At 39.8% G+C, this 144,179-nt stretch overlaps 6 protein-coding genes and 1 long non-coding RNA gene across 9 annotated transcripts; 4 read left to right on the plus strand and 3 right to left on the minus strand.

The window, feature by feature from the left end:
* Positions 1 to 12,100: 12,100 nt before the first annotated feature.
* Positions 12,101 to 13,393, plus strand: LOC143367979 (uncharacterized). Its single transcript, XM_076810272.1, is given in 1 exon segment — positions 12,101 to 13,393. A coding segment is annotated over 1 exon segment (1,293 nt).
* Positions 13,394 to 19,113: 5,720 nt separating this feature from the next.
* Positions 19,114 to 22,979, minus strand: LOC143367612 (uncharacterized). The gene is made up of 2 exons (XM_076809597.1): positions 22,860 to 22,979; positions 19,114 to 19,508 (listed from the first exon to the last, which is right to left on the minus strand). The coding sequence occupies exons 1-2, from the start codon at positions 22,941 to 22,943 to the stop codon at positions 19,137 to 19,139; spliced, it is 456 nt and encodes a 151-aa protein (XP_076665712.1). The 5' UTR covers positions 22,944 to 22,979; the 3' UTR covers positions 19,114 to 19,136.
* A 24,226-nt stretch (positions 22,980 to 47,205) lies between these two features.
* LOC143368064 (uncharacterized) lies at positions 47,206 to 52,546 on the plus strand. The gene is made up of 2 exons (XM_076810437.1): positions 47,206 to 47,861; positions 51,784 to 52,546. The coding sequence occupies exons 1-2, from the start codon at positions 47,737 to 47,739 to the stop codon at positions 52,544 to 52,546; spliced, it is 888 nt and encodes a 295-aa protein (XP_076666552.1). The 5' UTR covers positions 47,206 to 47,736.
* Positions 52,547 to 67,822: 15,276 nt separating this feature from the next.
* LOC143367585 (uncharacterized) lies at positions 67,823 to 70,569 on the minus strand. Its single transcript, XM_076809543.1, has 2 exons — positions 70,015 to 70,569; positions 67,823 to 69,979 (listed from the first exon to the last, which is right to left on the minus strand). The coding sequence occupies exons 1-2, from the start codon at positions 70,556 to 70,558 to the stop codon at positions 68,193 to 68,195; spliced, it is 2,331 nt and encodes a 776-aa protein (XP_076665658.1). The 5' UTR covers positions 70,559 to 70,569; the 3' UTR covers positions 67,823 to 68,192.
* A 43,675-nt stretch (positions 70,570 to 114,244) lies between these two features.
* On the plus strand, positions 114,245 to 116,507 carry LOC143367920 (uncharacterized). The gene is made up of 2 exons (XM_076810190.1): positions 114,245 to 114,280; positions 114,312 to 116,507. The coding sequence occupies exons 1-2, from the start codon at positions 114,245 to 114,247 to the stop codon at positions 115,476 to 115,478; spliced, it is 1,203 nt and encodes a 400-aa protein (XP_076666305.1). The 3' UTR covers positions 115,479 to 116,507.
* Positions 116,508 to 120,314: 3,807 nt separating this feature from the next.
* On the plus strand, positions 120,315 to 142,491 carry Nopo (TRAF interacting protein no poles). Of its 3 annotated transcripts, XM_076810419.1 has the most exons (8): positions 120,316 to 120,705; positions 120,932 to 121,306; positions 132,151 to 132,252; positions 132,321 to 132,443; positions 132,524 to 132,782; positions 136,956 to 137,099; positions 137,666 to 137,768; positions 142,196 to 142,491. In XM_076810419.1, the coding sequence occupies exons 1-7, from the start codon at positions 120,593 to 120,595 to the stop codon at positions 137,735 to 137,737; spliced, it is 1,188 nt and encodes a 395-aa protein (XP_076666534.1). In that variant the 5' UTR covers positions 120,316 to 120,592; the 3' UTR covers positions 137,738 to 137,768; positions 142,196 to 142,491. The 3 variants fall into 3 exon arrangements, with proteins under 3 accessions (XP_076666535.1, XP_076666534.1, XP_076666532.1); XM_076810417.1 differs by lacking the exon at positions 137,666 to 137,768 and having other exon boundaries at positions 120,317 to 120,705; XM_076810420.1 differs by lacking the exons at positions 120,932 to 121,306; positions 137,666 to 137,768 and having other exon boundaries at positions 120,315 to 120,705.
* On the minus strand, positions 133,450 to 134,860 carry LOC143368100 (uncharacterized). Its single transcript, XR_013085153.1, has 2 exons — positions 134,166 to 134,860; positions 133,450 to 133,925 (listed from the first exon to the last, which is right to left on the minus strand). It is a non-coding gene; the product is annotated as an uncharacterized LOC143368100 (long non-coding RNA).
* Positions 142,492 to 144,179: the final 1,688 nt, after the last annotated feature.

Below are 144,179 nucleotides of genomic sequence, written 5' to 3' on the forward strand. Positions count from 1 at the left end.
CATGTTCTGTTGTCTCCGTCTCTGCCGCGCTGTTGCCACAGCTCCTTCTATTGAGAAGCTTGGAGGAATACGGCACGAGAGCTGCGTCTAGGCAGCGATCGCCGGGCTCCATGTACCGCTGATGGAGGGGGGAACATCGACAGGAGCGGTGGTTATGTGTGAGGAACTGCGGTGCGTCAGTCACGCACACATAACCACCGCTGTAGGTGTTTCCTCGTGCATCAGCTGTAGCTGGAGCCCGCCAAATCCTGCGTCTAGCATCAGAGCCTCGCTGAACGTAAAGGAGGATAGCACTATTGAAAGATAGAGAGGTTGAGTAGTGAAGTTAGGAAACATGTCAATGAAACAATACTAATTTAGTATTTATTTATACATAGAACGATGCAATACTTTGTATAATCAATGTGCAAATTCAAAGCATACAATTTGAATAAGGTACATCACCGAAGTGTAACATGCCGATCGTAATGAAATTTATGAATGCTGTAATTCTTCTAAAAATATATGCCGCTTTTTTTCATCTAACTATACATGAAATTATCTTTTATATCAACAAGAATTGTCTGTTTCAATAATAGTTTTGTACATGGTTTTCTTCGGAATTGTTATTCCACGGTTGTAAAAATTTATCAATATAAACCAGAGTTCAGTACTAACAATACTGATATTTGGGAATGTCCCATTAAACGATTTTATTTAGCTACGATCCTCTGTTTGTTTGTTTGTTTGATTCAAATCTGGAAACTCAATTTTAAACCACTTCCAACCATCCAATTCCCTCGAAAATTTGCAGAGGTGCGTAGTTTGGTTGACAATACAAAATTATGAAAAAACTCCGAGTGGGTGAAAAAATTACCTAGTCACCAATAAATAATAACCCATAACAATAAATCAACCATTCTTCAAGCAAACTGTTAAACTGCATACAGCAATAAGAGTAATGTAAATCCACAAACACTAAAAACTAGAAAAAGTATATTAAAAAATTTATAATAAACGATTTTATGAAAAATGCATTAAAAACTAAAAAATAATTATTTTCTTATACTACAATTTCGATGGTGTATTTTCACATAAAATCGTGGAGCAGGATATCTCGCAACAAATTCATTTCGACACTTGAGGCTATACTAAATTGATTCATATTCTGTTATGAAATATCCTGAACCACGTTTTTATTTAAAGTTGAAAACACCATCGAAATTGTAGCACAACACTAGAGGTATTTTTTAGTTGTTAGTGCCTTTTTGACAAAATCGTTTAACAGAACATTTTTTTATACATTTTTTGTTTCTAATCAAGTTATAGTCATTACAATAAATCAATCCAACTTCATTGGAGAATTGAAATTCGACATTCAAGCTTTCGCCCCTTTGAAATGGACAATTACAGATAAAAAAGTATATATTTTTTTAAGAATACAGTATTGTCTCGTTAGCGTCTCGGTTTGGTGTACACCAGAGAAGGGCAAAGATAATATATAGATAAACTCGAATAAAAGATACTTTACGTTGATTCGTTATTCGCAACTTCGAATAACACGATTTATCTTTATTCGAAACATCGCGGATAAATAAATTTATTCGAAGTGAATTTATTCGGCAGCGGAAGATAATTTTTTTATTCGCGGAACTTTCATTCGAACCGTCGAATAAGGTTTTCATCTTTATCCGTAGTTTATTCGACTTTTATTCGAAACCTTCGCGCTGAAGATGAAAACCTTATTCGACGGTTCGAATAAAAGTTCCTTGAATAAAAAAATTATCTTCCGCTGCCGAATAAATTCGCTTCGAATAAATTTATTTATCCGTGATGTTTCGAATAAAGTTAAATCATGTTATTCAAAGCTGCGAATAATGAATAAACCTAAACCGTGTTATTCGACGATTCGAATAACGAATAAAGATGAAGTATCTTTTATTCGGCACGTTATTTAAATAATTGATTATCTAGATAATGCCCATCTTAGGTGTACACGATGTGGACTTTTCGCTATGCCCACGACTGAAACCGAGCGAGAACGGGCGCGAGCAGACGCGACGCGTTGATGTTTTTCTCGCTCCGTCTTTCGGACGCCGTGACACTCCGTCCTTTACGTTCGCGCCTGTCACGCACGCAAAGCGTCCCATCTCGCTCCCCACTTCGGCCAGAAAGAAGCGAGAAACGAATACTCGGAATTAGGCCTCTGTTCACACTGACTGTTCAACACCGATCCGGATCAGCGTTCCGCTAACGAGACAATACTGTAATAATATTATCTTCTCTCATTTGGTGTATCGTACCGAAAGATGACATAGGCAGTGTGGATCTGTAACACATTATGAAGTTCATTAGGAAATACTTAATTGTAGTTTTGTAAACGTACAAAATTTGACTGCAGATGTATAAGCTGTTAAACTTTACCTGAAATATGGTACTTATCATTCCATTTGTCCTGACATTACTGTCCCATAAACCATGTTTGCAGTAATTTGGTAAAGAATCCACCTGTAACAAATGATCGCAGACATTTCTGTAAGTTTTATATAAAAGTAAAAATTTGTTTCAATAATTCGTCGAACATCATGTATACCTGCGAGGCCCGTGTGAATCAACCTGGCGCATTTGATCGAGCCCGATTCCGTCTGTCTGCTCCTGTGAACTAGAGCTGTTAATTTTTTACCCGTCGGGTACTCGGCTACCCGAAACAACTTCAAGGAATTGAATGCTTTATTGTCTATGGTATTGTTTGATATTAGGTAAAAATGATCGAACAATACCACATTCAATGGCTTGAAGTTGTTCCGGGTAGCCGGTTACCCGACGGGTCAAAAAGTAACAGCTCCGCTGTGAACTTAGAAATGTGTCTGAAAAAATTAAAGGGTGAATTAAATTTATTATTTTCTTCGTCACTTCTTTGGGGAAGTGACGGCGGCGTCGATCGACTCGCGTGATCATATGATCCGCGAGTAAAAGTGCCATCGCTGGCACTTGTCACCACTGACGGGGTCAGTGGTACCGCGCTTTACAACGCGGTGCGACGCCGGGCCGTTATAATAGTTTCATTATTTCTGGAGGGAGACCTTTTTCGCTTTTTCAAGCTTTTCGGTTTTTCTTTCGCTCTCTCTCTGCTAGAATAAATTGTGGCTCCCGAATAGTCATGCACCTATTGTGCCGACTATCTATTAATTCGGGTAGCATGCATTCTAAATAAAATTGAACAAGTTTTGGCTCCATTTCTCTTTTCCAAAACGCATCATCTCTCTGTACTTTTATAGATTTCAACCCTTTCGGGGTCCAAAGGCAAAATATACAGTACTTTCTGTCAGTAATGTGTAACTGGCCTTGTGTTTGATAAAAATAGTGATGCGTTTTACTTATTGAAATACCTGCGTTACGCGTGAACATGCGCCGGACAGCGGGAACTTGTTCAATAGCTTCTTCAGGCGTAAAGTTCTCCGCTGATTTGGGGCATTTGATTTCCAAAATACCCTCTTGACCGATGATTCCATCCGGTGAAGCTCCTAAGAAGGCGATGCAGGTGTCGATGAAAAATCCACATTCCGCAATATCTGTATATTGCTTCTTCAATTCTTCGCGAGCAATATTCTCGCATTCTTTCCCGTATTCCACCGCGGGTGCACTAATTATCTTCGGATAAAGAATTGATTTTACTGTATTTGCGCAAAGCGTGTCAGGTCGGCGACGGCACACTTGTCCAAAATTGGATGCTGTCAACAATTTGGACCTGTACTGCAACCATTTGCGGTTCTTTGCTTGTCCGATTGTTTCATCTTCAATGGCATGTCTTTTCTCTTGCCAGTCACTGAGCATTTGCATATGCTTTTTCCGCTCCAGTTCATACATTTCGGATGGCATGTCTGGCTTCTGTGCATTTTGTCCATAATCACAATCTTTCTGCGAGGGCAAATGCTTGCGTACATATCGCGCAGCCTTCGTTTCCTTCTGTTTTGCAGCTTTCTTTTCCTTTTCTTTCTTTTTCTTTTCTTCCATTTGGTGCACAACCTCGGGCGTTTTCTTCTTCATAACCGCATCCAATCGCGAGTGCACTTGGTTACTGTTGTACTCCACGACAGCAGCAGCACATCTCCCTGTATAAGATCCTCTTTCGGCGAAATTTAATCTTTTTCCGCCAGTGTACTTGGCAATTAGTCCGTTCAAACTTTCCACAGCGTTATTAGTAGTATTATAGAGTAAGCTCTCCGCATGAGCTAATAGTGGACGAAGTATTTCTTTCACGTCCTGGTACACTCCAATTTTCATCAAGTCTGGAACGATGATTTTCTCATTCTCTTTATTCTTTCCATCGCAGAAATATTCTAGTCTTGCACACTCTGCGTGTTCACCAAACACGTGGCTTGGAACATTCTGTATGTCGCCATACAAATTCTTCGTTCTCTCGTCGATTGATACATTCTGATTGTATCTAAACTTTGCGGCTTTCACGATGTCCGTGCGCATCCGGCGAATGCTACTTTCCACAGTTTGTCTCAATGGTCCAGATGTGGTCTTTTTTACAATCGCTTTCATTTTTGTGCAAAAGTTTCGCAACAAATGATTCGTGCATTCAATCTTTTTTACACGAATCTGTCTCTTATATGGGTCCGCATCAATAATCTTCTTATACACGCTACTGTCCCCATCAGCAATCAGTGTAGAATAAACGAGCCCACGTTTTTCTACGCTAGTGTTGAATCCTTCTTCTATAGCATCGCTTTCCATAGCAGTCGATGCTCGAGATGTTTTCCAGTTTTTGAAACATGTGTGCTTTCGGGGTTCTTTCTCGTTTTTCGCAGCAATTCGACATTCTGCAAACTTTGTTCCGAACGCCGTAAAATAAAACTTTTTTCGTGTGATAGCCAACTATCACGCCGACTCCAGACGCAGAATCGTAACATCCACTGCGGTAGGATCTCTTCATCCAGCTTCCGTCGGCCACAACGGGGATGTGAGGGGTCCCTGACCCGGGAAGAACGTCGCCTCTTTCAATCGCCAAACGTTTTTCTTCTTCAGCCGCTGCTAACATCTCTTCTTCTGCAGCGGCAATTGCGGACTTGACGAATTCATCTTGATTCTTCACGAATTCTTTCTTCGACATGCAACGTATGTTCACTCCTGCAAAAGTGTGTTCCAACTGAGCATAACTGCCTCCACATAAAATTGTTGCATTAACGGCGCCCTGATTGCTATCCACTTCTTCGACTTCGTTCGATTGATTGTGGATTTCAGCTTTGTAATGGCATAAAGTGCACATTACGCTGAAGATGCTCTTGAAGCCACGCCGTTTCGCACCAGTTATTTGTAGGTGTTCAATGCCGCAGTCTTCCCTATTTTTTGCATGCTTACCTATTTTTTGCAATTGAGCAAGCACATTTGGGAAATTCATTATATCGTTGCTATTTTGGAGACGCGATTGCTCTTGCGGCCCGTTCTTCGTAACTTTTTCTATAACGAAGTTTTCTTCTTCGTTACTTTGTATATCAAAGTTTTCAAGCGCATCTTCAGTTTCTCCCGAACTGGCCGTATCAGTATCTTCATCAGATGGCAAGTACATTATCTCTTGATGCGTATGATTTCGTCCATCGGATGTTGATGGTTCCTCTACTATACGCTCCTCGGCTACTTCTTCTGGATGTTGTCCTACGGCAGTGTCGTCTACTGATTTTGCCTTTTCCTGTTTCTTCTGAAGGGTCAAAGGCCTTCTCTTTTCGCGATATACTTTCCGTTTCGAAAATCTCCTTGCGGACGGACGTAAGTGTCGCGAACGAAACGGAGAATTATTGTCCATATCTTCTTGCACATCCTGCATATTCACATTTAGAGTGTCACTCATTTCACACTAAACCAACAAACACAACACAAACACAAACACAATACAACACAACGCACCACGACTCAAAATCCTTCTAACCGTTACATAAAAATGTAAACGCGAACCGTGAACGTGAAATGTGAATCCAAAAATTCGTATGTGGTGCGAACTGAAACAAATGACGCTCTACAAACCAGGCAACGGCGCAAACAGTCCGCTGCGTGGAGCGTCATTCTGCTGAAAGAACGCCAACCAGGTGGACGAACCAGAAGAAAAAAATGGAGAGTATGCATAATGTAAGTATTATATTGTATACTGTTATACAAAGTGATTCTCTGGCTAGAGTCTACAAAGGCGATGCCGCCAATAAACCGCGCCTCGCTGAGTTTCGTGGATTTCGACGCTCGAAATTAGCTTGGGGCCATTTTCATCGTGACGGCATAACGAATCGGTTGACGCCATTTTCGCAAAGATCTGATGAGAAATGCAGAACGTGAAATTCATCACTTCAACGAAACTCAGCGAGGCGCGGCTTATTCGCGGCATTTTCTTTACGACTCTAGCGAGAGAATCACGCTGTGCAATCTTACTATTTGCCATAAAATAACACATTCATTATTTCATTTCCAGATCAAGGATGCATTGACCTGGCGTCAGCCGGGAAATCAGGACGGAGACGGAGACAATGGGAGAGAGGAGAAAGACCGAAAGGAAGAGGAAACGGAAAAAGAGAGGGAGATTTTAAAAACAAAGAAAGAAGCGGAGGAGAAGAAAAAGGAGGAGGAAACGCGAAAGTTAAAAAAAGAAATGGCAAAGGCAAGTTATGTTGAATGTGTGTGTATTTTTCTGAAGTTTGTTTGATATGAACGGCGAAGGCGAAGCCCGGAAAAAACGAAACGACACCGCGTGGTCGAACGTGAAATGTAATCCTACAGCAGAATTTGTATACAAATTGTAGTGAATCTCGTCTCAAGCGTCGAAATCCACGAAACTCAGCGAGGCGCGGCTTATTGGCGGCATCGCCTTTGCAGACACTAGCCACAGAAGCATCGTGTATGCTTACTTCATACCAAACAACTTTGTACGAAACGTGGCAATTGTCAGAACGCTAATTCATTTGGGTCCGAATATTTTTGGGATTCACTATATGTACGGGTAGAAGTAAAAACTGTAATTTTTATTGTATTGTTTCAGATGAAAAGAGAGCTGCGCAGGTTGCGCTACAAGCACGACCGTGGCGGTCGTGGCGGTGGCGGTCGTGGCAGCCGCAGAAGCCGTGGAGGATGGCGCCGGGGTGGCCACGGCGGTAGGCGCGGCGGAAACGGGGGAGGGGGGGGGATATAATATTTATATTTCATACTAGAAATTAATAAAAAAAAAATCTGATTAGTGGCATGGGTTTTATTTAGAAAAAGTAATAAAAGGGTGGGTGATGTTAATATCACTATAAATAATTCACTTTCAATAAAATCGTGGGGCACGATATTTCATAACAGGATATGAATCACTTACTTCAACTTCTGGTTGCACATGGTGCTCTACAATTTCATTAGTGAATTATTTAGTGACATTAACCCCATCAAAATTGTAGTACAAGAAAAGAATTATTTTTTAGTTGTTAGTGCATTTTTAATAAAATTGTTTATCATAAAAATTATTTTTTATATATTTTTTATTTTCTAGTTTTTAGTATTTATCGATTTCTATTTCACAGCTTAGAATTTTTTAGAAATATCTTTTATTGCTGTATATAGTAAACGCTATAGTGCTAAAGTCAATAAAAAATAATCATTTTCTTGTACTGCAATTTCGATGGTGATATACTACGAACGGCTGCAAAGTTTTAGTATCATTTCTCGATAAATTTTGTATTTTCGGTAATCGCGGTGCGATTAACGTCCCGAACGTAGAAGCTTTTGTCTTTTTCGTAAAGAACGTGATAGTTGGAAGTGGGTTAGAATCCATTTCGGTTAGAATGGAAAATATCATATATACGGTTCATTCAATGCCAAGCGGATCACTTTGAACACTCAATGTCTGAGATTTAGTTCAAATTGAATCACAAATTGTGATTGTTTATGTTGTTTGTTTTGATAGAATGTAAAACTTCCACATTTGCTATTGTATCGTCATGAACGTTTCAATAACATACTCCTGAGATTTTCCAGATGAAAATAAATTTAAACACAGTATAAATCGGTTTATTTTTAGCATTTTTGAATTAGAATTTAGATTACATTTAGGGAACTGTACTCGTAGTTGACCGTGTACCAATAGTTGACACTTTTATTTTCGGTCACGAATAATAAGCTTTTGACTAATACTTTTTCAAAAAGCGTATTAGTCAAAAACATTTTTTTAATAAAAAGCTTATTATTTGTGACTAAAAATAAAAGTGTCAACTATTGGTACACTGTCAACAACGAGTACAGTTACCCTATATTTAATTACCAAGTACAGTTCTAGAAATAATCCGATTTACACCGTGCTTGAACTCATTAATCTGGACAATCTCAGCAGTATGTTAATAAATACTGTAAACGTCACGTTTTACAATTTATTAATACATAATTCACCGCAAGCAACAGTGTATGCCTCTCGAACCGAAATCAGAAGCTGCCGCCAAACAGCCCAAGTCTTCAGGCTCAAAGAGAGATCGCGCCGGTTCGGGTAAACACGCTGCCGTAAGTTGTTTGAAGCATTCAAATAAAAGTCGAATAAACTACGGTTAAAGATCGAATAAAAAAATTATCTTTCGTCGTCGAATGAATTCAATTTGGTTCCGAACGGATAAACATAAAGTATCTTTTATTGGAGTTTATCAAAATAATATCTTTGCCCATCTCCGTTCTGCAGCCGCTTCGTCGTGGTTCATTCAAGCCTTCGTGACGACAAAATAGTAATAGGGGAAATGCGGCAACAACGCGATCCGACTCTCGATACGTATCGGCAACTATGTATTTCCTACACTTATCGGCTAGCTTGGACTTCCACCGGTTCTGATGGTACATGGCGCAAATATACCATCAACGCCGGTGACGGAGAATCCTTGAAGCCTCATTCTGTCATTACTCGAATCTGTCACAGTACATGATTCATAAATTCATTATTATTTCAACCCACGGTGTTTATTAGTGCTCAAACGCACCAGACCCGTCTGCACGGATGTCGACTGGAGGCAACAGATTTTTGTTTTTATTGCGTTGCCTCCGCTTTGACGATTCCAGTACAAGACCAGCAAGAAAAGCAACCGATAAATTAGCGGCTATTCGTTCGATCTTAGATCAATTCGTAAATAATTGTGAAAAGAATTACACCGTAGGCGCGTTCATTACAATTGATGAAATGTTGCACCCATTTCGAGGTCGTTGCAGTTTTGTGCAATACATACCAAGTAAGCCAGCAAAGTATGGCCTACAAATGTTAGCTTGTTGCGATTCTAAAACTTTCTATACAAGCAATTTAGAAGTGTACTGCGGACAGCAAATGGACGGCCCATATAAAGTTTCAAATTCTCCTGCTGAAGTTGTCAAACGACTTGTACAACCGCTTGAAAACAAAAATCGCAATTTGACAACCGATAATTGGTATACTAGTTATTCACTAACTAATTATTTACTGTCTAAAAAGTTTACATTCATAGGAACGATGCGCAAAAATAAGCGTGAAATTCCCCCTGAATTTTTGCCGAATAAATTTAGGGAAACGGGATCCAGTATATTCGGATTTCAAAAAGATATGACGATTGTGTCGTATGTACCACGTGCGAAAAAAGCTGTCATTTTACTGTCAAGTATGCATGATGCTGCTGATATTGACTCTATTACTAATAAGCCGAACATTATATTAGACTATAATGCGACCAAAGGAGCTGTCGACACTGTAGATAAAATGTGTGCGGCTTATTCAGTATCAAGAATTACAAAAAGATGGCCGTTAGCATTATTTTTTGTTCTTCTCAATATAGCAGGCATAAATTCGCAAATTTTATACTATACAAAACATGTGAACGTAGACCAAGTGCGCCGCCGAATATTTTTAAAAAAATTATGTATGGGTCTAATGAAGGAACACTTGATATTGCGCTCGACCATTTATTCATTACCCAAAGATTTATTCGCTTACTTACAATGCTATCGTATAGAAGAAAATGAAACTGAACCATCAACTGGTAGCAAGCGGGGGCGATGTAGATTATGTAAAAATAATAGTACTACTGTAAAGTGCGGAAAATGTATGCAATTTATTTGCAAGAAACATTCAGTATCCACCGTAACCTGCGTTACATGTATGGATACTGCGGAAGCAGATGCGTCGTCAGATTGAAACTAATTTGTTTTATGACTATATATTTGTTTTATGTTACAAAAACATATTTGTTAATGTATTTACATATGTATTAAATATAGATATATGTATATAGGAACCCAATTTTAGCATTACTGCCCCAACCAAATCATTTTTCGTTTGCATATTTAGGGGGTGAAACCACCCCTCAATGGTTTTCAAGGTATTCGCCTCCGATTGCTTTGATTTTTCGATATGTTTTAGAGGACCGAAAAGTAAGATACACGTGTTTTTTATTTTAGCCTGTTTCCATGTTTAGGGGGTGAAACCACCCCTCAAAGTTACATGATTTTCAGGTGTTCGTCTACGATGGCTCTGATTTTTGGGTATGTTTTAGAGGAAATAAGAAATAAGAAACAGGTATCTTTTTATTTAGGCCTGTTTGCATGTTTAGGGGGTTAAAGCTTCCCCAAGGTATAACATTTTTAGGTGATCATCTCCGATTGTTTTGGTTGTTGGATATGTTTGTCCATATGAAATTTGACTCAACAAAATTTTGTACCCCTTATGAATTTTGAGGGGTGGTTTCACCCCCTAAATATGAAAACGGGCCGCTCTAAAGAAACACGTGTATCTTATTTTTCGATTCCATAAAACATATCCAAAAACCAGTACAATCGGAGGCGGAGAACTGGAAAACCATTGAGGGGTGGTTTCACCCCCTAAACATGCAAACAGGCCAAAATAAAAAAATACGTATATGTTATTTTTCGGCCCTCTAAAACATATCCAAAAATCAAAGCAATCGGAGGCGGATAACTGGAAAACCATTGAGGGGTGGTTTCACCCCTAAACATGCAAAAAGGCCAAAATAAAAAAATACGTATATGTTATTTTCCGGCCCTCCAAAACATATAAAAAAACCAAAGCAATTGGAGGCGTACTTGTGAGTACACGGGCGCGGTCGCTGGCAAGATACGCGGTATACTTTCGTTTTCATTCAATCAGAAACACTTCCAAACTGTATTTGAACGTGACAAGTACGTAGCATTATGCAAAAATGTCCGCTGGAAGAATACATAGGGGTGCTGGGTACACTACTGGTTTTTTCAACTAAAAAGGCTGCCGGCAGGTTAATAATACGTGACCGTGCACTCAGTGCACGACGCGAGTGCTCGTGTTACAAAAATAGGCGCGAGTACCGGAAGGTTAAGGGGAGGTTTCGGTCTAAAAATCGTTTTTTTTTTATTTCGTGTTTGGAATGTTCAACCTTTTAGGAATACGTGTTTAAAAGGATTTGTTGAAATTCGTAAAATTCACGAAGTTATAGGCATTTGAGTAGCGGCAAATGCATGGGAAAAACCCGGCCACTCGGCGCTCAGGTTGTCGTCGTTTTTCGGCGGGTTAGAATAGGTAAATTTTTATGATTGTCGAAGGTGACAATGGAAACTCGGTTATTAGGGGTCAGGTAAAATGTCTCATTTAATTGTGTGTCTTCAAAATCACTCAGTCCAGTTAGTTTTCCTTATGCTGTCTTGGCGAAAGGAACAGTCTTGTGCTACAATGCCTAAGTGCTTGAAAAAAGGTAATCGTAGTATCTGTGAACGTGCAGCTAATCCACGGAAAAGGAAATTTCACGGTAATCAGTATACGGAACAGCATACATTGCTCGCAAGTACGTCGAGTGAGAAGTTGAAGGATTCAATGTATGATGACATACTTGTTGATCTTTCCCATGGCTACGTGATCATAAATTTTATATCTGTATTTACATTCATATCTCAGCATTTGCAATGTAAAACTTGCAAAAGTGATGTGCAATTTTTACGTAGTCATGACGGTGGATTAGGGTTCAGATTAAATATTGAATGTCATTGTGGTACAAAGAACATTGAGTCCAGTCCTCTCGTAAATAAAGCCTACGAAATAAATCGTCGTATTGTGTTCGTAATGAGGTTATTAGGAGTAGGGTTGCAAAGATTGAATTTATTTTGTTCCATGATGGACATTTGTCACGGTCTTACGAACGCCGCGTATTATGCTGTGCTTCAGACTTTACATTGTGGTGCAAAAAGTGTGTTCGAACTAGTACGAGACGAAGCATGTAAAGAAGAAATTAGAAGAAACACAGAAGAAGGAAACGAGCCATTGCACTTGAGTGTGTCGGGAGATGGATCGTGGAAGAAGCGAGGGTTTTCTTCATTATTTGGAGTGGCATCATTAGTGGGAAAATACAGCAATAAAGTTGTGGACGTTGTTATAAAATCTGCGTTTTGCCAATCTTGTGCCAACTGGAAAAATACGGAAGATACACCCGAATATGATGAATGGAAAAAGTCCCACGCTGAAGACTGCACAGCTAACCACATAGGTAGTACAGGTAAAATGGAAGTTGACGCTGTATTAGAAATGTTTCTTCGTTCTGAGGAACTGCACGGTGTCAAATATACTAATTATATCGGCGATGGGGACACAAAGACTTTCAAAGCCATTGTGGATAAAAACCCGTACGAAGATGTCATCGTTACCAAGAAGGAATGTGTGGGGCATGTACAAAAGAGGATGGGGACTCGACTACGAGCCGTCAAGAAAGCCCATGCAGGTATCGGAGGAAAAGGTATAGGCAAATTGACAAATATAATGATAAATAAATTGACCCAGTATTATGGCCTGGCTATTAGGAGAAATCCTAATTCTGCTGAAGACATGAAGCAAGCAGTGTGGGCAACATATTATCATATGTCTTCAACGGATGCCAATCCACATCATGAATATTGTCTAAAAGGTCAGAAAAGTTGGTGTAAGTGGCAACGTGCTGCAGCAGTGGGTGAACTGGACTCATTTCAACATCCCCCGCCCCTCAATGACATGGTTCTGAAAGCTATACGACCTGTTTACGAGGATCTATCTTCGAGCAATTTATTACAACGTTGCACTGGAGGCAATACGTAAAACAACAACGAAAGCTTCAACGCATGTGTGTGGACTTTGGCTCCGAAGCATCTCCATTGTGGAGCTCAAGCAGTGGAAATAGCAACATATTTGGCTGTTTGTACGTTCAATAATGGTTATGCACCATTATTGAAATTAATGAACGTGCTAGGACTACATGTAGGACCACGTGCTAAAATGTTTGCGGAGGACGCCGACCGTCGGCGCGTAGCCGCCGCTGAACACCAAGATTCACTTTTATATAAAAAGGCCAAAATTGCAAAAAAAGATACTACAGAATATCAACAGCAGCTTTTTGAAGAGACGGAAGGATTATTGTATGGTCCCGGAATAGCGGATTAGCGGTAAATAAAAAAATTGTATTATTTTCTTCACGTAAAACTTTAAACGCTTTTTTCCCGAAACTGTGTTCTCAAAATCGGTGGGACCTGTATCTCCAAAAGTTATTATCCGATTCGACTGAAACCTTTTTTATTTTGAAGATTATTCTTTTTTCTAGGGGGAACTAAAAAAAATTACAAAAATTACATTTTTGACAGAATAACAACACTTCAAGCTTGAAATCACTTTTCACTGTATTTTCCGTCATTTCAACGCCTTTAAAAATTATAAATTTTCAACTTTTTGTAATTTTTTTTAACCCCCCCCCTAGCCAGAAGTATATTCTTCAAAATAAAAAAAGTTTCAGTCAAATCGGATAATAACTTTTGAAGATACAGGTCCCACCGTTTTGAGAACACTGTCTCGAGAAAAACGCGTTTGAAGTTTTACGTGAGCGCCGAGTGGCCGGTCGTGACCCATGCATTTGCCGCTACTCAAATGCCTATAACTTCGTGAATTTTACGAATTTCAACAAATCCTTTTAAACACGTTTTCCTAAAAGGTTGAACATTCGAAAAATGAAATAAAAAAAAAATCGACATTTAGACCAGAACCTCCCCTTAAGCTGTATGTGGTAAAACAGAGGATCCGAAAAATTTGTACCGGGCAACCATAATAACCATCTGTAATTACCTCCTCTACTAAGCAGGCTGATCGGCCGGAGCGTCTCGCTAGGGTCGCGGTTTATAGCTTGTACTGTCCCGTGAGTCGGCAGTAGACAACGGTATGTGCAGGTCCGAAGACATCGTACGTACCACCACCCGATGCTTTTCATTGCCCCTTAGAAATCTGGCAAACAGATGTTGTCGAACCATTCTTGGAAAAGTAATAAATCATCGAATTTTCGCTTGGCTCTAAGCACGCTTTTGCCCTAATGCACGTGCGAAAGATGCCACCAATATAGCAATTAGGTAACAAGTATTCTCCACCATGAATATTTCCGTCAGTTATGGCGCGCCACACTTTTGAACGTGACGTGTATGTGAAAAATTGGAAATTGGAAATATTATACAGGGTGTAAACGGTATACGTAGCAATATTTAAGGGAGTGGTAGGGGAAGTCCAATGGAACATAAAAGGTCCTATGACATAGTGTCCACGTGTACATGTGAGTAGTCTCCTCTGACGACGTGACTGCAGAACGTGTCGTTTTTGTTCAGAAAGTGACAAAACTGTTTAGTTTATTTCAATATCAGACACTCCTTGGTACAATGATGCGTGCCGGTAAAAGTAATAAATATGCAAAGTCGAGGATTAACTTGGCCGCGCCGAATTCGTGGGTGTCTGCCGATGGTGCGGGTTTACGACCCCGTTGTTCGGTGCTTCGGTAAGGTAAATGGCCCAGTGGTGAAACAGTTAAGAAAGCAGTTGAGATAATTGCAATTTGTTTTATATTTAAATAGTATAAAATTCTAACTAAATGTAATTATTCGAAAGCGTAAAATTTATACTTTCAAATAACGTAACAAGAATCTAAATTTGTTAAAGGAAAACTTTTAAATTAATTAAAACATGAAACTGTTCATATGGCCTAGTAAGTAAATGAAACTAATAGCGTGTCCCAGTCACAATTATTGAATATTTATTTAATTTAACTATTTTTATCAGTTAATGAAAAGAAATCAATAAGGTAATATTTTGGGGCAATAAAAACATTTTATTTCTAATAAATTTGTATTAAATTCTTTGTTACTTACCCGAGTTAATTAATATGGGTTTCTTTAGTCATTGTTTTTAGGTTATGATAATATTATGACGAGTTTAAGATTAATTGTCGTAGGTAATAATTCTTGAATGAGGTGTCGAAAATATTGGAATGCTGGAAAATATTAAACAATAGATGGTATAAACCGAAACGCGTACACAGCTGTAGAAAATATTGAAAGACAGAGTTACGTTAGGGGCGAGTGGGGGTAAACACGAACGCGGAGTAATCGCAAACGCGATGGATACGGCGTTTTAATAAATAAAAACTGATGTTCCCTCTCCGCTACCTAATAATGAGGACATCTTCTTTTGGTCATCGCGGGGACCACAAGATTAATTTTCATCACGGCCAGCGCTCTGAACATCATTATAATTTATTTATACTATACCGAAGGTTTATTAGGGCCCTTTACACGGACGGCCTTGCGCGCGGTCCGGCCCGCAAAGTACGTGAGGCCGGATCGTGGCGCTCCTTCGCGCGGGCCAGAAGGTCGTACCCGTCACTACTTAGAGATAGCGAGTTCGGGCTCCCATTTCTACGTCGACTCCACATGCTTTGTACACGATCCACCGCAGTGGTGTATTGTGTTCTACCTGTTCGATGTATATTATCGATCTGCGAAACGATCGACAAGACACGATCGCGATATACGTTCGCGAAAAGTATACAAATTCCTCGATATACCTGGCCTATAAAGGATATCATAAATGCTGTTACTGTAGGGTACACTGAAACATCTGTTTTTACGAAGCTAAATTTGGTTGACCTGAAGGTGCTATAAATTCTAGAAATGGTTTATGACTCAGTTATAACGAGTGTAAAATTTTACAAGGGTACATTAAAAAATGTCCAAATGTTTCCCCGGCAATGCGATGGCAAATGAAATTGCAGTTAACACATTCACTGTTGTGACGATCATAAATATTACTATCAACGGCAATAATTACCATGTCACTGCTTGTTTTAATATAAAAACTAATATTGATAGACAATAAATACATATAGGTATGCAAGTGATGTTATGTCTAAGATAAATGATGAAGAGATGTAATATGCAAGATGTTTTGAAGAAGGGGGTAGTCTGCTGATTGCTCGTGATGCAGGTCAAATTTTTCACCCACGCTCTTGCGTGGCGCGCAGCAAGAAAGCATCACAGTCCTGCCCGCGCGCCAGAAAGCACCACGCTCCTGCCCGCGCGCAAATCTCGAATCCAGAAGAGTTTTCATAAGAGACAGAAAAGGTAGTTAGAAAAGGAAAAACGATACTTGGAACCAGGCTCGTTGCGCGCCTCAGGATTTCCGACAGTGCGGACGAGTCTGAGGCGCGCGACGAGCCTGGCAGCCGATCCTGGCAGCCAAGACTCCAAACGCAACGCCGTCGATAAGCCGTGCCTCGATGGGTTTCGAGGACTTCGACCCTCGAGACCAGGGGGGCCGTACCATGTTGCCCCCTAAGACGTGGCGAATAAAAAATTCTACATTTCGCACCGGATCTTGGCGAAAGTGACGTGAATCGTTTCCTTATGTTTTCCTGATGAAAATGGTCCAAAAAACGACACAAATCGGATTGTAATTAAGGAATCTTCATAATAAATTGATTTCCATAACTTCGTTAAAAATAGTCCGATTTACATGAAATTTGGTATAATTTTCATTTGAGAAACGTAAAGAATCCATCGGTATCACCTCCATATCGATACGATAAAGAATAAAGTATACAGTTTTTCTGAAACAGGTATGAATCCTTGGCCGACCGCAGCGAATCAAGGTCGGCGACCCACAGTCGAGGGTGAAATATTCATTACAGCGTATTGAGAAATTCTTTACTCTTCGTCGTATCGATATGAAAGCAACACTAATGGATTCCTGGCGTTCTCCCAATTAAAATGATCACAAATATCATGCAAATCGGACTACTTTTACACAAACAATACAAATTATAAAAGGAGTAGGCATTCCGTGGTCCGAACGATGACCAGAACGAGCAAAGAACCTAATAAAAAAGAAAATAAATATAAGGAAAGTAATCGTAATAAACGTACTAATGGACTAATTTTTGTACCTATTTAAATATTATACGAAAAGGAAAAAACAGCCAAGCCTCTGCTTAAATTTTTTTTAAATGCTGCCAAATATGTACAAATATAGGCATAAAGTTTTCAATTAATATAATTTGTGGGTTTCTCTGAAAATAATCCCAAATCTCGCGCTCCTGTTCAGGCCGTCAAGGTAGAGTGACTCCTTAAGAAAGGGTAAAAAATTATTTGCGCAGCGTTTGGTTTCCGTAAACGGTTCTTGACCTCGACAACAGCAAGCCACTGCTAGTATATTTTCAGAAACACCTGATATCGCCAGAAACGCCAGTACGTTTGCGCACGCGGGGTCCCGCCTGCGCCGTCCTTCCTTCAAATTACAAACGGATCCCTTATCGCTCGAGTATAAACACCACATATTTGTTTGCATGGTTACAAACTTCGTCCATTAGCTATCCGAATAGAGTGATGGATACACAAAAGTACAACTTTCATACTAATCTACGTCTTTGCCATATTTATTTTTTCTGTCTCTTCAGCTATTTCTAACTTTCACTTTTACTCCTTTATAACTACCTACCCGTTCCTTCCGTTTCTGCTTCCATCTACCTGGAATCAAGGGTTCGCACAGGCCTGGTCAGCGTCAGGAACATTTGGCGACCAGGCCTTTGCGAACCGGGGGACAGCTTTCTTTTCACCCTCTCTATGTTTTTTCTGCTTTTTCCTACTTCATCTTTCTTCTATCTTTTTTTATTCACTATCTCTAACCGTCTCGAACCGGTTATCAGACAACACGTACCGCGCACGCATTTTTACTGTTTTTCCATATTTACTGTTAATTTATTACTGTTAATTGTTACTTTTAATTACTTCTGTTAATTGTTACTTTTAGTTGTTACCATTAATTATTACCGTTACTTGGTATTGTTAATTGTTTCTGTTAATTGTGACTTTTAATTGTTATTTTTAATTGTTACTGTTAATTGTTATTGTTAATTGTTATTTCTGGTTTAACTTCCTTGAATTGTGGTTATTATCGTTACACCAAACCACTTCAAGTGCAAGCCTGTGTGAAGAACGCGGTTTAAAAAAGTGCATCAAAAGTTTTGTCATGTTTGCGGTAAACAATGACCGGAACTTGGCTGTTGTTGTTGTTGCTGCTGCTGTTGTCCAGTTAACAGTAGCAGACCGAAGAAGAAGCAGAAGAAGAAACCGCCAGGTTTGGGTGAAAAAATACCGCGGAGACTGCAATGATCAGCCTCTTCTTCGAGAACTGCGAGAAAATTATCCGGTCGATTATCGGAATTACTTGAGGATGGATTGTAAGGCGTTTGATGATCTACTGGGTTTAGTTCAAAACCGAATCAAGAAAATGGACACCATTATGAGAAAAAGTATCCCCGCAGAACAACGCCTTATCGCTACATTGAGATTTTTGGCAACTGGGCGTTCCTATGAAGATTTGAAATTTACGACAGGAATATCAGCTCCAGCGTTATGCAAAATAATTCCTGAGACATGCAAAGCACTGTATTATGCACTAAGGACAGAGTTCTTAAAGGTAAGGGTAATAATTTATTAATGAAATGATAATTCGCGCTCGTATTTATAAAACTCATATTATTATTATTATAATTCCTATTACAGTGGGGGACAAAATTATGTGGACACCCTTTAAAAACGTATAACTTGTTTAAAATTGGTCCGAACGACTTGATTTTTTTTGAGAAACTAGATTAATTTGCTAAGTGACGAGTTTCGTCGTTTTGAAAATGATCTTTCCTATTTTTTTTTTGCAATTCCGACCAATCGCAACATTTTTCAAAACGACGAAACACGTTACTTAGCAAACTAATCCATCTAGCTTCTAAAAAAAACTCAAGTCGTTTGGACCAATTTTGAACAAGTTATACGATTTTAAAGGGTGTCCACATAATTTTGTCCCCCACTGTATATCATTACAATTACTGTTGCTGACGTTCGTTCGGGTGTTCCCGGCTCGGCCCAGCATAGAGCCTACATTCGTTATCGCAGACATCTGTGTGGGGTTTTAGTGTTTTTAACAACCCTCTTCTCAACGCAGTTGCTATGATATTGTCGGCATAAATTGCCTGCTCCGGGTCCATCCTTTGTAATTGCTTGGCAATTTTTATTCCCGTAGCTTCATACTCGGATATTTCTATCCGGCTGATAGTGGGATTCTTCAGCGCGACAGCGCAAGTTTCTAAAACTTTCATGACGGCATCATCGCTTCTTTTTTTTTTGCCGCAGCGAGAAATTTGGCCAGCCGGCCGTTTATGGCTGCTTGGACCCGGTTGCGATTCCACTTCTTCGTCCTTCGTACAAAAAAAACACATATAATTTAATAACATAAGAAATAACAAGGAAATTAAATTTTGTTTATTTTTGTATTGTTTTTTGTTTTGTCATAGTTCCCGCATAACAAGGACGAGTGGAAAAAAATAGCCGAAGGGTTTCATGACAAATGGGATTTCGCCAACTGCGGAGGTGCTATGGATGGAAAACACATCAGAATTGTTCCACCACCGGATTCCGGGGCCTTGTATTACAATTATAAAAATTATTACAGCATCGTACTAATGGCGTTAGTCGATTCAAATTACGAGTTTATTTTTGTCGATGTCGGCAAAAATGGAAGGGTATCAGATGGTGGTGTTCTCGAACACACTGAATTTATGAGGCGTTTAAATAACGGGCAGTTAAATTTGCCGGAGAATAATGAAACAATGAACAATTTAAACTTCGTCTTTGTAGGCGATGAAGCGTTTCCTTTAACTAATAACTTCTTAAAGCCTTATGCTCAAAGGGAATTGGATCATGATAAAAGAATATTTAATTATAGATTATCCCGAGCTAGGAACGTAGTGGAAAATACATTTGGCATATTAGCCTCGCGATTTCGAGTATTGAATACAGCAATTAATATGAAGGTGGAAAATATATCATATGTTGTATTGGCTACCTGCGTTCTCCATAATTTCTTACGGAGACGGAGTGCAGCATATATAACGAACAACAGGAGTAGGCAGGAGGGGAATTATCAAAACGATGTAGTGCAGATGGATAATTTGGAACCCCTTAATCGTGGGAATTTAAATAACTCTGCCAAGCAAAATAGGGACCGTTATAAAGAGTATTTTGTAGGAGAAGGAAGTGTTCCGTGGCAGGAAGATATGCTGAATGCGTATAGAGCGTGAGTGTTTGATGTATGAAGGGGGTATATCCGTTTGAACCCTCGGAAAATGTATACATTTTGTGGATTTTTTTACAAGTCAACGGTTTAATGCACATTTGCCATTTTTTACTATCTTTACATAGTATTATGAACTACTCATAAAAAAAGTTTCAGTTAAGAAACTATTATTTTTGGCAAGTTATGCATACACCTCCGAAAGTCTTTCCATTTTAGGGGGCTAATCGGTGGCCCTGAAAACAGCTGTATGTCGTGTGTGAAATCAAAAACAATAAAAAAAATTTATAAAGTATTTCAATAGCTACCGTCCAACGAAGTCGATTTTGAAAATTTTGAAAAATAAAGAAATGGTGAGAGATCAAAGGTAAAGTTAGATTTTTCTAAGAGAAAAATCCAACTTTTTTCTTTATAAATAATAAACGGGGACTCGGAATAAAAAATGCCTTCGTTGTACGATGTGGAATGTTATTATGATTCTGCATGCAAAATTGGAAGTGAATTGGTTGAACGTAGTGCGAGTTTTTAGGGCCATCGATTAGCCGTCCAAAATGGAGAGACTTTCGGATACGTATCCATAACTTCCGAAAAACAATAGTTTTTTAACAAAAACTTTTTTTTTGAGTAGTTCCTAATACTATGTAAAGATAGTAAAAAAACGGAAAATCTGTATCAAGCCGTTGAATTGTAAAAAAATCCACAAAATACACACATTTCCCGAGGGTTCAAACGGGTGTACCCCCTTAAGGGGTCCTGCCTTATAAATAATGAAATTATAGACGATCTCCCGGCATGAACAGTCGCCATTTTATTTTAGATTCATTTTTCGGGATAATGACCGATTAAGCACTTGATAATTTAATATACTAACTAAATTTGTTCGAACCAGGTCAAAGCTACAGTCACGGTCACCATAAAGTGCTTAAATAAAAAAAAGCTACCGGGAGATCGTCTATAATTCCATTATTTATTTATATATTGCATTGCAAAAAAATACAAGAACTTTAAAATATATACTTTCGAATCCACAACCGTTTATTTAAAAAAGTCTTCGAGTGTAATTTAATTATATGACAATGAAATAACGCCGTAATTGAATTACATTCCACATTTGAATTCAAACTTTTCAATTAATTGAATTGTTAATTACTGTAATCATCTGAGGAATTGCGATAAATATTTATATTTATCTTTCATGTGTATATGACTATGATATGTACTCGTGTAACAAACTTCGGTTAGCGATATGCCCTTTCTTTTATTTACCTTTCTCTCATTTGTTGTACAAACTAATTTAATGTGTTGAATAGTATTAATATATATGTTAATAATAATCATTTGCGTACACCGTATAACAGGGATGCACAGACTTATTAAGACCAAGGGGCACATAGATTCACTGTGACTTATGGGAGGGCCGTCAAAAAACATGAAGGTTACCTATCATATATTATTTGTATTATTTATATGTATCATATATTATGACTTATTAAAATTAAAATAACACATGGTGAACGGGTTTGCGGGTAACACATGGTTTGGGGGCGAATGTGCACCTCTGGACAAGTGGAGATTTGTTAAGACAAACGTGCTACAAAATTGTTTATAACTTTGAAAATGATGTTTCAACGATTCCATTGTATATTGCACGTATAGGCATGGACCTACCACTACTCTGCCGCTTTGGCAGCATCTACCCAAATGGTGGGGCCTGGTCCACTGCGCACCCCTAAACGTAAACAAACACAATCCGACGTTTAAAGGGACAGAAGGTAGTGCAAGGTGGTTGACCTAGTTCGGGCCACTGTGCCAGACCCCAGCATTCGAGTACATACTACCAAAACGGCAGAGTAGTGGGTGGGCCCATGCCTATACGTGCAACGCTATATAATCGAATCGTGGAATCATCATTTTCAATGTTATAAACAATTTTGTAGCAATTTTTTTTAACGAATTCCCCCCCCCCCCCCAACCAGTGATCATTACTTTTTGAACTCCTTGTATATTAAGTCGATCTGCGCATGCGTTAATATTATTATTGTTTGAATACGATTTAATTGAATTATTTTGTAATCATAATTCATGAAGTAATTCAATTGTAATTCTGCACATCTCTGTGCAATTGTAATACCCACATACTTAGTCACCCTAATAAACTAAAATTTCACAAAAATACAACCATATGTTTCCTTTTTACTGTCTGTGTCCATTGTAAAATTATATTCAGTTTCTTGTTTACCTTCAGTACTACATTGAAATGATATTTCCACGTAGTTGGAGCCACAGAGGCTCCCTAAGAATAAAAGTTTGCAGTGACAGCATTTTAAAAAAATGTTCGATTTCTGCTAGACATTTAGCTTGTTTTCCTTGTGTAGAATTAATTTTTTACAAATTAGAAACTCGTCCGTGGTTCCAGCTATACCGAATTTTTTGAGGAGTGTATTAATAAAATAAATGAGGTCATAAATAAACTTACTTGATTGCTAGGCTGCGTCTCGGTGTCGTCCATGTCCTGTACGTCGATAGATTGACATTCAATTTCTTCGGGTTCGTCCCGCATCGCTTCCGGCTCGTCGGGGAGAGATGTCTCCTCCTCGATATTCGTGACACTCGCCGTTGGGATGTCCTGATCTTTTGTAAAGTGTAGCAAATCGTAGTACCAAAGTGATGGCACGTGTACATCTTCGGCCCCGTTCCCAGATCGTGTAGATGCCACTACTTTTCGAAATTCTTTGCGATATGTCCCACGCAAAGATTGAATTTTTTTACTTACGAACTCTCTGTCCGCATTGGGGAATATCGTTTTGCAATATGTTATTAATTTTTCGTAACAATCGTTTCTTAAATTGCGATTTTTATACTCCTTACTCCTCACTTTCCATAGAGAAGGCATTGTTTTGTATAAGGTAATTAATCCTGTTACTGCCTTCTTACTCCACTTTGTATCTTCCATCCTAATTTTATCAGTAATCACCAAGCAAATCACTGACGTAACAGAACTATACGAACGTATTGACACTTTGACTTTTCGTTTGATTCTGACTTTTCTCCGTGCATTCTCTTAAAACGTAAGCATTGGTTCCTCCCTCCATAGGTCAAATTCCTAGCGGGGGTGGTCATGGCAAAATGTAATTGGTTAAGGCGTGACAAAAGGGGCTGATTTGAGCCCAGGAGGAAATGCAAAACGCTTTCGTCCTTCTGCCCAAACGGCGGTCGTGTTATAAAAATCAGGAGTTGTAAATACGTCTTTAGTTTATGTTTCGTTACCAGATGTGCAAGCTTAGCGAGGTATTTCCTTATTTGACCATTGTCCTGTGATTCTCAACGTTTAGTCCAGCAATAAAGACGTCGTGGGCTGAAGCCCATCAGTGACGGCATTGCGGAGAGTCCCAGGAGTAGGGCAATTAGAATGGTCACCGGTGGAACCCGCCGTTGGAGCAATATACTTTTGTCACGCCTTCACCAATTACATTTTGCCATAACCACCCCCGCTAGGAATTTGACCTATGGAGGGAGGAACCAATGCTTACGTTTTAAGTGAATGCACGGAGAAAAGGCAGAATCCATTAGTATTAGTACGTTTATTACGATTACTTTCCTTATATTTATTTTCTTTTTATTAGGTTCTTTGCTCGTTCTGGTCATCGTTCGGACCACGGAATGCCTACTCCTTTTATAATTTGTATTGTTTGTGTAAAAGTAGTCCGATTTGCATGATATTTGTGATCATTTTAATTGGGAGAACGCCAGGAATCCATTAGTGTTACTTTCATATCGATACGACGAAGAGTAAAGAATTTCTTAATACGTTGTAATGAATATTTCACCCTCGACTGTGGGTCGCCGACCTCGATTCGCTGCGATCGGCCAAGGATTCATACCTGTTTCAGAAAAACTGTATACTTTGTTCTTTATCGTATCGATATGGAAGTGATACCGATGGATTCTTTACGTTTTTCAAATGAAAATTATACCAAATTTCATGTAAATCGGACTATTTTTAACGAAGTTATGGAAATCAATTTATTATGAAGATTCCTTAATTACAATCCGATTTGTGTCGTTTTTTGGACCATTTTCATCGGGAAAACATAAGGAAACGATCCACGTCACTTTCGCCAAGATCCGGTGCGAAATGTAGAATTTTTTATTCGCCACGTCTTAGGGGGCAACATGGTACGGCCCCCCTGGTCTCGAGGGTCGAAGTCCTCGAAACCCATCGAGGCACGGCTTATCGACGGCGTTGCGTTTGGAGTCTTGGCTGCCAGGATCGGCTGCCAGGCTCGTCGCGCGCCTCAGACTCGTCCGCACTGTCGGAAATCCTGAGGCGCGCAACGAGCCTGGTTCCAAGTATCGTTTTTTCCTTTTCTAACTACCTTTTCTGTCTCTTATGAAAACTCTTCTGGATTCGAGATTTGCGCGCGGGCAGGAGCGTGGTGCTTTCTGGCGCGCGGGCAGGACTGTGATGCTTTCTTGCTGCGCGCCACGCAAGAGCGTGGGTGAAAAATTTGACCTGCATCACGAGCAATCAGCAGACTACCCCCTTCTTCAAAACATCTTGCATATTACATCTCTTCATCATTTATCTTAGACATAACATCACTTGCATACCTATATGTATTTATTGTCTATCAATATTAGTTTTTATATTAAAACAAGCAGTGACATGGTAATTATTGCCGTTGATAGTAATATTTATGATCGTCACAACAGTGAATGTGTTAACTGCAATTTCATTTGCCATCGCATTGCCGGGGAAACATTTGGACATTTTTTAATGTACCCTTGTAAAATTTTACACTCGTTATAACTGAGTCATAAACCATTTCTAGAATTTATAGCACCTTCAGGTCAACCAAATTTAGCTTCGTAAAAACAGATGTTTCAGTGTACCCTACAGTAACAGCATTTATGATATCCTTTATAGGCCAGGTATATCGAGGAATTTATATACTTTTCGCGAACGTATATCGCGATCGTGTCTTGTCGATCGTTTCGCAGATCGATAATATACATCGAACAGGTAGAACACAATACACCACTGCGGTGGATCGTGTACAAAGCATGTGGAGTCGACGTAGAAATGGGAGCCCGAACTCGCTATCTCTAAGTAGTGACGGGTACGACCTTCTGGCCCGCGCGAAGGAGCGCCACGATCCGGCCTCACGTACTTTGCGGGCCGCGCGGCGTGTGGACCGCGCGCAAGACCGTCCGTGTAAAGGGCCCTATTGCCTGTCGAACATAAAGAGATTAGCTAGTAGAGGAGGAAAATGCCACATCTTGTTGCCACGGATATTTTTACTACGTGTACACGTGTATCTTCAATACACGTTCTACGCTGGGATCTCTACTCCAAACGTGCGGATATGGCGCGCGTTTCAGGAGAACGCTCCAAGCGCGTGATCCAGCGGTTTAATATGTTCTCATTCAAAAGGATTTTACACTGCGCTTTATATCGATATACCTACAGGAAAATATAGGTAGAAACCCATTGTACTATATATAGCGGATGTGAAGGCGAAATGAACGGCACATCGGGAAGGTTTTAGGCAGAAGCCAAATGATGCATGACAGAGAAGTAATCTGTTAAGGCTGCCGTCTCATTTTTGTTATGGTCCGAATCGATCGAAGCGTCCCTTGTAAACAGACGGACCCTAATGAAACTACTGCGGTCGATAAAAAGAAGTTGTACAGAGGTGACATCTCCAGGTACTCTGGGTAGACGAATTTTTTTTCGCATAGTTGCCACATCTTCTGTTCTCTCTGTCTCTGCCGCGCTGTTGCCACATATCTTTCTATCGAAAAGTCTTGAAGGAATACGGCACGAGAGCTGCGTCTAGCGTCAGAGCCTCGCTGAGCGTAAAAGGAGGATAGCAATAACGAAAGATAGAGAGGTTGGGTAGTGAAGTTCGGAAACATGTCAATGAAACAATACTAATTTGCGAATCAATATTTTTTATTTATACGTAGAAGGATGTAATATTTTGTATAATCAATGTGCAATTGAGGACTCGGATGCAATAAGGGGACTACTTAGCGCTCTAAAATGCGAAAAATTATTGTCCAAACGCTAAGAAAGATTGGAAAATTAAATGTTATTAAACTGAATTTTAAAAAATATAGTGTTGTAAAGCCCGTCAGGGCACATTTTTCTGTTTACAGTTTGTTTATCCAATCATTACTATTCGAGCTAAAAATTATAAAGAAAAAAATTTTCTCGGCACAAGGGTGTGACGTATACCCTTTTTGCTACCTTGCCTCCGTCTTCTGTCTGTCTGCCTGCTCCTGTGAACTTAAAAATGTGTCTGAAAAAATTAAAGTGTGAATTAAATTTATTATTTCCTTTTTCACTTTCTGGGGAAAATTACGGCGGCGTCGATCGACTCGCGTGATCGGACGATCCACGAGGAAAAGTGCGATTGCTGACACTTGTGACCACTGACACAGTCAGTGGCCCTGCACTTTACAGTGCGGTGCGACGCCGGATTGATCAAATTTATTATTTCCCTCGTCACTTTCTGGGGAAAGTTATGGCGGCGTCGATCGACTCGCGTGATCGGAGGATCCGCGAGGAAAAGTGCAATTGCTGACACTTGTGACCACTGACACAGTCAGTGGCCCTGCACTTTACAGTGCGGTGCGATGCCGGTTCGATAAGATCGGAGTTTCGCTATTTTCAGAGGGAGACCTCTTTCGCTTTTTCGAGCTTTTCGCTTTTTCTCTCGCTCTCTCTAATAGTATAAATTGAGGCTCCCGAATAGGCATGCATCTATTGTGCCGACTATCAATTAATTCCGGTAGAATGCATTCTAAATAAAATTGACCCAGTTTTGGCTCCATTTCTCTTTTTCAAAACGCATCATCTCTCTCTACTTTTATAGATTTCAGCCCCTTCGGCGTCCAAATGCAAAATATGCAATACTTTCGGTCAGTAATATGTAACTGGCCTTGTACTTGATAAAAATAGTGATGCGTTTTGTTCATTGAAATACCTGTTTTACATGTGAACATGCGTCGGACAGCGGGAATTTTTTCCATAGCCTCTTCCGGCGTAAAGTTCTCCGCTGATTTAGGGCATTTGATTTCCACAATACCCTCTTGACCGATGATTCCATCCGGTGAAGCTCCTAAGAAGGGGATGCAGCTGTCGATGAATAGTCCACATTCTGCAATATCTGTGTATTGCTTCTTCAATTCTTCGCGAGCAATCTTCTCGCATTCTTTCCCGTATTCCACCGCTGGTGCACTAATTAACTTTGGATACACAAATGATTTCACTGCATTTGCGCATAGCGTGTCAGGTCGGCGACGGCACACTTGTCCAAAATTGGATGCTGTCAACAATTTGGACCTGTACTGCAACCATTTGCGGTTCTTTGCTTGTCCGATTGTTTCATCTTCAATGGCATGTCTTTTCTCTTGCCAGTCACTGAGCATTTGCATATGCTTTTCCCGCTCCAGTTCATACATTTCGGAAGGCATGTCTGGCTTCAGTGCATTTTGTCCATAATCCGAATCTTTTTGCGACGGAAATTGTTGGCGAACATATCGCGCAGCCTTCGTTTCCTTGTTTCGCAGCTCTCTTTTCCTTTTCTGTCTTCTTATTTTCTTCTATTTGACGCACAACCTCGGGCGTTTTCGTATTCATTACCGCATTCAATCGCGAGTGCACTTGGTTACTGTTGTATTCTACGATAGCAGCAGCACATCTTCCTGTATACGATCCTCTTTCGGCGAAATTTAATCTTTTTCCGCCAATGTACTTGGCAATTATTCCGTTTAAACTTTCCACAGCGTTATTATTGGTATTATAGAGTAAGCTCTCCGCATGAGCTAACAGTGGACGAAGTATTTCTTTCACGTCCTGGTACACTCCAATTTTCATCAAGTCTGGAACGATGTTTTTCTCATTCTCTTTATTCTTTCCATCGCAGAAATATTCTAGTCTTGCACACTCTGCGTGTTCATATTGGGTTACTAAATAAACGCACCACTGGCCTTGTTTGAGACAAAAAATGTTTAATATATTTCACTATTTGCCAAAGCTTTGTTAGAAGACAAAATGCTGCATGTACATACACTCACCTTAAAAAGAAATGAGAGAAAAACTGTTAACACGTGGTGAGAAAGCTAAAATAAAAAATAACCGTTTACGTTCAGACACGTCAACACCGCAGCCAAGCAACCGATCGAGTGTCCCGGAAGCCCAGAGACACATACACGTTAGACACCAGCGCCACCATACAAAGTGCTTAGCAATAGTACTAACTAGAACACACAAGCTCCTCGTACACACGCGGGACATTCAAAATACCAAACAAACAAAAACATTAATTTGCACAACACGGACTATATACTACCGAAGGAATATAATACAATATATTTCAACAGTTCACCAAACACGTGGCTTGGAACATTCTGTATGTCGCCATACAAATTCTTCGTTCTCTCGTCGATTGATACATTCTGATTGTATCTAAACTTTGCGGCTTTCACGATGTCCGTGCGCATCCGGCGAATGCTACTTTCCACAGTTTGTCTCAATGGTCCAGATGTGGTCTTTTTTACAATCGCTTTCATTTTTGTGCAAAAGTTTCGCAACACATGATTCGTGCATTCAATCTTTTTTACACGAATCTGTCTCTTATATGGGTCCGCATCAATAATCTTCTTATACACGCTACTGTCCCCATCAGCAATCAGTGTAGAATAAACGAGCCCACGTTTTTCCACGCTAGTGTTGAATCCTTCTACTATAGCATCGCTTTCCATAGCAGTCGATGCTCGAGATGTTTTCCAGTTTTTTAAACATGTGTGCTTTCGGGGTTCTTTCTCGTTTTTCGCAGCAATCCGACAAATTCTGCAAACTTTGTTTCGAACGCCGTAAAATAAAACTTTTTTCGTGTGATAGCCAACTATCACGCCGACTCCAGACGCAGAATCGTAACATCCACTGCGGTAGGATCTCTTCATCCAGCTTCCGTCGGCCACAACGGGGATGTGAGGGGTCCCTGACCCGGAAAGAACGTCGCCTCTTCCAATCGCCAAACGTTTTTCTTCTTCAGCCGCTGCTAACATCTCTTCTTCTGCAGCGGCAATTGCGGACTTGACGAATTCATCTTGATTCTTCACGAATTCTTTCTTCGACATGCAACGTATGTTCACTCCTGCAAAAGTGTGTTCCAACTGAGCATAACTGCCTCCACATAAGATTGTTGCATTAACGGCGCCCTGATTGCTATCCACTTCTTCGGCTTCGTTCGATTGATTGTGGATTTCAGCTTTGTAATGGCATAAAGTGCACATTACGCTGAAGATGCTCTTGAAGCCACACCGTTTCACACCAGTTATTCGTAGGTGTTCAATGCCGCAGTCTTCTCTATGTTTTGCATGTTTACCTATTTTCTGCAATTGAGCAAGCACATTTTGAAAATTCATGACATCGTTGCTATTTAGGAGACGCGATTGCTCTTGCGACTCGTTCTTCGCAACTTTTTCTATAACGAAGTTTTCTTCTTCGTTACTTTCAACATCAAATTCTTGAAGCGCCTCTTCAGTTTCTCCGAAACTGGCCGTATCAGTGTCTTCATCGGATGGCGAGTGCATTATCTCTTGGTACGTATGATTTTGTCCATCGGATGTTGATGGTTCCTCTACCATACGTTCCTCGGCCACTTCTTCTGAATGTCCTACGGCAGTGTAGTCTGCCGTTTTTTCGTTTTCTTGTTTCTTCTGAAGGGCTGAAGATCTTCTCTTTTGGCGATGTACTTTCCGTTTCGAAAATCTCCTTGCGGACGGACGTAATTTTCGTGGACGAAACGGAGAAATATTGTCCATATCTTCTTCCACATCCTGCATATTCACATTTAGAGTGTCACTCATTCCACACTAAACCAACAAACACAACACAAATACAAACACAACGCAACACAACTCAAAATCCTACTGCCCGTTACAAAAAACGTAAACGCGAACCGTGAACGTGAAACGTGAATCCGAAGGAGTTGGTTACGTGCGCGGGACTGATGCATGCGCAGTTTACGCAACACAACCACCGTTCCTGTAGATGTTCCCCTCCATCAGTGGTACCTCGAGCCCCGCCGATCCCTGGTTATTGAGGAGCCCAGCGACTATCTCCACAATTTCTTAGAATTCTTTGTTCGAAAGTGAGAGATAAAACTTTCGAATAAAACTTTCGAATAAAAAAAAAGGTAATTATGCAGAACTGGTGTTTCCTCATCGATTTCAATTATTTTTGGATATGTTGCCGGGGACATGATTCTGAACAACTTTTTCCTATACATGTTACCACCGCTCGACCTTCGTTGCCGAGATATTTGCCAGAAACTATCGGTATTATTATTATATTATTTTATTATCCGGGACAGAAAATCCCATAGTTACAGAAGAACTATATGAACAAAGGGCTTACAGTTACTAGCGCTTACTAAACTAAGTTAACACTAAGGTTTTCAACAGACTATATAACAATGGTCGGATTATACCGATAGTTTCTGGCAAATATCTCGGCAACGAAGGTCGAGCGGCGGTAACATGTATAGGAAAAAGTTGTTCAGAATCATATCCCCGGCAACATATCCAAAAATAATTGAAATCGATGAGGAAACACCAGTTCTGCATAATTACCTTTTTTTTAATTCGAAAGTTTTATTCGAATAAATGCAACGAATAAAGGATATACTTCCGAATGGCACCAGTGGCCGATCGAGATGAGGTTTGGGTGTGGGCTGGGGAGGGGGTGTGAACCCTAAATCTAAAATTGTAGCTTCGGGTATTCTTTAATATTTCGTTTCCGAAATATTAATAAAAAATTGTTAATTTATTTTGGAAATTTATTTACGATGGTGGAGGCCTCCCTACCCGTGAGCCCTTCTGCCCCCCTCCCGCCATTTTCCACTTTTGAAATTTTGTAATACCCCTCGTAATACTCAGCAAGTTTCGTCTCGATCGGCCACCGGTTGGAGCTAGACCAGTGCGTGGGGCGCGGAAAGCACGACAGCGAACCGATGTGACTTTGGAAATACTCTAGTATTACTGTACTGTATTGGGAATAAAAACTGATACAGTTACAAGCATCGCGCGATGAGGTCAATATCGTACATTGTATCGTCGACTGTGAAACGAAGAAGATGGTTGTGTTAGTAACGTCTGTATACATAGGTAGATTTCAATGTATTATGCCGAAATTTTTTTATTAATATCTCGGAAACTAAGAAATATCCGCAGCTGAAATTTTATATTAGAGGGTCTCTCCACCTCCCGCCCAACCCCCCAAAATTTCAGTTCATTCCGTTGGTTGGGTCATACCGTAGTATATCCGCGGATTCTCTCACTCTGGAATACAGAATTCTAAGAAATTGTGAAGATAGTCGCCGGGCTGCTAAATAACCAGGGATCGGGGGGTCGAGGTGCCACTGATGGAGGGGAACACCTACAGGAGCGGTGGTTGTGTTGCGTAAACTGCGCACGCATCAGTCACGCACACGTAACCAAGGCTCCTGTAGGTGTTTCCCCCTCCACAAATAAGTCTGCCCAAGGACTTGTTGCGTGGCAAGCAACAGTTGGCTCACGAACTCTAGAGCGATAGAGACGATGGAGACTTCACAAAATGTAAGTATTATATTGTATACTATTATACAGAGTGACTCTCTGGCTAGAGTATTCAAACGCGATGCCGCCAATAAGCCGCGCCTCGCTGAGTTTCGTGGACGTCGAAGCTCGCGACGAGATTCATTACGGTGTATTAAAAAATTCTTTATTCTTCATTGCATCGATATTGCAGTGATACCAATGCATTCCTGGCATTCTACCGATTAAAATCATGTCATGTAATTCGGACTATTTTTAACGAAGTTAGCGTGGTACCATTTTCATCGGCACGACATCGATTGACGCCATTTTCGCAAAGATCTGTTGAGAAATGCAGAACGTGGAATTCGTCACTTCCACGTAACTCAGCGAGGCACGGTTTATTGGTGGCATTGTAGATCGAGAGCTGGCTATATAGGGGTCAACGTGACTCGATGTAGTCACAGTTCTTATTGTTGGATTAGTGTTGCCGAATGCGAAATCCCCATCTGCCGAGTCAGTCCGGAGAACTAACGCGGGGGTGGGCGGTCAAACAGGTAAAATTTGCAACATAATAACGTCATTCTTGCTGTTCTGAAATTTCATATACTTATTGTTTACGCATTTAATGAACGATATGCAAAATGGCAGACCACCAAGTGGGGGATAAGACGTTGGCAGATGTAAGAAGATCCTAAAGTTGAGGGTATTAACTCGCTTTCTAAATTATTCGTTATAGTTTTATTTATTCCGTTGTTAAAAGTCGGTAGAGTCGAGAAGGTTTTTCTCGAGTCCCGGTCTGTAATCGATTGACTTTCCGTCCCGTGGAAAGTACCCTCTTGTCCTTTTGGGAAAACTCCTAAGGACCCCGATGCCAATTTATGATGTTTATGGCGTCGCACTGGTCGGGCCCATCGTCGCTGTAGGCGTCACGCTGGCCGCATCTGCGTAAGCTCAACCTTGCAGCCACTTTTACAAGGTGGTGCTTCAATATTGCTAACACAGGCGTCGATGAAAAGCGCGATACGTGGCTTGCGCGCTAGTGCAAGGGAGAAATATACATTTGTTTCTCCTTTGCCCTAGTGGGACCGCCGTCGGCCGCATATTGGAACGGCAACCGCCTTTAGGGCCCACTTGGTGGTCTGCCATTTTGCATATCGTTCATTAAATGCGTAAACAATAAGTATATGAAATTTCAGAACAGCAAGAATGACGTTATTATGCTGCAAATTTTACCTGTTTGACCGCCCACCCCCGCGTTAGTTCTCCGGACTGACTCGGCAGATGGGGATTTCGCATTCGGCAACACTAATCCAACAATAAGAACTGTGACTGCATCGAGTCACGTTGACCCCTATATAGCCAGCTCTTAGACTATTGTCTTTGAGGACTCTAGCGAGAGAATCACGCTGTAATATCTTACTATTTGCCAAAAATAATACATTCAACATTTCATTTCCAGATGAAAGATACGGTCCCGACCCCGTCGGGGGGAAGTGGAGGGGGGGAGGAGGAGAAGAAGGAGGAGAGGAATGAAAGTAGGAGCGAGATGGAACGCTTTGCCTGCGCGACGGCCGCGAACGCAAAAGACGGAGTGTCAGGCGTCCGAAAGACGGAGCGAGATAAAACATCATCCCGTCGTCTATCTCGTACCGTCCTCGCTCGCTTTCAGTGGCTCTCGCTCGCTCTCGTTCCATCTCGCTCTCGCCTTCGCCGGGCAAGAGTGACACAGAAGTGGTGGAGATACATAGCAACAAACCCGTATCGTGTGCACCAAACCGAACACATACGGAGACAATACTGTATTATTATTGAAAGTGGTATAAGTCGATCTGTAGCTAAAAAATCGTTTGTTTTCTTTAACATTTTTATTGATTATTATTCCATAATAAAATTACACAAGTTTATAGTTTTAAAAACATTACCCGATTTGATTTACGGATGCGAATATTTTGTTGATTCAAAAGCATACCCTTAAATATCCCAATGTATGAATAAATGGACTTATACCAGTTTAAGAAATAACGGCTCATATGTAGGCGCAGAACTAGAAGATGTAATTTTTATGGTACTGTTTCAGATAAAGAAGGAGCTGAAAAAATTAAAATACGGCCGTGGAGGCCGCCGAGGGGGCCGCCGTGGGGGCCGCGGCGGCAACCCCATTATTATTAATAATTTTTAAAATTATAATTATTATTAAATATTTAAATATATATTATTTCTAATTGATCAATGATTGTTCATTTTCTTTGTTTCAATGGAATGTAAAATTTTCTCATTTTCTATTGTATCGACATGAACGTTTCAGTAATATACTGCTGAGATTTTCCAGATGAAAATGAATTTAAACACGGTATAAATCGGATTATTTTTAGCATTATTAGATTAGAAATGTTTCGCATTTATATTTAATTATCTAATACAGTTCTAGAAATAATCCGATTTATACCGCATTTGAATTCATTTTAATGTGGAAAATCTCAGCAGTATGTTACTGAATATTGAAAACGTGACATTTTACATTTTATCAACATTGTACGCCTCTCCAACCGAGATTACAAGTTGCCGCAGAGTGGGGCATTTCGGGTCGAAACACGGCACAAAACATTTTCTCACCCAAATCATATATTTATCGTTAATTTTTCCATTTCATTGAGTTAGGACGTATGCTTGTGATCCTATTGGTACAGAAAAATTAATGAAATTTGTTTATTTAATGGGTCATAGTACTTTTTTACTAATTGCCGACAATATCGTGCACACTGTACATAGGAAAAAGTTCCGCATCTTTCACATGTAAAAAGACTTCAGTTACTTTGAATTTCAATGGCAGGAAAGGCATTTTTGTAAAAAAAAAGCGTCGTAGACCCCTTCTCGTCCCTCTAACTACCTCGTTTGAACTCCCGTTAAAAATAAACAATGAAAATTGGGACATTCAGTAAGATATAATTCCAAAAATATCAGGGATATCAAAATCAAATTTGGTACACTTCAAATACATACCTCAACACTTAATTCCACCAAAAATTAGTTGAATTAAGCAAACAATAATACTATAAGCAACAATACAAATTCTGAAGAGTTTCGTGGTTCTCTTCTTCGAAACCGTGTAGTCGCGTTAAAAATTAATGAATATGAAAAACAATCATAATACCTGCAATCAACTACCTGTAAAAGAAAATTTGCAGTTTAGCGATATTTTTGTAAAAGGACTTAGTGCCGTGTTTCGACCCCAAATGCCCCACTGTGCGCCGCCGAACAGCCCAAATCCTCGCTGGTCGGGACCGGCGCGGCGTTGAGCTCGTATCGCGAGCAGAGCCCTAATTCTCAGTGTTCGTTTCTCGCTTCTTTTTAGCTGATAGGGGGAGCGAGATGGAACGAGTGTCAGGCGTCCGAAAGACGGAGCGAGACAAACAACATCTCGTCGTCTATCTCGCACCACCCTCGCTCGCTTTCAGTGCCTCTTGCTCGCTCTCGTTCCATGAGACAATACTGTAGTATCTTTTATTTGACTTTATCCAGATATTATCTTTGCCCATCTCTGTTCTTCAACTGCTTCGCCGTGATTCATTCAAGCCTCCTTGATGGAAAAATATTGATAGGGGAAATGCGGCAACAGCGCGATTCGACTCTCGATACGTCTCGGCAACTATGTCTTTCCTACATTTATCGGCTAGATTGGACTTCCACCGGTTTTGATGGTACAAGGCACGAATATACCATCAACGCCGGTGACGGAGAAACCTTAAAGCTTCATTCTGTCATTTTTCGAGCTGTCCTGAGTACACGATTCATAAATTCATTATTATTTCAACGTACGGTGCTTATTAGCGTTCAAACGGACCAGACCACCCTGCACGAAAGTCTACCGAAGGCAACTAAACCCGCAAACACGTCCACCGTGCCGATTCCAGGACGAAAGTTGTAATTTACGGTTTGCTTACTACATTGCGTATACGCAGGCCCGGCGGAACCATGCGCCGCACAAGGGCGCCAGCCGAATGGGATGCTAAAAAAACTAGATCGTACGCTTAATAATAAAGGAATCTAACACCTCACATAAACTACATATAAATGTAATTCTTTTAAACATATTAAATAGAAAACAAGTGCAAAAAATTGGAGACAACAACAATTTTTTTGCACAAGGGCGCCAGCTAACCTCGCGTCGGCCCTGCCTATACGTCACGCTGGTGCTACATTGCTGCAGTGCACCATTAGCGCCACCAACGGAGAAGCCTTGAAGCTTCATTCGGACAGTTTTCGAGTCATAAATTCATTATTATTTCAAAGTTGGTGCTTATTAGCGTTCAAACGCACCAGACCACCCTGCACAGATGTCTACTGAAGGCAACTGTACCCGCAAAAACTTCCTTCGGGCCGATTCCAGGACGAAAGTTGTAATTTACGATTTGCTTACTACACGCGTATACGTGCACGCTTTTCCTAGCTTGTGTGAGCGTACTCACACATTCAAAGGCCCGCGGAGACGGCCCCCTTAAGCATGGTGGCGGTAGTGTGATGGTTTGGGGAGCGATTGCAGCAGCTGGAGTAGGACATTTAGCTTTTATCGATGGTATAATGGACAGGCACCTCTATAAAAGTATATTGGAGAAACATTTACAGCCTTCTGTGGATAGCTTGGGTATGGGAAGAGATTGGATATTCCAACAAGACAACGACCCCAAGCATACCGCTCGTTTGGTGCAGGAGTGGTTACTGTATTATGCTCCACGTCAGCTGTATAGTCCTCCCCAATCACCGGACTTAATCCAAATAGAGCACGTTTGGCAATTATTGGCTCGAAAACTTGATTATACAACTGTAAAAAGCAAAGAATCCCTTAAAGAAGCTTTAACAAAGGCCTGGTCGGTAATCACGATATCCGAAACAGAAAATTTAGTTCTATCTATGCCACGTCGTCTAAGGGCAGTCATTGAAGCTCGGGGCGGACCAACCAAATATTAATTTAAGTTTACATTTTGCAATTTAATTAAAATTAGTCAAAAGAGATATATCATTTGTATTGTATTTAAACTTTTGTCCAGCGTATTTTTTCATTTCTGGCGAATTTGCTGTTATCTATGCGACCAAATAAATTGTTTTCGTTTTCGTTACTGTTTATTATTCAACTCTAAATAAACTGCGTACTTCCATTTGTGTTCAAATGCTTTACTTTCATTTTACGTGATGTTTGTGTATTTACACTTTAGTCCCTCACTGTATATATTATTCCTGGTCTCAGACTCTACGTGTATACAAAATTTCAGAAAGATCTGTTGCAAAGTTGCGACGTGATTGAGAAAAAAACATCCAAACACACTTTCGCATTTATTATATTAGCCGGATTGTAAAATTGTACAAGTAACTTGTACGAAACTGTGTTTTTCACGTGCACAATCCTTTGAATGTCTCCCAAGTTCCAATAGTGCTCAAACGTAGTTTCTCGATCTTCACAATTTAACGAATTCAAATATTTTCTCGAACAAAAGCAATCGATGAATACTTTCATCTGGATTCGAGTATTGAAAGTATTCATCGATATATTTTGAAAAATCGGGAACCCCACCACATCATAATCACGCGCATCCAGTCTGCGCATTTCCCTTAGGCGGGTCCCGGCAGAGTTTGGAGGGATTCGGCTACAGTGATGGAGGGGGAAACACCTACACGTTTCTCATCCCTCCGAACTCTGGAGCGCGGATACCCGCGTGCTTCATTCGAATCAGTCAAGTAGTATTCTTCAAGTAGTACGCATCCAGCTACACTGAAAAGAAATGGCAAGAAATGCTGAATTGTGTGTGGAGGTTGGCGGGAAATTGTGGCGATTGTGGGTGTCGGAAGAAGTGGCGTTAAGAGCGTCTAAAGGTAAAATTTAAATTTTAAAGCTGTATTATAAAAACAGTAAGTGTATTGTTAAATTAATGCGTGAATATTTTTTCTACTAAGATCAAGAGTTCCTGTCCGAACTGGTGAAAAGTTCAACGCCACAAATGGAGGAGACAGACATCTATGGCCACTCTAATTTCATACGGACTACAAGAGGATCCCTGATTCGAAGTATTTTGGTCAGCGCTGCGTTTAGTTCTGAATCAGTATTTTCGTCAACCAGGAAATGCATTAATAACAGTATTTCATTCCCCGTTGTAAACCACTTCAGAAGTCCGCACGTCTGCATTGCATGGCCTGGGTTAGGTCTGTAATCCGCTTCGATTGAGGTATGTCATAAGATCATAAAGACCTGACCGTTTTAAGGGACTCTAAGGTCGGGTACGCGACTCTTGCCGCTCGCGGTGAAGGGTCTAGGGGGCCGCAAGACTACCAGCCCTTTACGTGCAATCCGGATGTCCGTGTTTTCCGCGTGGCAGAAAAATATACTTCCGCTAGCAGGTATCCGCCGCCGTACAGCCAATCAGGGTTAACACGAAATCCTTCACCAACCCTGATTGGCTATGCAAATCACGGCCTCTGCGACCAATTTCCACATTGGTTCTTTCTTTTGCCATGGGAAACGCCGAAAACTCAGTCAAGACACAACAGTCACCACACTCGGTCTCCGAAACCTAACAAGACGTTTAAATTTTGCTGACGCCATCCGTACGAAATCGTTGATCGTGCGACACGTGCTCGCGAACTCCTTTTAAGTGGAAAAGTGAGAAAGTGATTTTGTTAAGTATGGAGACCAATGCGGGGTATTCGTGCAACGAAATGTTTAACATGATTGTCATGTATGGGGAGGCTGGCTGCAGCGCATTACGTGCGAAGCAATTATACGCGGAACGGTTTCCACATCAGCGACAACCATCTCGGCAGTTTATCGTGAATTTGTGTGAAACATTGCACACTACGGGTTCCTTTTCCCCTCGGATCGAAGGAAGAGGACCAAGAAGGAATATCGACAGGGAAGAAGAAATCCTTGAACATATTCACAATAACTCTGCCCGCAGTACGAGGAGTATTGCTCGAGAAATGGGACTCTCCCATACGTATGTCCATCGCACATTGCGTGATGAAGGTTTGTAGGAGTTTAGTTGTATAAAGTGACATTTCTTTATAAATTTACCTATTCTTACTTTAAATTCATATTTCATTGTCGCTGTAAATTCTTCCCTAAATGTATCGCAAAATTTTTATTAAGTGCACCCCCCGTTCAAAAAATCGATTTTTTAAATAGTTTCATTCCACAACATGTCAAGAATGATCAGGTAAAATTTTAGAACGAAATTCCTAACAGCAAAGATTTTACATGCAGTTCAGAGGGATTAACAGTGTGACGCCTTTAAAAATAGGTGTTTATTGAAGATGGATTGTGACGCAGGTTTAAAAGATAGAAATGTGATTTTTTAAAATTAATAATACGTTTATTGATCTAAAAAAAATCAATTTTTGTTTTAATCGAATAAACGCATGGAAAATGGGGCGCTTACTCAATAGGATTCTACTCGTACTTACATTGGCTTCTGTGCTATCCCCTATTGCGAATTTTCATACAGTCGATTTGTTTTTAAGAAACATTTTTGTATGAGAAAACCCCACGTTTCGGGGACCCTACCGTTTAAACATTTGGCAATCATCGCCCAGTTGTATCTTAACACTGCCCGAAGATAATGCGATAAACACACATGTGTAATTAAGAAATATCTTTGGTTTTTTTAATTTGGATGATCCTGTCTAAGGCAGAGTTGAGCATGTTCGGGAGTGATTAAAGGATAAGAATCTTATTGAATTACACAATTACATTTCAATCGTAATTTGTAATTACATTACATTTTGCCCAACTCTGATTTGTAGCAGAATAAAGTTGGATTGGTTCTGATACAATCTGCTCCCTATGGTTGAAATTTAGTCTAGCAACTTTCACTCCTCCTAACCTAACCAATCCAAATTGCATCCCTCCCAAAAGAACCGGCCATCCGAGCGTAGAAGCAAGTGCGAAATAAAAGTAACGATGCGCTTCTCGATACCGCAGATGTACCTACCTAAGTAGCATTTCTGACGGAAAAGAATTGTCCAGCCTTTGGGCCTGCCATTTCTGGCGTAGACCTTTGGCAGGTAAGTATCCATTTCAACAGGCAGTGCCACCCGTGGCGCCAGTAAGACCGCCCCCGGTTTTTGCCATTCCAGAGGGGTTTCTTGCAGTGAAAATCAGTAAATTTGCAAGCGCAATATCTTAAAAACCAGTGGAAATAAAGCGTATACATTAAAGCTTATTGAATTTGTCTTGGAACGCACTATCAACTCAGGTCTTCAAAAAAAATAGTTCCATTTGAAAAACCGAACTTGACCATCGTATCTTTTAAAATAATAATCGAAAACAAAATTCGTTCGCGCTAATAAATGGGCCCCCTCGAACCATGCAATTCTCTATTTTTTTAATATTTTTATCGACAATACTTTAAGAGATATCGTGCTCTCCATTCCTTAGTGGGACACCCTGTATATGATAATATATACGGTTTGAATTCAAGTATTATATTTGGCTTCTGAGTTCTGTTATACATTAATCTGAAAATTTTAATGTGTTCTTCTTTCTTAATATTGTTTATTGAAATTATCCATCAGATCCAGTGAAAAAAAGAAGAGTAGAAGCACTACTGGAGAATTATATGGATGACATTCGAAAAGAAAAGGAGTATATCAAAAGAAGGCGTCTTGCGTACATGGATCGCGCGGAGGCATTGAAAGCCGAAAGGCATCAGAAACGGTCGGCGGAACGGGGAGAAAGGCACGTTGAGAGAATAAAAATGCAGCAGTCATTAGTGAAAAATATTGAAATCATTGGCACCTGTATGAAGGAATGCACTTTTATATTAAGAGATATATGTATATTGTGTATATAGATGTATGTATATAGTGTAGATAGATGTATGTATATAGTGTAGATAAATGTATGGATATAGTGGACGTAACAATAGAATATATAAAAAATAGGCAGGTTGTCATTTGTACCTATTAGACAGTGTAAGAGTGGTAACAAGAAATAGTGGTAAGGAATACATTATCAGAAATGGTAAAGTTGTTAGTATGGCAAAGTATTAGAAAATAAAAAATGCTTCTGTTCGAGAAAATATTTGAATTTATTAAATTGTGAAGATCGAAAAACTACGTTTGAGCACTTCTGAAACTCGGGCGACATTCAAAGGATTAAAAAACACAGTTTCGTACAAGTTACTCGTAGAATTTTACAATCCTGCTAATATAATAAATGCGAAAGTGTGTTTGAGACCAGGAATAACATATATGATACTGTTGCGAGCACCCTTTGGTTGGAATCCAGGGCCTGCTGGTGCTCGTGACAAGAACAAGAGGACAGCGAGAAGAAGGCGATCGGATCGATCGCCTGTCAAGCTGTCATTCGATAGCCAGACGCCATTACAAGCAGACGCATCGACATATACATATTTCTTGCGCGTTAGTGATTGTAAACGATTATATCAGTTACCCTGTTCTTGTTAATGTTCTGTTGCTTCTGTTGGACTTTCTCATTAAACTTCTGCTATGCCGAGCCGAAACCATAACATTGGTGTCAGAAGTGGGATGCCCACTCGCGCATCCGCGGCCTCTTCAAACATTTCTCCTGCAGCGACGGGTGATGCCTCCATACAGGAGCTTCTCACCTCCCTCCAGTTAAGCATCGTGGGACAGATGCGGGAACAGCGGAAGGATGACGAGGCCCGCTGGCAAAGGGAATACCGTCACAGGGAAGAAAGGGAAGCCGCCGACGGACAGACACAAGCGGCTTTCGAGGCGCGCATGTCGAATATGGAGGAGCGAATTCAGGTCGTAACCGCTTCGTTACGAAACGGCTGTAGTTCGGTTGGTAGCGGCGCGAACCCTCGGAGTGGGGAGAATGTGCCTGTTGTAAATTGTGTTCCCCCGGCGCCTGTCCCCGCACCCGTCAGTGTGCCCGCCGCTGCTTCTTTGTCGGAGCCGCACGTTCTCAGTTTGGGATACGCTGTGAAACCGACAATATTTGGTGGGAAAAATCCGTGGGAGGAGTATAAGGTGCAATTTGAGACGATCGCGCGCGCGAATGGTTGGAATGACCAAAAGAAGGCTACAGCCTTGATCGCTTCTCTCGGGGGCTCTGCGAGGAGCGTCCTCACGACGCTCTCCGCTGCCCAATGTGAAAGTTTCGCGGAATTGGTTTCGGCGCTCGAATTCCGCTACGGGGCGAAAAATCTGTCCAATTTGAACTACGTACTCTTCCAGAGCCATAGGCAGCGGAGGGATGAAAGCATCTCCTCGCTCGCCACCAAAATCGAACGTTTAGCGCAGTCCGCGTTCGCCGACTGCCCGGTGGAAACCCGTGACAAACTCGCCGCGCCTCAATTTGTGACGGCATTGTCAAGCTTTGCCATGCAGCGGGAGCTGCGGCTCGGCGGGTTCACGTCCCTAAGAGCCGCGGTGACCAGAGCACTGGAAATTGAGGCCGTTGAGGCGATGTCTTGCGGCCCCCCGGTTGAGTCACGAGAAAGGTACTCAGAGAAACGGAAGGTTAAACCCTCCGAATTTACAAGGTTCCCGGAAAAGAGGAGGAGGACCGACAAGCCGGAGCACCGGATCGACGACACACCAAGGATTACCTGCTGGCTCTGTGGCAAGACGGGCCACGTTCAAAGAGACTGCTTCAAGGCCAAGAACGGCCAGACCAACGGCGCCCCTAGGAGACCCAACTCGGGAAACAGGAAGCGGACGGTGTAAGGGGGAGACGCCGAACCTTGAGGAACAGTCCCCCGGTCGTCAAGAGTGTGGCGATGCGGGAGGTGACTGGAGATCCAGAAATTCCATGCAAGGAAACATGCGTATGTGGAAAAATTGGAGGGAAACCCTGTAGAATTATCTTAGACACGGGTTCCCCCGTTAACCTTCTGGACAAAGAGTTGTGTCCGTCGAAGGGCATCGTCCGGACGAGACTCGACATTTGTTCCACTACGGGTGAGAAAATTAAAGTCTTCGGTAAGAAGAGCTTGGAAGTCAACATCGGAGGACTTTCGAGCGTAGAAGACTTCTACATCGTAGACATGGTGGAGAAGTGCATCCTGGGAGCAGCGTTCCTGAAGAAACACGGTTGCAGCATCGACCTGTCCCGGAATATGCTGTGCCTTCCCGGCAAACCAAAGATACGCCTGGGCGAGCCGACCGCCGAGAAGAAGCAGCAGGAAGAAGAGAAGGAAACGGTCGTCCCGCAGCATTTGGAGAAGCTGTACACACGCTGCTCGCCAGGTTTGTCAGAAAGCCAGAAGAAGCTGTTTGCTGACCTGCTCTATGAATTTCAGGATGTTATTGCCACGGATTTGAACCAGATCGGGAACTGTGATCGGGTGAAACACACTGTTAACACTGGAGACTGCCCACCCATAAAACAGGCGCCGCGGAGGCTGCCTCTACATCGTCGAGCAGAGGTAGAAGAACTGCTCCGGAAGATGAAGGCCCGGGGCGTGATCGAAGAGTCACGGAGTCCCTAGTCCTCTCCGATCGTCCTCGTAAAGAAGAAGGACGGGACCATAAGATTCTGCGTAGATTTCCGACACCTGAACGAAATTACGAAGAAGGACTCGTATCCTCTTCCCCGGATCGAGGATACCCTGGACGCACTCGCCCGATCTTCGTGGTTCTCGACTGTGGACTTGCAGAGCGGATACTGGCAGATCTCTATGGACGAAAAGGATCGAGAGAAAACTGCTTTTTCTGTAGGAACAGGATTGTAGCAGTTCAAGGTGATGCCCTTTGGATTGTGCAACGCCCCCGCAACGTTCGAACGCCTGATGGAAGACGTACTACAAGATTTGACCTGGAAGATCTGCTTAGTTTACTTGGACGACATCATCATCTACGGGAATGACTTCGAGCAGGAGCTCGAACGCCTTCGAGCAGTGTTTTCACGCCTACGTCGAGCCGGACTATTGATGAGCGCCAAGAAATGCTCCTTCTTCTGCCGAGAAGTGAAGTATCTGGGCCACATCGTCACCGAGAGCGGAGTCAAGACGGATCCGGAGAAGATCAGAGCAATATCGGAATGGCCACAGCCGAAGAATATCACGGAATTAAGGGGGTAGACACGGGTAATGCAGCGCGCTGTATACCGACACAATCTGGCCCGAAACATGGGTTCGGGATTTTTCGTTTTTCGTCCTTATATGAGCAGATTTGGGGCTGGGCGAGGTCTCATTTGAAAGAGAAAGGTTCAATGCGGAGCGCTCTGCTCATGGTTCAACGAGATTGTGTTGATATGTAATAATATCAGTGTCCAAAGTAAAGCAAACGTCGACAAAATATCCCCGCAGAATCCAAGCATTTTTAGGTCACTAAAAGAGTTTTGTGACAAACGGTGAGCAGAGCACTCCGCATTGAATCTTCTTCTTTCGAATGAGACCTCTCCTAGGCCAAAATCTGCTCATATAAGAACGAAAAACGAAAAATCGTGACTGTTTTCCCAAATCAGAGTTCCGCCATATTGGCGATAATACAGAGCAAGTCACGTGACAAATTTAGTTAAGGTAGTAGATACGTGATGGCGCCTACTCGGGAGGACTGCCAACGTGGATTCATAGCAAAACTGAAGCGATAGCTGGATATACGAGCCACAATAAAAGCATGAAGGAGTCAATGTATGCATTTTCGGACGATTGTAGGTTAGGTTATATTCATTTTAGGCATACATTGACATAGGAACTGCTGGGGATTGTATACATTTACTAAATTAACGCTTTTACCGTTACATATACATCACTTGAAATCGCTGTCGTATTTATGTCATAGTAATTCAGGCAGTTAGAACAACAACGGACTAACCTACTTCAAACAAAAATTTTTCCTATTGTACATCGATGGAATGCACACATATTGTATGTCCCCTTTTAGCGTTTTTCACAGGATCAATCATTCAATGATACTTTATAATTAAATAAATACTTTTTGCATTGTTGTATTATTTATGTGTGCACTAGGCCATCGATATGATTAGTAAAGCCTATTGGAATACGTTATTGCTACTAACTCACTTTCGAAAAAAAATGTGGGTGAGTCCGTTGTTGCTCTCACTGCTTCAATTATATGACAAAATACCATAGATGGACATTACTTTAGTGCGCAGACAATTTTCCCGGCGGAAAACAATTATTTATTGCGTTTAGTTAACTGAAAAATGGTGCCAATACATGTACTTGATTGTTCTTTTTCCCAAAAAAGCCAGTGGAAATATCATTTTCTAAATGTGACGTATACGTTACAGTGGGCATGTACGGAGTATAATGTGGCTCAATAAATACAAAATTTGATGCATGTGTACTATAATGTATAAGGGATGTTATAAGTATAAATGAATAAAACACGAGTATATCGTTTAGAAATGTTTAGAAAAGATATACTCGTGTTTTATTCATTTATACTTATAACATCTCTTACAAATGAAAAAAAGTATAGATATTTTTGTTATAGAATTTTTATTTGAAGCACTATGATTGAATTAATTTAATCGTGGTTAATTCAATTATCGGCCATGAATATTTTTCTCGTATTTATTCGTACTTTCTCGACTAAATATATGATTCGCAACTAAAGTACGAATAAATACGAGAAAATTAATCATGGCCGACAGATGTAAGGCTTTCGAATAAAAAAATGACGACTAAATATGTAATTGTTAATTTGATTTATTAATTATAAAAATTATAATTTATTATGTTTCCTCCTCTTCCTCCTCTACCTCCTCTTCCTCCACTCCCTCCTCTTCCTCGACTTCCTCCTCTTCCTCCTCTCGCTCCTCTCCATCCTCTCCCTCCTCGCCCTCCTCTTCCACCTCTTCCGCCTCCATAAATCTCTTTGCGGAGATTTTTTTTCAGCTGGCTGTACTGTAATATGAACAATAAACATAAATCTTATGTTAATTACTGCAATAATGACTAGACGCTTTCACACTTTCATGAAAATGTAAGAAATGGTTATCTACATACCTTCTGCCTGTATTCCACCGCTCTCTCCATCCATAGCGTTGTCGCAGATGGCGTCGGCGGACTCCGTCTCGAGGACGGAGTGCTTTCCTTGCGCGGACTCCGTCCACGAGACGGAGTCCCTTCCTCTTCTACATTTTGAACGGTTCTTTTCTCAGACATCTAAAAACGAGTCGAAGAAACATTGAAATTATTGAACGTAAGAAAATGCAATAGAAGAATCAGAGTTGGGCAAAAAGTAAACTAATTACAAATTACGATTACACAATTACATTTTAATCGTAATTTGTAATTAGTTTACTTTTTGCCCAACTCTGATTCTTCTTGAAATTTGTTTATCCGTGATGTTTCGAATGAAGATAAATCGTGTTATTCAAAGCTGTGAATAACGAATAAACGTAAAGTATCTTTTATTCGAGTATATCTAGATATTATTTTTGCCCATCTCTGGTCTACATGAGAATGAATACACAAATCTCTGAGCGTGAAGCTGCATATCGACATTGCGAGGCTGCCGCGCGAGGCACGCTTCGCGGAGTGGAGAGTCTGGAGACTACCTCGATCATGATCACTTTGCGAGGGAGGCGCGTGCGACAGTCTCGCGCTACCTCCAGCAGGATATTTGCGTCGCCCGAGCCATGCGATTTTTGATCATGGGGCTGCGAGGCACCTTTGAGCACGTCGAAAAATCGACTGCTGATGCCTCGTAAAATAAACATAGTCGAGGTAGTCTCCAGACTGTCCACTCCGCGAGGTGTGCCATGCGAGGCAGCCTCGCAATGGCGATACGCAGCTTGAGAAACACGCGGACACTCAAACAATCACAGTTCACACGATAGATTTTGCACAAAAAATTACAACAATACTATGACGGTAATCGGAAACTTTACCCGGAATATGTCTAAATACAGTCTTGGTTTGGAAATAAAATGTAAAAGTATGTCAGTTATTATGAAAGTGGCGTCGGTCGAAAAAGAAAAGAAATTGAACTTTACGTTTATCATATATCACGTTGATAGAATACATAAAAATTAAGTGAAATGTAACAAACGAAAAATTTGGACGTGGCCCACTTTCAGAATAACCGGCACATATAGTGAAAAAGACAGGGATAGCAAGCGCGAAGGTACTTACGATCTTTACTGCTTGGCAGTCGCTTTTTTTCTGACGCTCGAGCCTTTGCTACCCTCAAGGGTGGACAGGGCCCGAATTGCCTTTCTCACTCCCTCAAGATTTTGTATTTCACTCGCACCAAGGACCGAGCAGAGCGTCATCGGCCCGCGTAAAAGTTCGAATGCGCAAAGGTTTGAAAACGCGGCGCGTGCTCGCGCATACTTGCGGGTGTTCCTTCATCACCGTCAGGCAAATGGGAAAGGATAATGGTAGAACGAAATATGAATTCCTCGCTAATAAAGTCGGTGATACGTCAAAAGAGTATGCACAGGATAATCAAAAATTCTTTCCTGTGCACATTTCTGAGCACCAGACAGTATTCCCGGAAATAGATATACAATCTACGTAAATGTATCAGCATACCACCAATCCTAATGAGAAAGAGAGGAACAGGACGCGTATATCCGTCCCTTTCCCACCATTTTCTGTTTAGCCTCTCAGCATCTGTAACCAATGCACCGACAACGCTAGCTGATCAGTTTCTTGTCGTTTGCACTACGGTGAAGACGGAGAAAGCAATCGGGCTTTTATTTGATGCGCGGATATTGATATATGGAATATTCATAATTTGTGAATTGTTCCATTTCCGCGTGGTTCGTCACTGTAGTGTTGATAAGTGTGTGTGATCATTCCATTGCCATGGAATCAAAGAATGAAGCCGCAGATGCCAGAAACCAGCGCAATTCGAAGGGTGATATAAAAAGGAAGCGCCCTATGCTATCTGTAAAGCGTTTGTCCAGAAAAAATAAAAAACGTCTAGAAAGGTAAGTTACGTTTTATGGTACAGATTTGTATGAAGTCATAGTTTGAGATGTAGTAGTAGTAGTAGCACGGTATTTTATTGTATATAATATAGTATTATTCATATTCTTGAAATATGTATGTATATCAACACAGCTATCTTTCACGCTTTACGTACGCATATTCTATGCTATTCGCACCGCAACGCATGTTCATCATTATTTAATTAATTAATAATCCGATTTATATCGTGTTTGGACTCATTTTGATGTGAAAAACTGTCAACAGCACGTTCCTGCAACTTTCATGCCGATGAGACGAAATGTAGAAATTTTAAATTTCGTTATATATGTTATAGAAACTATATGCGTTTTATTAGCATAAAACTTTCAAACTATCCGCGTTTCGTTAGGTATGCTTCCTTTATAATGCAGTTGCGACTATTTCAATCGTTGTACGTAGCTTCGAATGGATGAAACATGCACTTTAAATTCTATTTATGTGACGTAGAAGATAATGTTTAAAATTAGCGACAGTCATCAATGATTTGCGATTCGATGTTCAGCATATGTAGTTACTCGTGGAATACGAAATACACAGTGCTTTTTCTTTTGTTGAATTTTGTCCGCAATATATACGTCCATGTGTATCTTCAGCAAAATTCTTTCATTGAAAAGCGCATTCTTCGAAACATTCTCCAGGCCTCACTGGAAACCTTTGGCCCAGTCCGGGCAATGTTTATGACTTCTAAAGTACCCTCCACTTGTGGATACTACTACGCTGAAAGCGAATTCTATTTCGTAGCAAGATATTTTCACACAGATTTTCTCGTACACGTTACACGATGTAATATCGGTTTCGACCAAAAATGGTCGACATTATATCATATTTGCTCTCATCATAGGATCATTCCACGTGAACTCGGACACTTTTCGGAGTAACATTTCGGATTTTGGTACAACTTGGATATGTTGTAGTTTATTAACATATCTCGAAGAATTTTTGAAAATTTAAAAAATTGTGGATGTTGCAGCTCTTTGAAATGTAGTGTTTACTTTTTTCCAAAAATTGTAACTTTTGAACTAAGAAACCGATAAAAATGACCTTTGGGTGCTTACACTGGAGATATAAGAGTACCTAATAAAAATTATTAGGAAGGTCACCTTCGATTCACGGAAAATATCGCGAACACCAAAAGATGATAGACCGTATTATGTTGTGTATAAAAAACAGAAGAAAATTTTCCTTCTTCAGTTTTTTACAAATACTTATCATATTATAGAACGCTGTATAAGAATAGCAGATATAGCCGCTTGGCCGCTGCGAGTATCGCACGGCTCAGTCAGTCGAGCCGGTGCGATTTGACGCAGCATTACATTCAATTAATTTTCATTTGGCCAATTTTAAAATGTCCACGTTTTTTAAAACATGTCCGTAAAGAGGACAAACAGGGCTATATCCTCCTATTTTTTTCAAATTTTTAAAAGGGTGCCTTCAATTGTAAAACTGACCCCAAGGGCCGTACAGGCAAAAATTTTGCCCATCTGTGCTACAGGCAGGCAGCCCTTGCCGAAAAATCGAAAACAATTCTTCGCGCGCCCCCATCGACTCGCCTTGTGCGAGGGTAACGAAAGTCGAGGTCAGTACCACGCTTTCGAAAAGCTATCTAAACAGACAGGGTGATGTGCTGGAAAGCGTGCTCGTGGACGAGAACCAGACGGATCTACAACATCGGCGCGGTCAAGTAGGGTTTATTTCGCGAAAGGCAAACGACACGTGTTTCTCGGACCCTTCGTTTCTTCATTATTTTACAACGTTCCATAAAACGAAAGACCACCCTGCAGCCCCTCGTTGAATTGAGGTACAACGTTAAAAATATGACAATGATTTGGATTTCCGGTCTATCCTCTCTGCGGAGTATTGTCTGAATGCGCAAAAGGACAAAATGTTTTTTTGGCAATATTTTTATTTCTTCAGGGTATAATTTATTAGAAATATGGTCCTGTGTGTCATGTACAATGCTGTACCATTTCAATTGTATTATTACCAACTCTCTCTCTCTCTCTCTCTCTCTCTCTCTCTCTCTCTCCCTCTCTCTCCCTCTCTCTCCCTCTCTCTACAGTATTCTAGACATTCAAGGAGGGTCATTCCACGCGAGTTTAAAAATTTTCAAGATTGTGGAAATTGACTGTTTTCAATTATAACTGTTGAACAAAGAGACAGGTAAGAATGTGCTTTTGAGTGCTTACACTGGGGAAAAGTACCCAATAAAAATGATGTCTCTTAAAAAAAAACAAATTTTAGACCATTCCTTCTGAAATTGTTTTAAACAAATGCAATTTTATACTAGCAGGGCACTATTTAAAAATTTGAAAAAAAATGAGGATACAGCCGTACTTGTGCTCTTTATGGTCACGTTTTCAGAAACGCGAACACTTTAGAATTGGTGGCATGAAAATTAATTGAATGTGACGCTGCGCCGTCCAGCACCGGCTCGACAGACTCAGCCGTGCGTGCTACAATATACAACTATCTATTTCTTTCATTCATAATCTTCAGTGGCCTTGAAAGTCATAGCACACCATATGGTTGAATTTGTCTTGACAGTTATACACTTTCATATCGGGTCATTCTTACCTTTCTCTTAGTTCAACAGTTATAATTGAATGGAAACAAAGTCAATTTCCACAATGTTGAAAATTTAAAATATGCTTTGAAATACATTTATGTATCACTAAACACTACAACATATGCAAGTTTCACAAAAATCCCAAATGGTACTCCGAAAAATGTCCGATTTTGCGTTGAATTACCCAGGATTGAAATGCGAAAAGTATTCTTTTTCACACGCGGTCAAGTGCACGCGTGCCTCCACACACACACAGCCGCGTATCGCAGCACAGCATGTCTGCTTGTGGCTGCCTCCGCTTGCGAGTAGCAGAGACGGTTGTGCAGATGTGTGCGTGTGAAAAGAAAACGGGCCAAAAGTGCATGTCCTTCGGTTTGCGTAGCGAGGGGATCACGTTGTCTAAGAAGAACATTTGTATCACGTCCTTCTTCGTATCGCGAAGATAAATTAGGATGATATTCACAGTAATGCAATAACAATATTTTCATGAACATAGTATCGTAACATTTGTGATGTTTCTCTAATGATAAATGACACCAAACACGGTATAATTTGAATAACACATATTTAGTGGTAATATGTTTCGGCCGCAGAGAAGTATAGCGAATGAAAAAGTTGGAGACAATCGGCAGTCCTTTTTTCCACTCGCTCTCTTCTCCTACGTTCTAGGCTTCTATCGACAAACTTCTAAAAATATAGGAACCACAGTAACATCTCGATTAGGGTTTAAAATCATGACTATGTATGATTGGTGTTAATTTATATCACCCTTAGTTGGAGTGTTCCCTCTTGGAACCAGTGAAGCGTGTAATATGGCTCGAGGGCCGATCGTATAACCCGATCCGAAATTGAAAATCGGTGAGAGACAACACCGATACAAACGAGGTTCACAATTAAAAGTATTTTATTTTTGGCTCTCTTTATAAATTGTTTACCAACATATTTGTGAGGACTTTCTGATTAAAATGACACCAAACATGATATGGTTTGGATAATTATATAAATATAAACGATTCGTATTCACGATAAGTAAAAGTTGTCCGATTTATGTTGTATTTGGTATCATTTTAATTAGGAGATTGTAACAAACATGTTGGTAGAAGTTTCATGAAAATGAAACCAAAAATACAAATTTTAAATTTTGATTGCGTTAGTATTGTCTCACACGTACAGGGGTATCGTTCCGAGGCTTTCGCTTACATCGAGATTTTACTGTATATCTTCTTTTACTATGCTTGATTTTCTTTTCTGCTGTATGTTTTTCTTATTTCCATATATGTGCCACGTGTTACTGATTATTGACTCTTTACGTGCAGGCAACGATTGAAGAACACAGCGTGCCTCACTGTAATTCAGGATACCGTGGCGGAAGCAGGTATCTCATACGGAACACATCCAAGCACATCTGCTGCGGATGAAAATTTTGAAGATTCTCCAATTATCGAAGGAATTGTAGAAGAAGTACATTTCGATACGGACGCAGAAGATATTATTGAAGAAATAAATTTCAATGCGGACGAAGAGGAAATTGTAGAAGATGTGCATTTCGAGTCGAACGAAGAAAGAATTGTGCAAGACATAGATTTCGACAGAGACAGCGATGAGATACAATCCGTAAGAGACATCAACGACGAAACGACTCAAGATGTTGGAAGCGATGCTGATTACTGGGTGGTAGAAAATACAGAACCAGAACAGCCGGAAAATCCAATTTCAGAAGGAGTAGACTTCGTTGATTTTCCTTATGTTTTCGAACAAATACAAAATCTTGGAAAACATTCCACTATTGGCTGTGGCATCGAACATTTTGAAATAATTAGATGTCAACGGAATGGACTAGAAAATGTGTATTATGTAGAGTGCAAAATGTGCAAATACACAGAGCACATATCCTGTCTTCGGAAGAGTGATGCCACTATGGATATCAACCGCGCCGCTGTTTCCGCAACAATGATGACGGGCGGCGGATATAATCAACTGGAGGACATACTGACTGCCGTGAACGTATCCTGTATGACGAAAAGGATCTACGAGAAATGTCAGAATGACCTAATCGATGCCCTCGAAGTGGCCGCATAACGCGAAATGGAAGATGCAGGAAAAGAGGAGAAAGAATTAGCTATATCAAGAGGCGACGTACATGCAGAATCCAATCTACCGTTTATTCCAGTTGTCGCGGATGGCAGCTGGATGAAAAGGTCCTACCGCGGAGGAGATTACAATTCTCTCTCTGGCGTAGGAGCCATCGTGGGATACTACACGAAGAAAGTGCTGTACATCAGCGTGAAGAATAAATTCTGCATGACTTGCCAAATAGCAGGTACGAAGAAGGAAGAACCGCGCGAGCATCGTTGCTTCAAGAACTGGGGCCGTAATCAGAGTTCAACTGGCATAGAGAGTGTTGCTATTGTCGAAGGCTTCAATTGCATCATAGATATGCACGGCCTAATATACACTATATTAGTTGCCGATGGCGATAGCAGTGTGTACAAAAAGATATTGGACAGTGATCCATATAAAAACTACCTGGTGCAGGTACGAAAAATAGAATGCACCAATCACCTGCTACGCAATTTCAGTAAAAAAATAAACGAAATCGCAACAAAAGGCCGCGATAAAGACCTAAGAGCTGTCGTAAAGAATAATGCTCTCCGCTTGCGTACTGGTATAAAGAAAGCTGCAGAATACCGGTTGCAAGAAGAAATAACACTCGAGGAACGAGTAAGAAATTTGAAGGAAGACTTGAGGAATGTACCGAGTCACGTTTTCGGTGAACACAAGGAGTGTCAGAAGTTAGCATACTTCTGTAAGAAATACTCTGATCCAAACAGAGAGGACTACGTACCAAGGTTGAGAGAAGCTGGTATTTATCAGAGTATCGAAGAAGCGATGCAGCCACTTTTCCCTAAAGCTGACAGTTTGCTGCACGGTTTAAATAACAATGCTGTTGAAGGTTTTAATAATATCATTGCCAAATTCATCGGAGGCAAAAGGATAAACTTTGGACGAGGGGGCTCGTATCAGGGCAGAGTCTCCGCTGCAGTCGTCCAATATAATACAAAAGAGGCGTTTAGCAGATTAAGTACGGCAATGGATAAAGAGCCGTCAACTATGGTAAGAAAGCTGGAAGGACGTCGGAAGCGTGCAGCAGAAAAAGCAAGGGAATATAAAAAAGAAGCGAAAGCATCCTCCTTCCGAAATAAAAAACAATCGTGCGACCAGGATTACGGCCCTAACGCACAAAAACCAGATATGGAAGAGACAGTATACTCTTCCGAATGTAAAAGGCACGCGGCAGTACTCCATGACTGGCAAAGAATGCGATGCGAGATCGAAGAGGAAACTCGCAATCAGGCGAATAGTGAAAAGTGGATTAGTTATAGAAAAAAAATACTAACTGCATCCAATTTCGGCAAGGTATGCCGATTACGAAACACTACACCACGGGCAAATACTGTGAAGAGTATAATGTACCCGCAACTTCCAAATTTGTCTGCTCTCCAATACGGAAGGGAAAACGAGGCAAACGCCTTGAGACAAATGGAAGAAGAATTAGGAATCCATATTCTACCATGTGGCCTCTTCATCGATGACACTGTGCCTCCCTTAGGTGCAACTCCTGACGGCCTCGTGGACCATGATAAAATCGTCGAAGTAAAGTGTCCTGAATCGGCCAAGGATTTAACACCTGCTGAAGCAATAAAGCAACTTGGTAATATACGGCGTATTTTCAAGGGTAATGACATGAATCAAAATCATCATTACTATTATCAAGTGCAAGGACAATTGCACATAACGAAAAGGCAACGGGCCTATTTTTGTTTATGGACGCCGAAAGGAATGAAGGTTACAACAGTAACGAGAGATGATCGATTCTGGGCAACAGAAATGGAAGACAAACTGAGCAAGTTCTATGAGGACTGCATGTTGCCAGAAATTATAGATAGCAGATACAATCGACAACAGCCGATTAGAGAACCTCCGTACACACAAAAAGGAGGAACAGCTACGTGTACACAAGAAAGTACATAAAACGATGGATGAAAACATCGCGATAGCACCGGCGAGTGCATCCAGCGCATATGAAGAGCTGTGGAATAAGCAATTGCAATCCAAAGTGACTAGTGCACCGGCGAGTGCATCCAGCGCATATGAAGAGCTGTGAAATAAGCAATTGCAATCCAAAGTCACTAGTGCACCGGCGAGTGCATCCAGCGCATATGAAGAGCTGTGAAATAAGCAATTTCAATCCAAAGTCACTAATTCCCCATGAGAGAGAGCCCCGAAGAGTGTAGTTGTTTAGACAGGATGGGTCGTTCGCCGACCAAAGATCCAGGAAGTCTCTCGCTCGAGGAGAGAGTTTGAAGTTCTGAACGAAGAGTCTGAAGATTAGTCTAAGCTAATCTACTGGACTGGGCTGCGGAGACTACCTTCGTAGCCCAGCCCTCTGTTTCTTTAAAATGTTTCAGAGAGCACGAAACCCCACGACGAGGGACAAGGTGTCGGGGGACTGCCACCGCGGCCTGGATACGCTTTCCCGAATTCCCCGTCTGTGGTACGACAGAGTAGCAGTCCGCAGTGGAGCGCGGACATACGTGGAACCGCTTCTCTAGCCCTGTTGGCGTGGATCTTGGCTTCTCCCCGGTTTGTGTAAACCAAGAGGTCCGCCTCAACAGGGTGGACAGCAGCCGGGAAATGGCATCTCCAACCACCAGTCGGACAAGCGGTGCGACTGCTTGGATCGGCTGGAGGAGATGTCGCGGAGACGGGAGCGTTAACAGGACGCACAGGACGGTCCCCTGGGTCAGCACCAGAAGCCACGAAGAGGAAAGGGGCCATCTGAAAGCCAAGGCCTGAGAGAGGGAGAAGAGGACAAGAAGTCCAGAAGACAACGCAGACGAGCTGGAATGCTGGGCAGATTGATCGGAAAACGGTCCGATAACATGCTCATGAGCCGTGATCCCCTGTTATCGGTTCCGTATCGCCTTTCCGTCTTCCCGGTTCTTTCAGCCCCAACGGATTTTCTCAAATTAAAGTAAATGTTAATTATAAAGTAAATTAATAATAATATAATTCTCCGTCCCTTTTGCATGAAATCCGGAGCCGGGAAGAGATTGAAGTGCCAAGCTCGCACGGACACCTGAAGGACATCGAGGACGAGTCCCTGGAGGAGAGGTCGACCGCGACCAAGGATTCGACGAGGAGGAGGGAACGTCGCCGAAGCAGTGGAGACGTCGTCGGACGTCCTTCTGGAGGAGGCTGCCTGGAGGCAGCGCTGGAGTCTGCACGAAGGAGAATGCAGCGTCGGAGCGTTGGAGTCAACGTGGAACGTTCCAGAGTGGAGTTTCAGGGACGTCGCGGGACAAGTAGCTGCGGAGTTCTGGAGACGTCGTGGGACAGAAAGCTGCAGAGTTCCAGAGACATCGTGGGACCAGAAGTTTGAGCGTTTCGTCGTGGCAGATCGAGAAGTCCCGTTTTACCCACGCTTTGCTCAGGGTTTTTCCGTGGTTTTCCCCTGAGCGAGAAGGCAAATGCCGAGGCGGATGTCTGAAGAAGCCACGGGACTGCACGACCACTTCTTCAGGCAGGGGTACGAAGATTCCGAAGAGGATTCAATGCGACCGAGACGTCCGCTCCTTCAGAGGGAAGAGCAGTGTTGCGAACACCGGGTTTAGGCCGGTGCATAGCCTGCTGGTGCTCGTAGCTGAATATAGAAGAAGGTCGGCCACCTTCGAGACGACGGTCGGGACGACGACCAGAAGACTATCTTGTACCGAACGCCATAGTTGTAACCGATATTGCTCTATGTAACAATATAGTTCAGTCGTATGTACACCCGTGTAATCATTATTCTATCCTTTGCGTCGGGGTGGCCTGCGATGGTAACGTCCGACAGTGGGGCACGTAACATAGGATTCGCGGGAAAAAAATCATAACTTCGGTGTTTCCCAATATTTTTGATTCCTTTTTTTATATTATTTGTTAATAGCCAACGGTTATATGGACAGGAACATTAAAGGAATTGAAGCATCATAAAATAGTAATAAACTCCGTAAACATTGTGTTTCATAATTATTCCAGTTCAGAATTCGTTCATGAAATCCGCTAGTGAAAATGCGCAGGCTGGATGCGCGTGATTATTATGTGGTCGGCTCCTCGAAGTGACAGAAAATATAACCTAAATGTATGCTATCTGACAACAAATGTTTAGTGGCAATTTCGTTCTTTTACGAAACGTTTGTGAACTTTTTAGCATCCTTTCAAAACATTATTATTACGCTCCAACAGTATCTTTATGAAATCGGGTATAACAATTAGGTTATATTTTCTGTCACTTCGAGGAGCCGACCACATAATAATCACGCGCATCCAGCCTGCGCATTTTCACTAGCCCAATTCAACATTCAATACAATTTTGTATATATAATGTTTGTTGATAACTGCTTTCTGCAGAGGACGTGTAATAAGTGTATTTCATGTTCTGTTTCGGTGCTTTGCTAGTAAAAAAATGTCTAACCTAACAAATTTCATTTTCTGGGGACATTCCCTCATCTATTTTCCCTTTTCACTTAGAATTCCTTACTGCTAACGTAGAATATTGTAGCATAAGCACATTTCAAGTAATTAAAATGTACAATGAATTTTCTACGTTTACAGTACCAGCCGACTTTCCGTTAAAATTTTTATAAGTATAACGGAACAGCTGAGAATTTCTTTCCTTATTCAGAATAGAATACAGAAATAGCAAACAGCTCCCTCTCGCGTTCACCGGGTAATCGTGGATCTATCGGTATTACCATTTCTGTGCAGAAAAAAATGCTGTAATACCGACCTGCCGAATCGGCCAGGTCACGTGACGTGTCTACCCCCTTAAGAAGTTTCCTCGGATTGTGCACGTATTACCGTAAATTTGTGAACGATTTCCCAGGATCGCCAAACCCCTGCATCGCCTCACCGAGACCAAGTAGGATTACCGTTGGACCAAAGAATGCCAAGAAGTTTTCCAGGAGCTGAAGAAGAGACTCACTGGAGCCCCGGTACTAGCGTACCCAGTGGCAGGAAAGGACTTCATTTTGGACATGGACGCCTCCGGCTTCGCCATAGGCGGCGTCCTCTCACAGGAACACGAAAGACAAGAAAAGGTTGTCGCCTACTTCTCCAAGACTTTGGGGAAAGCTGAGAGGAACTACTGCGTCACCCGGAGAGAGCTACTGGCAGTGGTGAAATCCATCGAACACTTCCATCACTACCTTTACGGACGAAGGTTTATCGTAAGGACGGACCATGCAGCGCTACGTTGGCTGCTGACCTTCAATACCCCGGAAGGACAAGTCGCACGTTGGATTGAACGACACTTACATATTTCTCGCGTGTTAGTGATTGTAAACGATTACAGTGGGTCAAAAAAGTATTGGCACACCCAGTTTTCTTGGAATATCTTTAAACTATAAAGTAATTTATTAATATTAACTATGTTTATTAGTGTCTTTTGACACACATAAATAGTATGTTTACTAAGAATTCTCAGTTATTTGGTATAAGGAAGTAAAGTAAAGAAATCGAAAAATCCATATTCAAATAAGTATTGGCACACATACGATGTTATTGAGGAATGCACAATAATAAACAATATGAACAATATTGAACTTACCTAATATTTGGTGTGCATGCCTTTGGCCTTAATTACAGCCTGTAATCGATTAGGTATCGATTCGACCAGTTTTTGCGTAATTTCCGGTGAAATGTTAGACCACTCTTCTAAAAGTGTCGCTTTTAGGTCATTTTTATTTTTTATTTTCGTTTTACGGATTTTTAAATCTAAAATATGCCAAAGATTTTCTATCGGATTAATATCCGGCGATTGAGGTGGTGTAGGGAGTTCTTTTGGTACATTGTACAGTAACCATTCTCTTGTTTTCCTTGCCGTGTGCTTCGGGTCATTGTCTTGTTGGAAAATAAATTTTTCGTTTATGCCCATTTTTGTTGCACTCGTTAATAAATTATTTCGCAACACGTCGATATAGACGTCTGCATTCATTATGCCGTCAATAAAAACCAAATTTCCTACTCCATGGTATGACATACAGCCCCATACCATAACGTGACCACCACCGTATTTCACTGTAGGAATAATATTCTTTTGATTTAATTCGGTATTCGGTTTCCTCCATACAAATCTTTTTCCATCAGAGCCGAAAAGATCAAACTTGCTCTCATCCGAGAAAATAACCGTCTTCCAAAATTCCATTGTCTTATTTATATATATTTTTGCAAAACCGAAGCGTTTCTCCCTATTCTTCTCATTAATGAACGGTTTTTTTCTCGCTGCTCTACCATAAATTTCCGCAGAATGTAAAACATTTCGGACTGTTTGGGCATTCACTTCTTTTCCCGAATATGTTGCGATGTCAACAGATAAACTTTTGGCACTTACAAAAGGATTTTTTATTGCTTCTTTGATGATGTCTCTTCGTTCTCTAGTTGTAAGTACTTGCGGACGACCTGATCGCGGTTTGTTCTCGACGCTACCAGTTTCCTTAAATTTTTTTATTACATTTCTCACTGTCGAGAAACTTAAATTTAATGAATTACCGATTTTTCGATAACTCTCACCACTTTTATGTAATGAAAGAATTTCCTTTCGCACGCACAATGATAACTCGCTCTTCTTCGTAGACATGATTCTTGTTCAAAGTGTAAACACAAACTGATTGTGTTAACTGAGAAAAGCAACAGTGAATTCTGTTTATGTTTACGTTCCTAGAACAGAATTTGTCGCGTACGAAAGCGAGTAACACTTACTCTTATAGTTAAACCGTACGTGTGTCAATACTTTTTTGACCCACTGTATATCTGTTACCCTGTTCTTGTTAATCTTCTGTTGCTTCTGTTGTACTTTCTCATTAAACTTCTGCTATGCCGAGCCGAAACTATAACAATAATAAAGAATTGGAACACGATTTCTGTTCCCCAAGAATCGATTCCATAGGATCGACCTATACTGAAAAATTGATTAAAAAAATCGGAAAATTATGGTGCAAAGATCGATCTTCCGATTAATCGATCTCAGATCGGAAACCCTATTACAAAGAGAAGGTATAACAAGAGGCGACACTCTGACGAAGAAACCAGTTTTAGAGAGAGACGAAATGACACAACCAATTTAAATGGCCATTCGGTAATGATCGGTTAACTTCGGTAATACTCGTTGAACTGTGGTAAAATTGAAATATTTGGGAGCGCGTTTTGTGTGTTTCTGTTTGCAGTGTTTCGTGTTTAACACAGCGCAACTTATTTTTAACAATCGAGAGTTTATGACCCCTCGGGTACATCGGGCCCGAGATGTCATAAACTGGGAATTTCCCAAGTAAGTCTCGCGGATGGATAGTTGTACCTTTCGGCTATGGATGGGTCATTCCTTTTGGAAACTTACAGACGTGCGTGTCGTACATTTTTAATTTTGTGCTGCTCAAAGTCTGCTTCTTAAGAATATTTTCTTAAATTTGTTCGCTTTTTCCTTCTTTTATTTGGTGTTTCCGTCTTTTTCTTTTGTACCTTTCTGTTTTTTCTGTTTTATATTTCCTATTTTCTTTCCATTTGTGCCATTTCATTTTTTCTTAGTCTCATTTTCTGAAAATAACTTTTATTTTACAGTGCTTTTTTCGTTTCTTTTGTCTTTCCATTTCTTTCCCTTTGTACAGCCTTATTTTTTAAAAATAAATAGTTTTTACAGTGTCTTTTTCGCTTTATTTCCTTTTGTGCCTTTTTGTTTCTTCTTTGTTTATATTATTACTTTTCTACGATACTTTCTTTTCTTGTCTGTCTTTCTGCTGCTCTTCTTTCCTTTTTCTGCAGTGCTTTTTTATATAAAGTGTTGGTTTTATAAATACTAAAATGAGTATTAAAAAGTCTGGTGGAGTTTCATGCTCTTACAAAAATTGTAAAAATACGTTTAATGGAAGGGAGGAGGGAACGCATTTTTTTAGATTTCCTAAGGATGAAAATTTGTAAGTATTATAAAGACATAAAGTGTCTCAAATAATATCAAAGATTGAGTGTCATAATAAGACTTATTTCTTGGAACAATAACATGGTTTAGTTCTTATATATGATCATTTTATTTAGATGTAAGGTCTGGCTTCAAGCTTGTGGTAGAGAAGATCTACCTGCATCGGAATATCAACCGTATTACAAAAACCGTAGACTATGCAGTAAGCATTTTGAAGATCATATGTACATGGGGCCTTCAAAAAATAGATTACTACCATCAGCTATCCCAAAGAAAATTGAGTCAGGTATGTATATTAATAAAAATATTAATTTTATTTAATATTTAATTATACTAATCTAATATTTCATCCTGCAAGAAAAGTATAACAATTATGTTTCAATTATGTACTGATGATTTCCTATTTTCATCTTAGATACAAATGTCCAAGAGGAAAGCAGCTGTAAGAATGTTTTGGATTTAGAACCTCCAGCAAAAAAAAATTGTATTGTAGAAAATGCAAAAGGTAGAGCTAAATTGCTATCAGTACATAAAACCAAATGATTAATTAAGTAAATTAAAGTAAACGTTTTTAATCTTATATATTTTTGTTTTTTGGCAATTCCAGGACCATCGCATCAAGGGGACATTGTCGATGCCACAATGGAATCATTGGTACCATCAGACTTTAATATTGGCACACAAACTCCTGCATGGATCTCTGCAGGTACACCCAGGAAACGTAAGCTTAAGAATACAAATTTCAAATTTGCAGAAGGAGAATGTAAAATTGAAAAATGAAATAAATTATCAAGTTTACAGAAAACCAGTCTAATATTGAAACATTCCAGTGTTACGTTCGGAACGTAAAATTTTTCTTTTAAGTCAGGGTATGCATCAACAACGCCTAGCGTTATGGGAAATCCCTCGTTGATCATACTCCTGCCTATTAATTAATAATATTTTTGATAGAACAAAAACCCCTTTTCTTGGAACGTCGTCGTCTCAACGTACTGCCGTCCCGCGATACAGATAAAGGTCGGTTTATACAGCGACCGAGCCGAGCCTTCCGAGCCTTCCGAGCCTCTATAGTATGCTTATGGACGGCGCCAGCAAGTTTCCGCCGAGCTCGGTGGAAGCTCGGAGGCTCCCCGCTGGGCCCGGGCTCGGAGGCCACTCGTTGAGACGACTAGACGGACGGACCGAGTCCGTGCCCTGTCGAAGTGCAACGCTGCTGGATTTTATGCTCCCAACACGTAGGGTAAATGCGAGAGACGCGGTCGATCTACCTACTGGCGATTAGTAAGGCAAATAAATACAAAAGTGAATAAATAAACTAAATAAAAAAAATAATAAAAAATATAAAAAAAATCCTAACTTAACCATCTCACCTTTCTGCAGCGACAGATGCTCTTCTCGTTAGCTTTCAGAGGAAGATTTAATATGGCCAAATACTGCATTGTCCCTCAATATCTCTACTATCTTATTATCCCAAATATTAAACGAAAATAAACTTAGACGTATATTTTAAAATACGATTCTGTACACCACTGGTTGAGAAAAGAGGTTAAATGTAACCTCAATTTATCTTTTATAGCCTATAAATAAAAAAAATCACAGAAGGAAGCGAAATGACGCTATTCATTCAACTGTTTGGCTTCTGGAGAAGTAATTCAAAAACTGCATTTTAACGTGTTTTTCCGTATAGAGTCTGAAATATGGCGACTCGACCAACTCTCCGGCACGATCGCGTCTCCGGGATTTACCCTAGAGGAGTCATACCTTATAAGCGAAGGTTCCGAGGTGTAGCTTTATGACTTTATTGCCTACGCCTTTTTAGCTGGTCGAAAGCGAGCGACTGATCAGTTCTGAACAAATCTTCGACCAGTGAAGACCTTTGAGTTCTGTCATTCGTAATGCCTTATTCATTTCCCATTGGAGCACTTAGCTCTAAAGGCAATTTTATTGGAAGAACCTGAAAACAGAAGAAGGCAGAGAAGGTGGAGTGTCCACCCTCTGTGGAAAAATAGAAGCCAGCAAGGAGAATTTCAAATTTACAATACGCTAATCGACCATGAGGACAAATTTTACAATTACTTCAAGATGTCCAGAAATACGTTTGATTCCCTACTGGATAGAATCCAACTACCAATAAGCAGAAACGATACAAACTGGAAGCGGTCGATATCACCGAGAGAACGCTTAGCAATCTGTCTGAGGTAGGTACAGAAGTTACATTGCAGGAAATAACAGAAAATAGTAATAATAAACGTGCACAAACCGCAGAATACAAATATACAGGGTGTCCGCGGGAACAGTAAACAGCTGGATATTTCCTAACGTATTCAGAATAGAAAGAAATGTTTATATGCAATTGCATGGTTGACGGGAGCTAATTTACTAGCCGCGACAAATTTTTTCTTACATTATTAGTTTAAAAGATACGATGGTCAAGCTTGGTTTTTTTTTAAATACAACTATATATGTTTTTAGAAATCAATTGATAGTGCGTTTCAAGACAGATTCAATAACCTGTAATGTACCCGTGTCCCTCTACGAAACGTAGTGATGTTGGATAATATTTATTAATTGCTATATTGGTGGCATTTTTCTTATTGTCTAGCGTTTGGAGCTGCCACTTCTGGCATAGACTATTGGTGGGTATCTGTTTCAAGAAGGAATGTTTAGCGCGTGCCACCCGTGGCGTAAACAAGACCACCCTCGGTGCTTCCTATTCGGGCGCGTTCTCTTCCAGTCAAAAAGAGTAAATTTGCAAACGCAATGTCGAAAACTATTTGAAATAATGTGTATACATTACAGATTATTGAATTTGTCTTGAAACGCACTATCAAGTGATTTGTAAAAAAATATATAGTTCCATTTAAAAAAATCAAACTTTACCATCGTATCTGTTTAAATAATAATGTAAGAAAAAATTTGTCTGGTCTAATAAATTTGTGCTAATATCCAACCTAACCTTATTCACAACTATTGGGGATTGTCTGCCTCGTAGTCTTGATTTTCATATTCTTCTTCTTCGGGGTGTATGGGAGCTGATGAAAATCCCTGGGACGTGGAGGGACCATCATAAACGTGCGTATGAGGTGGCACCCAACTTGACAATGGCTGTTGCTCCCTGGCTGATACATTCAAACTTTCATATTCCAGCTCCTGGACGATGTTAAAAATCTGCCCCCTGGCTGCATGTTGGGCACGTGGCGACAAAGTTATTAGAATCTGTCCCATACTTTTTAAAAAAGACATCATCGGATGCTCGGGCATGTTGCGTTCATCGTTATTTCTTAAAATGTACTCCATCAGTACTGTTGCCGGTGTTGATTCATTCTCGCAAACGGATCTATTTCGTTTTCTCGTCGCTAAATGTATGTGTTCTTGTGGCTCGGCCACAGGCTCCTGACTTTGTCGGTTATCCGCAGTTTCTGATTCCACGCGGACGACGGGTATATTATTTTTGTCCACTATCACGGAACTTATGATACGTGGAACCTGCCATGTGGGTATGCTTAACATGGTGTCCCTCTCGCTCAGGTGGGGCAATAGAAATTCTAAAACATTACCATATTTATATGGCTTTAGCTTTTCCGCGGCTTGCCCACTTTTTGGCATTTTTGTCAAATTCCGGCAGAATTGGTCCCTGATGTTTGTCCATCTATTCTTGCATTCCAATGCTAAAAAGACAGTAATAATAATTTCAATTATACATTAATTACAGAATAGGAAGTAGGAAGTATAATACTGTACAGAGTGTCTTATAAGAAATAGTACAAGCCAAAGGATGGTGATTGTATGTGAATTGTGAAACAATTAAGGAACAATTTCTTTCGATACAATTGAATTAAAAGGATTTGTTGAAATTCGTAAAATTCCCGAAGTTCTAGGCATTTGAGTAGCGGCAAATGCATGGGTAACACCCGGCCACTCGGCACTCGAGCTATTCCACGTCAAAACGGATAGAGGGAAAATTTAGTTTCACCCATTCTCTTCAAAATTACAGCACTTGTCAATAACCTTGCAAAAACAAAGTATACTGAATTTTAAAGGCGTATGTCAAATAGTTTTCGAAATATTTAATCTAAAAGTCTTAAAAATTGGAACAAAATCAGCTGCCGCGTCATCACTTAAACTCTAATATCTCGGTTATTTTTAAAGATAATGTCTCCGTCATGGGCTCATTTTAAAGCTGAATGAATGCTTTCTCAACCCGCATTTATAATATTTTGTTTATTGTTAATAAACTTGACAGTAATCGATGTCAAAGTTTAAAATCGCGATTTTACGTCGTAAATTAAATATGATTTTTAATTTCTGATTCAGGTATCTTACTACAGGAGATTCGTTTAAATCAATTTCTTATAATTTCCGAATTGGGCACACCACCGCATCGGTGATTACACATGAAACGTGCAAGGCAATTGTTAAGATTTTATTGAATAATGAAAGTATATTTTAACAAAAAAGAAACTTTGGATCTGTAAACTGATAGGGAGAGTTTACAGGTGTTGTTCTCACTGCGAATCCTCTACAACTGTGTTCCGCACGAGGCGAGCGTCCTCGACCTTAAGGGGGCCGTCTCCTTTTTGTTATGGTCCGAATCGATCGAAGCGCCCTTGTAAACAGACGGACCCTAATGAAACTACTGCGGTCGGTAAAAAGAAGTTGTACAATGGTGACATCTACCGGTACTCTACATAGACGAATTTTTGACAGCAAGTTGCCGCATGTTCTGTTGTCTCCGTCTCTGCCGCGCTGTTGCCACAGCTCCTTCTATTGAGAAGCTTGGAGGAATACGGCACGAGAGCTGCGTCTAGGCAGCGATCGCCGGGCTCCATGTACCGCTGATGGAGGAGGAAACATCGACAGGAGCGGTGATTATGTGTGGGGAACTGCGGTGCGTCAGTCACGCACACATAACCACCGCTGTAGGTGTTTCCTCGTGCCTCGCTGAACGTAAAGGAGGATAGCACTATTGAAAGATAGAGAGGTTGAGTAGTGAAGTTAGGAAACATGTCAATGAAACAATACTAATTTAGTATTTATTTATACATAGAACGATGCAATACTTTGTATAATCAATGTGCAAATTCAAAGCATACAATTTGAATAAGGTACATCACCGAAGTGTAACATGCCGATCGTAATGAAATTTATGAATGCTGTAATTCTTCTAAAAACATATGCCGCTTTTTTATCATCTAACTATACATCAAATTATCTTTTATATCAACAAGAATTGTCTGTTTCAATAATAGTTTTGTACATGGTTTTCTTCAGAATTGTTATTCCACGGTTGTAAAAATTTATCAATATAAACCAGAGTTCAGTACTAACAATACTGAACTCTGGTTTATATTGATAAATTTTATTTAGCTACGATCCTCTGTTTGTTTGTTTGTTTGATTCAAATGTGGAAACTCAATTTTAAACCACTTCCAACCATCCAATTCCCTCGAAACTTTGCAGAGGTGCGTAGTTTGGTTGACAATACAAAATTATGAAAAAACTCCGAGTGGGTGAAAAAATTACCTAGTCACCAATAAATAATAACCCATAACAATAAATCAACCATTCTTCAAGCAAACTGTTAAACTGAATACAGCAATAAGAGTAATGTAAATCCACAAACACTAAAAACTAGAAAAAGTATATTAAAAAATTTATAATAAACGATTATATGAAAAATGCATTAAAAAGTAAAAAATAATTATTTTCTTATACTACAATTTCGATGGTGTATTTTCACATAAAATCGTGGAGCAGGATATCTCGCAACAAATTCATTTCGACACTTGAGGCTATACTAAATTGATTCATATTCTGTTATGAAATATCCTGAACCACGTTTTTATTTAAAGTTGAAAAACACCATCGAAATTGTAGCACAACACTAGAAGTATTTTTTACTTGTTAGTGCCTTTTTGACAAAATCGTTTAACAGAACATTTTTTTATACATTTTTTGTTTCTAATCAAGTTATAGTCATTACAATAAATCAATCCAACTTCATTGGAGAATTGAAATTCGACATTCAAGCTTTCGCCCCTTTGAAATGGACAATTACAGATAAAAAAGTATATATTTTTTAAAGAATACAGTATTGTCTCGTTAGCGGCTCGGTTTGGTGTACACCAGAGATGGGCAAAGATAATATATAGATAAACTCGAATAAAAGATACTTTACGTTGATTCGTTATTCGCAACTTCGAATAACACGATTTATCTTTATTCGAAACATCGCGGATAAATAAATTTATTCGAAGTGAATTTATTCGGCAGCGGAAGATAATTTTTTTATTCGCGGAACTTTCATTCGAACCGTCGAATAAGGTTTTCATCTTTATCCGTAGTTTATTCGACATTTATTCGAAGCCTTCGCGCTGAAGATGAAAACCTTATTCGACGGTTCGAATAAAAGTTCCTTGAATAAAAAAATTATCTTCCGCTGCCGAATAAATTCGCTTCGAATAAATTTATTTATCCGTGATGTTTCGAATAAAGTTAAATCATGTTATTCGAAGCTGCGAATAATGAATAAACCTAAACCGTGTTATTCGACGATTCGAATAACGAATAAAGATGAAGTATCTTTTATTCGGCACGTTATTTAAATAATTGATTATCTAGATAATGCCCATCTTAGGTGTACACGATGTGGACTTTTCGCTATGCCCACGACTGAAACCGAGCGAGAACGGGCGCGAGCAGACGCGACGCGTTGATGTTTTTCTTGCTCCGTCTTTCGGACGCCGTGACACTCCGTCCTTTACGTTCGCGCCTGTCGCGCACGCAAAGCGTCCCATCTCGCTCCCCACTTCGGCCAGAAAGAAGCGAGAAACGAATACTCGGAATTAGGCCTCTGTTCACACTGACTGTTCAACACCGATCCGGATCAGCGATCCGCTAACGAGACAATGCTGTAATAATATTATCTTCTCATTTGGTGTAATTCCTCTTCTTCTTTGACGGTCTTCCTACAATTTTCTTAGGTCGCTCGTACCGAAAGATGACATAGGCAGTGTGGATCTGTAACACATTATGAAGTTCATTAGGAAATACTTAATTGTAGTTTTGTAAACGTACAAAATTTTACTGCAGATGTATAAGCTGTTAAACTTTACCTGAAATATGGTACTTATCATTCCATTTGTCCTGACATTACTGTCCCATAAACCATGTTTGCAGTAATTTGGTAAAGAATCCGCCTGTAACAAATGATCGCAGACATTTCTGTAAGTTTTATATAAAAGTAAAAATTTGTTTCAATAATTCGTCGAACATCATATATACCTGCGAGGCCCGTGTGAATCAACCTGGCGCATTTGATCGAGCCCGATTCCGTCTGTCTGCTCCTGTGAACTAGAGCTGTTACTTTTTTACCCGTCGGGTACTCGGCTACCCGAAACAACTTCAGGGAATTGAATGCTTTATTGTCTATGGTATTGTTTGATATTAGGTAAAAATGATCGAACAATACCACATTCAATGGCTTGAAGTTGTTCCGGGTAGCCGGTTACCCGACGGGTCAAAAAGTAACAGCTCCGCTGTGAACTTAGAAATGTGTCTGAAAAAATTAAAGGGTGAATTAAATTTATTATTTTCTTCTTCACTTCTTTGGGGAAGTGACGGCGGCGTCGATCGACTCGCGTGATCATATGATCCGCGAGTAAAAGTGCCATCGCTGGCACTTGTCACCACTGACGGGGTCAGTGGTACCGCGCTTTACAACGCGGTGCGACGCCGGGCCGTTATAATAGTTTCATTATTTCTGGAGGGAGACCTTTTTCGCTTTTTCAAGCTTTTCGGTTTTTCTTTCGCTCTCTCTGCTAGAATAAATTGTGGCTCCCGAATAGTCATGCACCTATTGTGCCGACTATCTATTAATTCGGGTAGCATGCATTCTAAATAAAATTGAACAAGTTTTGGCTCCATTTCTCTTTTCCAAAACGCATCATCTCTCTGTACTTTTATAGATTTCAACCCTTTCGGGGTCCAAAGGCAAAATATACAGTACTTTCTGTCAGTAATGTGTAACTGGCCTTGTATTTGATAAAAATAGTGATGCGTTTTACTTATTGAAATACCTGCGTTACGCGTGAACATGCGCCGGACAGCGGGAACTTGTTCAATAGCTTCTTCAGGCGTAAAGTTCTCCGCTGATTTGGGGCATTTGATTTCCAAAATACCCTCTTGACCGATGATTCCATCCGGTGAAGCTCCTAAGAAGGCGATGCAGGTGTCGATGAAAAATCCACATTCCGCAATATCTGTATATTGCTTCTTCAATTCTTCGCGAGCAATATTCTCGCATTCTTTCCCGTATTCCACCGCGGGTGCACTAATTATCTTCGGATAAAGAATTGATTTTACTGTATTTGCGCAAAGCGTGTCAGGTCGGCGACGGCACACTTGTCCAAAATTGGATGCTGTCAACAATTTGGACCTGTACTGCAACCATTTGCGGTTCTTTGCTTGTCCGATTGTTTCATCTTCAATGGCATGTCTTTTCTCTTGCCAGTCACAGAGCATTTGCATATGCTTTTTCCGCTCCAGTTCATACATTTCGGATGGCATGTCTGGCTTCTGTGCATTTTGTCCATAATCACAATCTTTCTGCGAGGGCAAATGCTTGCGTACATATCGCGCAGCCTTCGTTTCCTTCTGTTTTGCAGCTTTCTTTTTCTTTTCTTCCATTTGGTGCACAACCTCGGGCGTTTTCTTCTTCATAACCGCATCCAATCGCGAGTGCACTTGGTTACTGTTGTACTCCACGACAGCAGCAGCACATCTCCCTGTATAAGATCCTCTTTCGACGAAATTTAATCTTTTTCCGCCAGTGTACTTGGCAATTAGTCCGTTCAAACTTTCCACAGCGTTATTAGTAGTATTATAGAGTAAGCTCTCCGCATGAGCTAATAGTGGACGAAGTATTTTTTTCACGTCCTGGTACACTCCAATTTTCATCAAGTCTGGAACGATGTTTTTCTCATTCTCTTTATTCTTTCCATCGCAGAAATATTCTAGTCTTGCACACTCTGCGTGTTCACCAAACACGTGGCTTGGAACATTCTGTATGTCGCCATACAAATTCTTCGTTCTCTCGTCGATTGATACATTCTGATTGTATCTAAACTTTGCGGCTTTCACGATGTCCGTGCGCATCCGGCGAATGCTACTTTCCACAGTTTGTCTCAATGGTCCAGATGTTGTCTTTTTTACAATCGCTTTCATTTTTGTGCAAAAGTTTCGCAACAAATGATTCGTGCATTCAATCTTTTTTACACGAATCTGTCTCTTATATGGGTCCGCATCAATAATCTTCTTATACACGCTACTGTCCCCATCAGCAATCAGTGTAGAATAAACGAGCCCACGTTTTTCTACGCTAGTGTTGAATCCTTCTACTATAGCATCGCTTTCCATAGCAGTCGATGCTCGAGATGTTTTCCAGTTTTTGAAACATGTGTGCTTTCGGGGTTCTTTCTCGTTTTTCGCAGCAATCCGACATTCTGCAAACTTTGTTCCGAACGCCGTAAAATAATACTTTTTTTCGTGTGATAGCCAACTATCACGCCGACTCCAGACGCAGAATCGTAACATCCACTGCGGTAGGATCTCTTCATCCAGCTTCCGTCGGCCACAACGGGGATGTGAGGGGTCCCTGACCCGGGAAGAACGTCGCCTCTTTCAATCGCCAAACGTTTTTCTTCTTCAGCCGCTGCTAACATCTCTTTTTCTGCAGCGGCAATTGCGGACTTGACGAATTCATCTTGATTCTTCACGAATTCTTTCTTCGACATGCAACGTATGTTCACTCCTGCAAAAGTGTGTTCCAACTGAGCATAACTGCCTCCACATAAAATTGTTGCATTAACGGCGCCCTGATTGCTATCCACTTCTTCGGCTTCGTTCGATTGATTGTGGATTTCAGCTTTGTAATGGCATAAAGTGCACATTACACTGAAGATGCTCTTGAAGCCACACCGTTTCACACCAGTTATTCGTAGGTGTTCAATGCCGCAGTCTTCTCTATGTTTTGCATGTTTACCTATTTTCTGCAATTGAGCAAGCACATTTTGAAAATTCATTACATCGTTGCTATTTAGGAGACGCGATTGCTCTTGCGACTCTTTCTTCGCAACTTTTTCTATAACGAAATTTTCTTCTTCGTTACTTTCAACATCAAATTCTTGAAGCGCCTCTTCAGTTTCTCCCAAGCTGGCCGTATCAGTGTCTTCATCGGATGGCGAGTGCATTATCTCTTGGTACCTATGATTTTGTCCATCGGATGTTGATGGTTCCTCTACCATACGTTCCTCGGCCACTTCTTCTGAATGTCCTACGGCAGTGTCGTCTGCCGTTTTTTCGTTTTCTTGTTTCTTCTGAAGGGCTGAAGATCTTCTCTTTTGGCGATGTACTTTCCGTTTCGAAAATCTCCTTGCGGACGGACGTAATTTTCGTGGACGAAACGGAGAATTATTGTCCATATCTTCTTCCACATCCTGCATATTCACATTTAGAGTGTCACTCATTCCACACTAAACCAACAAACACAACACAAACACAAACACAACGCAACACAACTCAACACAACTCAAAATCCTACTGCCCGTTACAAAAAACGTAAACGCGAACCGTGAACGTGAAACGTGAATCCGAAGGAGTTGGTTACGTGCGCGTGACTGATGCATGCGCAGTTTACGCAACACAACCACCGTTCCTGTAGATGTTCCCCTCCATCAGTGGTACCTCGAGCTCCGCCGATCCCTGGTTATTAAGGAGCCCGGCGACTATCTCCACAATTTCTTAGAATTCTTTGTTCGAAAGTGAGAGATAAAACTTTCGAATAAAACTTCCGAATAAAAGAAAAAAGGTAATTATGCAGAACTGGTGTTTCCTCATCGATTTCAATTATTTTTGGATATGTTGCCGGGGACATGATTCTGAACAACTTTTTCCTATACATGTTACCACCGCTCGACCTTCGTTGCCGAGATATTTGCCAGAAACTATCGGTATTATTATTATATTATTTTATTATCCGGGACAGAAAATCCCATAGTTACAGAAGAACTATATGAACAAAGGGCTTACAGTTACTAGCGCTTACTAAACTAAGTTAACACTAAGGTTTTCAACAGACTATATAACAATGGTCGGATTATACCGATAGTTTCTGGCAAATATCTCGGCAAAGAAGGTCGAGCGGCGGTAACATGTATAGGAAAAAGTTGTTCAGAATCATATCCCCGGCAACATATCCAAAAATAATTGAAATCGATGAGGAAACACCAGTTCTGCATAATTACCTTTTTTTTTAATTCGAAAGTTTTATTCGAATAAATGCAACGAATAAAGAATATACTTCCGAATGGCACCAGTGGCCGATCGAGATGAGGTTTGGGTGTGGGGTGGGGAGGGGGTGTGACCCCTAAATCTAAAATTGTAGCTTCGGGTATTCTTTAATATTTCGTTTCCGAAATATTAATAAAAAATTGTTAATTTATTTTGGAAATTTATTTACGTTGGTGGTGGCCTCCCTACCCGTGAGCCCTTCTGCCCCCCCCCCCTCGCCATTTTCCACTTTTGAAATTTTGTAATACCCCTCGTAATACTCGGCAAGTTTCGTCTCGATCGGCCACCGGTTGGAGCTAGACCAGTGCGTAGGGCGCGGAAAGCACGACAGCGAACCGATGTGACTTTGGAAATACTCTGGTATTACTGTACTGTATTGGGAATAAAAACTGATGCAGTTACAAGCATCGCGCGATGAGGTCAATATCGTACATTGTATCGTCGACTGTGAAACGAAGAAGATGGTTGTGTTAGTAACGTCTGTGTACATAGGTAGATTTCAATGTATTATGCCGAAATTTTTTTATTAATATCTCAGAAACTAAGAAATATCCGCAGCTGAAATTTTATATTAGAGGGTCTCTCCACCTCCCGCCCAACCCCTCAAAATTTCAGTTCATTCCGTTGGTTGGGTCATACCGTAGTATATCCGCGGATTCTCTCACTCTGGAATAAAGAATTCTAAGAAATTGTGAAGATAGTCGCCGGGCTGCTAAATAACCAGGGATCGGGTGGTCGAGGTGCCACTGATGGAGGGGAACACCTACAGGAGCGGTGGTTGTGTTGCGTAAACTGCGCACGCATCAGTCACGCACACGTAACCAAGGCTCCTGTAGGTGTTTCCTCCTCCACAAATAAGTCTGCCCAAGGACTTGTTGCGTGGCAAGCTACAGTTGGCTCACGAACTCTAGAGCGGTAGAAGCTATGGAGGATTCACAAAATGTAAGTATTATATTGTATACTATTATACAGAGTGACTCTCTGGCTAGAGTATTCAAACGCGATGCCGCCAATAAGCCGCGCCTCGCTGAGTTTCGTGGACGTCAAAGCTCGCGACGAGATTCATTACGGTGTATTAAAAAATTCTTTATTCTTCATTGCATCGATATTGCAGTGATACCAATGCATTCCTGGCATTCTCCCGATTAAAATCATGTCGTGTAATTCGGACTATTTTTAACGAAGTTAGCGTGGTACCATTTTCATCGGCACGACATCGATTGACGCCATTTTCGCAGAGATCTGTTGAGAAATGCAGAACGTGGAATTCGTCACTTCCACGTAACTCAGCGAGGCACGGTTTATTGGTGGCATTGTAGATCGAGAGCTGGCTATATAGGGGTCAACGTGACTCGATGCAGTCACAGTTCTTATTGTTGGATTAGTGTTGCCGAATGCGAAATCCCCATCTGCCGAGTCAGTCCGGAGAACTAACGCGGGGGTGGGCGGTCAAACAGGTAAAATTTTGCAGCATAATAACGTCATTCTTGCTGTTCTGAAATTTCATATACTTATTGTTTACGCATTTAATAAACGATATGCAAAATGGCAGACCACCAAGTGGGGGATAAGACGTTGGCAGATGTAAGAAGATCCTAAAGTTGAGGGTATTAACTCGCTTTCTAAATTATTCGTTATAGTTTTATTTATTCCGTTGTTAAAAGTCGGTAGAGTCGAGAAGGTTTTTCTCGAGTCCCGGTCTGTAATCGACTGACTTTCCGTCCCGTGGAAAGTCCCCTCTTGTCCTTTTGGGAAAACTCCTAAGGACCCCGATGCCAATTTATGATGTTTATGGCGTCGCACTGGTCGGGCCCATCGTCGCTGTAGGCGTCACGCTGGCCGCATCTGCGTAAGCTCAACCTTGCAGCCCCTTTTACACGGTGGTGCTTCAATATTGCTAACACAGGCGTCGATGAAAAGCGCGATACGTGGCTTGCGCGCTAGTGCAAGGGAGAAATATACATTTGTTTCTCCTTTGCCCTAGTGGGACCGCCGTCGGCCGCATATTGGAACGGCAACCGCCTTTAGGGCGCACTTGGTGGTCTGCCATTTTGCATATCGTTCATTAAATGCGTAAACAATAAGTATATGAAATTTCAGAACAGCAAGAATGACGTTATTATGCTGCAAATTTTACCTGTTTGACCGCCCACCCCCGCGTTAGTTCTCCAGACTGACTCGGCAGATGGGGATTTCGCATTCGGCAACACTAATCCAACAATAAGAACTGTGACTGCATCGAGTCACGTTGACCCCTATATAGCCAGCTCTTAGACTATTGTCTTTGAGGACTCTAGCGAGAGAATCACGCTGTACCATCTTACTATTTGCCAAAAATAATACATTCAACATTTCATTTCCAGATGAAAGATACGGTCCCGACCCCGTCGGGGGTAAGTGGAGGGGGGGAGGATGAAAATCGCGGACGGGAAAGAGAGAAGGAGGAGAAGAAGGAGGAGAAGAATAAAAACAGGGAGGACAAATTAGAGAAAGCTCTAGCAAAAGTAAGTTATGTTGAAATTATGTGTGTGTACAGTATTATCTCCGTAAGTGTTCGCTGGTCGGGCCGGCGTTGAGCTCCTGTCGTGAACAGATCTCTAATTCCGAGTGTTCGTTTCTCGCTTCTTCCTGGCCGAAGGGGGGAGCGAGATGGAACGCTTTGCCTGCGCGACGGCCGCGAACGCAAAAGACGGAGTGTCAGGCGTCCGAAAGACGGAGCGAGATAAAACATCATCCCGTCGTCTCGCTCGCTTTCAGTGGCTCTCGCTCGCTCTCGTTCCATCTCGCTCTCGCCTTCGCCGGGCAAGAGTGACACAGAAGTGGTGGAGATACATAGCAACAAACCCGTATCGTGTGCACCAAACCGAACACATACGGAGACAATACTGTATTATTATTGAAAGTGGTATAAGTCGATCTGTAGCTAAAAAATCGTTTGTTTTCTTTAACATTTTTATTGATTATTATTCCATAATAAAATTACACAAGTTTATAGTTTTAAAAACATTACCCGATTTGATTTACGGATGCGAATATTTTGTTGATTCAAAAGCATACCCTTAAATATCCCAATGTATGAATAAATGGACTTATACCAGTTTAAGAAATAACGGCTCATATGTAGGCGTAGAACTAGAAGATGTAATTTTTATGGTACTGTTTCAGTTGAAGAAGGAGCTGAAAATGTTAAAGTACGGCCGTGGAGGCCGCCGAGGAGGCCGCCGAGGGGGCGGCGGCGGCAACCCCATTATTATTAATAATTTTTAAATTTATCTTCATTATTAAATATTTAAATATATATTATTTCTAATTGATCAATGATTGTTCATTTTCTTTGTTTCAATGGAATGTAAAATTTTCTCATTTTCTATTGTATCGACATGAACGTTTCAGTAACATACTGCTGAGATTTTCCAGACGAAAATGAATTTAAACACGGTATAAATCGGATTATTTTTAGCATTATTAGATTAGAAATGTTTCGCATTTATATTTAATTATCTAGTACAGTTCTAGAAATAATCCGATTTATACCGCATTTGAATTCATTTTAATGTGGAAAATCTCAGCAGTATGTTACTGAATATTGAAAACGTGACATTTTACATTTTATCAACATTGTACGCCTCTCCAACCGAGATTACAAATTGCCGCACAGTGGGGCATTTCGGGTCGAAACACGGCACAAAACATTTTCTCACCCAAATCATATATTTATCGTTAATTTTTCCATTTCATTCAGTTAGGACGTATACTTGTGATCCTATTGGTACAGAAAAATTAATGAAATTTGTTTATTTAATGGGTCATAGTACTTTTTTACAAATTGCCGACAATATCGTGCACACTGTACATAGGAAAAAGTTCCGCATCTTTCACATGTAAAAAGACTTCAGTTACTTTGAATTTCAATGGCAGGAAAGGCATTTTTGTAAAAAAAAGCGTCATAGACCCCTTCTCGTCCCTCTAACTACCTCGTTTGAACTCCCGTTAAAAATAAACAATGAAAATTGGGACATTCAGTAAGATATAATTCCAAAAATATCAGGGATATCAAAATCAAATTTGGTACACTTCAAACACATACCTCAACACTTAATTCCACCAAAAATTAGTTGAATTAAGCAAACAATAATACTATAAACAACAATACAAATTCTGAAGAGTTTCGTGGTTCTCTTCTTCGAAACCGTGTAGTCGCGTTAAAAATTAATGAATATGAAAAACAATCATAATACCTGCAATCAACTACCTGTAAAAGAACATTTGCAGTTTAGCGATATTTTTGTAAAAGGACTTAGTGCCGTGTTTCGACCCCAAATGCCCCACTGTGCGCCGCCGAACAGCCCAAATCCTCGCTGGTCGGGACCGGCGCGGCGTTGAGCTCGTATCGCGAGCAGAGCCCTAATTCTCAGTGTTCGTTTCTCGCTTCTTTTTAGCTGATAGGGGGAGCGAGATGGAACGAGTGTCAGGCGTCCGAAAGACGGAGCGAGACAAACAACATCTCGTCGTCTATCTCGCACCACCCTCGCTCGCTTTCAGTGCCTCTTGCTCGCTCTCGTTTCATGAGACAATACTGTAGTATCTTTTATTTGACTTTATCCAGATATTATCTTTGCCCATCTCTGTTCTCCAACTGCTTCGCCGTGATTCATTCAAGCCTCCTTGATGGAAAAATATTGATAGGGGAAATGCGGCAACAGCGCGATTCGACTCTCGATACGTCTCGGCAACTATGTCTTTCTTACATTTATCGGCTAGATTGGACTTCCACCGGTTTTGATGGTACAAGGCACGAATATACCATCAACGCCGGTGACGGAGAAACCTTGAAGCTTCATTCTGTCATTTTTCGGGCTGTCCTGAGTACACGATTCGTAAATTCATTATTATTTCAACGTACGGTGCTTATTAGCGTTCAAACGGACCAGACCACCCTGCACGAAAGTCTACCGAAGGCAACTAAACCCGCAAAAACGTCCACCGTGCCGATTCCAGGACGAAAGTTGTAATTTACGGTTTGCTTACTACATCGCGTATACGCAGGCCCGGCGGAACCATGCGCCGCACAAGGGCGCCAGCCGAATGGGACGCTAAAAAAACTAGATCGTACGCTTAATAATAAAGGAATCTAACACCTCACATAAACTAAATATAAATGTAATTCTTTTAAACATATTAAATAGAAAACAAGTGCAAAAAATTGGAGACAACAAAAATTTTTTTGCACAAGGGCGCCAGCTAACCTCGCGTCGGCCCTGCCTATACGTCACGCTGGTGCTACATTGCTGCAGTGCACCATTAGCGCCACCAACGGAGAAGCCTTGAAGCTTCATTCGGACAGTTTTCGAGTCATAAATTCATTATTATTTCAAAGTTGGTGCTTATTAGCGTTCAAACGCACCAGACCACCCTGCACAGATGTCTAGTGAAGGCAACTGTACCCGCAAAAACTTCCTTCGGGCCGATTCCAGGACGAAAGTTGTAATTTACGATTTGCTTACTACACGCGTATACGTGCACGCTTTTCCTAGCTTGTGTGAGCGTACTCACACATTCAAAGGCCCGCGGAGACGGCCCCCTTAAGGGGGTAGACACGTCACGTGACCTGGCCGATTCGGCATGTCGGTATTACAGCAGGTTTTTTGTGCACAGAAATGGTAATACCCATAGACACGCGGCTGCCTGTGCACGCGAGAGGGAGCTGTTTGCTATTTCCATATTTTATTTTGAATGTGGAAAGAAATTGTCAGCAGTTGCGTTGAACTTGTAAAAATTTAAACAGAAAGTCTGCTGGTACTGCAAACGTAGAAAATTCATTGTACATTTACTTGAAATGTGCTTATGCTAGAATATTTTACGATGGCAGTAAGGAATTATAAGTGAAAAGGAAAAATACACGAGGGCATGTCCCCAGAAAATGAAGTTTGTTAGGATAGACATTTTTTAATTAGCAAAATACTGAAACAGAACATAAAATACACATCCTATGCAGAAAGCAGTTATGAACAAACATATATAAAATTGTGTTTGGCGTTGAATCCAACGCGTGATTATTATGTGGTCCCTCCTCGAAGTGACAGGAAATATAACCTATGTATATGCTATATGATCACTGTCCAATATCTTTTTGTACACACTGCTATCGCCATCAGCAACTAATATACTGTATATTAGGCCGTGCATATCTATGCTGCAATTGAAGCCTTCGACAATAGCAACACTCTCCATGCCAGTTGAACTCTGATTGCGGCCCCAGTTCTTGAAGCAACGATGCTCGCGCGGTTCTTCCTTCGTCGTACCTGCTATTTGGCAAGTCATGCAGAATTTATTCTTCACGCTGATGTACAGCACTTTCTTCGTGTGGTATCCCACGATGGCTCCTACGCCAGAGAGAGAATTGTAATCTCCTCCGCGGTAGGACCTTTTCATCCAGCTGCCATCCGCGACAACTGGGATAAACGGTAGATTGGATTCTGCATGTACGTCGCCTGTTGATATAGCTAATTCTTTCTCCTCTTTTCCTGCATCTTGCATTTCGCGTTGTGCGGCCACTTCGAGGGCATCGATTAGGTCATTCTGACATTTCTCGTAGATCCTTTTCGTCATACAGGATACGTTCACGGCAGTCAGTATGTCCTCCAGTTGATTATATCCGCCGCCCGTCATCATTGTTGCGGAAACAGCGGCGCGGTTGATATCCATAGTGGCATCACTCTTCCGAAGACAGGATATGTGCTCTGTGTATTTGCACATTTTGCACTCTACATAATACACATTTTCTAGTCCATTCCGTTGACATCTAATTATTTCAAAATGTTCGATGCCACAGCCAATAGTGGAATGTTCTCCAAGATTTTTAATTTGTTCGAAAACATACGGAAAATCAACGAAGTCTATTCCTTCTGAAATTGGATTTTCCGGCTGTTCTGGTTTTGCATTTTCCAGCACCCAGTAATCGGCATCGCTTCCAACATCTTGAGTCGTTTCTTCGTTGATGTCTCTTACGGAATGTATCTCATCCTTGTCTGTGTCCAAATTTATTTCTTGTACAATTTCCTCTTCGTCCGCGTTGAAATGTATTTCTTTTAAAATTTCTTCCGCGTCCGTATCGAAATGTACTTGTTCCACAATTCCTTCGATAATTGGGAAGTCTTGAAATTTGTAATTAGTTTACTTTTTGCCCAACTCTGATTCATCTATTGCATTTTCTTACGTTCAATAATTTCAATGTTTCTTCGACTCGTTTTTAGATGTCTGAGAAAAGAACTCTTCAAAATGTAGAAGAGGAAGGGACTGCGTCTCGAGGCCGGAGTCCACCCACCTGGGAGCTGCGGTCCCCACAACGGAGTCCGCGCAAGGAGGGGACTCCGTCCTCGCGACGGAGCCCGCGAAAAGAACAGACACCGTCCTCGCGACGGAGTCCGCGAAAGGAAAGCACTCCGTCCTCGAGACGGAGTCCGCCGACGCCATCTTCGACGACTCTATCGATGGAGAGAACGGTGGAATACAGGCAGAATGTATGTAGATAACCATTTCTTACATTTTCATGAAAGTGTGAAAGCGTCTAGTCATTATTGCAGTAATTAACATAAGATTTATGTTTATTGTTCATATTACAGTACAGCCAGCTAAAAAAAAATCTGCGGAAAGAAATTTATGGAGGCGGAAGAGGTGGAAGAGGGGGGCGAGGAGGGAGAGGAGGAAGAGAAGGAAGTCGAGGAAGAGGAGGGAGTGGAGGAAGAGGAGGTAGGGGAGGAAGAAGAGGTAGAGGAGGACGAGAAGGAGGAAATATCATAAATTATAATTTTTATAATTAATAAATCAAGTTAACAATTACATATTTAGTCGTCATTTTTTTATTCGAAAGCCTTACATCTGTCGGCCATGATTAATTTTCTCGTATTTATTCGTACTTTAGTTGCGAATCATATATTTAGTCGAGAAAGTACGAATAAATACGAGAAAATTATTCATGGCCGATAATTGAATTAACCACGATTAAATTAATTCAATCATAGTGCTTCAAATAAAAATTCTATAACAAAAATATCTATACTTTTTTTCATTTGTAAGAGATGTTATAAGTATAAATGAATAAAACACGAGTATATCGTTTAGAAATGTTTAGAAAAGATATACTCGTGTTTTATTCATTTATACTTATAACATCCCTTATACATTATAGTACACATGCATCAAATTTTGTATTTAGTGAGCCACATTATACTCCGTACATGCCGAGTGTAATGTATACGTCACATTTAGAAAATGATATTTCCACTGGCTTTTTGGGGAAAAAGAACAATCAAGTGCATGTATTGGCACCATTTTTCAGTTAACTAAACGCAATAAATAATTGTTTTCCGCCGGGAAAATTGTCTGCGCACTAAAGTAATGTCCATCTCTGGTATTTTGTCATATAATTGAGGCAGTGAGAGCAACAACGGACTCACCCACATTTTTTTCGAAAGTGAGTTAGTAGCAATAACGTATTCCAATAGGCTTTACTAATCATATCGATGGCCTAGTGCACACATAAGATAATACAATAATGCAAAAAGTATTTGTTTAATTATAAAGTATCATTGAATGATTGATCCTGTGAAAAACGCTAAAAGGAGACATACAATATATGTGCATTCCATCGATGTACAATAGGAAAAATTTTTGTTTGAAGTAGATTAGTCCGTTGTTGTTCTAACTGCCTGAATTACTATGACATAAATACGACAGCGATTTCAAGTGATGTATATGTAACGGTAAAAGCGTTAATTTAATAAATGTGTACAATTCCCAGCAGTTCCTACGTCAATGTATGCCTAAAATGAATATAACCTAATCTACAATCGTCCGAAAATGCATACATTGACTCCATCATGCTTTTATTGTGGCTCGTATATCCAGCTATCGCTTCAGTTTTGCTATGATTCGACGTTAGCAGTCCTCCCAAGTAGGCGCCATCTCGTATCCACTAGCTGAACTAAATTTGTCACGTGACTTGTTCTGTATTATCGCCAATATGGCGGAATTCGTATTTGGGAGTGCAGACACGAGAATACGCTTTTCGTCCTTATATGAGCAGATTTTGAGCTGGGTGAGGTTTCCTTCGAAAGAGGAAGGTTTGGTGCAGCGCGCTCTGGTCATCGTTTGAGTCACAAAACTCTTTTAGTGACCTAAAAATACTTGGATTCATGCGGGTGTATTTTGTCGACTTTTGCACTACTTTGAACACTCAGATTATTAGATATCAACACAATCTCGTCGAGCCATGACCAGAGCGCGCTGTACTGAACCTTCCTCTTTCGAATAAGACCTCGCTCGGCCCAAAATTCGCTCATATAAGGACGAAAAGCGTATTCTACTAAACCCATGTTTCGGGCCAGATTATGTCAGTATATAGCGCACTGCATTACCCGTGTCTACCCCCTTAACAGGGAGATAAAACAAAAATCTCTCCCCACTCTTATTAGCTATAACGCAATACCACTACAATAGAATGGTGAGATTTGAACCTTACTGTGTGTACACTTACTGTGTGTATTATACCTTTAACTTCTAGAAATTTTTTAACCTTTTTATTTTCGTACTCTTTGCCACCATCACTATGAATCTCTTTTACATTTTCACCGCTTTGGTTTTCAATTTCAGTGCAAAAAATCATTAACTTCTCATATACTTCCGACTTTTCCCGCATAAAATATATTTGCCTAAATCCCGAAAAATCATCCTTAAAAATCAGAGAATATCGTTTCTTGCCAAGAGACTCCTGTTGCATAGGCCCGCACACATCAGTATGTATAACCTCACGAATTTTTGTGGCGCGATCGACCCTTTCATGAAAGCTTAATCTATGATGCTTACCATATACACAGCCATCACAGAAATCATTAATTGTTAACACATTTATTCCTAAGTCCTTTAAGAAGCTTTTAACGTGCCGTTTGTCTTGATGACAGAGGCGTTCATGCCACAACTGTAAGGTGTCAACCTTATCAGCAACTTGACATTCTTTCGGTATTACTACGCGCAAGTCTACCTTATATAAATTGCCGTTATCAGAGCCCGTTGCTATGATATTCTTACCCCGTGTAAATAAACATCGCTTGCCGCAGTCGTTAATTGAAAAATTCACGCCTTTTTTGACAACGACTTTCACAGAAAACAAATTTCGCTTCACGTGCGGTACAAACAAAACATCATACATAGTACCCGCAATCCAGTTACCGTTTACGAAAGTCTCAATTTCTATATTACCTTTGTCGTATGCAGGAATTTCGTTACCATTTCCAACTCTAATTTTCATTGGGATTTTGAACTCTTCAAATTCGTAGAACCAATCTCTCCGATGAGTCATGTGATCAGATGCACCCGAATCAATCACCCAGAAGTCGTCAGTGTCGTCATCAGCAGCGTCGCTGACTCCCATAAACGCCTGCCTGACCCCCGCAACCTTCTGCGCTGACCTCGTACTGTCTTGCATCTCTGATCCCCCACTCCGTTTCGGACAATTTCTACTGAGATGACCCTTCAAACCACAGGTGTAACATCCTGCGCAGTCCTTTTTCTTATGACCTTTCTTTCCACAAGTATAACAGTGAAAAGTCTTCCCCTTCTTCGTATTCTCGTTCTGACTCGTTCTGCGCTCGGTTCTGTTCTTCGAAACAGAGTCTCGCGACTCTGTGTTTGTAAACAGCGCAACCGTCGTTTCATCCGGATCCTTTTGTTCTTGAATTCTCATTTCTTCGGCCATCAGCCTCGTAGTGAGATTTTCTAGATTCTTCCTTGTATCGTCTACCGAATCCCACGCGCTATGAAAATGATTGAATTTTCTAGGTAGAGTGGAGAGTACGCGTGTCAATAGCAACGAATCATGAATTTCGCTACCGAGACTCTTCATCTTTGTCGCCAGCTGCTCAAGCTTCGACAAGTTATGTGCAACACTCTCACTGCCTTCCCACTTGAAGTCAAAGAATTGTTTCTGAATCAACGATAGATTCTCATCCGACTTCATGTCGTAAACCGCGTTTAGTTTTGTCCACATTTCCTTCGCAGTCGTACAACTCAAAAGAAGATCCAACGGTTTCCTTTCAACTGTCGTGACAATCAACTTCCTCGCAGCTTTGTCTGCCTTTTAGAATTTTCTTAACTTTTCAGTATACCCACTTTCACTGGTTGCTGCTGGTCGGTCTAGTCTGCCCTCGCAAACATCCAACAAGTCTTCGTCTTCTTCTAGCACAGTGCGCATAACAAAACGCCACTGGTGCCAATTGTCCTTGTCACGCAGCTTTTCAATTTTCAGGTTTGTCACTTCCATTTTAATATAGCTTATACAATTCACTTTTATTCACACAGCAGTTGTTTAAACTGGGCCCATAACCTGTTAAGATTTTATTGAATAATGAAAGTATATTTTAACAAAAAAGAAACTTTGGATCTGTAAACTGATAGGGAGAGTTTACAGGTGTTGTTCTCACTGCGAATCCTCTACAACTGTGTTCCGCACGAGGCGAGCGTCCTCGTGCCTTAACAGGGAGACAAAACAAAAATCTCTCCCCACTCTTATTAGCTATAACGCAATACCACTACAATAGAATGGTGAGATTTGAACCTACATAAACGGTTATCTTCAACAGTTCAAACACTAATGCATGAAGCAATGCCTCTTCCAACCGAAGAAAAATGGAAAGCAATCAGTGCAGAGTTTTTCCAACGTACGGGGTTCCCAAATTGTATAGGAGCAATAGATGGGAAACATATCCAAATACAATCCTGGTTACGGGAAAAATAGTGACGGTGGCATACTAACTCACTCCAATTTAGGGGAGGCATTGGAAAACGGCACATTCCGTTTACCCCCCGATGAGCCTCTGCCGGGCACTTCGGTATCAGCACCGTACGTTATTGTAGGGGATGAGGCATTTCCCCTAAAAAGATATCTTATGAGGCCATTTCCGGGACCCCAATTAACTACAGACGAAAAAAGTAACTTCAACTATCGGTTGACTATAGCCAGGCGTTATGTTGAAAATGCATTTGGCATTTTGTCTCAAAAATTTAGAATATTCAATAGACGAATTCAATCGACCCCCGACCACGTCGACTACATTGTGATGGCGACGTGTATCTTACACAATTATATCCGAAAAAAGAGGTATGCGTTGCACCCGCTACCAATCGAACACCAGCATCAAATACTGTACACCCGAGAGTGATCGCGTTAGAAGAAGGAAATGCAGCGCATCTGCAACCTTTTAAAATTAGAGATGCGTTTGCAAGTTACTTAATTACATCCTAAGTGATTTATGCGAGTGGCATTGGGTGGTGTAAATAGCTTTTTTGTGCATGAAATTGTAGGGGAGGTTTGAAGGTCAAGTTCATTTGTTTAAATGAAATATCATACATATTTACTCATAATATGATGGTGTTTGTTAAGAACGTGCGCAACGTTGTGTCGCATAAGGTAATTCAGTGTAGTACAAGGTTATACATTAATGACATCCTATGGAGACAGGGCAACGCAAATCGTGGATCGTCGCGTAGGTAAAACCCTACGTGACCGTGCTATGTACTCTACATATGTACTATGACCTTGTACTACATGTAATGACTTTATGTGGCACACCGTTGCACTCGTCTTAACAAACACCATCATATGAATAAAGATGTATAATATTGCATTGAACAAATAAACTTGACCTTCAAATCGTCCCTACAATTTCATGCACAAACAAACTACTTACACCATACAAAATCCTATACCTTTAACGTCCTACGGGATGTACGAGACATCCAGCGTTTATAGTTAAAACAAGCCCACTGTATATATATGTATATATATTTAATATTAAGTTAATTAAGTATATATGTAAGTAATTCACACATACCTAGCGTGTCCAAGGTTATCCCAATTTGTTTCCACACTTTCATTTTATGTTTGTGGTCAATATAGCGTGGATCCGACATGTCATACAACACTGTGTACTGCCTCACGAGCGCAATCAATTTTTCGTCGAACATTGTGCTCACACTTCCGTTAAATGCAACCGGTTGACACACTTTATAACTCGGAAGTAGACTGACTTGGTGCTCCAAGTCACCCGACCTCGTAAGCTTCCATTTTCCTATGGTACTTCTAATTGGTCATTTAGCTGAATGGAAAGAACCAATCACGGTTGCCGATTTCGAAACCCCCCTTGTTTTACTCATTCGACGCGCTTCTTCGGGTCGGGGCGGGGGACGACGAGCACCTTCGGAAGATATAGCCATAAAAACGAAGATAGGATAGTCCCAAAGTCGCACGATTAACTTTAAGCCATTATTATTGCAAATGGGTCAGATCGACCATACAACATTTTGGCTCATTTATTAAACCTCTCTGCGTACCCTGTGAATATTTCTCAAAATATTGGTTACGGCTTGTATAGTTACTCTTATGTTTGCATGTATTGAATGTTTGCATTTTGTCTTTAAGTGTAATTTGTACATTTATATGTATTATATGTGTTTGTATACGTTTTCTCATATCATTGCTTATTAATTTTTGGAAATGTAACATTCTCCCGAGAAACTTTTATTTATGTACCTGTGACAGATTACCAAGCGTTCTCTCAGTGATATCGATTGTTTCTACTTGGGATGAAATTATACAATTCGCCTCGCTTTTGCAGAAACATCAATAAAAGAAAAAAAATTTTAGTAATTCTTTAATTTTTTTTCCGGAACATCCACTCGAAAACCGTGTAAACATACAAAATCTTTATTTTTATGATTTAAAATGTATTAATTTATGCTAAAATCTATAACTTTGTAGTTAATCTATAGTTTTAGGTATAACTATTGCAAATAAAATATAACAAAAATATATATTATACATATAAGAGAGAATATTTTACTAGATAACATGAGAATTACGGAAAATAATCAAATATAAATATAATATCGTAAAAGAAGGATAGATTAATACAGTTTGTTTATTATTTTATGAACAATAAGCGGGCCTGAATCACCCGCTGGCTGGAATTACCCCGCTTTCTTTTAAATTCAGGTGAAAATGTTGCCTCATTAACATTAACGAAATGGTTTAATATTTTGTACAGGTATAATTGAGGGCTCGGATGCAATAAGGGGACAAGCGCTCGAAAATGCGAAAAAGTATTGTCCAAACGCTAAGAAATATTGGAAAATTAAATGTTGTTAAACTGTATTTTAAAAAATATAGTGTTGTAAAGCTCGCCACGACACACCATTTTTCTATTTACAGCTTGTTTATCCAATCATTAGTATTCGAGATAAAAATTATAAACAAAAAAAATTTCTTCGACCAAAATTATTATTTCTTTAAACATAAATTGCGATAACTTGAGTAAATATTAACGGATCGTTATGACATTTGAAACATAAAACTCAGAAAACTCTAGCGAAACCGTGAAATGTATGCACAAAACCCTTATGTTAAAAAATGTAATAATATTTAATTTAAAAGTAACACTGGACATAACCCATGTCTTTCAACGTTCGCCGTTAAAAAGTATCGAGGGAATTTTGAGGTACATATAACTTGCAGCGACAAAGTTTTTTCTTAATATACAAGGAAGTTTTTCACCAATTTTCACACTGATTAATAAATAATTATAGAAGATATGACGATATATATAAATCCCGCGCGGCACCAACAGTCAGCAACTGCGTACAATCGCGTCACACTGCAAAGACATGACGTTCTCACTATTATATGATTATATATTACAGAAAAATATTGCGATATTATTTTCTAAATATTTAGTAACATTTTTATTATAGTATTTACATTCAATATTTACAATATTTATACTGTTTTGTTTACAATATTCTGTTCTTTTATAAATTTTTCTTTTTCTCCTTTTTCCTATCTTTCATTTTTCATTTTCTTCTTGCTTATCTTTTTTTCTTTATACAATTTGTTTTTGATTTTTTTTTCAAAATAATATCGCAATATTTTTTTGTAATATATAATCATATAATAGTGAGAACGTCATGTCTTTGCAGTGTGACGCGATTGTACGCAGTTGCTGACTGTTGGTGCCGCGCGGGATTTATATATATAGTCATATCTTCTATAATTATTTATTAATCAGTGTGAAAATTGGTGAAAATCTTCCTTGTATATTAAGGAAAAACTTTGTCGCTGCAAGTTATATGTACCTCAAAATTCCCTCGATACTTTTTAACGGCGAACGTTGAAAGACATGGGTTATGTCCAGTGTTACTTTTAAATTAAATATTATTACATTTTTTAACATAAGGGTTTTGTGCATACATTTCACGGTTTCGCTAGAGTTTTCTGAGTTTTATGTTTCAAATGTCATAACGATCCGTTAATATTTACTCAAGTTATCGCAATTTATGTTTAAAGAAATAATAATTTTGGTCGAAGAAATTGTTGTTTATAATTTTTATCTCGAATACTAATGATTGGATAAACAAGCTGTAAATAGAAAAATGGTGTGTCGTGGCGAGCTTTACAACACTATATTTTTTAAAATACAGTTTAACAACATTTAATTTTCCAATATTTCTTAACGTTTGGACAATAAGTTTTTCCATTTTCGAGCGCTAATCCCCTTATTGCATCCGAGCCCTCAATTACATATACTCGCAAAAGTGGTGTACATATTTGTATGTTGAAGTAGGGGCGCCTTTGCGGAATCCCCTTGGCGTGACTCACGATGAGGAATTCCGGTCGTTCGAAAAGGTGAGTTATAAAGTTGGTGACCTACTGCCACCTTTGGAAGAGATCGTAAAGTAATTTAGGCTCGACACTCGCAGCACGGCGCGAAATCTTAACGGACCGCGAGGGTCTATCATAAAGTGTACGCTGTAATATCTGCAATCACCTGCCTATGGAATATTAGGCTTCCTTTGTCTCTCCGCGAGGCGTATTGATGTTGGATAGTACCTAGTGTCCGCTAGTGTCCCGAGCCTAGTGGGTCTCAATCCCAAAAAGTAGCGAAAAAATTAAACATACCATCAGAGCCCTAATTCCGAGTGTTCGTTTCTAGCTTCTTTCTGGCCGAAGGGGGGAGCGAGATGGAATGCTTTGCGTGTCGCGCACGTAAAGGACGGTGTGTCACGGCGTCCGAGAGACGGAGCGAGACAAAACATCAACGCGTATGTCTCGTATCGCCTTCGCTCGCTTTCGTTGCATTTCGCTCTCGCTTTCGCCGGACAAAAGTGAGACAGAAGTGATAGCGAAAAGCCCACATCGTGTGCACCAAACCGAACCCACAGGGAGAAAATACTATATTTAGTACTGGATCTGAAGAAATCGATATAAAGTTTAAAACCTCTTCGAGTTTACTTTAAAATGACTGTATCTGCGCGGAAAATGTTCGCAAAAAATATTTAAAAAAAGCATTTCAATGCTTGAAGTTTCTGCTTTTTTCATCTAGGACTCAATATTTTTTCATCCATTATGGGACTGTTTTATCAAGATGAAGCGCAGGAAACGAAGTTTCAAAACTTTGTATCTATATAGTTGGAACGTATGCACCGACATTGTTATCCAATCTCTTCGCAATGACAAACATGTACTTTAATAACTGGTATGTATTAGCACTGCCTAAAGTGCGGTTTTTGAATTACTTCTCCAGAAGCCAAACAGTTGAATGAATAGCGTCATTTCGCTTCCTTCTGTGATTTTTTTTATTTATAGGCTATAAAAGATAAATTGAGGTTACATTTAACCTCTTTTCTCAACCAGTGGTGTACAGAATCGTATTTTAAAATATACGTCTAAGTTTATTTTCGTTTAATATTTGGGATAATAAGATAGTAGAGATATTGAGGGACAATGCAGTATTTGGCCATATTAAATCTTCCTCTGAAAGCTAACGAGAAGAGCATCTGTCGCTGCAGAAAGGTGAGATGGTTAAGTTAGGATTTTTTTTTATATTTTTTATTATTTTTTTTTTTATTTAGTTTATTTATTCACTTTTGTATTTATTTGCCTTACTAATCGCCAGTAGGTAGATCGACCGCGTCTCTCGCATTTACCCTACGTGTTGGGAGCATAAAATCCAGCAGCGTTGCACTTCTTCACAGGGCACGGACTCGGTCCGTCCGTCTAGTCGTCTCAACGAGTGGCCTCCGAGCTCGGGCCCAGCGGGGAGCCTCCGAGCTTCCACCGAGCTCGGCGGAAACTTGCCGGCGCCGTCCATAAGCATATGTTGCGGTTTCCGCTGGTTAAATATGTGTGATTGCGTGAAGTTAGCTATATGACATAGAGATATCGAAACTAGATGTAGAGCGAAATTCAAAATCCTTTGTAGCGAAAAGATTTATTATAGACATGTGGGTTCGAAACGAACAACACATCTGGAAGGTTTTAAACGAGATTGAAACGGAGGACGAGGAAGAGTTTATTGCCAGGACTCGTAAACACGTAGAGCGCGTTGTGCTTCTCGAGGGTTTTTCCATGCCAGTTTTTCGAACGTGCTCATACAATATTAGTAGGATACCTGAACTCAGAAGGCGTACGAGAATCTGCGATAGCATTCAGTAATTTTCAAAACTACAGTTAGGCCAAGCGAGGATAATAAATAGCTTAACTTTTCCTTTCACATCTGCGTGCCAAATTTCGACGAGCGAGCAGCTGCTCGTCTCGTAAAACGACTTAAAATTCTGTCCTCGCTTTCAATAATTGCCGATGTCCTGTTAGGGTAAAAACTCAGCTCGGAAAAGTCATAAAGTCATAAACTTTGCGCCGGCGACGTCATCTTGACCCTAAGGGTTGCGCTTACCTACCTGCTAGATATGTATGTAATGTAAATAGACTATGTAAACGGAAAGCGTACCTCGACCACCAGCCAAGAATGGAGGGAAGCGCAAAGGAAGGGCCAAGGATGGAGAGATGGCTGAAGGACAACCCCCTGACGAAGTTTGAGGGACAACACCACCTTGATTGGACGAAAGGATCCAGGGAAGGAGACAGAGGAACACGCCGAAATTGGAGGAGTAGGGCGCTCAGAGGTTACAAGGGAGGAGTGATTTTGTAAAAACTTTAGATAGAACTTGTTAGCAATACAGCCAACATCGAGATATCCATAAAAATCCAATTATCCAGAAAGTGTTTCATTTCATTTCATTCCTTCATTCATTGAAATTCCCGCGCTACCCGTGAGCTGAGTGCTTCAGCGCTCCACGGGCACGGACCAGCCGCCTATTAAGAAGGGACCACGGAATCGCGCAACACATACTATAGAGGCTCGGAAGGCTCGGAAGGCTCGGCTCGGTCGCTGTATAAACCGACCTTAAGGCGGTGCTGACGCAGCGGCGTTCTCACCAGAGAGTCGCGTTCGGAAAGACGCAGTGATTCTCCTTCTGTGCCGAATCCGTTTTATGTAAGCGGCAGGGATGCGTTTCAACAATACTTTGCAGCATTGTGGGAGAACTCTCGTTGAGCACACCTCTGATCGTGGCGTTAAACATTGTAACATAATCAGTAACGGCTACAGCGGGAATGCGCAGACTGGATCATTTCTTAGAAGACTGACGAAATTGTATGCTCTACATCCGGTGCAGGGAACCGCGCCTTCCCACGATCTTGTCGCATGTGTGAATTAGTAATTAATTAAAAATTGTTGTTAAAATTTGAATACCCAACACAATTTCTGATAGTCAACCGACTGTGGGATTCCCCTAGTCAGGAATTATACCGATTTCACGAACGTCTATTCTTTGTAAATTATTGATTGATTTGTTCATATTCAGTTCTGTTAAATGGTTTACATTCATTCATTATTTAATCATTAAAACTTTATTTACTATTAAATTCTACTCATCAATTACCTATCTGATTCCATTGAAAAGACCCGTACGGGACTAGAGCACCAACGATCCCAAAATCTACCCCTTATCCAGCTGATAAGGTACTTAGACATTTAAAATTTAAATAATTGACTGTTACCAGTGCGGCGAGCCTCCTTGCCATTCTATACGTAACGATAGGAAATTTTGACTGTGGGATATCCCTAATCAGAATTTGGCTGTTTAAAACGCGCCGCTCGAACACCAAAGGCCGCGGCACGTAACAGATCTGGTGGCAGCGGTGGGATACCAGGAATTTTTTTACAAGAAAATTCCTGGGTGCTCATATTCATTGAAATCAGATAGAATTTATGAAAATTTTCCATTTTGGTATATATTATCAGTGTGGTCGTGGTAGCGCTGGGTCTATTATCTATATTTATTGACTAGTTCTGGCTATATATTTTATTACAAATATTCAACCATGGCTCTGGACGCAAGTGCAATGATGACCTCCATGGCGGAGTGCTTGACTATTCAGAATAGTACGTTAAATATTCCTTATTTTGATGGGAAGGGCGTTCCTCTGAAGGATTTTGTACAGGATGTGCAAAATAGCGCAAGTCTAGTGCCTCCTGCGTTAGAGGGATCATTTCTAAAATCAATATTAGGGAAATTGAAGGGTCCAGCCCGCGATAGCATGTATGGAAAAACATTTAAATCAGTTAATGAATTAATTAAACACAAATGCTGATGCCTTATCAAGGAATCCGGTCATAGTAAACGAACTATGTTCGTCTGATGATTTCAGTTTATCGGATTCCTCTGATGACGCAAAATCAGAGTTACCACCTGATTGCCCAAAATTATTACCAATAAATAAACCCTCAACAACGTGCAAACGAACACCGACATCTTCGGGATCAGATGTTTCCAAACCTAAGAAAAAAGTAGCTAGTTTACCGGAAAAATCAAAAATAGGGAAACCAGTAAGTTCAATGTCAAAACCAAAGAATCCTATACCTTTAGTTACCAGTGCAATAGCCACTAGAACGCGAGCAAAGTTTCAAACTACTGAAGCTCCGGGACCATCAAAAACACAAGAATTATGTAGATCAAAAGAACTTTCTCTAGTAGAGGACGTCGATTCCGATGACGAACAGTCAGATCCGCCCATATTCCGTCAACGTAGGAGTACACTGCCGAATCTGGGATTTCATCCTAAACAGATGGTGGAGAATCCTAAAATCCAAGATTCACAGGGTGCAGTGGCCGGTACGGAATTGCGGGAAAAAGGGAGCGAGTCCGAAGTAGAGAAAACTATTGCCATTAATTTACCCGAAGTTCGCGATAGTGATACAGATGATCAGAACAAACCGGCATCCACATTTATAGATTTAGAAGAGTTACAAGAGTCTTTCGATAGATTTGAAAAATCATTATTAGATATAAGCGCTCAACTACAGGAACTTGAGAAGGAAGTCGTTCTAATGGATGCCCTTTCTGAGGGAGATATTGTGGACGAATATAGACAGGAAATATTACAAGATTTGGATCCATATGACGATGATACTGGGGACGAGGAATTAAATAGACGAATAGAAAAATTATTACAACAAGCCAGGGATTCCGAAAAAGATAGTCAAATTTCAAATCCAAGGCGTGAGGAAACGGCCAGTAAAGCACCTCAACTAAAAAATATTCCGGAAGAATCAGAACTAGAAATAACTGCAATAGGAGTGCCTGATAGCACGATCGTTAATAGGCCTAGGCACAGTTCAACCTTACCTACCCCGACAATAGATCCAAGCCCTATAGCACTTTCAACACCATTTCCAAACACAACGGCTCATCAAACTCCCAAGGAGGGAGGTAGGCAACCTATCGTTCAAAAATCTACTCCTAGACAACTTTCCCCACAAATCTCAAATTCATCATCCATATACATCCCGGACGCTGATTACATACCTCCGGATCTAGAATTCGAATCTCGCAGCAAGCAATACAAAAGTAAAGACATCGTAACTTCTACGAGACAAAATCTAACGTATTACAGATCAAACTATGTACATTTCATTTCGTCCGATTGTGAACTTGTTACACCAGTGAGTATATTGCTCTCCGACCTAGGCATCATCAATGCGAACGACTTGAAATAGGCAAAGCCCAGAGTGGGACAAATACTAATAACAAAGCGCGGTAAAAATAGAATATTTAGCGTAGTCGTAAAAAGGAAACATTTTGATAAAATTTCTACTCGGGATTTGGAACTTGGGCTACAGAACCTAAGGAAAATTCTTTCAGATTTAGATATAAAGGGTCTAAGAATCTCACAGAATGGCGACTTTACAGACGAATTACCTCAAGGTACGTTAATAGAAATATTAAGGAATACATTTGAGGACAGCAGTATCGAAATAGCCCTTTGTTACGGAAACACTCAGGTACCTCCGGAAGAACTTCGCCTGAAAATCATTTCAGAGTTACATGAAAGTTTGGTAGGAGGACACAAGGGTTTAACAAAAACATTTTGCAGAATTTGAGAACGATTTTATTGGCCGGGTATGCGTAATGATATTCAAAATTATATCCGTACTTGCAATAGTTGCCAGAATCAAAAATTAGTACGAGCTAAAACTCTATTGGAGCCATTTTCCAAAGTATCATTGGATACTGTGGGTCCTTTACCCACTACTCCCAGCGGAAACAAACATATTCTGACTATGCAAGATAATTTGACAAAATATTGCATAGCTGTCCCTGTTCCAGATATAAAAGCTGAAACAATAGCTCATGCATTGGTAACTAATCTTATATGGCAGTATGGAACACCACGTGCCATACTAACGGATAAAGGGACTAGTTTCATCAATAAGATAATTCGGAATTTAGCAAAAATTTTCAAAATTCAACATGTCACTACATCCGGGTATAGACCCCAAACCAATGGTGCATTGGAAAGAAGTCACATAGTGTTAACCGAATACATTAGCCATTACATGAATGATTTTGACGATTGGGATAGATTAGTACCCTTTGCTATGTTTTCTTATAATACATCTGTCCATGAAGCCACAAATTTTACCCCGTATGAATTAGTTTTTGGCAAACTTGCGCGTTGCCCGAGTTCATTCCCGGACGACGAGAATTTGGTCACATACAATTCATATTTACATGATCTAATAACGCGACTTTCGGAGATGCAAGTAATAGCAGGACAAAATTTGGTTCAGGCAAAAGAAAGATCAAAGTTGTATTATGATAGAAACGCCCGTCCCTTCAAAGGAAAAATAGGAGATACGGTACGTGTTTTGGTAGAACCAAAAAGAGGGAAATTTGCCCGGCGCTATCACGGACCATATAAAATTATTGGGATACTAGAAGGAAACAATGTTTTGTTAAGAGATGAAGCTGGTAAAATGCTCACCAAACATGTCGATAAATTACAATTAAATTGGAGTCCTGATTGATTTGACTGATTCAGGTTGAGAGATGACGCTGACCCGACTTAGAAATGCAAATTGATAAACAGTTCGCTTTGAACTATAGTTTAGCAATGAGTCAATATTCAGAATCTGCTGAAATTTCTTTGAAACATTACATTACTGCAACGCATCGCTTTATCACGGCTTTGAGTACTGCGCGCAACGGAAAATTACATACATCGCTATTGATCGGATATAGTTTCAAGACAATAACAAACTGGAACGCACATCCGATTCTTTGTATGAAATTGAAGCCCAACTAGAGGAAATTGCAGAACATCACCGAGCAAGAAAATCACATTTGTCATTGACGTACGGAACAATAGCGGCACAGGCCTTGATTATAATAGGATTGATGGTCTATTATTTCTGGGATCCACTGAAGAAATTCAAGAATTGTCTATTTCAGAAAACAGACCACCGTTACCTATTCAAAGGGCGATGATAAACTGCTAGAAACATGTATACTTAATAACAAACCCTGACAGTCCAAGGGCTATGGGAATTCCCATGTCAGAACTTGTTGTTAGTTACGATTCTTCTTATGTTCTTTTCCTTCTTCGACAATGATTTTGTTATTTCATAATTTTGGTCTTGCTTTCTGTGACTGTCTGTACACTAGCGAAATGGCATCGTCCAGTTTCTCCCGGCCAGAGATTCTCGATCGGCGACTCTTCGTCAGCCGTTTGGCGCCGTACACCAAAAAGGAGAAACTGATGGAGATATTTCACCCGTATGGAGTTGAACATGTGGTGGTGCTGCGGAAGACATCAGGGAACAATGCTTTCGTGACCTTTAAGTCTACAGACGGAGCAAAGAAGGCTTTGGCTGCGGCGGACGTAGGAATAATATGCCATAAGAGGAAGCTAAGGGTGCTGATGGCGGACTCGTGGCACAGCACCAAGTTAATTCCCCCACGACCTGACGTGAACCCATTCCCTGGGTTTGATTTGCGTGAACGGATTCCACTCCCAATAGAATGCATCTCTAAAATTGCCAACTATTTGCCGTTTGCTGACAGGAGCCGTCTATAGATGGTCTCTAGAAGGTGGCGACTCGGAAGCCTCGCCTCGTATCACGGTCTTCGCCATATCGACCTGAATGACTGGTGCTGGCCAAATGCATGGGAAGGGACGATAGTGAGCACTAAGTCATTTTACTGGTTCCTGAAGAGAGCAGGTAGTCAGCTAAAGAGCATACGGAGAGATGAAGAACCATTGGCAAAATATTTGAGACCCCAAGTTATCTCCATTGCCATAAGAAGTTGTCCAGAACTGCAAGCAATAGATCTAACTGCTGTGACGATCCGGCCATCGACCTTGAGAGACCTGGAGTCGGGGGCACCACGTCTTGCTTGCCTCAAACTGGGGAAATGTGAGGGTCCCGTGGATCCTGAACTCTTTAAGGTCCTGGCCCTAGCAGGAATTCTAAAGTCTTTCTGTGTTACGAATACGGACATCACTGGGAAGTCCCTTCCAGCAATCAACAAAAATTTAAAAACATTTTCTCTCCACCGATGCGAACAATTAAAACCTTCAAACCTAACAACCACTCTTCAAGGGTTGCGGAATCTGAATTATTTAAAGATCAGTATATGTAAAAATTTAATAGACCATAGTATTTTGCAGGCGTTAATTAACAACTCAGACCTGCAGACGACCCTAACAACCTTGGAGTTGCACTTCTGTGGTTTCGAGGAGCCCATGCCTGAAATGGAAATGGAGGAAGGCAACGAGGCAGTTTAAAGGGGAGATTTTGCCGAGCTGGAGCTGGGCCCGGTAGAGATGGCTGTCTCTTTCCCCTCAAAATATCGGAGTATAACAGCCCTGAGTCTTACCTTCTGCGGATGGGTTGCTTCTGGCCTTGTCTCGGAGATTGGCCTATACATGGCGGAAGTAACATCTTTAAATCTGAGTGGATGCACAAACATCAAAGGAGAATTCGTTCTGGAACCACTCCGGAAATTGGAAAAACTAAAAATCCTAAATATCAACTACATGCATCCGACTGTCAGTGGGTGGATGCTACAATTCCTCAAGGGCTTGGTAGAGGTCCACTGCAGAGAAAGCCAAGGTATCACTGATGAGGACATTTGTGGCTTGCTACGACAGTGTCCAGAAATAGTCACAATTGATGTGGAGAGCTACCCAACCGTCAGTAAAACCGTACTGGACTGTGCGTACGAGGTGGTGACGCTCGGTGAACGGACGGAGCCAATACATCTGTATGTCGGAGGCACCACGATTACGCGATACACACGGTACAAACCTAACCACCATCTGCGCGTCATGCACGACCTAATATACGAATCCCTATTTAAACCCACTTAAATTGTAACGGGATTGCATTGCGTCAATGTGCAAACATTATGGGAATTCCCTAGTCCAATGCAACCTAAGCCTGTACGTCCATATACATATACGATCATAAGCGCTACCGTACCTTATACCTTCAGTATACATCGTCGGGGACGACGATGGTTCCAAGGAGGGAGGGATGTTACGTTCGAAACGTAAAATTTTTCTTTTAAGTCAGGGTATGCATCAACAACGCCTAGCGTTATAGGAAATCCCTCGTTGATCATACTCCTGCCTATTAATTAATAATATTTTTGATAGAACAAAAACCCCTTTTCTTGGAACGTCGTCGTCTCAACGTACTGCCGTCCCGCGATACAGATAAGGCGGTGCTGACGCAGCGGCGTTCTCACCAGAAAGTCGCGTTCGGAAAGACCCAGTGATTCTCCTTCTGTGCCGAATCCGTTTTATGTAAGCGGTAGGGGTGCGTTTCAACAATGCTTTGCAGCATTGTGGGAGAACCCTCGTTGAGCACACCTCTGACCGTCGCGTTAAACATTGTAACATAATCAGTAACGGCTACAGCGGGAATGCGCAGACTGGATCATTTCTTAGAAGACTGACGAAATTGTATGCTCTACATCCGGTGCAAGGAACCGCGCCTTCCCACGATCTTGTCGCATGTGTGAATTAGTAATTAATTAAAAATTGTTGTTAAAATTTGAATACCCAACACAATTTCTGATAGTCAACCGACTGTGGGATTCCCCTAGTCAGAAATTGTGTATATGAAATCATGAACATTAAGGGAGGACCTTTAGCTGTGCGAAATTGTATATGAGACGTCATGTTTTCCTGTGAGTACGAATATTCCGTAAAGATTGATCATATATTTGAATCGGGAGTCTGATGGATGGACGTGAAAACGCACACACACACCGCCTCGTTAAGTAGACGGGCCCATGGTAACGCGGCCGAGCGATAAAATGCAGCGTAAGCATTTTCGGTACGGACCCACTGTGGTCGCTGCCGAGAGCGTGAAGCTGCGACATTCTGTGACGGTAAATCGTGAGGTGCGTGTCATTGGGGTCCGCAAGTGTTTTAGAGCTAGAGTTCTCCGGTCTACTGTGTAACCGCGTGAAAGACTCGACTTTGCGAAACAAATATTCTAATAACTTCGAAACTATTTATTCTGCTAACGATTTAATCCAAATTTATATTGTATCTACTAGTTAAAATTATTATTATTCAGTTTCATTTCATAATTCAACTCAGGACTATTCAAAACGATAACCAAGTGTGTGCGTGTTCGCGTTTCATCCTCTTTTCTGATTCAGGTTTATCAGCGACTCAGAACTACACAAGCTTCAAGGTTTATCAGCGACAAGAAATTATTTGAATCTCAAAAAGGAAATTTAAAGCATATTGTCAATTAGATTATTGTGACTGTCTGGTGAGTTGCATATCTTATCTCTTTTTGTACTACACGAAAATACACCGTTATAATTAATTCGTGCCTAACGATAATTTCTGACAATCAAACGACTGTGGGATTCCTCTAGTCAGGAATTATACCGATTTCACGAACGCCTATTCTTTGTAAATTATTGATTGTTTTGTTCATATTCAGTTCTGTTAAATGTTTTACATCCATTCATTATTTAATCATTAAAACTTTATTTACTATTAAATTCTACTCATCAATTACCTATCTGATTCCATTGAAAAGACCCGTACGGGACTAGAGCACCAACGATCCCAAAATCTACCCCTTATCCATCTGATAAGGTACTTAGACATTTAAAATTTAAATAATTGACTGTTACCAGTGTGGCGAGCCTCCTTGCCATTCTATACGTAACGATAGGAAATTCTGATAGTCTAACGACTGTGGGATATCCCTAATCAGAATTTGGCTGTTTAAAACGCGCCGCTCGAACACCAAAGGCCGCGGCACGTAACACCAGAGTCTCTGTAAAAAATTTCTAATGCCAGAAGTAGCAAATTTTGTAAATATGCAAGTTATACAGAAAAATAGAAATATTCATGGAAGACGTTACACCGAACATTTTAAAAAAATTTCATTATCACTATATTTTGTTGGCCCAAAATGCTATCGCCAATTGCAAAAAACATTTGCACTTCCTTCAACACGGGTATTAGAAAGGTATTTGGAAAGACTACGATTTTTGGCAGGAATAAATAATAAATTATTTACAATTTTAAAATTAAAAGTGGAAAATATGAGTGACCTAGATAAATATTGTACAATTTGTGTGGATGAAATCGCAATAAAATGTAACTTATATTACGATTATGGTTATGATGAGATAACTGGATTTGAAGATGATGGTGTCACAAAAAAAAATAATCTGGCAAACTATGCCACTGTAATAATGGCAAGAGGTATAAAAGAAAGCTGGAAACAGCCTTTAGGCTACATATTTAATTCAACAGGAGTCAACGCCGAACTTATAAAAACACATTTAGATAATTTTATTATCAAATTACGTGAAATAGGTTTAATAGTTATTAGTCTGGTTACAGATATGGGGTCGAATTTTACGCAACTGGCTAGCATTTTGGGTGTTACAGAAAATAATTCTAAAATATTATTAGGGGGATTAGAATTATATTATATATTTGATCCACCACACCTGATAAAAGCTATTCGCAATAATATGATTAAATATTCATTTCACTGGAAAAATAAGAAAACTTCACGGGCATACATACAGCAATTCTATAATAAAGACAAGGAATTAAATAATCGGTTAGCTCCAAAATTAATCAATAGTCATATATATCCTACAAATTTTGAAAAAATGAGAGTCAAGTATGCAACACAAGTTATTAGCGCAACAGTTTCAGCAGGCTTAGAGACGTATTAAACATTGGGATACTTACCTACAGAAGCAATTGAAACGATTGAAATGATTGCTTTATTCCACAAACTATTTGACATAGTAAATCCATTGAACTTAACGTCATCAAAAGTGTATAATAGAGCATTTAGCAGCCAAAAAAATTATATAGACTTCCTTAATAGTACTTTAGAATTTTTAAATCAATTAGTAGTAATTGGAGATAAGGGTAAAAATATGACAACGTATGTAAAATGTATTAAAGGTTGGAAAATTACTATCAGATCTATAATGAATATTTGGACGCCTTTAAAGAATGAAAATTTTTCTTTTGTACTTACAAGACGTCTGGACCAGGATTGTTTAGAGAACTTTTTCGGCAGTATCAGACAACAGAGTGGAAATTGTGTAAACCCAACACTGATCCAATTTGCCAGGGCATTTAAGAAATTATTCTTAGCTGATTATTTCCACTCCAAATTTATGAATTGCATGGATGACTTTGATAATATATTAACAAATTCGTCTCGATTATCAGAACAAGCAATGTCTATATTAATTGTTCCAGTTGTTCGTGAATCTTTTAATGTTGAAAATTCTGATTACCATCAGCAAACATTACCAGAGCAAAATGCATTCAAATACATTGCAGGATATTTAATACATAAATGTTTAAAAATTCATTCTTGCCAAATATGTAACACATTTTCTACAGACAACGAAGCAATAGACGAAAGTAATTTATTTATACATTTCAAAGCATACAATACAGAATACAATTTATATGGTGCATTAAAAAGTCCCCATGAAAGTTTTTATAACTTCTTATTTTCTCTAGAAACAATATTTTTCTCAAAGGTCGAATCCCTTTTACCAAATAAAAACATCGGAAAAAGTTTATTTGAATTGTGTAAAACTATTATAGGTTTTACACATCCATGTGAAAATTTCCCCCTAGAATATTTATTAAAATTATTTATCCGTTTAAGGATTTATTATGTTTTAAAATACAGTAATAGAAATTTTAAAAATTGTACAAAGAAAAATAGGAAACTTTTTATCACTATGAATCTGTAAAGTGTATATTTATCAAACTGGCGTTACATGTCTTATGTGTGTAAATTTCTCTGGGTAGGTTAACTCAAAATTGTATTTCCGTTTTGTCTTCTTCCTTCGTCTTTGGCTTCCTTATACTTATATAAATATTATAACACTTATTATAAATAAATTTATGTTATATATATTTATAATTCTAATATACGTATACTGTGGCAATTCACTTGTAACATATTTGCTTGTAATTTATTTGTAATAAATATGTCATTTACTTGTAACATTAGGATGTTTTTGTAACATAGTTACTTGTTATTTATTTGTAATTTATTCGTAATGTGTACTTCGGAAATATATTTTTTACAGATATCACTCTATTATAAAGTAATAACTTTCCTTTTAAACTTTTTCATCTTGTAAGCTCGATGTAAATACTTACAAAGTCAATATTGCTAATAATGCAGGAAATGTATGACACAAATAGATTTTCAATTATCAGAAGTCGTGGTGAAATAAACATAAAATTTAGTTTAAACAAAGAGTGGTTTCGGCGCACTAGTTCGGTCAGTTAAAACAGATTAAAAAGCTAATTTGCAATTTTAAAAATTATAAATTCCGACGTTTCGATCTGTAGTTTAGACAATTTTCAAGGAAAGTATAAAGAATACTGCGTTTGCTTTAAAGTAAGTCACACGTTTTCTATGACGCGTAACACACGAATCGGTTAGAACGTGACTGAAGTAAACAGTATACCATGGGGGCCTTTTAAAGGTGAAACAAACTGTGGCTAGAACAAAGTCAAGTGCAAGACCGTTGAATATTGAAAATAGATTTAAAAATTATTGACGGAAAACGACATTTTAAACCTCGCAACACACTGTAAAAAATACCACTGGTTGTATTCATGTGGTAAAAGCCCAAACAGGGGGGCCAAGCTTCCCTCTTACGAAAGTTGAAGCAGAGTTTGTAGCGCCTCCTACCAATGAGGTGCGTACTAAACTGTGAATGTGTGAATTGGTGTGAATCGGGACGTATGTGTATGTGTATACGTGTAATGCACCGTTTACTTTAAACCTGTCCACGGATTGTCGCGCCAGCGACACGTATGCAGCAGATAGAAGGATATACAAAAAAATTGAATATATTTTCTTTTCCTAAGAAAAGAAGAAATATTCAATTTCAATGTTTATCCTTCTATCTGCTGCATACGCGTCACTGACGCGACAATCCATGGTCAGACGGCCTTAGAAAGGGTAAACCAGGGAAAGTGAGGACACTTCCTCGTGTCTGCGCCAAACATTTCTAAATGACGACGGTCGTCATGGTAACATTTCACCAACGTCGAAAGGTTGTGTGTCGTGCTCACTGATACACGTAGGTATGTGTGTGTGATGTACCTAGCGCCTCCTACCAATGCGGTGCTAACTAAACGGGAAAACTTCAGCCAAACAAAGACAACTTGGTCCCCCTGAGCCCAAAACACTCCTGGATATATGAAAATACATTTACATAATGTTGTTGTATTATGTATCGATGATTTGATCATTAAATCAAAGCAGAATTTCCATTGGAAGAATTACTCTTTCAATGGATCACTCTTTGTTTATTCTACAAATACGGTCGATATCATAACTACTTTAGATAACATTTAGTTGATTCAAATTTCCCGCTTGACTATACAACCAATTTAAAGGGACAAGCCAACGAAGAACTTCAAAGATACCGCTCGGAGTGTCGCCTCTTGTTATACCTTATTTTTGCCTATTATGTGGTCCCCTTCTCGAAGTGACAGAATGTATAACCTACGTACAGGGTCAACGTTATAAGCTGCAACCCGCGCGCGCGCGAACTTGTAAAATGGCAACACCGCCTCACGGACGCATTCCACTACAACCATGCGCCAATACTTCCGCCATCTATGAGCCAATGATGAAAGTGTAGTTTCTTTTAGGTGCCAGTAGAGGGTACTTTTGACTTTCGTCAGTGAATATTAAATGTGATGTAGCAGACGGGTAAAAAAACGGTAGCCATTTTAAGAGTGCAACTGCGCCGATCCCGTTATCTACGTATTCAATGGTTCAGCAGCGGTATTAGACCTCGCTGACGCGTTACTGGCCCGGGTTAATGAATTTGGTGCATTTTTCGCATAACTTTTGAACTACAAAAGATATCGGAATGCAATTTGCACCATAAAATGGGGACAAATTATCACCTTCTAATGATGGAAATTTTACCAAATTTTACGGTTACTTAATTTTTCTTTTTTCAATTATTTAACCATAATTGTTGCGACAAGCCTTTGCAAACTGTTTATTTAAATACTTTATATAATGCTTTTTTTAAAATTCATCATTCTGTCATTCAAGTGACAGCAATGGATTCCTTGTATTCTTCCGATTAAATTGGCAAAAAAAATTAAATCGGACTACTTTTAACGAAACGGGTTGTCAATCCTGCAAACTAATTTTATGCGTAATATCGTTAATTGAGACAGTGGGAGCAAACAACGGACTAACCCACATTCTTTTCGAAATTGAGGTAGTAGCAATAACGTATTCCAACTTGGAACCATATTCTTGAGCCTGGTGTGCGCCACTATGGGGTGACATACGTTAATATCATCTTTTGAAACGACACGCCACTTTTGTGTGCTTTGATACGCATGTGGCGAAAAATCAAGTCAACCCTATCGTAGCTAAAATTATTGAAATTGAGACGGGTACGAGACCAGTCGACACATTGTTTTCAAACCTCGTTACAGTAACCTGGGGTGCGAGTGGTAAACCGGCCATAAAAGCGGAGCGCTCGGCTCGCTTACCTGAGTCGGGAAATTTCGAATAGCTCTTTGCGACGTTAATTTGAAAGCGACCATATTAAAATTCTCGAAGCTCGGGCATCACCGCTGTCCAGCGCTCGCTAGCAGCTTTGAACGCCGGACCGGTGCGAGAAGTGCCTTCTCGCATTTTTCGCGACATTCAATTTCTCTTACAAGCCTATCATTATATTTTCCTTAAATTGATTCCGCCCTTATCGTTGATTTCGTCCTATTGTTCACCTATACTACTTTGCTTTGCGATGCCTTTGAAGCTGAAATTTAGTATACCTCTTTCCACTTGATGTTCTCCTGATATATTGGCCAAAATCTGGCGAAAATTTTCAGAATGCACAAAATTGGGCTATTTTCATCCTCTGGCATGGACACACAACATTTGTGCACTCAGCATATATGTGTCGTGACGATCTTTACAACCCTATATTTTTTAAAATACAGTTTACCAAATTTTAATTTTCCAATATTTATTAGCGTTTCGACCATAATTTTTTCCATTTTCGAACGTTAGTCCCCTTATTGCATCCGAGCCTACAATTACGCAACCAATCTCATTCGATCCTATCATGCCTGGCCATGAAATTCGTGTTACACGTCGAAAAGTATTATTTTAAATACACTTAGTTATTCAGTTTTTTATTCCAATTAAATCAGACGTCATTACAATCAATTCATTAATTATAACTACTTATTAGTTGGCCAAACCATTTATTTTTCAATTAATTGATACGAAACTCGGCTTAAGAACATTGCGATACGAAGCTAATATTCTAGGCCCTAGAATCTTCGGTATTGCCAATAAGTACTGCAGTTAAGGGGGCCGTCTCCGCGGGCCTTTGAATGTGTGAGTACGCTCACACAAGCTAGGAAAAGCGTGCACGTATACGCGTGTAGTAAGCAAATCGTAAATTACAACTTTCGTCCTGGAATCGGCCCGAAGGAAGTTTTTGCGGGTACAGTTGCCTTCAGTAGACATCTGTGCAGGGTGGTCTGGTGCGTCTGAACGCTAATAAGCACCCAACTTTGAAATAATAATGAATTTATGACTCGAAAACTGTCCGAATGAAGCTTCAAGGCTTCTCCGTTGGTGGCGCTAATGGTGCACTGCAGCCATGTAGCACCAGCGTGACGTGTAGGCAGGGCCGACGCGAGGTTAGCTGGCGCCCTTGTGCAAACAAATTTTTGTTGTCCCCAATTTTTTGCACTTGTTTTCTATTTAATATGTTTAAAAGAATTACATTTATATTTAGTTTATGTGAGGTGTTAGATTCCTTTATTATTAAGCGTACGATCTAGTATTTTTAGCGTCCCATTCGGCTGGCGCCCTTGTGCGGCGCATGGTTCCGCCGGGCCTGCGTATACGCGATGTAGTAAGCAAACCGTAAATTACAACTTTCGTCCTGGAATCGGCACGGTGGACGTTTTTGCGGGTTTAGTTGCCTTCGGTAGACTTTCGTGCAGGGTGGTCTGGTCCGTTTGAACGCTAATAAGCACCGTACGTTGAAATAATAATGAATTTACGAATCGTGTACTCAGGACAGCCCGAAAAATGACAGAATGAAGCTTCAAGGTTTCTCCGTCACCGGCGTTGATGGTATATTCGTGCCTTGTACCATCAAAACCGGTGGAAGTCCAATCTAGCCGATAAATGTAGGAAAGACATAGTTGTCGAGACGTATCGAGAGTCGAATCGCGCTGTTGCCGCATTTCCCCTATCAATATTTTTCCATCAAGGAGGCTTGAATGAATCACGGCGAAGCAGTTGGAGAACAGAGATGGGCAAAGATAATATCTGGATAAAGTCAAATAAAAGATACTACAGTATTGTCTCATGAAACGAGAGCGAGCAAGAGGCACTGAAAGCGAGCGAGGGTGGTGCGAGATAGACGACGAGATGTTGTTTGTCTCGCTCCGTCTTTCGGACGCCTGACACTCGTTCCATCTCGCTCCCCCTATCAGCTAAAAAGAAGCGAGAAACGAACACTGAGAATTAGGGCTCTGCTCGCGATACGAGCTCAACGCCGCGCCGGTCCCGACCAGCGAGGATTTGGGCTGTTCGGCGGCGCACAGTGGGGCATTTGGGGTCGAAACACGGCACTAAGTCCTTTTACAAAAATATCGCTAAACTGCAAATTTTCTTTTACAGGTAGTTGATTGCAGGTATTATGATTGTTTTTCATATTCATTAATTTTTAACGCGACTACACGGTTTCGAAGAAGAGAACCACGAAACTCTTCAGAATTTGTATTGTTGTTTATAGTATTATTGTTTGCTTAATTCAACTAATTTTTGGTGGAATTAAGTGTTGAGGTATGTATTTGAAGTGTACCAAATTTGATTTTGATATCCCTGATATTTTTGGAATTATATCTTACTGAATGTCCCAATTTTCATTGTTTATTTTTAACGGGAGTTCAAACGAGGTAGTTAGAGGGACGAGAAGGGGTCTATGACGCTTTTTTTTACAAAAATGCCTTTCCTGCCATTGAAATTCAAAGTAACTGAAGTCTTTTTACATGTGAAAGATGCGGAACTTTTTCCTATGTACAGTGTGCACGATATTGTCGGCAATTTGTAAAAAAGTACTATGACCCATTAAATAAACAAATTTCATTAATTTTTCTGTACCAATAGGATCACAAGCATACGTCCTAACTGAATGAAATGGAAAAATTAACGATAAATATATGATTTGGGTGAGAAAATGTTTTGTGCTGTGTTTCGACCCGAAATGCCCCACTCTGCGGCAACTTGTAATCTCGGTTGGAGAGGCGTACAATGTTGATAAAATGTAAAATGTCACGTTTTCAATATTCAGTAACATACTGCTGAGATTTTCCACATTAAAATGAATTCAAATGCGGTATAAATCGGATTATTTCTAGAACTGTACTAGATAATTAAATATAAATGCGAAACATTTCTAATCTAATAATGCTAAAAATAATCCGATTTATACCGTGTTTAAATTCATTTTCGTCTGGAAAATCTCAGCAGTATGTTACTGAAACGTTCATGTCGATACAATAGAAAATGAGAAAATTTTACATTCCATTGAAACAAAGAAAATGAACAATCATTGATCAATTAGAAATAATATATTTTTAAATATTTAATAATGAAGATAAATTTAAAAATTATTAATAATAATGGGGTTGCCGCCGCCGCCCCCTCGGCGGCCTCCTCGGCGGCCTCCACGGCCGTACTTTAACATTTTCAGCTCCTTCTTCAACTGAAACAGTACCATAAAAATTACATCTTCTAGTTCTACGCCTACATATGAGCCGTTATTTCTTAAACTGGTATAAGTCCATTTATTCATACATTGGGATATTTAAGGGTATGCTTTTGAATCAACAAAATATTCGCATCCGTAAATCAAATCGGGTAATGTTTTTAAAACTATAAACTTGTGTAATTTTATTATGGAATAATAATCAATAAAAATGTTAAAGAAAACAAACGATTTTTTAGCTACAGATCGACTTATACCACTTTCAATAATAATACAGTATTGTCTCCGTAAGTGTTCGGTTTGGTGCACACGATCCGGGTTTGTTGCTATGTATCTCCACCACTTCTGTGTCACTCTTGCCCGGCGAAGGCGAGAGCGAGATGGAACGAGAGCGAGCGAGAGCCACTGAAAGCGAGCGAGACGACGGGATGATGTTTTATCTCGCTCCGTCTTTCGGACGCCTGACACTCCGTCTTTTGCGTTCGCGGCCGTCGCGCAGGCAAAGCGTTCCATCTCGCTCCCCCCTTCGGCCAGGAAGAAGCGAGACACGAACACTCGGAATTAGAGATCTGTTCACGACAGGAGCTCAACGCCGGCCCGACCAGCGAACACTTACGGAGATAATACTGTACACACACATAATTTCAACATAACTTACTTTTGCTAGAGCCTTCTCTAATTTGTCCTCCCTACTCTCATTCTTCTCCTCCTTCTTCTCCTTCTCCCCCCCTCCACTTCCCCCCGACGGGGTCGGGACCGTATCTTTCATCTGGAAATGAAATGTTGAATGTATTATTTTTGGCAAATAGTAAGATGGTACAGCGTGATTCTCTCGCTAGAGTCCTCAAAGACAATAGTCTAAGAGCTGGCTATATAGGGGTCAACGTGACTCGATGCAGTCACAGTTCTTATTGTTGGATTAGTGTTGCCGAATGCGAAATCCCCATCTGCCGAGTCAGTCTGGAGAACTAACGCGGGGGTGGGCGGTCAAACAGGTAAAATTTGCAGCATAATAACGTCATTCTTGCTGTTCTGAAATTTCATATACTTATTGTTTACGCATTTAATGAACGATATGCAAAATGGCAGACCACCAAGTGCGCCCTAAAGGCGGTTGCCGTTCCAATATGCGGCCGACGGCGGTCCCACTAGGGCAAAGGAGAAACAAATGTATATTTCTCCCTTGCACTAGCGCGCAAGCCACGTATCGCGCTTTTCATCGACGCCTGTGTTAGCAATATTGAAGCACCACCGTGTAAAAGGGGCTGCAAGGTTGAGCTTACGCAGATGCGGCCAGCGTGACGCCTACAGCGACGATGGGCCCGACCAGTGCGACGCCATAAACATCATAAATTGGCATCGGGGTCCTTAGGAGTTTTCCCAAAAGGACAAGAGGGGACTTTCCACGGGACGGAAAGTCAGTCGATTACAGACCGGGACTCGAGAAAAACCTTCTCGACTCTACCGACTTTTAACAACGGAAGAAATAAAACTATAACGAATAATTTAGAAAGCGAGTTAATACCCTCAACTTTAGGATCTTCTTACATCTGCCAACGTCTTATCCCCCACTTGGTGGTCTGCCATTTTGCATATCGTTCATTAAATGCGTAAACAATAAGTATATGAAATTTCAGAACAGCAAGAATGACGTTATTATGCTGCAAAATTTTACCTGTTTGACCGCCCACCCCCGCGTTAGTTCTCCGGACTGACTCGGCAGATGGGGATTTCGCATTCGGCAACACTAATCCAACAATAAGAACTGTGACTGCATCGAGTCACGTTGACCCCTATATAGCCAGCTCTCGATCTACAATGCCACCAATAAACCGTGCCTCGCTGAGTTACGTGGAAGTGACGAATTCCACGTTCTGCATTTCTCAACAGATCTTTGCGAAAATGGCGTCAATCGATGTCGTGCCGATGAAAATGGTACCACGCTAACTTCGTTAAAAATAGTCCGAATTACACGACATGATTTTAATCGGGAGAATGCCAGGAATGCATTGGTATCACTGCAATATCGATGCAATGAAGAATAAAGAATTTTTTAATACACCGTAATGAATCTCGTCGCGAGCTTTGACGTCCACGAAACTCAGCGAGGCGCGGCTTATTGGCGGCATCGCGTTTGAATACTCTAGCCAGAGAGTCACTCTGTATAATAGTATACAATATAATACTTACATTTTGTGAATCCTCCATAGCTTCTACTGCTCTATGTAGAGTTCGTGAGCCAACTGTAGCTTGCCACGCAACAAGTCCTTGGGCAGACTTATTTGTGGAGGAGGAAACACCTACAGGAGCCTTGGTTACGTGTGCGTGACTGATGCGTGCGCAGTTTACGCAACACAACCACCGTTCCTGTAGGTGTTCCCCTCCATCAGTGGCACCTCGACCACCCGATCCCTGGTTATTTAGCAGCCCGGCGACTATCTTCACAATTTCTTAGAATTCTTTATTCCAGAGTGAGAGAATCCGCGGATATACTACGGTATGACCCAACCAACGGAATGAACTGAAATTTTGAGGGGTTGGGCGGGAGGTGGAGAGACCCTCTAACCAACTCCTTCGGATTCACGTTTCACGTTCACGGTTCGCGTTTACGTTTTTTGTAACGGGCAGTAGGATTTTGAGTTGTGTTGCGTTGTGTTTGTGTTTGTGTTGTGTTTGTTGGTTTAGTGTGGAATGAGTGACACTCTAAATGCGAATATGCAGGATGTGGAAGAAGATATGGACAATAATTCTCCGTTTCGTCCACGAAAATTACGTCCGTCCGCAAGGAGATTTTCGAAACGGAAAGTACATCGCCAAAAGAGAAGATCTTCAGCCCTTCAGAAGAAACAAGAAAACGAAAAAACGGCAGACGACACTGCCGTAGGACATTCAGAAGAAGTGGCCGAGGAACGTATGGTAGAGGAACCATCAACATCCGATGGACAAAATCATACGTACCAAGAGATAATGCACTCGCCATCCGATGAAGACACTGATACGGCCAGTTTGGGAGAAACTGAAGAGGCGCTTCAAGAATTTGATGTTGAAAGTAACGAAGAAGAAAACTTCGTTATAGAAAAAGTTGCGATGAACGAGTCGCAAGAGCAATCGCGTCTCCTAAATAGCAACGATGTCATGAATTTTCAAAATGTGCTTGCTCAATTGCAGAAAATAGGTAAACATGCAAAACATAGAGAAGACTGCGGCATTGAACACCTACGAATAACTGGTGTGAAACGGTGTGGCTTGAAGAGCATCTTCAGCGTAATGTGCACTTTATGCCATTACAAAGCTGAAATCCACAATCAATCGAACGAAGCCGAAGAAGTGGATAGCAATCAGGGCGCCGTTAATGCAACAATCTTATGTGGAGGCAGTTATGCTCAGTTGGAACACACTTTTGCAGGAGTGAACATACGTTGCATGTCGAAGAAAGAATTCGTGAAGAATCAAGATGAATTCGTCAAGTCCGCAATTGCCGCTGCAGAAGAAGAGATGTTAGCAGCGGCTGAAGAAGAAAAACGTTTGGCGATTGAGAGAGGCGACGTTCTTCCCGGGTCAGGGACCCCTCACATCCCCGTTGTGGCCGACGGAAGCTGGATGAAGAGATCCTACCGCAGTGGATGTTACGATTCTGCGTCTGGAGTCGGCGTGATAGTTGGCTATCACACGAAAAAAGTATTATTTTACGGCGTTCGGAACAAAGTTTGCAGAATTTGTCGGATTGCTGCGAAAAACGAGAAAGAACCCCGAAAGCACACATGTTTCAAAAACTGGAAAACATCTCGAGCATCGACTGCTATGGAAAGCGATGCTATAGTAGAAGGATTCAACACTAGCGTAGAAAAACGTGGGCTCGTTTATTCTACACTGATTGCTGATGGGGACAGTAGCGTGTATAAGAAGATTATTGATGCGGACCCATATAAGAGACAGATTCGTGTAAAAAAGATTGAATGCACGAATCATTTGTTGCGAAACTTTTGCACAAAAATGAAAGCGATTGTAAAAAAGACCACATCTGGACCATTGAGACAAACTGTGGAAAGTAGCATTCGCCGGATGCGCACGGACATCGTGAAAGCCGCAAAGTTTAGATACAATCAGAATGTATCAATCGACGAGAGAACGAAGAATTTGTATGGCGACATACAGAATGTTCCAAGCCACGTGTTTGGTGAACACGCAGAGTGTGCAAGACTAGAATATTTCTGCGATGGAAAGAATAAAGAGAATGAGAAAAACATCGTTCCAGACTTGATGAAAATTGGAGTGTACCAGGACGTGAAAGAAATACTTCGTCCACTATTAGCTCATGCGGAGAGCTTACTCTATAATACTACTAATAACGCTGTGGAAAGTTTGAACGGACTAATTGCCAAGTACACTGGCGGAAAAAGATTAAATTTCGCCGAAAGAGGATCTTATACAGGGAGATGTGCTGCTGCTGTCGTGGAGTACAACAGTAACCAAGTGCACTCGCGATTGGATGCGGTTATGAAGAAGAAAACGCCCGAGGTTGTGCACCAAATGGAAGAAAAGAAAAAGAAAGCTGCAAAACAGAAGGAAACGAAGGCTGCGCGATATGTACGCAAGCATTTGCCCTCGCAGAAAGATTGTGATTATGGACAAAATGCACAGAAGCCAGACATGCCATCCGAAATGTACGAACTGGAGCGGGAATAGCATATGCAAATGCTCAGTGACTGGCAAGAGAAAAGACATGCCATTGAAGATGAAACAATCGGACAAGCAAAGAACCGCAAATGGTTGCAGTACAGGTCCAAATTGTTGACAGCATCCAATTTTGGACAAGTGTGCCGTCGCCGACCTGACACGCTTTGCGCAAATACAGTAAAATCAATTCTTTATCCGAAGATAATTAGTGCACCCGCGGTGGAATACGGGAAAGAATGCGAGAATATTGCTCGCGAAGAATTGAAGAAGCAATATACAGATATTGCGGAATGTGGATTTTTCATCGACAGCTGCATCGCCTTCTTAGGAGCTTCACCGGATGGAATCATCGGTCAAGAGGGTATTTTGGAAATCAAATGCCCCAAATCAGCGGAGAACTTTACGCCTGAAGAAGCTATTGAACAAGTTCCCGCTGTCCGGCGCATGTTCACGCGTAACGCAGGTATTTCAATAAGTAAAACGCATCACTATTTTTATCAAATACAAGGCCAGTTACACATTACTGACAGAAAGTACTGTATATTTTGCCTTTGGACCCCGAAAGGGTTGAAATCTATAAAAGTACAGAGAGATGATGCGTTTTGGAAAAGAGAAATGGAGCCAAAACTTGTTCAATTTTATTTAGAATGCATGCTACCCGAATTAATAGATAGTCGGCACAATAGGTGCATGGCTATTCGGGAGCCACAATTTATTCTAGCAGAGAGAGCGAAAGAAAAACCGAAAAGCTTGAAAAAGCGAAAAAGGTCTCTCTCCAGAAATAATTAAACTATTATAACGGCCCGGCGTCGCACCGCGTTGTAAAGCGCGGCACCACTGACCCCGTCAGTGGTGACAAGTGCCAGCGATGGCACTTTTACTCGCGGATCATATGATCACGCGAGTCGATCGACGCCGCCGTCACTTCCCCAAAGAAGTGACGAAGAAAATAATAAATATGATCGATCCGGCGTCGCACCGCTGACTATCGTCAGTGGTGACAAGTGCCAGCGATGGCACTTTTACTCGCGGATCATATGATCACGCGAGTCGATCGACGCCGCCGTCACTTCCCCGAAGAAGTGAAGAAGAAAATAATAAATTTAATTCACCCTTTAATTTTTTCAGACACATTTCTAAGTTCACAGCGGAGCTGTTACTTTTTGACCCGTCGGGTAACCGGCTACCCGGAATAACTTCAAGCCATTGAATGTGGTATTGTTCGATCATTTTTACCTAATATCAAACAATACCATAGACAATAAAGCATTCAATTCCTTGAAGTTGTTTCGGGTAGCCGAGTACCCGACGGGTAAAAAAGTAACAGCTCTAGTTCACAGGAGCAGACAGACGGAATCGGGCTCGATCAAATGCGCCAGGTTGATTCACACGGGCCTCGCAGGTATACATGATGTTCGACGAATTATTGAAACAAATTTTTACTTTTATATAAAACTTACAGAAATGTCTGCGATCATTTGTTACAGGCGGATTCTTTACCAAATTACTGCAAATATGGTTTATGGGACAGTAATGTCAGGACAAATGGAATGATAAGTACCATATTTCAGGTAAAGTTTAACAGCTTATACATCTGCAGTAAAATTTTGTACGTTTACAAAACTACAATTAAGTATTTCCTAATGAACTTCATAATGTGTTACAGATCCACACTGCCTATGTCATCTTTCGGTACGAGCGACCTAAGAAAATTGTAGGAAGACCGTCAAAGAAGAAGAGGAAATACACCATTTTTATCTGTCCATTTCAAAGGGGCGAAAGCTTGAATGTCGAATTTCAATTCTCCAATGAAGTTGGATTGATTTATTGTAATGACTATAACTTGATTAGAAACAAAAAAAATATAAAAAAATGTTGTGTTAAACGATTTTGTCAAAAAGGCACTAACAACTAAAAAATACTTCTACTGTTGTGCTACAATTTCGATGGTGTTTTTCAACTTTAAATAAAAACGTGGTTCAGGATATTTCATAACAGAATATGAATCAATTTAGTATAGCCTCAAGTGTCGAAATGAATTTGTTGCGAGATATATTGCTCCACGATTTTATGTGAAAATACACCATCGAAATTATAGTATAAGAAAATAAATATTTTTTAGTTTTTAATGCATTTTTCATAAAATCGTTTATTATAAATTGTTTAATATACTTTTTCTAGTTTTTAGTGTTTGTGGATTTACATTACTCTTATTGCTGTATGTAGTTTAACAGTTTGCTTGAAGAATGGTTGATTTATTATTATGGGTTATTATTTCTTGGTGACTAGGTAATTTTTTCACCCACTCGGAGTTTTTTCATAATTTTGTATTGTCAACCAAACTACGCACCTCTGCAAAGTTTCGAGGGAATTGGATGGTTGGAAGTGGTTTAAAATTGAGTTTCCAGATTTGAATCAAACAAACAAACAAACAGAGGATCGTAGCTAAATAAAATCGTTTAATGGGACATTCCCAAATATCAGTATTGTTAGTACTGAACTCTGGTTTATATTGATAAATTTTTACAACCGTGGAATAACAATTCCGAAGAAAACCATGTACAAAACTATTATTGAAACAGACAATTCTTGTTGATATAAAAGATACTTTGATGTATAGTTAGATGAAAAAAAAGCGGCATATGTTTTTAGAAGAATTACAGCATTCATAAATTTCATTACGATCGGCATGTTACACTTCGGTGATGTACCTTATTCAAATTGTATGCTTTGAATTTGCACATTGATTATACAAAGTATTGCATCGTTCTATGTATAAATAAATACTAAATTAGTATTGTTTCATTGACATGTTTCCTAACTTCACTACTCAACCTCTCTATCTTTCAATAGTGCTATCCTCCTTTACGTTCAGCGAGGCTCTGATGCTAGACGCAGGAATTGGCGGGCTCCAGCTACAGCTGATGCACGAGGAAACACCTACAGCGGTGGTTATGTGTGCGTGACTGACGCACCGCAGTTCCCCACACATAACCACCGCTCCTGTCGATGTTCCCCCCTCCATCAGCGGTACATGGAGCCCGGCGATCGCTGCCTAGACGCAGCTCTCGTGCCGTATTCCTCCAAGCTTCTCAATAGAAGGAGCTGTGGCAACAGCGCGGCAGAGACGGAGACAACAGAACATGCGGCAACTATGCTGTCAAAAATTCGTCTACGTAGAGTATCGGTAGATGTCACCATTGTACAACTTCTTTTTACCGACCGCAGTAGTTTCATTAGGGTCCGTCTGTTTACAAGGGCGCTTCGATCGATTCGGACCATAACAAAAAGGAGACGGCCCCCTTAAGGACAGATGTTGATTTTAGATCAAAAACTGACAAAGAACACCATAATGGAACTTCAATTATAGAAAAAATTTCTGGCATCCATATGATCAATTCATTTCCGCTAGATTACATGCATTTAATTTGTCTAGGCGTAGTGAAAAAATTACTTTCTCTGTGGTGTTGTGGCAAACCCAGAACCAAAATCTCACTAAAATCACAATGCAAAATATCCCTTTCACTTATAAACCTATCTGGCAGCATGCCCAAAGAATTTATGAGAAAACCTCGAAGTTTGGATATTTTAAAACGGTGGAAAGCAACTGAATTCCGTCAATTTTTATTGTACACGGGACCAGTTGTTTTACTAAAAAATATAAGTGACGATAGGTATTTAAATTTTCTTGCCCTTCACGCCGCATTTGTCATTTTAACTCACCGAAAATATTTTAGTCAACTCGATTATGCAGTAAAATTATTAGAGTATTTTGTTGAAAGCTTCGAATTGTTATATGACCCAAAACACGTCTCACACAACGTTCACAACCTTTTACACTTGGTAGATGACGTCAGAAATCACGGACCAGTTGATGAGTTTAGTTGCTTTCCGTTTGAAAACTTTTTACAAAGTATTAAAAAATGTATTAGGAAGAGTGAAGAACCTTTGCAACAGATAGTGAAACGGCAACTAGAAAAATCGCGTTTTAGTATAGAAGCAGTACATAGTCCGTCTGTATATCCGATTTTCCAAACGGAACATTCTCGTGGTCCATTAATAGAAGGTATTAATAATGCAAAGCAATTTAAACGTATTAGTTTCAGTAATTTTATTTTACAAATCCGGCATCCTAACAATTGCTGCCGTCTCAACGATGGCAGCATTATTATTATAGAAAACATTATCGTATCCGAAAACGAACAAAAAATAATAGGCAGAAAATTTTTACAATTGCTAGATTTTTATGACAATCCGTGTAATTCTACCGAGTTAGGAATTTTTCAAACGCCATCCAATAACAACTTAGGTCCTCGTCAAATTTTCAATGTAGCAGAAATAGCGTATAAATGTGTAAAATTAGAAACTTCAGATAACGTTCAAATTTTCCCCCTCCTTCACTCCACTCTTCCGAAATGCAATTAAAATACTTGTCCAATGTTTCTAGTATATGTACAGTATGTCTTTATGATGTCTTTATGATGACAACAACATTCAGATTTCGAGGTTTTCTTGTTGGTTCAATCTTTCATATCATCCCAAAATTTAGTTCCGTGTCAGTCCCGTTCCGGCATGCCGGAACGGAACCGTCACGGGACGGATATGTGTGCGCAGACCTTAAAGGGGCGTCGTGGTGGTTTTTAGTGGGTAAACTTGGGGGTCCGAAAGGAGTCCCACACTACCCGGCACACAACATCTCGCCGGGTGTGCGTAATGCATTTCCCCCACGTAAAAAAAAAAAAAAAAAAAGAAAAAGTAGCAGTGGAGGCTGACTGTCGATGTAGTGCCGGTAATCATCCCACAGTAAAGCACCGTTCGCGAGCCTGGAAGAAGCACAACATTGATAGAGGAGTCGCTACCTCCCCCAGACATCAAAGCTGGAACAACATTCTGCTACGATCAACAAAGTATTTTCTCAGAATGTGAGTTTTTCACATGATGCAGGTAAAATCTCAAAATCTATCGAACCGATTGTTTTATAAATTGAACTGCTTATTCTGCACACCTATGCCTCTGGTCGGGACTACAACCAAGTATTTCTGTTGAGTCTAACCTACTTTTAAAATCGAAAATAGCACAGAAAACACAGCCGAAATACATTGATTCTTCTATTTGGCCCGCCATTTTGTTAATTTTAAGGAAAAATCATTTATTCTAGTTCGGGCCATAGCGACAGTCGTACCGATCAAGAATCTGTTTGTATTTTTGGTTTCAGATAAGTCCAACTGCTGAAATCACCTGCATGAGGGAGGCAAGAATTTTTAAACTAGTCATAAAAATCGCCTTCAAAACTATTTGAAAAGCAATAATTTGATTACTTTTACACTTTTTATTTGCTGTAGAAATGTAGTTTAATCAATAGAAAAAAGTTTTATTCCATTACTATAATTCCTGTCTTCGCAATAAATTCCTGAAAATCGCTGAATTTATCGGCGTGCTAACCAGAATGACTTCTTAAGGAGTTAGACCCGAGTAAAAATTTCAAAAATACAAAAATTTTTTTTTTGCTTACACAATAATTTGAAGCCTTAAAAGCACAATGCAAAATGTCTCATCGTGAGAACGACATTATTTCCTGGGGTACGGAAATGAAATCGAAATCATATACTTGCGTGCTTCGACGACGTGTTTCGATGAAACTTATATCCCCCCCCCCCATAAACATGATTCATGTATGAAAGAAGCTAATTCCCTTTAATTCACAAAAAAAGTTCTCACGCAAAGATTGTGAAATCATCTTTGCTAATTCCAATTGTACCTTTAATTCACGAAAAACATTAAAAACATTCTCAGGCAAAGATTGTGAAATCAACTTTGCTAATTTCAATTGTATTCTCGTTCTCCGTTCGAACACTGATTCCTCTGTCACTTTTTATACTTCACATTCCTTTATTGGCCACAAATCAATTCAGTGCTGAGATTTTCAGCTTCGGTTTTAAGGAATTAGCGGGCGTTGTATAAGAAAAAACTATGAAGTCGACATAAAACAAAATGTTTCATATCACTAGTGCAGGCTGGCGAATGTGCTATTAATCTATTACCGACTTTGATTCGTTTAAATTAGTCTCTACCAAGTTTTTATTATTTTCCATCGTAAAACGATTTTCATATGACATTTTTAACAGAAGATGTCCCTCTTATAAAAGTTTTTGTGTCAACTACAGGCCTCGCCCGGTAATTCCTTAAAACCGAAGTTGAAAATCAGAGCACTGAATTGATTTGTGGCCAATAAAGGAATGTCAAGTATAAAAAGTGACAGAGGAATCAGTGTTCGAACGGAGAACGAGAATACAATTGGAATTAGCAAAGTTGATTTCACAATCTTTGCCTGAGAATGTTTTTAATGTTTTTCGTGAATTAAAGGTACAATTGGAATTAGCAAAGATGATTTCACAATCTTTGCGTGAGAACTTTTTTCGTGAATTAAAGAGTTAAAGGTACAATAATTGGAATTAGCAAAGATGATTTCACAATCTTTGCGTGAGAACTTTTTTCGTGAATTAAAGGGAATTAGCTTCTTTCATACGTGAGTCATGTTTATGGGGTAACAAATAGAATAATAATATTGTAGTATTGTAGTTTTTCAATATTTGTAAACACACACACAGTGTAATGCAGTGAATGATATAATTTGTAGTGTATTGTAATGAAATAAATGGAAATACATTTTTATCAAATTTGATTTTATTTTAATCGTATCGATAACTGTCTTCAACACCGTCCCAATGCATTTAGCTTAATTTAGACACGATAAAATACAAACTCTCAAGATGTACCATATTCGGGTCCATATGACTCACTCCTCACTCCCCGCATAGATTTTCGGAAAGAAATTCGTACAACTCTAACGCACCCGCCGTCTGTTTCAAACTCTCGCTTCAGACATCTCATTCAACATTTCAATACATTTTAGAGTCGTTCTTGAATTGGACGCTGTCCATAAGTAGAGGACGCTACGTCCAGTCTTCAAATTAGGAGTCGGTAATACACTTTTGCTGAAATACCCTTTGAGACTGAAATGCACCTTATAGTATAGACGACGTTGTATAGATGGCGTTGGTGAAGTTACACGACTGACGCCGCCCAAAAGGCGCCTTACAGTCGCCTATGAGACCGTCGACAGTCCTTCAAAAGGCGCCTTTTCGGCGCCTGTGAAACTTTGTATAGATGGCTCCACTGTAGTTACCCGGCGTCCCAAAGGCGCCTTTCCGGCGCCTTGTTACCAATCCGGACGCTCAGGCGCTCAGACTGAAAACAGGCCGAAAACAGGCGCCTTAAATGCGCCGTGTGCTGTGTGGGTAATAAATTCAGGAACATACAGAAAACAGAAATATAATTTTTGATGAATTTATAAAAAAGATAAAAATGTAATTTTTATGCAGCATAAACAGTCAAGCACTATTTCTTGCATATAAAAACTCAAATTTCATAAAAAGTAGACATACAATATGTGTACACTAAGCCATCCCAATATTTTTGAGTACCTTTTTTATATTATTTGTTAATAGCCAACGGTTATATGGACAGGAACATTAAAGGAATTGAAGCATCATAAAATTGTAATAAACCCCGTAAACATTGTGTTTCATAATTATTCCAGTTCAGAATTCGTTCATGAAATCCGCTACTGAAAATGCGCAAGCTGGATGCGCGTGATTATTATGTGGTCGGCTCCTCGAAGTGACAGAAAATATAACCTAAGTATATGGTATATGACAACAAATGTTTAGTGGCCATTTCGTTCTTTTACGAAACATTTGTGAACTTTTTATCATCCTTTCAAAATATTATTATTACGTCACAACAGTATCTTTAGGAAATCGGGTATAGCAATTAGGTTATATTTTCTGTCACTTCGAGGAGCCGACCACATAATAATCACGCGCATCCAGCCTGCGCATTTTCAGTAGCGGATTTCATGAACGGATTTTCTGTCATCGAAGTGACAGAAAATATAACCTATATGCTATACCCGATTTCCTACAGATACTGTTGGAGCGTAATAATAATGTTTTGAAAGGATGCTAAAAAGTTCACAAATGTTTCGTAAAAGAACGAAATAGCCACTAAACATTTGTTGTCATATAGCATATATTTAGGTTATATTTTCTGTCACTTCGAGGAGCCGACCACATAATAATCACGCGCATCCAGTCTGCGCATTTTCACTAGCCCAATTCAACATTCAATACAATTTTGTATATATAATGTTTGTTGATAACTGCTTTCTGCAGAGGACGTGTAATAAGTGTATTTCATGTTCTGTTTCGGTGCTTTGCTGATAAAAAAATGTCTAACCTAACAAGTTTCATTTTCTGGGGACATTCCCTCATCTATTTTCCCTTTTCACTTAGAATTCCTTACTGGTAACGTAGAATATTGTAGCATAAGCACATTTCAAGTAATTAAAATGTACAATGAATTTTCTACGTTTACAGTACCAGCCGACTTTCCGTTTAAATTTTTATAAGTATAACGGAACAGCTGAGAATTTCTTTCCTTATTCAGAATAGAATACAGAAATAGCAAACAGCTCCCTCTCGCGTTCACCGGGTAATCGTGGATCTATCGGTATTACCATTTCTGTGCAGAAAAAAATGCTGTAATACCGACCTGCCGAATCGGCCAGGTCACGTGACGTGTCTACCCCCTTAACTCTTTAAAGTTCGAACTTCACGCTCCAAGAGCTTGCGCTAAACGCCGCTAGAGCGAGAATCGCAACTCGCAACACCTTAAACAAACTAGTGATCCTCTAGGGAGTGATCGGTATAACCGCAGCTATTTTGGAGGAAAACCGGAAATAACATAACCTAAACCATATCTATCTCTTTCTATCAGTATTTCTCTCTCTCTCTCTCTCTCTCTCTCTCTCTCTCTCTCTGTTTCTGTCAGTATTTCTGTCTCTTTCTCTCAGTATTTCTGTCTCTTTCTTTTTTACAGTTTCTTTCTCTGTCTACTTCCGCTTTTGCTCCAAATCGCGGCAACCAATCAGCGACGATACACGTTGTTCCGATCACTAAAACAAACCGACACTATAGGCGGTATTCTTAGTCGCTACTTATTCTTAAGCAAATGCTTAAGCATTCGGCATCCTTTACTATCTGCCAGGGTTGTATGTTGTTTAACTCATGATCTTATATCCTTACGTCATGGTTTAAAACATGTTTCAAATTTGCCGGCTATAGTAATTGTTTTCTACCCCACACAACTAGAGGGTGCTATCCGCGATAACAAAAAAATGCATCGAATGTCGGACTATGGCTCATTATACATACATACTGTGTTTACAAGATAACCTATTTCAATTTCTTACTGTGTATAATTTCTATGATTGAAAATTCATATTGAATTCGTTTATGTTAAATTGACTTGTGGCTGTAATTTCTGACTTTAAAGTACGTCAGTTGAAGTTTGCATATTATGAAATGTGAATGATACATTAATATACCGAAAGAATTCGTGACAAATTTATATCGAGTTAGTGTGTTGTGAAGTAGTTGAACATTTACGTAATAAATTTTACATTGCATTCGTATAAGATGAATATTGTTTGTATAATATGCAGTGACTTATTAGTACCATCTGATGATGTTTTTTATACTCCGTGCGGACATATCTTTCATTTTGTCTGTTTGACTCAATGGTTAGAGAGGTAAGTGATTTATAATATTATTTTTCATTTAATTTATTTGAACAATTGTACAGATTTTAAATATAACAAAATGCACGAATATATTTGTATTACATTAATGATAGTTTCAACTTTTTTTTCTCTTTTGTAAACTTATTTTATTGCGTGACTTGATGTATGAAATTAATTACAAATAATTAGTTAATTATTTTTAATAGTATAAATTTATTTGTTTTCCTCTGTACAGATCCAAATCTTGCCCACAATGTAGGGAGAAAGCCACATCGCATAAAATTCACAGAATATATTTTAACTTTTCCAACAACGATTCTCTCAAGGAAGATACATGCTCTTTGCAGGATAAGATTGATAAATTAAATTTTCAGCTGCTTTTGGCATCGAAAGATGTTAAACAGTATTCTCAGAAGTGTGAAACATTAGATAAGCAAACGGCGGAGCTAAGAAAAGAGGTTTTCAAGGTGGAAAGTGAATTAAACAAAAAAAATAATATCATTTATGCATTTAAGGAACAGATTAAATATTTAAAAGAACAAAATTTAGAAACAGAGACCATGAAGCAAGAAATTGAGCAGTTGCGAAAGAAAATAGATAATTATAAAAAGTATGTGAAAATATATAGATTAGTGGCGGATTTAAAAAAACAGGCCCAGGTGACAAACGTTCTGAGTGGGCCCATTTTGGGGGGAAAATAAAGTAGTTTACTAAAAACTGGCCATGTGTAGTAGGACGAAAAAATGTATTGTTTGGATAGGGTAACTATGCCAATAGTCGGCCATTTAAGGGAAAACGGAAATTTATGTTATGCGTTGTAATTATTAATATACTATTTTTTAAATGCGTTATTGACAGTTAAATTTTTTAAAGTATCTATTTTTCAAATGTGTGGATGATTTTTTTAATAGTATAACAATTTTTATTTAAAATATCTAAAATACCCAGAAACATCCTTTTTATCAATAGTCAGTCAGTAAAATCCTAACTCCAGCCTTTCATATGCCAATAGTCAGCCAGGTTCTTCTATCAGGTTATACAGGGTGTCCAGGGGAAGACTGAACAGCTCGATATCTCCTAATGTATTGGAGATAAAAAAATAAAAAAAATATGGCGTTGCATGGTTCGAGGGGGGCCAATCTATTAGGGCAGGCAAATTTTTTTTCGATTATTATTTTAAAAGATACGATGGTTAAGTTCGATTTTTAAATGGAACTATTTTTTTTTTGTAGAGGTGAGTTGATAGTGCGTTTCAAGACAAATTCAATAAGCATTAATGTATACACTTGATTTCCACTGGTTTTTTGAGATATTGTGCTTGCAAATTTGCTGATTTTCACTGGAAGAAAACACACTGAAATAGCAAGGACCGGGAACGGTCCCGCTAGCGCCACGGATGTCCTTGCCTGTTGAAACAGATACCTACCTGCCAATGGTTTACGCCAGGAATGGCAGGACCAAAGGCTGGACAATTCTTTTCCGCCAGAAATGCTATTTAGGTAGGTACATCTGCGGTATCAAGAAGCGCACCGTTACTTTTATTTTGCACTTGCTTCTACGCTCGGATGGCCGGTTCTTTTGGGAGGGATGCAAGCTCGATTGGTTAGGTTAGGAGGTGTGAAAGTTGCTAGACCAAATTTCAAAACTATAGGGAGCAAATTGTATTAGGACCAATCGGATTTGCATCCCTCCCAAAAGAACCGGCCATCCGAGCGTAGAAGCAAGTGCGAAATAAAAGACTATTGAAGTTGAAAATTGAGTCTGAATGAGGAAATTGAGTAAATGTTATGACGTTTTGAAACATTAACATTAGTAAGTAGCATCTCTGACGGAAAAGAATTGTCCAGCCTTTGGGCGTGCCATTCCTAACCCAGACCTTTGGCAGGTAGGTATCTGTTTCAACAGGCAAGGCCACCCGTGACGCCAGCGGGACCGTTCCCGGTCCTTGCTATTTCAGTAGGTTTTCTTCCAGTGAAAATCAGTAAATTTGCAAGCGCAATATCTCAAAAACCAGTGGAAATCAAGTGTATAAATTAATGCTTATTGAATTTGTCTTGGAACGCACTATCAACTCACCTCTTCAAAAAAAAAAAATAGTTCCATTTAAAAATTGAACTTAACCATCGTATCTTTTAAAATAATAATCGAAAAAAAATTCGCCTGCCCTAATAAATTGGCCCCCCTCGAACCATGCAACGCCATATTTTTTTTACTTTTTTATCTCCAATACATTAGGAGATATCCAGCTGTTCAGTCTTCCCGCGGACACCCTGTACATGTACCTACCCCCCTATAGTATAGTTATTGTTAATCGTCAGAATGTTAAGTGGTTCAAAATTGATAATGTGTGTACTGAAAATTTAAAAAAAAAAATTCTGGAAATTCTACTTATTTATATTATAACAGCCGACTACAAGACCAATCTTCTAGTCGTCAGCCGTTTTGTGTTTTAGACGACCGACCACTGGTTTTACATTAATTTTGGCGGAAAACAATAAAAACGGATGATTCAGGAATGTGAGCTTTGTTTGTTTGGTAAATACGTTTCAAATTGGCGATTTCTTAACAATATGCAGTAGCCAGTCGGGGCGGCTGACTATTGGTTTTCTTTATATTTTGAATAGTCGACGACTTCAAAAATACTTACTAACCTAAGTTTAAATGCAATTATAATTTCATGAAAAGTTCATTCGAATGTTATTAACCGCGTATTCAAATTTTGAGCATAAAAAACTTCGTATTAGTGTTAGCATACACTATTTCTAAGTGTCGTCTATAGCAGGCTTGGGAATTAAGTGAACGCGGCGGCCGATTTTCAGAAGCAACGCCTCCTTTCCAGGGGGGCCAAGCTTTCCTCTTACGAAAGTTGAAGCAGAGTTTGTAGTGCCTCCTACCAATGAGGTGCGTACTAAACTGTGAATGTGTGAATTGGGACGTATGTGTATGTGTATACGTGTAATGCACCGTTTACTTTAAAACCTGTCCACGGATCGTCGCGCCAGCGACACGTATGCAGCAGATAGAAGGATAAACATTGAAATTGAATATATTTTCTTTTCCTAAGAAAAGAAGAAATATTCAATTTCTTTGTATATCCTTCTATCTGCTGCATACGCGTCACTGACGCGACAATCCATGGTCAGACGGCATTAGAAAGGGTAAACCAGGGAAAGTGAGGACACTTCCTCGTGTCTGCGCCAAACATTTCTAAATGACGACGGTCGTCATGGTAACATTTCACCAACGTCGAAAGGTTGTGTGTCGTGCTCACTGATACACGTAGGTATGTGTGTGTGATATACCTAGCGCCTCCTACCAATGCGGTGCTAACTAAACGGGAAAACTTCAGCCAAACAAAGACGGCTTGGCCCCCCTGCTCCTTTCTCCTGCTGCGCGTCTTGGCCCCCGGGGCAGCGTGGGTGCTTGGGGCGCCTCAGGCCCGTACCACGTGAACCGCGCGTGGCACATAACAAAAACGCATCGAAAATCGTGCTCTCTGGGACGATGTGGAAACCTATTTACAATGTCGCCCCAATGCGCCACGCGCGGTTCATATGGTACGGGCCTGAGGCGCTCCAAGCACCTAGGCCGCCGCGGAGGCCAAGACGCGCGGCGGGAGAAAGGAGGCGTTGCTTCTGAAAATCGGCCGGCCGCGTTCACTTAATTCCCAAGCCTGGTCTATAGTACTAAACTAATTCAAATTGACTCACCAGTCGTCAACCATTCAAACGCCACCACAATAAAGCTTTCTGCAGTTCATATTTTTACCGCTGAAGGCATGAAACTTCCCACATTCGAAGGAGAGAGTATAGTGAACATTGTTTCGTTTAAATAAATAAGATTTTATTCCTAATTACTTATTTCTAAGCAATTTATTTCCGAAAAGGCTGACTATTGGGTAGGGGCCGAAATAAGGCACATTTACCCTACCTATACCTAATCATAATTTTTTTTGGTCATGGGGCCCTGCAGGGGCCTTCTGTGCAGGGGCCTAGGCGGCAACTGCTCATCAGCCGCCCTGTTAAATCCGCCGCTGATATTGATTATAAATATCAAATTGAAGACCTTGCAGCAATAGGGGTTGCAACTCCACTTTTGACAATTTTTAAGTTATGACGTGTAATATACGTAAAAAAATATCTACATCGTTTGGCGCAAGTTTGATGCAAATCCGATAACAAATGAGCGATTTATTGCACATTTTCAATCTGCACCCATTTAAGTTAAAGGCACCGGTAGTTGACCAGTTAAGATAAATCCTTCACGTAAACAATAGTAACTACTTGCTCTGTCATTAAATAGTGACAGTCGCTGCATATGGATAGTATTTAAGCTTTCTAAATTATGTAATGAGAACGATTTTTTATAAAAATTTTAGAACCATTTTTCAAAGTTCAGTAACTGCTTCAGAAGTTAAACATCGTTGAAAATGAAAATATAGTGCCTATACGAGCTATAGTGACTTACAAGGGGAGGCCGCGACATTTGGGACACGGATTTTGATGAATCTCATATATGTTGTAGTGTAGGTGTAGTAGACCAATATGTCTCATATGTTGGGTCCACTACCCCAGAGTTTCCGAAATATTAATAAAAAAAGATGTTTATGCGTTGACGAACACAAGCGATAGCGAAGTTTATTGTAATGATGAATAGCGGCGCGTGTAAAGGGTAGGTCTCGCACCGAAACTTTCACCGGGGTTTGATTCTCACTGGGATCATTTGTTTCTATAAATGTATTTTGTATTGTTTTATTCCTCAAAAGATAAAGTACTATTTTTTACATTCTAAAATATGACATTTATCGTAAAAACAAATGAAACAATAAAATTCAGGACACCATGCACATCTAATAAAAGCTGTATTGCCACAGGTACATTTTTTTGTTCTAATTTCAAGTGGAAATTGCACCTGATTTACATTTAGAAAAATGTTTCTAGTGTCTGTTAGCTTACAAGCATCCCATGCGTACTGTATCATATATTTATGTAATGTCCACTAGAAACTAATTGTACAATTAAAAAATGTACCTGTAGCCATACATATTTTATTGAAAAATGATTATATGATTATTTAGGAGAGAAAGGAATCTGCAGACATGAATATTTTTCCAAAATTTTTTTACAGTTGTGTTTGGTTAATCAAAAGACAACTATCCCGCACACAGGCCAACTGAAAATTCAAATTTTAATTTTCGCGGATATAGTATCGCTCCGCCCTATTGACCACTCCACAAACTATGTGTTTCTGAGGTTAGTATAACAAAAACGGTGCATTTACCAAATATAGAACACTGTGAGAGTTTAACAAGTGAAGAGTTCAGTCATAAAGAGTTAATAACCTAAGACAGGGTTGACTAACTGGTGGCAGTCAAAAAGAGAAGGAAAGGAGGAATCGACTGCGGTCGTCAGAGTCTGGTAGGTATGGAGGCACTTCAGCGTAGCAGCAAAGCGGATTAGCTCCCGGTAGCTCGCGAGCCACCAGTTAGTCAACCCGGACCTAAGAGTTTTTTTTACCTGAACCATACACCTGTTCTTAACAAAATCATTAAGGAAATAACCATATAGGAACACAGTACTCACTTTGATGTAAATAAACGTTCGGCAATACTATTCATAATGTGCTTCTTGAGTATTTTAGATCTTAGTTGGTAGATATCTTGGCACGTCAACTGCACTTTTTTCAAAAGATCGTCACTTCTAAAATCCTTATTTTTCACGGTCTTCTGAAAAGTGGTCAACTACTGATACATGGTCAACTACTGGTGCCTTTACCTTACTCTTTTGTGGAATACAAACGCGCAACTACGTCCCACCTTATAAACAGCCTTTTTAGGAGGCTTTCAAATGTATGTTGACTGTGGATTAGGATTTTTCCACAGATAATGATGACGAGCAGGTGTTAAAATAATGATATTCTTTTATGTCTACGAATAGTTTTTTTCAGTTTACTCGAAACTGGTCAAGATGGAGTTACACCCCTCTTGCTACAAGGTCTTCAATTTAGTGTTTACAGTGCATCTTATTTCAACCTGTAAATAGATTTACTGTTGAAAGTACAATTATATGTTAATATCACTAAACATAGACTGAAGTACTTCAAGGGGGACTAGAGATTGGGATGTTAACCCGGCGGGAGGCGCACCCCATATTGTAATACAGGTTGTCGCTACCGAGTCAAAAATACCCAAAATTGAAACGTAAAAAAACCACGGTTTCAGAATTTTTTTTTTTAACTTTGTAATTTTTATGTGAAAGTACAGTGTTTTAAGAATCAAACAAAATTTATGAAATATCTTAAAATCTTTATTAAAGTTCTTTAAAAAATTATAGCGAAAACTCAAAGAGTCTTCATATTTTCGCAACTAGATAGAAGTAATAAGCACATTGCATGTCACATGCGGGTTTTTAAATAGATTTGTATACTTTTATTATCATATTCTTGCGATTCTGGAGAAGACAAGTTGATTTATGTATAACATATTAGCATTTGGATTACAATGGATTAAGTCATTCTCAAGTTGTTTTCTGATCGATTACAAGAATATGGTAATCAAACCATATGATTCCATTGATAAAACATGAGTGACTTCACAGTGTTCTTAACACCTTTATCTATCTTCTTTGACTTCGCTATGTTCTTCTGAAGTTTTTTAATCCTTGTATACTAATTTTTTGTATAATAATTTCCATAGTACTTATTATTAGTATAGTATATATCTGTGTTTGTAAGGAAAAACGACCTATGTCACAGTTTCAAAAAATTTGAGTTTATGCATTATTTATCAGAAAAAATGCATGAAAACAAATTTTATATATTCAAAAGAATAATGCAATTTAACCGAAGTCCAGCATTCAGTTCATACGTATTTGGCAAAACAACGTAAGTCCACAAAATTTGGAGAATATGAAGATTACTCGTATCTTTCTTTTATAATCACTTTTTTATTTTCTATTTTTATTAATCTAGGTACTGAAATAACTAATTACACTAGTTTACAAAATCCAGAAAATTATTTTTGATAGAGACTTCACTATGAAATTCTTATGTAAGGTGGTCTCCTAAACTTAAAAATTGACATGAGACGAAATCCTATGGATATGTGTTTGAGATATAAATATTTTGGTAATTTTTTAAGAAGACGACCCGACGTTTTTAGCCATATCTCGCGTTAGAGTTGATCGATTTGATTGCGACGACTCTTAAATTGAAGATAATTAAATTGCATACAACTCTTTCCTACAGTGTTTTCTAATCGCACCAATAGTTTAGGCGGAATCGAACGAAACTTAAGAAAAATGTAATGTTTTGGGGCCGAAATTGAATTTGAAAGTTCACTACATTGCCTGGAAGACATAGAAATTATCATGTGACGTCCAGTTTCTTATTTTTACATAGAGTGCGCACCTTTACGAAGAAAACAAGCCCAATCTGAGCAAAATCCATGCACGAATAAGGAAGTTATGGGCGACAGAGCGTGAGTGCCTATTTTGTTCCTACTTCCTTGATCTTGGCGTCGGAAAGTTTCAGGAAAATGGTCTTCAAACATATGAATGCATCACCTGTTTGTAATAATTTCATTTGTATCGATCGTCTGCTGTAACATGCTTTTCTCTTCTCCATTCTCTCAATATAGGCGTTAAGATGTCTTTGAAGGTCCATTTCTTCCACTCGCATTTGGATTTCGTCCCATCAAATCTTGGAGTTATAAGCGATTAACATTGCGAGAGATTTCATCAGCAGATGAAAAGTATTGAGAGACGCTATCAAGGAGTCTGGAATGAGTCAATGATGGGTGACTATGACTGGTTCCTTGTAAGAAAAACAGATCTCAATGCGGCAAAAGAAACAGAAAGAGCCAGAATTGCTTTTCAAAAATAAAATAAATTTAAATTTGTTTTAATTGAAGACAAATACGTAATTCGCCAAGAAACAGGAAGAAATGCAAAAATAGGGAAAAAGTTGAAAATAGGCACTCTTGCTCCATCGCCCATAACTTCCTTATTTGTGCATGGATTTTGCTCAGGTTGAGCTTGTTTTCTTCGTAAAGGTGCGCACTCTACGCAAAAAATAAGGAACTCGACGTCACATGATAATTTCTGTCTTCCAGGCAATGTAGTGAATTTTCAATTTCAATTTCGGCTCCAAACATTACATTTTTCTTAAGTTTCGCTTGATTCCGCCTAAACTTTTGGTGCGATTGCAAAACACTATAAGAAAGGGTTGTATGCAATTTAATTACCTTTTATTTAAGAGTCGTCGCGATCAAATCGGTCAACTCTAACCCGAGATATGACCGAAAACGTCGAGTCGTCTTCTTAAAAAATTACCAAAATATTCATCGGGCGATATCTCAAAAACGTATCCATAGGATTTCGTCTCATGTCGATTTTTGAGTTTAGGGGACTACCTTATATAAGAATTTCATAGCGGAGTCTACGTCAAGAAATGACTGTAAACTAGTGTTATTGTACAATGTGATCCTTCATGCCAGTAAGATTCAAAAGCTTTTTTCTGATCTTACGTCTTAAGTGCAATTCGACATAAATAAATTTCGACACGTTGATAATCGTGTAATTTTTCTTGCCAAAATCGTTTTTCCCGAAGATTTATTGTATAATACACCAGAATTCCTTTTTTGTTTTCTGGTAGCTCAAGTTTCGTTAAAAATAATATTAGTACTTTCTTTATGTGACTCATTGTTCGCATTAAATATTTCCTCAACAACACCTTAAAAAAAGAATATGTACATTACTTTATTGTCTATCTTATACAATTATGCACAGCGTAATTCTATAAACATTTTATTCTTTCTTTGCAGATAAAATACGTAGAGGAAGTGCAGTATATTTGGAATACCAGTTTGTTTAAGACGAATACAAAATTACGGCAGAGGATGAGAACATTTAAAACTGCATAATATCATAGGGAAACTAATAAACTTTCATATTTCATAGTCTCAGTAATAATAAAAAACAAAAAGTAACTGAAACTTTGATTTGAATGAAAAATGACAAGAAATATCGATTTCGTTAAGGTGCAGGTAATTTTGAATACCGGTATTCCAATTTACCTTCACTTTATAAACTTAAAGAAAACACGTAGATAATGAAATTAGTTTATTTTATGGCGTAATCAGGCTAAGAAATCACAATGAAGGAACAATTTTATGTAAATATAAATTCAAAATCTTAAAATTTACTTACAGTAGTCACAGATATAATTTCCTGTGTCATACCCAAGCGCATTCCCGCGGCGGGTAGACATTACGTGTGAAACAAAAGCATCGCTAAGCTTTGGAATACCTATTCCAAATTACCTTCACCTTCGGTATTCCGGATTAGCAGCATGGCATTCAAACCTAAAATTTCATGTCACACTTTGTATTCTCGAAATTATCGCAAAACTGGCACGGAACCATAAAAGGAACATGCAAATGAGTAGATTAAGTGTTTAACTCTAAAGTTTTGACATATTTTAACCATGATTGGAACGATTGAATACGCGCTGAAAAAGTTTTGCAGATTGACGTTTTCTTCCTCTGCAGATTAAGTCGAAAATGTAAAATTGGCGGTTCATCCACAAGTGTCATCAGTGAACAGGTCATTAGCCGCTATAATCTTCGGTGTTACAAATTAAATACCGTTAGTAGTTTATTAGAAACTTCGGTATTCCAAATTACCAACAGTATTCCAAATATGCTGCACTTCCTCTATATTTAACAGATTTAAGATTATGTACTATGTAAAGCTATATTATTTAATTTCATGGGCATAATTATAATATACTACCTATCTTCAGAAAATTGATCCGTATCCGTCAAATCTGTATCTGAAGAATACTGCGCAATGAGATCCTTTTTACATATATATATTTCACATAATATAGTTGAATTTTAATATAGGTGTTTATTCAACTTAACTAAATTGATTTAAGACACTCATCACATAAGACGCAAGATCACATTGATTGAACGAGAACGCACTAATCGTTCAGACGCGTGAGATGCTCGCGTCTTGCGTACAAAAACTACTTTACTGCGACACGATCAAGGAAAATAACACAGGTCCAGAGGACTTGCGTTGTTGTGCCTAAAGTGTCCGTAAATTATTACTATTCTGTTTATTATTATTTACATTAATTATCTAAATATTGAATATTGTACAAAGTGAAGGAGCTATGCGTTTATCTCGTAAAAAGAAAAGAAGGAAACATTGCGAATAAAAAGAATTGGTGTTTAGAAGTTTAAACGACAATATCTCGAAAGTGGAAACATGTGACATGCGGTGTTTTTCCTTACAACCACAGATATGAGGTGTTCACTCGAAAGGTCCACACCATTTTTTAGCCGTTTAGGATAATATGATAAAGAAATCGGTAATTATTTAGAAGTTTTCCATCCTCACCGATTTCAATGATTTTTGGATATGTTGTAGGAGACACGATTCAGAACTACTTTTTCCTATACACCTTACCGCCGCTCGACCTTCGTTTCCGAGATATTCGCGAAAAACTTCTTCTGACTTATTCAGACGCAACGGATTCCACTTTCCAACTTGTCCCGGGTATTAGTATTGGTTGGGACTACATCAGTGCGGGGGGCGCACGTCCGCTCGCGGGTGCGTAAAGCCTGATAGCGAACCGATATGAGTCGGGGTGTTGACGGGCATCCGCAAGTTTCTGGTTCAAATCTCTAAACTCACATCAGTTCGCTATCATGCTTTACGCGCCCCCCACCACCCGCACTAATCTAGCCCAAACCAATACTAATACCCGGGACAAGTTGGAAAGTGGAATGCGTTGCGTCGGAATAAATCAACAGAAGTTTTTCGCAAATATCTCGAAAACGAAGGTCGTGCGGCGGTAACATGTATAGGAAAAAGTTCTTCAGAATCTTAATCTTGATAACATATCCAAAAATCATTGAAATCGGTGGGGATGGAAAACTTCAAAATAATTACCTTTTTCATAACGAAACCAAGGTCACCTTGAGCTTTTTAAATGGAACTATATAATCGTTTTTTTTTTCATAATATTGTGGGGGACATTAAGACAAATCGGACTAGTCCTTTATCTGTTCTCTGCTCAGATTACTTTTAATGAGATCGTCATGAAGAGTGTAAACATAAATATTAAACGCATTTAGCCATTTAACATTCTTCCTCTCACGCACTAAAAATTAATTGCATGTCAACTTTTCTAGAATTGGAAGAACTTATGCTAAATACTCATAACGTACCGAAGAAAAGTTAGATCAATGAAGGCTAAAGCGTATTGATAAAATTCATATTATTTGCAAGAACGCAACAATGTTTATGTTTACATTCGTCATCAGGGTCTCAATGAAAGTAGGCCGATCTGTAAACAGATCCAATGCTGTTATTTCCGTTGTTGTAAATTAAATATCATATGAATAAAAGTGTGTGTATACATGTATATATATTTATTTTCAAGTATACAAACCTTACTTGAAGCTTCTACAGAAGATACAGATGAGGTGATTTCAAGAACATGTGATCCAAATACGCTTATTACATACATATCTGTGATGAAAAGGTATTGAATATTGTTTGTTATATTACCAAATTTATATTTCAGTTTTAATAATTGTGAATTATATTTAGGGAAATGTTGATTAGTTTGAATAAAAGAAGAGATCTAAGATCTAAAATAAAAAGCCTCCAACAGGAACTTACTACAGTATCTTTGGAACGGAAGTTTTTATCAGAAGAATATACAAAGAGAAAGTATGCATATGTTGTAATAAAACCGGAGACTTTGAATGAGCTATTAATTAAACATATTTATTATTACATATTATTTCCAGGAAACTTGAAGAAGACTTATTGATTTGTGAGAGTGAGAAAATGTTTTTAGAAAATAAACTTAAAGACCGTGAAAGAAACATACCATTAGTGAAAAAAACAAGCTCTTTTACTTCTGAAACAGCGGGTAAATTGAATAGTAACTTAAATACTGCTTCAAAACAGGCTGAAATTGGAAGAATAGCAATAAATAGTACAGAACTTGAGAAATGGGACATCCCTGTGAAGGAGAAAGATCGATCTATTGCTTCAGTAGTCCAAGTAATTAATTTTTTATTCCTACCATGCAGAAACAGAGGTAACACAGGGGGAATTTTGTGAATGAAGCTTTCTAATTTCTTAATAAATATGAACACAGGAAAAACAATAAAACAAACAAACAAATTTTTTAAACTAAAATTAACAGTAATATTACATAATGCAACAACACGAATTAAAATTATGCTACAACTTCTTCATTGTTTTATGTGTTTTACATGACACAGTGATTGAATCTTCAGTGCATTTTCAGAATCCATTCCATCATATATTTTCCTAATAATACATCAGTAATCTAGTCAACGACTCAATGTATTTCCCTAATCATTTGCTGCTTAGGGGGAGTCCGGGAGAGTTGAACTACCTTTTACTTGAAGGTTCATGAAATCTAGGGTATGAGATGCATCGATTTTATATTTATGAAACAGTAAAGCCTTGTTATCAGACTATAATTTGAGTGGTTATAGCATGTCAATAAGTTAATAAATGTAAGCACTAAATTAAATTTGATAAAAAATGAGATTTGGCTCATCTCTCCCCGAGCGCTAGCAGATATGATCCACCATGTGGGGAGATTTGACCATACCTTAGTAACTTGGGGACAAATGAAAAAAACAACAATTTGCTTTAGTTTATAATAAGTAGCCACAAACTTTAGATATTACAATAATTATCTTATATACTTTAATTGAGCTTTTCGTACAAAATTAACAAAAAATAAAATCTTCCGTTTCATTACCAATTGCCCGAAGTATTTTTCTCTTAACCAGTTCCTTCTTCGACTTGTTTGCCTGTTTTTTGTTTAGTTTCTGAGCTCTCGTTTTTTTCTTTGGCTCCTCTTGTGGTTCGAGGTTTTGATCATCTTTCTTTTCTGGTGTTTTTGTTAATATAGTAGTTTTTCCAGGCTGACGACCTCGTCGCGTCGGTTTCCTCGGCGTAGCTTTAGGGTATGGTTTAATCATTTCCGTTTTTGACTGTCCATGTTATACCTGCACAGTGTAGTTCTGTCTATGTCATATTTAATCGCAGTTTTTCTTATAGATGTGTCTCTTTCTATTTCTTCCAATGCATTTTTTAACGCCTGCTGACTAAATCTACGTCTTCGGTTAGTACACTTCTTCGACTTGTAATGAAATGGCATCTTGTCTTAAAAATTAAAAAGAAAAATAGTTAAGAGTGGAAGCGTTGTGTTCTTTCTGAGTAAAAGTGGGGAGAGTTGACCCAATGGTCATTCCTCCCCATCTCGAGTGGTTTAAGTCTCCCGCGCGGTACCTTCCTGACTAATGCAGTTTCCCCCCAAAAAATAAAATAATAGGATAAACACACTTTGACTGCCTCAAACTACAATAATATATGGTGCAATTAACATAGAATGTTTATACAAACCTTGACATATAAAAGGATGACGATGAAATAATTAAAAACTTTGTATTTCACTCTGAACACGAAGAAACACGTTTTCCTGACTCACAGCTAAAGCGGACTACCAATCGTCATTTTGTTACATGACATGGTAACGGTAAAGAATTCGCACGCTATAGCTTGACAACCGCCCACCGATCGTGAAATTTAAAACAGATATTTGAAGCGGTTCAACTCTCCCATATGGTCAAGTCTCCCGGACTCCCCCTGTACTAAACATGGTCTGTGGCAACGGTGACGACAGGGCGGTTTGCGACCCGCATACGGATCGTTCCCCTTCTTGGCTGCTCCGTTGAGAAGGGAAGTTCAGTTACCCGAACATTTCGATTTTTTTGAAGCTGTACAGGTTTATAGAGAACCTCAATAGAAGTATCAGACAATTTTCGTTTGTGCCCATTTTTTATTCTAAAGGGTAAAACCACCCTTTAAAGTTTAATGTATGATTTCCTACTTTCCAGTATACCTAGAAAACTATAGTAGATGTAAATAAATTATTACAATGAAAACTTAACGGGTTTTTCTGACCTATAAAACTGTGTAATCAAATTGTTTAAAATTTGTAATTTAAACAGCATAATGCTCCCCACCACAAGTTTTAAATAATTCGATTACATAGTTTTATACAACATAAAAAACCATTAAATTTTCTTTGTAACAATTTTTTTTATATCCACTATAATTTTCAAGATATACAGGAAAGTAAGAAATTATACATTAACCTTTAAGGCTGCTGTTTCACTGGGCCTTGAAGTGCGTGCGTACGCTCACACAAGCTAGGAAAAGCGTGTACGTATACGCGATGTAGTAAATAAACCGTTTCAACCAACTTTCATCCATGAATCGGCAAAAAGGAAGTTTTTGCGGGTATAGTTGCCTCCAGTAGACATTCATACAAGGTGGACTGGTGTGCTTGACCGCTAATAAGCATGGTACGTTGAAATAATAATGAATTTATGAATCGTGTACTGAGACACACTCGAGAAATGGCAGAATGAAGCTTCAAAGGTTCTCCGTCACCGGCGCTGAACGTATATTCGCGCCATGTAGCATCAGAACCAGCGGAAGTCGTCCAAGCTAGCCGATAAATGTAGGAAAGACATTGTTGCCGATACGTATTGAGAGTCGTATCCCGCTGTTGCCGCATTTCCCCTATCACTATTTTGACGTCAGAGACGCTTGAATCTTGAATGAATCACAGCGAAGCGGCTGGAGAACATAGATTGGGCTAATATAATATCTGGATAAACTCAAATAAAAGATACTTTATGTTTATTAAGTAAATAAATATCTTGGAAGTGAATTCGGCTGTACTTCCGAAAGGGACCGGTGGCCGATCGAGATGAAACTTGGTAGGTATTACGAGGGGTGTGAAAAGACTCAAAATATAATATTTTAGCTTCGGCAATTAATGAGTTCAAAAGATACAGGGATAATTGTGCATAAAAGGGTAGACCTTACCGATTTTTTTTTAATCTCTTTACCACGGTCCCTCCTCTTAACAATATTTCTGTTGACTTATATATACTGACACAACGCATTCCACTTTCCAACTTGTCCCGGGTATTAGTATTGGTTGGGGCTAGATTAGTGCGGGGGGCGCTCGTGGTCGCGTAAAGCCGCGTATTCACCTGCGCATTCGCCCCGAATGTGCATTCAGCGCGCACCGATTTATTGCTCGTCCGGTGTTCGGCGCGCATTCGGGCCGATCCGCTTGCTGGCGGTCCATCAAAGCGCGCATTCGGGTCCGAACAATACCATGAAATGGACGCCGCAAATTTCACTCAACCCCGACCGCGCGCCGAATGCGCGGCGAACTCGCGCAGAGCTCCGAACGAGCAAAAAATCGGTGCGCGCCGAATGCACATTCGGGGCGAATGCGCAGGTGAATACGCGGCTTAAAGCATGGTAGCGAACCGATGTGAGTTTGGCGATGCCAAAAATGAGACTGTGGTATAAAATTTCAAAATTAAAAAATTGGGGGACGGGAGGGTTCTCGGGTAGGGGGGTCTGCACCAACGTACAAAAAAATTTCTTTAAAAAAAATTAACAATATTTTTTATTAATATTTCGGAAACTAATAAATACCCGAAGCTACAATTTTAGATTTAGGGTCCACCCCCTCTCCCCAAACCTCATCTCGATCGGCCACCGGTCCCTTTCGGAATAATATCCGTGAATTTATTCGACGGCGAAAGATACTTTTTTTTTTTATTTGAAGTGAATTCATTCGACGGCGAAAATTTTTGGAGATTAGATGGAATTATTATTTATTAAACAATATTTTCAACAATTGAATTCTTTTTAACTGACCACGCGCTGAAACGTGATAGTTTTTGTAGTCCGTAATATAATCCAAAACGTGCTATTCTTCGTGGCCAAACTGGATAATGTGTTAGTTTTCGCCGCAAATTCCCAAATGTACTAAAAAAAATTCACAAATATCCACCTCTTTTCGGCCGCCTGACTAGGTATAACCGCTTAAGAATCTCTTTTTTTGAGAGTGGGGTTCGTGGGGCTCCCGGCGAAGTTCGTCAGCTCCAGTCTGTTATTTGATGAGTTCAGCTTTTTTTTAGGAAAATAAATTATCCTGCGTTGTTTAATCATAGAGAACTAGCAGACATGTCAAATTCTTCATAAAATCAATTTCTTTTACCCCTGTTTTACTTCAATACTGATTTGAAAAATATGCTTGTCCGATGAAAACTTCATTTTTTCATATCATGTATTACTTTTTATTACTAAACATGTTTTCAGAAAAATGAAAAGGATTCGCCATATCTACAAGTAAAGTCAGGAGGCGCAATTTTGAAACAATATTCTAATCAAAAACGTGTTATGAAGACAAATTCATCGATTCTTACGAAGAGATCGAGAATGGAGGAACCAAGTAAAACAAATGTAAGATATATCATAAGTTACCTATATGACATGTTAATATTGGGGGTGTCAGGTTGGGAATTGTTTTCGGGTTCGGGTCGGGATCTCGAAAGTTTGTTGACATAAACATATTCGGGTACCCCTTATTTCGGGACACGATTTACGACTCGAGACTCGATTTTTTGCTTAAAAATTATTACATCTGATCACACTGCAAAGTCACAATTTAATAGTTTAAGTACAAGACGAGACGGAAAAATTATGTTCTGAATCGAGTGTTGGGTCCCGAATCGAAAATCGGATTAAAAAATTGCTTAAACAAATTTTTGATAAACAATTTTTCTAACATTTTTTTTTACGTCAATAACCTTTATTTTGATCTTCGACAGATGTGCAATGGTTAGTTCAATTATGAATTTGCAGCAATTGCAGCGTTTTTTTACTGTAATCCGTCATTTTTAAGCAATCATTCCATAGTTCGCATTATATACAATATAATCTTACTCTCTGACTCCTAAAATATAAAGTTATAGCTTTAAGACTTTAAGAAACATCGTTTGCCGTACGTATGATCCATATTTTACTAGAATTTGTCGAGTTTTGGCGGCCATGTTGGATCCAACATTTTCTTAATCAAAATTTCTGCAGCAGATTCGTAATCAACGACACCAAATACCCCAGTATAGCAAGGTTTGTTTATTTTCATTTCGATTTGCCGTGAGAATCGATTTTGTCCACAATTATATCATTTCCTCTTACTGTGCGTCCCGATCGGTACCCGACCCCACCTGTAGCCTCGGGTACCCGTAATTTCGTGTACCCGTATACCCCTAGTTAATATTAGGTTGCAGCGTATGATTTGTTCGCCACTTCATTTATATTATGAGTATATATTATGAGTTACTCAACCTAAATATTGTGGATCCCGGTTAAGCTGATAATTTCAGGGTCGAGAGAGTATCTCTTATTTGCGATGACGGGCGAATTTCACATGTCCGATTTCACGCTTCACTGAATATTATGGTTTTCGGTGCTCGAGAATAGGGGACCGGGAAGACAAGGATATCACTAAGGTCGAAGCCAGATATATTGGCCGGTGAATTCGTTTTCGCGAGCAGCAAACGAGGAGAAATCAAACACCACCACCTGACAATCGTGGATTTGTCAGTTGGAGTAGCGGAGCTCTCGCAGGCTCTCGGTGGGGTGACGGGAACTCTGCTCGGCTCCGCCTGAACCAACCTAGCCGTTTTGCTGTTATTTATTCTTAGCTTAATAGTTGTGTGCGTTACGAAGCTATACGTAGACCAATACGAGATGAAGCTATCGAGAAAGAATCAATGTTCTGACTAAGAAAGCTCCTGAATTTTTTCGGAGCTAACGCACACCCATTCCGATGTGTGTATTTCTACGCTGACAGCTCGGTTTGGCCTACACGCCAGAAGCTTGGCACTATCCCCACCACTTCTGGCTCACTCTTGTTCTGCGAAGGCGAAAGCGAGATGGAACGAGAGCGAGTCAGAAAATGTTGAGAAAAGGAGCACCGAGGCAGGCAAACGGTGTGGTGGAAGAATACCCCTCACGAAACTCACCGGCCAATATATCTGGCTTCGACCTTAGTTATTCAGAAGCCAAGAATGGCAAGCTCCGCATGTCATCGAATCTTTACGAAAGTGAGATGAATTGATTCCTTGTGTTTTAATTCGGACTATAATTAACGCAATTACATAAAACATTACTTTGCAGAATTTAAAACCAACTTCGTTAAAAATAGACCGACTTACATCGTACTTAGTGTCTTTCAATCAGAACAATGTCACGAATCCATCGGTGAATCCATCCATTTCCAAACCAGTGCAATGAAAAATAAAGAATTTGATTTTCAGTAATCACCTGAGACGACCCTAGGCATACGCTTGACTTCGAGACGCCTTTTGATCTTCGCCGGGCATCGAGTAGCACATGGGCCCAGGGTTGCTCGGCCGATTTTTTAAAAGACCATACTTTTTACCTTTCATCGTATCGGTATGAAAGTGACACCAATGGATTCCTGGTATTTTTTCGATTAAATGACACAAAATACCGCGTAAATCGGACTACTTTTAACTGAGTTGGCTTTAAATTGTGCAAAGTAATTTTTTACAATTTTCCCCTAATGACTGGTACTGTCCTTTTCTTGAATAGCCCCATTATTTTCGGGCTTCGTGCGTTCGGTTGCGATGGTGCCTGCGTCCCAAAAAACAAAAATTGATAGTGGCCATGATTTTGTATGAACTTAACCGACCACCACTACAGTTAGCACCTAATAAATTGATAAGCAGATAAATCAAGATAAATCAAGAGTGAGTGAAATAGCGCTCCAGCGAGAGACCTTCGGTCGGCGGCGAGGCAAGCAACAGTGTTCAGGGGTTAAACTACCTAATAGTGTAAAACAGTCGAAAAATCCTAATTTTTCTTTTCGCTTAAATATTAGTTTGAAATCTCTAAAATGACATGTAAAAAGTTTGAAATATAAATATAGCTTAGTTTTGATGATACAGAGCCGAACGCACACTCGAATGTCTGCGCGCCGAAATTGTGCAGACATCTTTGTTGCTACATTCTCTAAGCATTAACGCACCATTTTTTGAAAATTCCTTTGTTTACGGAAGTTACAGACGATTAAGTGAAAAATTCGTCGCGAAGACATACAGATAATATGTTCTGTAACTTCAAACGCGATTTCTTCCAGGGACTCCTACTGGTACGTAAAATACAGGTCTTTTTCAGTTGTACCTTCGTAACCCTTATAGAAACCGAAATATGAAAATACCGGTATATCTACCTATTCTATTACAATTTTCAAGATATTTGTAAGCAGAGATTTAAAACCTGTATTACTTTGTTACTGCTACTATGTTACCAAAATTATATCCAAACCAATATAATACCGAAACCAGAGGAATTACCAGCATTTTTCTGGTAATATATATACTGTGATCGCGAGTCGAAAAGATTACGTCGTTACAATGTTACATTCGTCGGAACGTCGATTTCAATTCTCAAACGTCAAGTATAGCGACGTCGTTTGGTGCCACCTTATATCGTCGAAAATCGGCATCTTTTTCTTCAACACGCTGTTATTTAGCGAATTTTCAAAATATTATAAAACGTTAATGTTTACGCATAACATTATACTTAATACACAACTTTTGTCTTTTTGTTTTAGACAATCCAAATTTGAGTTAGTAGGTATACCGTTTAAGAAAGACCGTCAGTTTGGAGCCACCTCGTGACATATATCTATATAAATTTTCTTCATTTGTTTTTAATGCTTTACAATATGCCAAAATCAAGTGCTAAACCGTAATTTAAACGGGTGATTAGTTTGTCTACAATTTGCATCAGAAGATTACGAATTTTTTTGGGCCGCCACAGTAGTCCATCCCCTTAAGCCATACATATGTGAGACTATAGTTATCCATTATTGAATATTAAAATGTTCATACTTTTCATGACACCTTGATGAGAGTATTACCGATGGATTGGTGAGATTATGTATGTCGATGAAGTTCAGTCGAAAAACGAAGCAATTCAGTCTATTTTTTATTATGAGTATGATTAAAATTGAAAGCGAAAAACACGCTTTTGGTGACTGACCTACAATACAAACTACGTACGTTAAAAATGGACCGACTTGCTTCGTGTTTGGACTCATTTTGATTGGTTAAACCTTAATAAATCCATCCTATATAATAAGACGCTTAAGGTGGATGTTCGTTTATTAGCAAGATGTGTCCAGAGGCTTTTTTTCGTACTTCCCGATGAAGTACAAGGTTCAGATTCAGCATGAAGTTTCTTCGGCACCCAAAGATGCCGTAAAAAATCCAAAACCTGGAAAATTCAAAAATGGCCTAAGACAGGTATTATGTACAATGTAGTATCCACTACTGTAGCGGATACTACATTGTATATAGGCAGGCACGCGGGTCGAGCTCGAGCTCGATCTGAAAGACGAAGCAACACAAAGTACTTACATATCATGCTTTCTCTCTTTCGTAGCCGACGGTAACTTCGTGTCGACTCTTTCGTCCTCACTCGCTCGCTCCCGGATTCTCTCACTCTCGACCGAAGAAATGCAAGATGTGGTGGGGATACAAACGCGCAATCAAGGGAAACGGAAAAGCACTGTTGTAAGAGCGAATATGCTGCATAAATTTCTTTGATTCGGGGTCTTTGTCACACATAAGTTATTGTAATAAAATCGGGAATTATTTCGATTCTAGGGGGGTTCAAATGCCGCCGGGCAGTGAGGTTGAACACGTATGTAACTTTGGCCCCTCGAAATGCCCTTCAGGGGACCAGTTAGACAGGTACCCATCTGGTACCCAAGAGTTGTAAAATTTTGTATTTCGCAGGGAAAATTGTTTCTAAGGGGTTTTCCAATAAAAATTGTGTTTACTTTAGGCGTCTTATTATGTAGTAATGCCTGGCGAAGATAGGCTAAAAAACTAGTTGGTAATACTTTCATGAACATTTATTAAAAATATGAACGTTTGGTAATCGTCTTTATTACTTTCTTACTGAGGTTCGCACAGGTCGTTCCTCTGCCGTTCCAGTAAGTACTGGTTTTTCGTCGCCGCCCTCGCGCGATTGTCCCTCCAAAACAAAACGGCGCGGCGTCCCGATCAGGTGCTCGTTCGCTTCGAGTGTGCTGTTTTCTTCTGTGACGCTTGTAACAACCTGATGGTTAGAGTCCGGGGGACACTACCACGCAATGACAACAATTTAACTTTCCATAATTTCCATACTATCTTTACGGAAAGATTGCGAATTGATTAGTGCGGCTCTCCCGATGAAAATTAATTCACACCCTACATAAATCTTGGTTAAACTTTTATTATCCATATCTTTTATAGGTAGAATAACATGTAGAATTTATTACGTAGGAAAGATATTATTCCATTTAAAAGTAAGCGTAGTAACTCATTGCAGACGTATTAGGTCTGGGTTAGGTCATCTTCTAAAAGAAAAATCTTTCCCCTACCAATTTTCTCTGTTAGCGTGGAAAGAAACTATAGTCCAAATAAGCTATTAGAATCATCCTGTACCTTTTATATGTATATATATTATTTTTTCAGGGACAAGTAAAAACTAACATGATTACCTACAATGGTTTTGGAGGACATTCAAAACTTAATCACTTTCCCAGCACTTGTGGTATGAAAGTAAGAGGAATAAAGGATGGACATGAATGAAGGACATATTTCAATTTAAAAGACCAAAACTTCTTATAGACAACGATAAAAAGATGATTAATTTTGTAATTTAGTTGCACAATATACCTTGTACTTATACATACAGGGATTTTATAAAAATCGGGGCATTTTTTCCAGAATGGCTCTACTGAACAAACTAATAAAAGAAGTTGATCCCATAGTGCTTATTGTTAGTTTTGCTATTATAAGCATGTACGGTTTTGTTAGCCGGGTGAAACCAGTACCTTGCCTTTTACGAACTATTTATTGCACTAACTTACAAACTACACTTGTACATTAGCTTAAATTAACGCTTAACCCTTTGCGTTAATTTAAGCTAGTGTACAAGTGTAGTTTGTAAGCCTTTAATATCCGTACCTAGATCTCGCTGAAGGAAAAATATCCCGTTTTCGTTTTATTGTTAAAAATCGCCTGAATTTATATATTTTTATAAACAAAAAATTTTATTTATTTTTCTTCGGTGTTTAAAATGCATAAAATACAGGGTTCAGGTAAGTCCAGCTTTCTGCAGTGAATATAAATACGTTAAACATGTACTACTTAAATTGTTGCAAATAGCGAATTGCGAATGCTAACGGCAAACAAAAGGAATGTTTCATATATGATACGTTTGGCACTAGAGGGTTAACGACTACTCTTAATAGATATGGTTGTTTGCTGTCTTGTAAATGCTGCTGGTCGGCGTATTTATGTTTGTCCGATGTCGAAAATGTTCGGTACTTGATTGTTTGCGAAGCCATCAGTTGATCGCGGTCGCGGGTAGCGCCGGTAGCATTTACGCGTGTCGTCTCAGAGTTTCGATTTCTAATCTCTATACACCAGTCGAAATTTCAAGACGCGTCACAAACCACTACACACTCCGGTCCTAGGCCAAATGTACTTTTAAACGTTGCAGCGGCTAGCTAATTCTTCCGAGACAAAGTGTTTGTGGGCAAGGTTGCCAGAAGGAGGGAAAAAATGGCCGTGGAGGGAGCTCAGTGACGTAGAAAGGGAATAGTAGAGAGGGAACACGTAGGGAAATATTAGTACTACTAATCAGGGCTACCACGCAATCCAGTACGCGTACTGGCATAACTATATAACGTCACTCGGCTTGGATTGGCTTGGCGTTTGGCATGACGTCAAGGCGTCACCAACCAAATATAAATGTTCCCTTTTTTCTATACCAGGCCTGCACAGCTACATAGGCGATGCCAGAACGGTGGGTTTTGTCCCACGGCCGCTACTACCACTCCACGACGAAGCGTACCCCCTCCTAGCGTCCGTACCGCACCACACAAGCATACCCGTCCCTCCATCCGTGTGCCGTACGCGCTGCCTGGCCACCGCTCTCCGGCGAGAATTCGTTTTCCCGACATCGAAGCGCTTGGCGCGCAAGCGAAAAATCAAGACTTGAAATCCCGGTGCGGATATTACTTTTTTTTTTTAATTATTCACTAATTTCTCTTTCTATATTCTCAGCAGACTAAAGGCTTAAAAACTATTAATTTACTAAGCATTTTCGAAGCTTGATTTGCTGCTAAAGTGCGATCCTCTTTTGGCTTGTATCGCACCACTCTCCGCCGAGAATTCATTTCATCGAGGTTTGAACCTCAATGCGAAGATTCTACTTTTTTCATTAATTATTTTCTAACTTCTCTTTCTATATTCTCAGTAGAATAAAAACTTGAAAACTGTTAATTTACAAAGAATTTTCGCAGCAGGCTAATGTACGATGTTGGTCTTCTGCCTTTTGTATACATGAACAGAAATAATTCCTTGAAATGCTACTTACAAAATAAGCGCCGTTCTAGGATGGACTCCTTAAAATTCACGTCACAATGAGCAGTTACAGAATCGGTGATTT

Source organism: Andrena cerasifolii, chromosome 4 (genome assembly GCF_050908995.1).
Source record: "Andrena cerasifolii isolate SP2316 chromosome 4, iyAndCera1_principal, whole genome shotgun sequence".
Lineage (NCBI taxonomy): Eukaryota > Metazoa > Arthropoda > Insecta > Hymenoptera > Andrenidae > Andrena > Andrena cerasifolii.

Bases quoted from the DNA above. Each gene is read 5' to 3' on its own strand.
- LOC143367612 (XM_076809597.1), bottom strand. From the start codon at position 22,943: ATGCGGGACGAACCCGAAGAAATTGAATGTCAATCTATCGACGTACAG. The intron at 19,509-22,859 runs GTAAGTTTATTT...TTTTGTACGAAG, and splicing joins AGACGCAGCCTAGCAATCAA to GACGAAGAAGTGGAATCGCA.
- LOC143368064 (XM_076810437.1), top strand. From the start codon at position 47,737: ATGGAATCAAAGAATGAAGCCGCAGATGCCAGAAACCAGCGCAATTCG. The intron at 47,862-51,783 runs GTAAGTTACGTT...CTTTACGTGCAG, and splicing joins AATAAAAAACGTCTAGAAAG to GCAACGATTGAAGAACACAG.
- LOC143367585 (XM_076809543.1), bottom strand. From the start codon at position 70,558: ATGAATTTTCAAAATGTGCTTGCTCAATTGCAGAAAATAGGTAAACAT. The intron at 69,980-70,014 runs GTATTATTTTAC...CAAAGTTTGCAG, and splicing joins TGGCTATCACACGAAAAAAA to AATGTCGGATTGCTGCGAAA.
- LOC143367920 (XM_076810190.1), top strand. From the start codon at position 114,245: ATGTCACCATTGTACAACTTCTTTTTACCGACCGCA. The intron at 114,281-114,311 runs GTAGTTTCATTA...TCTGTTTACAAG, and splicing joins ACTTCTTTTTACCGACCGCA to GGCGCTTCGATCGATTCGGA.
- Nopo (XM_076810417.1), top strand. From the start codon at position 120,593: ATGAATATTGTTTGTATAATATGCAGTGACTTATTAGTACCATCTGAT. The intron at 120,706-120,931 runs GTAAGTGATTTA...TCCTCTGTACAG, and splicing joins TTGACTCAATGGTTAGAGAG to ATCCAAATCTTGCCCACAAT. The intron at 132,444-132,523 runs GTATGCATATGT...TATTATTTCCAG, and splicing joins GAAGAATATACAAAGAGAAA to GAAACTTGAAGAAGACTTAT.